This window comes from Erinaceus europaeus, chromosome 8, assembly GCF_950295315.1.
Source record: "Erinaceus europaeus chromosome 8, mEriEur2.1, whole genome shotgun sequence".
NCBI lineage: Eukaryota > Metazoa > Chordata > Mammalia > Eulipotyphla > Erinaceidae > Erinaceus > Erinaceus europaeus.
The window spans coordinates 67,620,366-67,764,544 of NC_080169.1; the positions used below are offsets into that span (position 1 = coordinate 67,620,366).

Consider the following 144,179-nt stretch of genomic DNA (forward strand, 5'->3'; position numbering starts at 1 on the left):
TTTGTGTAACCATTATGATATCCCCCTCCCATTACACGTGTTAACTATAAAGGTACTGTAGGATTTTGTGTGTTTGTTTTTAAATCATCTCATTTAAATCTTGCATAAACAACTACTGGTTAAGCATTGATTATGATTCTAAGGCAACATAAAACTGAAAGTTCTGTGTGATTAAGTGATAAAGTTCATACTTTCCATGTCAGGCTTATGTCTGAAGTACTTAATACACTCTATGAACTTGTTAAACACTAACAACTATTAAGATGAATGGTCTTACATTTTATCTCTCTATTTCTTCTGATGATAAAAAGCATAGCAAGGTTGGAGAATTTGACCAAGATTATTTTATTGATAAAAGAATCAGCATTTGAAGTCATACTGGACAAGTAAGTTTAGGCCTTTACCACCATGCTTCATTTAGCTTTGAAATAATTTATTAAGCAGTGGTAACACCGTCAGTTACATTATTAAATTTACTTACCACAAAATACTCTGGGAGGTTATGCACATACTGAAGTAAAATGTCCCTAAATGCTCATCCCTTTCAAAATAAAATGAGTGCTTAGGTAATATAAATAGCTTTGGTACAGACCTAAACGTTATATGTACTTTTATTTGAAGTGGTAAAATTCAAATTAAAATATCTGAATACTTTCAAGGTTGTAAACTGATGGTAATTATAATACAGAAATGCTTTATAAATAAAAGCTATAAAGTGAAAAAAAAAAAGAAATCTTACTTTGAATTTTCAGCTCCAGTGCTATGGTGCATGGCTTATGACAAAAAGAGTGGCCTTGAATTGTGAACTCACACAGGAGTGAGGCTGTTAAACAAACACACACACACACACAGACACACACACACACCTTAAAAAAACAGCCAACACAAAAATTATTGAAGTTTTTCTGAGTTGCCTATAAGTGAAGTTGTTTATTTTTCATTTAAAATTTTGTATAGATTTTGATTAAAATACAGGTATATAATTAAATAATAGTTTCCTTTATTAGTGCTTTAACAGTACTTTACAAAATTTTAAGATTTCAGGGGGCTTAATTTCACACCCATACATGGTGTGAATAAGTCACCATTCCCACCTGATAACTAGCACATTTCTTACAAAATCTGACTTTGTTTCCCCTTCAACCCACCCATTTTTTACAAGGTGGCTAGAATAGTTTATTTTTAACAAGATTCATAAACACAGAAGAAACAAAAATGTGTGGAACTGAATAGCTGCCTTCCATCTTCCTCACAATGCTGTCAGTGGATATTTCTTTAGTAAAAGGAAGTTTTATCATTTAGAGTCAGGTTAGAGTAGATAGGTGAGTACTTGTATGTTTTCTGGAAATAAGGTTGTGCTCTTTGTTATTATTTGATAGACAAGAAGTCAGAAGGCATCAAAAACCTTGATCTAATACGTCTTAATTAATCTGTCTTTTTGATCTATCTCAGTTACTGTTATTGGCATTCAGTAAGAAAGTTAAGTATTTCATTAGAAGTTTTTCAGTAGGAGAATGAACCTAAATGAACAATATGAAACATAAAAGGAAACTTGCTGCCTGGGACAAAGCATTGAATTCTCACTTCTAATATTGTGAGTTCAATCCCTGGCATCACATGAGCCAGAGAAATGCTCCAGTTTTCTTTGTCATTAATCATACATAAATAAAAGAGGAAAGCGGCTTTGATTGATATCATATATATATATATTATTATATAATAATTATATATATATATATATTATTCAACACTATTGTTTCATTTTTCCAGATCAGAGGAGGTTGAACACACTCCAGAAGTATAGCTATAGATTATAATGTCTCATTAAAAATATTTACATAAACTTCTAAAAATTTTATTTATTTATTATTAGAGACAGAAATTGAGAGAAGGGGAGATAGAGACATAGAGACACAAGCAGCTCTACTTCATCACATGTGCTTTCTCCCTGCAAGTGGAGACCAGGGGCTTGAACCAGGGTCCATGAACACTGTAGTGTGTGCACTTAACTAGGTGTGCCACCACCTGGCCCCTTTTATTTAAACTTTTTTCTTTCAAATATTTATTTATTGGGGGTTGAGTGATAGCACAGCAGGTTAAGCGCACACACGAAGTGCAAGAACCGGCCTAAGGATCCCGATTCGAGCCCCCGGCTCCCCACCTGCAGGGATGGGGGGTCGCTTTACAAGTGGTGAAGCAGGCCTGCAGGTGTCAATCTCTCCTCCCTTTGTCTTACCGTCCTCTATTTCTCTCTGTCCTATACAACAACAACGACAGCAATAACAACAGTAATAACCACAACAAAAATTTAAAAAACAAGGGCAACAAAAAAATTAAAAAATTAAATTGGGGGGGGGGGTTAACCACACATGGCGCAAAGCCCAAGGACTAGCGAAAGAATCCGATTTGAATGGATTAAAGAGAGAAATGAGGGGTTAACAAGTACTTTTTTTACTGTACATTAAGCAAACCCTGGAATTCAGCAGGAAACACTGAGAATGAAGATAAAAAATAAAAAGCAAAACACATGTGAGGAATTGTGAGAAACTGGTGAAGATAAATAGTACTCATTTTAAATGACTAAAATGTTTTCCACTAAAGGATTGAATGAGAATACTTATTAGTCATAATGACAAAGTCTGAGGGCTAGAAGTATCAAGTATAAATATCAAGTATAATATAAAGATGAGTTTAGTTTGGGGCATGCTGAATTGAATAAGAAAATCAGATTTTATAAGGGGATATCAGCCAGCTATTCCCAATGTTATAACTTTTCACGAGAAGAATAAGGCAGGGAAAACTCAAATTTCTGGAGTAATAAATTTTCAAAAAGGCAGTATAAATGAAGAAGAAATGACGACACTAAAGACTGGCACTTAGGCTCCAGGATGAAATGTGTTTAGCCAAGATGTATATAAAATTTAAAAATTAAAATTTATTAGGACTTATTAGCAACACAAGTACACAGGATAAAATTCAGGAATTCATCAATCATGGTCATCAACGTGTTTCTTTTGTGTCTTTTTAAACTGTATTTCTCATGACTTAAATCTATTCATAGTATAGTAGAATTTCATACATAACTTCACAATATGGACATAGGTCTTCCATCAGCAGTATTAATGAAATCTTAACTCCCATGAAAGGCACAAAAAGAAACTAAATTAACACATATAGGATTTTTTTTCATAACTTTGAATTTCTTTACATTACAAAGAAGAAGAAAATCACAAATGAAACAAAGATAAATGCAGTTCGTGGTTACTTACACACATATACATACTTCAACAAAATGACAGCATCACATGTAACTAAAGAAACTATTACTACTTAACAGCAAAGTTTACTGAAGGACTTTTTCAGTATGAGTTTTTTTTTCTTTTAAAGGAAGAGTGGGGAATGTGTTTAATTTGTTGAAACAAGGTCACAGAGACACTGTGAATAAAAGAATAAATCTTGGATAAGTTTGATGGTAGCTAATATGCACACTTATCTGAATGATCACTGACTTTACTAATACTATTACTGATTTTCTAAATATAATTGCCCATTACATTCTCAGAAATAATAGCATAATCTTAAAAGAAATAATAAAAACCTAAGTGAAGGAAATCTGAATATTTCTGGGAAAATTAATTTTGTGAAAACTTTGAAACTAAAAATAGATACATATGTAAATTTAAAGCTTTAATTTTTACCAGTAGCAGAGTACTCAAAGACTTTTCTTTCTACCATCTTAACAAGGAATTATTATGTATGCTAGGTACTGAGATTTCCCAAAGGAAATACACAAATGAATATCTCAAAATTCATTATGCTGACAAATTTTTATCCAGAAAAATGCTCTCAACATCCACCTAAAATTATACAAATAAAATGTAGCTATTAAAAGTGTATAAAATTAATACAGCACTGCCTTTAAGGCAATGCATGAATACCATCCAAATGTTAAAATTTCAAATGAGAACAAAGCAACTGAATAAAAATTGTTTATAAGTCTAAGATAGTATATCTTCAAAAATTTGTGATTTCAGTTTTCTAATCAAATCTAATGTGGAATAAGATCAACATGCACTCTGAAAGAAAAGTTTAAATGCATATAGTGTTGATCCAAAGGTAGGTATGCTCATCTTCTTTAAGAACATTTCCATAAAACAGATTAAATTTAAAGAAGAAACCATGTTATTAAAATAGTCTGTGCAATGTTTGTACAAATAACATTTTTATGACTACAAGTATACATATAACAAGGTAAGGGCTGCAATATTTCCTAATATCAATTACTGTACTTAAAACTTTACAAGACACACACATAAATAAAGCTGTTTAAATTGGCAAACATGGCAATAGTCTTGTCTTTCCGGACAAAGTACCTAATATTTCTGTTATTTCCATAGCCAAAAGGCTCAAATTGTAACTTATCATTCCTCAAACCTTAAAGGAATATGGAAACTAAAGTTATAAATACAAGTATACATACATTTGCATATTTACACTTACACGGAAATCATCTATACACTAGAGCCCAGCTTTAACACTGTCCTTACTTTCACACTGCAGGACCACTTTTCTATTCCTTTTAGTTCAAAACAAAACAAAACAAAAAAAATCATAATACTTTGGTAAGGTCCCAGATACATTTGCCATGTACTACATTCTGTGTTGTTGCAAGACTCTAGCCTAGAGTGATTCACATAGACGTACTCATTTGGTTTGAAAATGCATTTTACCATGAATTGTAAAACTCAGAAGAGGCCACAATCTTTTAGATTATTTTTTATGATGACATCTGTTACAGCATCAAAAACAAACTGCACATTCTTAGTATCCGTGGCACATGTGAAGTGGGTGTATATTTCCTTTGTGTCCTTTCTTTTATTGAGGTCTTCAAACTGACATTGAATATATGCAGCTGCTTCTTCATATGTGTTTGATCCTGAGATAGTGAAAATTGAAAGAAGCACAAAGTGGAAAGTTAAAATGACTATATGCCAATCAAAATGGACCTAAAAATACTGGAATCACTTTCAAACACAAAATACATGAACTTGTATCTCCTCCTATAAAGTAGAGAAATCTACTTCTTCCAAATAAAAATACCTACTTATTATTTTATTTTTTAAAATATTTTTAAATGAATATATGTTATGTGTTACTTGAACATTACCACCTTATAAAATTTGATTTATAAATATTTTCTCCCACTTGGCAGTCTTTTCATTCTTGAAGACTGCTGTATTTTGGTGAAAATTTTCATAGTATTTTGATAGGAATCACACTGAATATGAAGATAACTCTAGGTATTATAAACATGTTATATATATATATATATATTCCAACTCGTGAGCATTGGATATTTTCCATTTACTGTCTTCTGTAGTTTTTCCTCAGTGTCTTATAGTTTATATTTTACAGGTTCTTTACCTTGTTCATTATTATTACTTGCTAGTTTAAATGCAATTTTAAATGGATTTTACATATTAATTTTGTATCTTGCAACATTAACAAATGAGTTAACAAGTGGGATGAGGACATGGACAGACCATCAAGGAAGAGACCCAAAGGGCTAACAGGCATATGACAAAGTGCTACAAGTCACTGATTATCAGAGCAATACAAAGACAGCAGTGAACTCCTGATAACATCATAAAAAGGACAATGACAAATACTGGAGAGGATTCAGGAAAAACAGACACTTCTGCACTACTAGCAGGAATGTACATTGGTCCAATTGTGGGAAAGAGTCTGGAGATTAGAGATTTCTCAGAATACTAGAAAAGTACCTACCCTATGACCCAACAATTGTTCTCTTGGGATTTACCCAAAGGAAACAAAAAATATGTATCATATATGTATATTTGTATATATATATATGCGATTTATTTATTTATTTTGATGGAAGGACTATTTGTACTAGTCAAAACTTGGAAGCAACCCAAGTATCCAATGACAGATGAATGGCTAAGAAAATTGTGGTATACATACACAATGGAATACTATTCAGTTGTTCAGTATGACAAAGTTATTTCCTTTGTCTCATCTTGAATGGAACTAGAAGGTATCATGTTAAGTGAGATAAGCCAAAACGAGGAAAAGTACTTAATGATACTACTTATAGGTGGAACTTAAGAAGTAAGGATAGAGGGGGGCATACTTGGTTAAGAGTACATAGTACTAAGAGCAAGGACCTGTACAAGGATCAGAGTTTGAGCTCCCAGATCCTCATATGAAGGAAGAAATTTCACAAGTGGCAAGTCGGCAGGTGTCTTATCTTTCTCCCTGTCTCCCCATCCTCTCTCAATTCCTCTCCATCCTATCCAGAAAGAGAAAGACAGGAAGAAAGAAAGAAGGGAAGAGAAAAGAAATAAAGATAGAGAGGGAAAGCAAGATAAACTTGGACTGGGTGTGGTGTACAACAACAAAGCGAAAGACTCTGGGTGTAGTGGTATAGGGTGGGGCTAAAGAGAATCTTGGGGTCATGTCACATGATGATGTAAAAGGTCCTAAGTTGTGGGTGAGAATGTTCTGCAAAGAACTTTCACAGGGAAATGAGAAATAGTACCCCTGTGTTGTACTGTAAACTATTAACATCGTAATAAAAATGATAAAAGAAATTCACATTTCTTGGTGTCTTTGGAGTTTCCTTAATATAGTGTAATCTGTAATATTTCAGTTTTATTTCTTTCCTTCTCATGTAGAAGATTTTTCCTTGTCTCATTTATATAACTGATATGGTTAGGGATTAACAATACTATGTTTAATTAAAGACAAGAGGAATTCTAGTCTTGTTCTTAGTCTTAGACGAATAATTTTTCTTTTCTTGTCATAATTGTTTTTTTTTTTTTTAAACCAGTGGATGTTAGATTTAGTCAAATATTTTCTCTCCATCTACTGGAATTGCTATGGCTATGACTTTATCCTTTCATTTTGGCAATGTAGTGTATCACAGAAATTAAAAACATCTTTGCATTTCTAAAATAAATCTCAATCAAAGTGTATGATACTTTTAATGTACTCTTCAGTTCTAATATGTTGTTGGAGATTTTTGCATCTATATTCATGAGGTGTACTGACTTCTAACTCTTCATTCTTGTGTTATCCTTATCTAATTTTGTCAGGAGAATGACACTAGCCTTTTCAAATTATTTTGGCAGTATCTAATTTTTTTAAAAGAGAATGAAAGGATTGATATTCTTTAAATATTTAGGAGAATCATAGATTAAACTTTCTAGTTCTGGACTCATATTTATTGGATGGTTTTTATTCACTGATCCAGTCTCTTTAGCAGTAATAAATATGTTCAGACTTTTCTATTTCTTCAGTTTTGTATTTTGGTAAGATGTATATTTCCAGGAATTTACCCCCCCCCCCCCCGTTTTTCAAAGTTACTTTACACTTTAAAGACTAGAAAGTAAACATATATATATATATATTTATATTTAAAATATTTTATTTAGAAAAATATAAGGAGGTAGACAGCATAATGGTTATGCAAAGAGACTGTCATGTCTGAGGCTCCAAAGTTCCAGGTTCAATCCCTTGTACTACCGTATGCCAGAGCTAATTAGTAGCCTGGTAAACAAACAAACCCTAAAATTATAGCAATGCTAGTGCACCACCATATTATAAAAAATGTTATATAGCCTCACAGTTGCTCATATGACCTTATAAAAATATTTTTAGGGGGCATATATTTTGTATAATGTACAACACAATTTGCTAAATATATTATGGGTATCTAGTTATTGAACACAGAGCTATGAGATAAATTAATGAATTTATGCATATATTCCTCAACCTGTATATGTGAATAAAAGAACTTCAATGAGTGGTAATGTGTGCAGTAGGAGGTTTATAATATGTGACATATCTGTATGAAATTAAGAAAAATATTGATGAAAAGCTAGTTTAAGAAAGAAAGCTGGGGATGAGGAGATAGATCACCTAGTATAACACACATATAGCCATTTGTGAGGATTGGGATTGAGCCCTTGACACCATGGAATGTGTTGTAGCCCCATTTGTGTCCCCATGTGTCTTTATGTTAAATTAAAAAAGAAAGCGGGGGGTGGTGGTGGGGGGGCTGGGTGCTAAGCACCTAGTTGAACACACACATTACCATGTGCTAAGAACCCAGGTTTGAGGGCCCACTCCTTACCTGCAGGGGGGATGCTTCATGAGCTGTGAAACAGGCCTTTAGATGATTATCTTTCTCTCCATCTCTACCTCACCCTCCCCTCTCAATTTCTCTCTGTCATATTCAATAAGATAGAAATAAAGCAAATTTAAAAAAATGGCTTATAGGAGCAGTGGATTTGGTATGCAGATACCTTGATTCTGAATAATTTCAAACAGAATTAGGAACAAAATCATCTATCCTAGTAAGTTCCATAAAGTTTCTGTTCTATTCAAATAAGTGTCATAAAAAGTTTCATAAAAGTGCACAAGATGACTAAAGATACTCTGATATTCACAAAGAAAAGTTTCGAAATAAGTAATTTTAAATTGAAATATAGCTGAGGCTTAAGCAGCAGACTGCTGGTGCTGACCCCTGGTCAGAGGACAACGCTTGCTTAACTTTTGACTCCTCTGAACTCAAGGACTAATAATAGCCTGCTATCCAGAGGCTAAGCTTTTGTTTTAATTTCTTTTGACTATGAATGGTGCTATGAACCTTCTGCTTGTGTGCATAAGTTTTGGTAGCGTTAAGTTTTTTATACATTTTGAATATTTATGATATACCTAATTTTTCTATTTTTGACACTTATAGGGGATGCAATTTATTAGGTCTTCCAAATATCCAAATAGTTTCCAGCTTATTAACTGAATAAGAGTTCTCAACATGTGGGTCCAGGCTGCTCAAACCCAGGCTTTTCAAAGATCCACTATAACTCTGCATTTCACTCAATAGGATTTAATAATAAGTAGTCTGATATTTACTGAAGACACCTGCTCTTTTGGTTTCTATGAGAATTTTATTAAATGTCATTTGATTGTTAATGGTCTGGGTTCAAGAGTATTTTAGACTTAGCGTAAGAAATGGATTCTAGCCTCAGTGTTCCCACTTGCATGAGTGGGATACAGGAGTACTGATATCACAGACTTGGACATTGCCTTTGAAAGGCTGTGAAGACTTACTATATGATTTATTCAATATAAGACTGACCAAAATCTCATCCAGAAAATAGATCCTTTTTTTTTTTCTAACAGAAAGAAAGGTAAATAATATGTATCCATTGACTACATTGGCCAGATTCCAGAATATTTAGATATAGAGGACACATATATCTGTGGAAGCAAACTCTAAAATTACTTATTTTTGGTGGAACGTGATTGTACTGCTCTCAGGCTGCTTTTTGATTCAGAGAGAGATTAGAAAGTATCTACTAGTGCAATGACATCTTCACATTTGGTTCTGGGGCTGCATGGCAAGGCCTATGCCCTATATGGTGAATTATCTACTTTTCTTTGAGGGAAAAAGGAAGGTGGGGAGGAGGAAGGAGAGGTAGGTAGGTAGGTATATAGGAAGGGGAGGGGAGGTGAGGGGAGGGGAGAGAGAGAGAGAGACAGAGACAGAGAGACTTTTCAAATTATCTACCAAAAGTGAAAGTAAAATACCTGCATATTCCGGGTAGCATATAGTGAGGGGGCTCTTTTTGATTTTTTCTTCAAACAGATCCTTCTTGTTCAGAAAAAGTATAATCGAAGTATCTGTAAACCATTTGTTGTTGCATATACTGTCGAACAACTTCATACTTTCATGCATTCGATTCTATAATAGAAAAGAACATAGTCTACCACTGATATCAAGGATCTGGGGAAGCATTACATCTTAATAATAATAATATCTAGTCAGCTGAAATACTGTACCACAAAAATACATTTATATCATTCAAGCACTCTGATATTAGTTGAGATGAATATCTAATCATCACTTAATCAATCTCATGTTTTGTATTCACCCAGTACTACCTGAGTGTCCAGTACATGTCAGTGTGTCTGGTCAGATCCTGTTTTAAGATTTTGTAATCTTAGCATACCAAGTGGAAAAATTTGACCAGAGACCTCACTGTTGAAATGCCAATCATATTTCTATTATGCTAGAAGAATTTTAAAGATTAATAAGTTAAACTAAACAAGCTAAACCATAATTAATATAGCACTTCTAAATATAATGTCACATTAGCAGAAAACAGAAACCAAAAAATAAAAAACCTCACCAATTCCTTCTCCCTGCCCTTTTAGTGTGCTTTCAAAACAGGCACTGCTAGTGTATACTGCTAAAATCATTGTTTGATGGTGCAATGCATATACTTAATTTCAAAGATAAAGATGAATATTTCCATATCTTTATCCCCAAAGTTTATAACAGAGGTAATTAAAAATAAATTTTAAATTTTCTCCAAATTAAAGGTACACTGAAATACATCTGAAAATTATAGCATACTAACAAAGTAGAACATGGGTCAATGGTTACTGACTAGAAGATGCAAAAAGAAAAATGAGTCTTTGAATATAACATAATTAACATATTGATTGTGTATCTAAGAAATGTACAACTAAGCATACGAGCTTCAGGTAAAATTAATTATCAGTCTTTACCTCAGCTATTTTTCCAAGATCCATTATGCTTCTTTAACATACTTGCTTTTAGTAAGCAAACAGAAAAGTCAGGGAAAAGAGCCTGAACTTTCAAATAATTCAAGCATCAATAAGAATTTCTCAAGATTTTTTTTTCTCAGAAATTTTCACAAGAATTTTCTCAGAAAAATTCTTGGCAACATTTCTAGTTCAATCTTTTAAAAAGTGGTCCAACTTACCATTTCTTCATCTTCAGCTAGAACCAGGTCATAGTCACTCAGTGCCACACAGAAGATGATGGCAGTTACTCCTTCAAAGCAATGAATCCATTTCTTCCTCTCAGACCTCTGTCCTCCCACATCAAACATTCTGGGAGAGGAAAAATAATGGGATTGAAATCACACAAAGTATTCCAAAGCTAAAACTTTTACGTATCAACAACAATAAAATTCCAAATAGCAAGGAGACTATGAGATGAGAAGAGAGTAGAAAAGGGTTTTATAGGAGAAAAATAATGTCATAATTGGTTTCATAAAAGGAAAATTTCTAGTGGTGGTACAGAGAAGGATCCAGTAGAGGTTTAGGGCCATCATAATTCAAAAATAAATACATAAACAAATAAATAATAAAAGGAAAACTTCTGGCTTTTATTTTTTTAATTCAAGGTAGTGTGTCTCAAAATGGAAAAAAAGCTCTTCACAAACAAAATATTCATTAACTTATAAATGAACTTAGAGAAGAACATTTAGCAAATACAATGAATGAAATGCATTATGTAAACACTGAGAAGTCACATGAAGCAACTAGGAAAGACACATAAGAGTATATTCAGTTTGTTAAAGTTGCAACTGTGACTTGTGATCTCTTATCTCCAATACAAAACAATCCATCTTAGAGGTAAACAGCTGGACTCTGACAGAACAGAGAAAGTATTTCAGGTGTGAAAAAGCTGCTTAGTAAGTCAAATTCTGATGGGGCAAGCATGTTATTTAAATTAAATACATGAAATTAAAAAATAAAAGATTAAAAATATATTATTGAATAGTCATAAGATTTAGAGTGAAAAATACCTAAATTTTTACTAAGTATACAGTAGTGGGCCAATGCAAGTCAGTATACAGGGCAACAACAACAAAAAAATTCCCTCTTTTCCTTAAGAGAACTAATTAAGTAAAGAAAAAGTTGAAATTCACATAGCTTAAGTTATGCAACCTAGAAATAACCACTTATATAATGGAAACACTGGGAAAGTGTGTACATTTCTTAAAGGTCCATTTATCTAGATGGTGTGCTAATTAAAACAGTTCCTATTTAATTCTCAGGCAAAAATAGTTTTCCCTGTAGAGTAGTATTGGCCTATAAACCAAATCTGAATACATCAAATAGCATTGTTAAGCTTATATTTAAATAGATTTCATCCTATTGGTTTTAGTCAGTAAATCATTTGTGAAGATTAAGTATACTATATAACAAAATGAGCCTATCACATAATAAAATCAAAATGGAACACACACACACACACAAACACACGTTGGTGATAAAGACCAAACAAGAATAAAATATAAAATGAGGGGAGTCGGGCTGTAGCGCAGCGGGTTAAGCGCAGGTGGCGCAAAGCACAAGGAACGGCATAAGGATCCCAGTTCGAACCCCGGCTCCCCACCTGCAGGGGAGTCACTTCACAGGCGGTGAAGCAGGTCTGCAGGTGTCTATCTTTCTCTCCTTTCTCTTTCTCTCCCCCTCTCTGTCTTCCCCTCCTCTCTCCATTTCTCTCTGTCCTATCCAACAATGACGACAACAACAATAATAACTACAACAATAAAACAACAAGGGCAACAAAAGGGAATAAATAAAAAAAATAAAATAAAATGAAATGATTACTTATCTATTAAAATGCCAAGGAACGCAATGTGAAAATAGCTTTACCATAAAAGATTATACATTTGGGATAACATTTCTGATCAAATGCTACATATTCCCTGACTCATCAATCTAGTAATAAAACCCACACCACTTCATAGCCATAGTTTTCCTCTGCTGCGGTTAGTTTCCTGTGTTAATTTTTTTAGTTTATCATGTTATTTTATTAAATCCTAATCTACATATTGTTCCAAGGTGTTTTATAGCTGTGGTTAAACATCTGGGATCAGCTGAATGTCTCAGAAATGAGATTATCTTTGATAATGTAGGAAGACTTCATCCAACCAGATGAAAATCTATAGGAGCAAAATTAGGTTTCTCAGAGGAAAAAAAATTTTCTCAAGATAACAACTTCCAGCTTCTGTCTGAGTCTGCAAATTATGGCTTTTCTATCCATTTCAATCTCTTGAAATAAACAGATTCTATTAGTGATTTTTCTGGGGGGAATCCTGGTAGCAAAGTTTAATATTCAGAGTAGGGTACTACTGTGAAAAGTACCTACAACAGTATAAATACACTGAAATTTGATGACAGAGACTGGAAGAATCTTCAGTGACTTAATGGAAAAACAAACCAAATAGGTCACATTAAAAACACTGAATAGAATAGAAATATGGATATTAAGGATAAACTATTTAGATAGAAGTAAATAATATGACAGAAAAGATTCTAACAGGCTGGGAGCATGGACTGAACTTCCAGTGCCCATGTCCAGCAGAGAAGCAATTACAGAAGCCAGACCTTCCACCTTCTGTACCCCATAATGATACTGTGTCCAAACTCCCAGAGGGATAAAGAACAGAAAAGCTTCCATTGGAGGGAGTGGGATATGGAAACCTGGTGGTGGGAATTGTGTGGAATTGTATCCCTCTTATCTTATGGCTTTGTTGATCATTATTAAATCAATAAAAAAAAAAGAAAGAAAAGTATCTTAGTGAATATATCATCATGAACCCAGTGCTGAGAGATTTTTGTTGAGATTTGTTGACAACCTCTCAGAAGGAGATGAGGAATATGTTATGGAACATTGGAGGAAATATAGCCCCTGCACTAAAGGTACAAAAACTTGGCTAAACTGAGTTCTGTGGAGGCTAAAACGCAAAAGTCGTTAGTGATAAACTTGAATGCTCAGTCAGCTGAAGAAATTTATAAGCTAGGTGTGTCAGATACAGTAATGTTTCTCTTTCTTCCTAAGTAAAATGACAGAGATTAAACTGAGGAACAAACAACTAAACTTCTACACACAGAGGAAACAGACATGTGACTAAAGCTAGAGAGGAGAGGGATACAGCTTTATGTCAAAGAATAGCACAGATTGCTAGCACACTACCAGATTCATTAGAATTCTTGTTTTAGACCTAATATTGCCTTTTTTCCTCCCCAGTCATCTACTGACAAATACTTTGTCAACAATAATAAGCCTTGGCCACTTCATAGTCCCCCAAGAGGACACATACAAGTACTTAAAAATACATTTGTTGAATGAATGAAGTCTATAATTTTAACACTTTCAAGCAAAAATGGACTAGGTTTTCTGTGTTAAGATACATCTAATATTGTGGGAATTTAATATATTTAATTTGATCAGTGATTTGACTACAGTTGACATTTCTTCAACTTATTTAAATAAGTGAGGCTCACTCATATGCTGGTCAAAAATTAAGATCACTTTATCTACGTTTGTGCTTTTCCATATTTAGTGCATATTAGAATCACAGGCAAATGCTGCTGATCTAGAGACCACACTTTGAGAATCACTGGTTTATGAGTCAAAGAGAAAACTGACTAAGAACCAAAATTATAAAGGATCATTCTCATTACCTAGAGCTAGCTGAAGATAATGATCAGAAGAATTTTTTTTTTCTTTTGGTGGAATTTAAGTCTTCTTTTTACACATGCAATTTCACTGCCCTGGTATACCTCCATCCACCCCCATTCCATTCCTATAGAGAAGTGAGAAAGAGTGGCACAACATCACAGAAGCTTGCTCCAGAGCCATACCACCTCCCATGTTGTGCATGGGCTTCAACCTGGGTTGCAAGTATGGCAAAGCAAACACTGTGATCAGGGAGTAGTCCCAAAATAACCACCAATGTGATAACTGCTTTCAACTTCCCTGAAAAGCCAAATACAAATAATGATTATTCATTATTTCACATATACATTGGAATTATATCCAAGTTCTGAACTTCTAATAATAAAAGTAATTTTTTTCATATAAAAAGATGAGATTTTTTTTACTACTATTATATAGAGAATAAATTTAAGTTTTCTCAGGTTTCATTATTTAGGGAAGATGAAAGGTTAAAAGGGGCTCTTGGAGACTTTGAGATGTGCTAACTTATACTAAGAATCATCTAATTCCACTCTAAGACTCACTGGTATGAAATCAGTTGAACAGTTGTTTCTTTGTATTGGGTGGGGCTCTGGTAAATACATAAATCTGTTAATGATCAAATCTCTTCTACCTAATGAAATACTTGCTATACACACACACCCACTTGTATATTTAAGGCATCTTCAGACTTCTTACAATATTGAATACAGTGTTAATATTATGGGGATAGTAGTTATCCTTTATTGACAAGAAAAACAGTTAGTGCATATTCAGTATGGGTGCAACCAATCATAGGCCTAATCAAAATAGAATGAATTTCACATCTGTTGACTTAATAGTGCACAGGCCAAGGATTCTAACGACCAAAAGTAAATCATAACAAACTCATAACACTGATAATTGTATTCCAAATAGTATAACAAACTTATTACAGAAAAAAAGCTGTCTTACGATGATAACTATAAGAGCAGAAATTTTTTGATTTTATATTTGGCAAAACAGAATTAAATAAAACTTTATTTTTTAACTGGGGGATAAATGGTTTATTGTAAATACAATGTTGACATATATGTAAAATTTCTCAATTTTCTGCAATACACTTTCACACACACACACACACACACACACACACACACACACACACACACACACACTCTCCTCCCCAGCCTAGATCCTCTTGCGTCATCATGTACCCGCCCCAGCTCCACCCCCAAATTCTTTACTTTGGTGCAATACACCAAACCCAATCCAAGCTCTACTTTGTGTTCCTCCTTTCCGTTCTTAATTTTTCAGTTTTTATGAGTGAGATTATTCCATATTCATCCTTCTCTTTCTGGTTTATCCCACTTAAAATGATTACTTCAAGTGCCTTCCAAGATGAAGTGAAGGTGAAATTATCATTCTTAATAGCCTAGTAGTAGTCTATTGCGTAAATATACCACAACTTTCCTAGCCACTTATCTGTTGTTGGACACTTAGGGTGCTTCCAGGTTTTGGCTATTACAAATTGTAATGCAATAGCTGGATGAGTGTGTTTGATTGCTTAGGCTATGTCCCCAGGAGAGGAATTGCCAGGTCATATAGTAGGTCCATTTCTGACCTTCTGAGAGTTCTCCAGACTACTCTCTATGGGGCTTAGACCAATGTACATCCCACCAGCAGTGCAGAAGGATTCTTTAGTCCTTACAATCTCACCAGCACTTGTTGATGTTATTATCCTTTCTGACATATGACATTCTCATAGAAGTGAAGTGGTATCTCACTGTTGTGTTAATTTGCATTTCTCTGACAATCAAAGACTTGGAGCATTTTTTTCATATGGCCCTTTGGATCTCTTCTTTGGTGAATATTCTATTTATATATTCTCCCCACTTTTGGGTGTGGTCATTTGTTTTTCTGTTGTTGCTGAGTTTTGTAAGCTCCTAATATATTTTGGTTATCTGCCTTTTGTCTGATGCATGGTATGCAAAGATCTTCTCCCATTCTGTTAGGATTCTCATTGTTTGGGTGGTGGTTTCTTTTTTCTGTGTAGAAGCTTTTCAATTTGATGTAATTTTGGTTTATTTTTGTTTTCACAACTTGGCTTGTGTCACTGAAGATTCTTATAAAACTTAGATGAAAAAAGACTTCCACTAGTATTTTCTTCTAAGTGTTTGTTAGTTTCCAGTCTATGGATCTTCACTGGTGTTGTCCCAGACTAATTCCATGTGGTGTCAGGACTAGAATGCAAGGAAGGTCTCATATGTATTAAGCTAAACAGTTTACTAAGTGAGCTCTATTCGGGCACTGGATACAATGTTTGATTATAGTTGGGCAGACTGAACTGAGATAACTCCTTTTTTTTTTTTCTTAAGTCACCAAGGTTCTCTCTAGGTGATCGATCAGTTCCTGCATGACTGCATAACATCCTTTTTTTTTTTTTTTTCTTTTGATGGAGAAATAGAGAAAGAAAAGGGGGTGGGGAGAGAAAGAGAGGAGAGATAGCTGCAGTACTGCTTCATTACTCATGAAGTTTCCCCCTACAGGTAGGGTCTGGAGGCTTGAACTTTGGCCCTTATGTATGGCAATTTCTGTGCTCTCTACCAGGTGAGCTAGCACCCAGACTGAATCTCTCCAGTTCTGAATGGTTAAATTCAGTGGTTCTCTACTAAGACATAGCCTAATATTCACTACACTATAAATTAAATGAACATTTCTCATCATGAAATAGAGCAGTCAAGGGCTGGGAGGTGGTGCACCTGGTTGAGTGCACATGTTACAATGCCTAATGACCTGGGTTTAAGTCCCCCCCCCCACCCCGTCTTCACTTGCAGAGGGAAAGCTTTGTAAGAAGTGAAGCATTGCTGCAGGTGTCTATCTCAGCATTTCCTTTCTCGATTTCTGTCTCTATCTTATAAATAAATAAAATGAAAAGTTAGGGAAAACAGTGCAAGTTCACTATGAACAAAATTTTTTCATGAAAAACAATTGAAAATGTTAGTATTCTCCACCAATATTTTCATTAATAAACATTATGCTGGTAAAGCTTTTTCAAACCTGAAGATAGACGGTAACAGTTTCTAAAACTGCATATTTTTCTGATTAGAAATAAAAATTGAATCACTGAAAAAATATAGGCCAAAGAAAGTTACTTGAATACAATTTGCTTAAAAAAAGTTTTTTCATAGTTATTAGGGCTGGAGCACAAGACTTTCATTGTGGCTGTGATGAATTTTATATATCATGTATGGGTATGAAATTATAACCATGGGACCTTCTAATTTTGTAAAAAACTGTTAAATTACTAATAAAATAATGAAAAATATTTCTAAGAATGTTTTTTGTCCTTGTCTTACCACAGAGTCTGCTATCCAACATCTCAGAAAAATTTTTTGTGATTTTTCCATTGTAATTAAATTTTTTTTTCACTATTACTATTTCCAACAATGCGCTTATAGGCAGATTTATAAGACATGTTCTTAAGGTACTCACTTAAAATGAAGGTCTTTGAAAGTAAAATGGGTTTCAACAATTCCTGTAGTTTTCACTCTAGTTCTGAGAACATCTTGTTGAGTTGGAATATAATTTGGTTGTGCTATTCTGTCCAAATCATTCAAATAGCTGAAAAAATAAACAGCAAAGCAATATGCTAATATTTCATATAGTCAATAAAGATCATCTAAAACAAACAGTAAAACATTTAAATACATACACTATTCCAAATTACTGAAACTTGAAAAAAAAACTTAGATCTTAAATTTTTATCAAGCCACAAAGTTTGTAAAGATGCTGTGCATTTTACTTCTTTGTAGAAAATATTTTATTTTAATGTGTGTGTGTATGTGAGAGAGAGAGAGAGAGAGAGAGAGAGAGAGAGCAGCTGACTGACCAGCGCGTTATTCAGCTCTGCTTAAGGTGGTGCTAGGGACTGAACCTGAGACCCTGACACCTCAGGCATTAATGACTTTTGCATAGCCACTATGCTATCTAGTGGGTCCCAGTGTAATTTATTTATTAAGAACAGTAATTAGTAATTACTCCTGTTGAAAAATAAAACATAACAATAATACCTTCATACTAAATGCACACTAGAAGTGTTTCTTAAAATTCTTTATTATGCTTTTCTTTCATGTGCCATTGTGTTTATACTTCAGATACATTTTTTTTTAGTTTATAATTTTATTATTTTAGTGGGGGGAACCTCTGGAAAAATCAATAACAATCTGATGCTCGTAGTTTGGAGTCAGCCTTACATGCACCTTCACTCTGCATTTTACTGGTTCTCTAAATTCATACTCATAATTTACATCTCACTGATTTTAGTTACCTCCTCAGCATTCTACCCATAACGATAAATACATACTCATATAAAGAACAAGCAGTTTTGTAGAAATTATTTTGCAACAAATTATATGGCAGAGTTAATATTATAGATAGTCTACCCATGGAGGGTGATTAAAAAAGGATTCATGGATATAAATTGAAATCTGAATGATAGGATGGAAGAAAGGGCATGTCAATGTCATCAGAAGAATAAGCACAGGAATATGGAGGTGGGATAGCGGCATATTTTCTCAGAAAATAGGATTACTATTAGCAGACCAAGTATAACTGAAATGAAAATCCTAGAATTAATCATAAAGTCAGCTGAATGTGTTAATCATTATTTCAGAGTTTTGTAATAGAATGAAACAGTTAAGAGATAATCTGTAAAATAAATCTAGATAAGAGATGTTCTAATTACTGCAGTTTTGACTGGTGCTATCTTATAAAATAATCGACGAGTCATTGAGAACAGGGTCTTGGAAACAAAAGGAACTCAATAAATACTTTATTTGCTGGGGTTAGATTCATAAAGGTACCCAAATGTTGAATTAGCAAATATATATATGAGAGTTATGCATGTGCACAGTGGTGTTCATACTACGATAGACAAAGAGATAGTAGCCTAAGTTATCAACATCATATTTATTGAGTTTAAATGAATCTATGGTGTCACCATATTTTAAAATACTTATCTATTCATTATTTATTGTGTAGAGACAGAGAAAAATCAAGCAGCACGGGGAGATACACAGAGAGAGAGAGAGCCACTTCACCACTCTTAAAGCTTCCCCCCTTCAGGTGGGGACCGTAGGCTTTTTTAAAATTTATTTTATTTATTATTATTTATTTTCCCTTTTGTTGCCCTTGTTGTTTTGTTGTAGTTATTGTTGTTATTGACATCATCGTTGTTGGATAGGACAGAGAGAAATGGAGAGAGGAGGGGAAATCAGAGAGGGGGAAAGAAAGACCTGCAGACCGGCTTCACCGCCTGTGAAGCGATTTCCCCTACAGGTGGGGAGCTAGGGGCTCGAACTGGCGTCCTTACGCTGGTCTCTGTGCTTTACGCCATGTGCGCTTAACCCGCTGCACTACCGCCCGACTCCCGTGACTAGAGGCTTGAACACAGGCAACATGTGCAATCAATCAGGTGTGCCACAACCTGGGCCTTATTATCTTATTTTTTAATGCAGCACTTTCTGTGACATTACTGAGCAAGGAAATCTCATCCTCTGTATTATGAAATCAACCCAATCCTATCCTTCCCTCTCAGCTAGCCCCCTTTAGTTAGTCCTAGACAAACTAGAGATAAACCCAAAGTCAGAGTGAGCTCCGGGAAGATCCAGTTACATTCTTGGAAATTTACTGGAAACACTCCCATTCTGCATGTTTCAATTAAAGTTACATAAGTATGGCTCTCTTGAGACTATTGTGAACACAGGAAATAACAGCATTGCTGTCTCTAAACACCAGAAAAAAAGATAGACAGTTTTCAAATATTAGCATCTTGAATATTCTAAGTTGTATAAGAATGTGTCAGCTAAATCTGCAATAAAATTTTATTGGAGGTACATCTGACTTGCAAGTAATTATTCATGATAGTTTAGTTCTGAAGTTATGATTACTTACTATGCTGCAGAATCATTAAGCTGGTACTCTCGGGATCTGTTGAAACAGGCTTGTACACCACTATCTTTCCACAATCTCTTTATAACGCCAGCAAGTTCTGCAGTCATAAAACCTTCCTCAGCAGCTCCAGCTAGCACAAAGAGTTGGCGGGCATCATCCTGAACATTCAAAGACCAATTAAAAAATAAACAAAAGGGAGATACTATAGATTTTAAAAAAGTACAAAGGAAGACATTACAAATTACAAAAAAAAATGCAAGTGAATTTCCTTACTTATAGGTATGTAATTTCTACTTTTCTATAAAGTATCACTTAAAAAACAGACTTACGCAAAAGAAAATCTTAAATCATTAGTCATATTTTGTGGTATTAGTAATATCTATCAAGGCACCAGGAAACATGACTGCAATTACAACTCAGGAAGATGATATATGAACCAAATATTAACTGATGGTATGGTGTGCACTGAAGATGATTTACTTTAAAAGTAATGCATGTCTTAGTCCTCTCTTTCCAAAATGGTTCTCATCTAACTGACCTATCTTTACAATGTTGACTTACATTAAATTTTAGATTTATAATACTATTTAAAGAAGCAAAAGCAGTTTAGAGAAAAAAGACTAATGTGAAATAGGCAAGAATTATTAAGTATCAAGCAGAAGGACCCTGGAAATTATTGACTGTATAGTAAGGTGGCAGCTTACAAAATTAATATATTAAAATATAACATACAAAATATTAAATGGAGAAACAAGAGGCTGTTCAACAAATGGTATCTGGAAAATTAGGTTTAAGCACGCAGAAAAATAAACTGAATCCGCATCTCATTGAGAACAATGTAAACTCAAAATAGACCAAAGATTTGTTCATTAAACCAGAAACCACCAAATGTTTAGAGGACGTTTGACATTCTCACAGGAATGAAGTGATATCTCATTGTCTTAATTTGCATTTTCTGACAATCAATGACTTGGAACATTTTTTCACATGTCTATTTACTTTGAGATCTCTTCTTTGGTGAATATTCTGTGCATATCCTGTTCTCAGTTTTGGATGGGGCCTTTTTTATTTAAGTTGTTGATTTTGTTTTATTGGATAGAGACAGATAAATCAAGAGAGAAAGGGGAGATAGAGATGATAGATGAAGATGATAGAGAAGAGACCCTCCTTTCTCTATTTAATACTCTGTCATATATCAGAAGGGATAGTAACAACAAATGCTAAAGAGGTTGAAGGGTAAGAGAATATTCCTGCACTGCTAGTGAGGATGTAAATTAGTCCAGCCCCTGTGGATAGCAGTCTGGAGAACTCTCAGAAGGCTAGAAATGGACCTACCCTATGATCTATAATATACCCTATGACGCTGTAATATATAATTAAATAGCTAAATAATTATTAATAAATATGATTATAATAACATATTATATGTTAGTATAATAGTATTCAGCTATCAGGAATGACTAATTCACCTTTACTTCATCTTGGATGGAGCTTGAAAGAATCATATTAAGTGAGCTAAGACAGAAATAGAAGGATGAATATGGGATGCTCTCACTCATGGACAAAAGTTGAAAAACAAGAACAGAACAGGGAAACCCAAACTATTAAGGTAGAGGACTCTGAAAGGTAGAGGGATACTTTCAGGTCCTTGTGCATGATGGTGGTGGAAGACCTAGGTTGGGGTGGTGGTAAGAGTGTTTTGTAGAAAACTGAGAAATTTTATACATGTAGCAACAACTGTATTTAATGTTAAGCATTAACCCTAATAAAATATTTTATTTATATTTATTTATTTATTCCCTTTTGTTGCCCTTGGGTTTTTTATTGTTATAGTTACTATTATTGTTGTTATTGATGTCGTCATTGTTGGATAGGACAGAGAGAAATGGAGAGAGGAGGGGAAGACAGAAGGGGAAATAAAGATAGACACCTGCAGACATGCTTCACTGCTTGTGAAGAGACTCCCCTGAGGGTGGGAAGCCAGGGGCTTGAACCGGATCCTTACTCCAGTCCTTGCTCTTTGCGCCACCTACGCTTAACCCACTGTGCTACCTCCCGACTCCCCCCAATAAAATATTTTAAGAAAAACATTTTGAGGAACACACTGGCAAAATTCTTTTTAATTTAAGTTTTACATGTATACAAGGAAAACAAAACCAAAGATAAACCAACAGAGTTACATCAATATGGAAAGCTTATGAATAGCAAAGGAAGCCACTAACCAAAGAGACTCCTAACAGAATTGGAGATTTCTTTATAGCATACATCAGACAAAAAGCTAATAACCAAAATATATAAAGAGCTCACCAAACTCATCAACAAAAATAAACAAAAACAAATGACCCCTTCTGAAAATCCTCTCCCTTCTGAAAGTGGGGAGAGGATATAAACAGAACATTCACCAAAGAAGAGATCCAAAAGGTCAGCAGACATCGGAAAAATAATACTCTAAGTAACTGACTGTGACAGAAATGCAAATAAAGACAAAAATGAGATACTACTTCATTCCTGTGAGAAATTTATGCATCAGAAAGGAAAGGAACAACTAATATTGGAGAGGATATAGGGGTAAAATGACCCTCCTGATCTGCTGGTGGAAATGTAAACTGCCCCAAACCCTGTGGAGAGCAGTTTGGAGAACTTTCAGAAGGCTAGAAATGAACCTACACTCTGACCCAGCATTTCTCCTGGGGATATATTCTAAGGGAGCAAACACACCTATCCAAAGAGATCTGTGTAGACCTATGCTCATACACAATTTGTAATAGCCCAAACTTGGAAATACCCTAGGTGTTCAACCACAAACAAGCTGCTAGGAAAGTTCTGGTATATTTGTATAATGGGATACAGAGTTATTATACATTCTTCATCTCACCTTGCATAGAGCCTAAAGGAATTGTGCTGAGATAAGATGGAAAGAGAAGAATGAATATGGGATGACGTCACTCATGAGCAGAACTTAAGAAACAAGAACAAAAGAAGAATACACAAAGTAAAACTTGGACTGGTTGTGTACTGCATCAAAACAAAGAACTCTGGAGAAGGGGCTTTCAGGTCCTGGTACAGGATGATGAATCTAATTTGGGGTCCAGAGCATTTTACAGACACCTATATTCATGAGATGAGAAATTTTATCTATGCACCAACAACTGTACTGTAAACCATAACCTTCCAAACAAAAAATAAGCTATTTTATACACTATGTATAATATAAACATCATATTAAATAACCATATCACAAAATGACCAAAGATTTTTAAGTAACTGTAAAGTACGCACATATTAAAATCAAAAGACCAATTGTCAGGAGTAGGTGTTGGCTAATTTAGGCACAGGCAACAAAATATTACAACTTTGGAGTAGAAATTGTCACACTGCATAGAGAAGACAGCATGTAAGAGTTTTTAAGGGGGGGGGGGCAGAGTGTAGAGAGCATAATGGTTAAGCAAAGATACTCTCATGCCTGAGGCTCCAAAGTTCCAGGTTCAATTCCCTGTACCACCATGAGCCAGAGCTGAGCAGTGCTCTGGTAAAAAAAAAAAAATAAATAAATAAATAAAAAATAAGTAAGGGGAGGAATAAGATATTTAAGTTTAATTTTTTAAAAAAATTCTTTACTGTGGGATTAATGTTTTATATTCAACAGTAAATATAATAGTCTGTACATAACATTTCTCAGTTTTCCACATAACAATACAACCCCCACTAGGTCCTCTGTCATCCTTTTTGGACGTGTACTCTCCCCCCCACCCACCCAGAGTCTTTTACTTCAGTGCAATACAACAACTTCAGTTCAGGTTCTACTTGTGTTTTCTCTTCTGATCTTGTTTTTCAATTAAAGTTTAATTTTGAAACTGTTTTATTTCTATTTACTTATTTTTGTTGTTGCTGGGTTTTCACTGTTCTAGGCTGACTTTTTCAGAAAGGAAGGGATAGAAAGAAGAGATATGGAAAGATACCACAACACTGAAGTTTCCTCCAATACACTGCAGGTTGGGCTTGAACCTGGGTCATATGAATGACAAAGCAGGCACAGTGCAGGTGAACTATTTTGATGTCCAAGTTTTGAGGCATTTATGTTTATTCTAATCTATTCAATCACATTGGATCAGGTCTGTGCCAAAGAAGTAGTAAGTGAGGGAACAAATCAGTTCTAACCTTTAATTTTACAATACATTTTAGGCTAGATATAAAATATTATAAACATATAATTAATAAAAAATTTAGATATTTCATATTTGAATGTTTAATTTTCAAAAATTTGTGTTTTATACATACTGCATATTATTGCAATTAAAGTCAACAAATTTTAAATACTCAATGATGCAAATATAACAATTATTCAAGTAATACCACAATCAAAAAGAAAAAAAGGAGAGGGGTTGGGAAGCCTAAGATATGCATCTTTGTGTGAACTAGGTGAAGAACACTTATAGATTTTTAAGGTGATTTCCCCCAAAGTACTGCATAGATGTTCATAAAGTGATGTCATAAACTTATGATAGGTGTACAGAAGAGAAGCATCTGGTGAAAGAGTCTAGCAAAGAGTTCTACCTGACAATATAAATTCATCTGCTGCCAATTGTGAAACATTTTCTTTTCAGATGAAGCTCATAATGAGAAATAATTAAGTCTCTCAGCATGAGAACATATTGTTCTAACATATGCTTCTCTTTCTGGTAAATTACAAGAGAAATGCATGCAATGAAGACATGTACAATATTCTCAATAAACTCAACATAACTTGTTTTCAAGTCAATCTAAGTATCATTTATATTATTCCAGAAAGCAATTATTTGATTTTCCAAATGATTACCTGTATATGATGAAATTTTATACTTGTTAATTTTTTAAATTAAATAGCATGGAACAATATATTTCTCTGTTTTTAGGAGTATTTTTCATTTCAGTGGGCTTTTAAATAAGCTTTATTTATGATATTTTTATTTGGTCTCAATAAATTTTTTTCACAGAAAAGATTAAGTGCCACCTCATGCCACCTCCAATGAGCCATAATGCTGTATTTTTTTCTAACTTTCCAAAATGTCTGGAAAAAATAAACATGGAAAACTTTGCAAACTGTGTAAACTCTACTTTTTCTGTGGCTTAAGTAAAAAACACAAACTGTTAAATAGTCTCTTATTTTTGAAAAAACAAATAGAATACAAGAAATTAGCAGGACATTGACAAATACCTTTAAATTTGAGAAAGTACTTCTAATTATTTTGAGTTATCTTTATTTATTTGTTGGATAGAGACAGAAAGAAACTGAAAGGGGAGAGAGATAGAGACACCTGTAGCACTGCTTCACCACTTGCAAAGCTTTCCTCATACAGGTGGGGACTGGGGGCTCTAGCCTAGGCCCTTGTGCACAGTAACATGTGCACTCAACCATGTGAATTATCACCTGGCCCCCTAGAAAGTACTTTAGAGATGATTCTATCTAGCTGTTCTGCATGTGTTAAAAGAAAATATTAGATAATTTTTTCTATAATATTGGCTAAATAATATGACAAAGTGCAATATAAGTCACCTTCTGAATTTGTGCAATATTGGTGTTATGACTGATATGTTGGTAATTCATTGTTTCAATGTCAAGCTCAACTATTATTAATATTAGTTGTCAAAACTCAAAACCACACAAAAACTACATGTTTAATCTAAAATAATTTAATATAGTATGCGTAATAAACAACACAGTTATATAACATCTACCAAAATTAATGTGCCCTTATAGAAATCCTACGAACTCTAGTGAAGTAATCATCCTATAGTTCATGGTACCAATCCAGACAATAAATAGTTACTTTAAGAGAAAACATAAATGAGCCCCCAAAATAGCTCACTTGGTTCGTGTGCTGAGATCCAGGTCTGAGCCTGGCCCCTACCACACTGAAGAATGTTTCAGTACCATGGTCTCTTGTTTCAGTACCATGGTGTGTATATGTGTGTGTGTCTCTCTCCCCCTCTCTCCCTCTCCCTCACTCTCTCTCTCTCTCTCTCTTACACACACACACACACATACACACACACACACTCTATTGTTTTATTTTTTCACTATCCCCCTACCACTAAAATAAATATAAAATTTTAAAAAAATGTCTGGAAGTCAGCTCATTGGTATGATGCAGATAGGAGGTTCTGGGTCCATTAGCAGTCCCCATTGTTGTCACCACCACCACCATCATCATCATATGATGACTATAACTAACAAGAGCATAACAAGTATTTATTTATTGAGCATATATCATGAAAAAAATACGCATAATATATTTGGTTTTTATTATGTTATCGCCCAACTTTATAAGGCAGATATTATTATAACCATCAAACTACAATAAGACACTTGTAGAGACATTAGATGATTTAAGAAAGTGACTAATATGAGGAAAGAAATAAATAAAAAAAATAAAGCAGAGTTCAGAAAATGCAGGCAGATTAATGCTAATGCAGTATTTTCCAGTCACTGAGGAATGGAGTATTTAGTAAACAATCATAATACAAGATATGATTGGGTTAAAAATATTCTTTGGTCCAGTCTATCAAAGGAAACAAAAATAAAGACTCAGGTAGATGACATTTTAGAAAAACAAGAACAGTTCTAGTAAGATACAAAATGTAATACTGGTTCTGAGAGGGTCAATAAGTCTATGTTACATACTACGGTATTACTATGTAAGTTATTCTCTTTACTCATCAGGCCTCCTCCCACCAATTTAATAACTTACCGCCCGAGCTGAGTCACCAAAGTCTATCTTCAACCTTCCCATAGCCCTAATGATAGCAATAATTGACTGGATAGTGTTGCTGTAGACCACTGCTTTGTATTGTTTGCATTCCTCTTCTGAATAACCTGCTTCGTGGATAATTCTAATGAGACAAAAGGGGAATAAAGCAAACTTACTTCCTTTGATGGAATGGTATACTTAAGCACTTAAAGGATTTAGTATCTTAAATTTACTTACTTCATTTGCTTCACAATTGTACTTTTCCCAGACTCACCAGCACCTAAAACATAAAATAAGTTATATTTAACAATAATTTATGTTATGCATATCCATCTTCCAACACACACATTTTTCCCACTAAGTCAAAGTTTGAGGGCAGAGTAGGTAGGCCCTTCATCTGAGAACCATGTTCAGGGTTCTTCACTCTGTGCTTTTTCATCATTCCTACCCACCTATATCAGAAGCCCATCCCCAAAAGTTATCATCATCTCCATATGTAGGGTCTCCAAACAATTTGAAGCCTAACAAAAAGATTACTAGTGAGACAGTCTTTTAGAATATTAGAGTCTGTTACCCTCCACATTTAATAGTAGCTTCTACCTTTACATAAAATTTGACCAAATACTTGCCATGCCCTTTCTGATTGTTAAACATTGAGAACATGAGAACATATGACACAAGACAAGGAAAATATTTGAAGCTATCCAATTGATTATATATTGCCTTTGGTCAAGACTACAAATCAGGTTGCTATTTATTTCCATTTAAGATAAAGGGTTTACCTGTGGAGAGCAATCTAGAGAACTCTCAGAAGGCTAGAAGTAGACCTATCCTATGATCCTGTAATTCCTCTCCTGGGGATATATCCTAAGGAACCAAACATACCTATCCCAAAAGATCTGTGTATATCTATGTTCATAGTAGCACAATTCGTAATAGCCAAAACCTGGAAGCAACCCAGGGGTCCAAAAACAGATGAGTGGTTGAGTAAGCTGTGGTATATTATATAGACAATAGAATCCTAATAGCTATTAGGAATGGTGAGTTCACCTTTTTTTACCCCATCTTGGATGGAGCTTGAAGGAATCATGCTAAGTGAGATAAATCGAAAGAGAATGAATATAGGATGATTCTACTCATAGACAGAACTTGAAAAATAATAACAGAAGGGAAAACACAGTTTGGGCAGAGTTTGGTGTATCACACCAAAGTAAAGGGTGGGGGGTGGTGTTCAGGTCCTGGCACATGATGGTAGAGGAGGATCTAGGTGGGGTTTAGAGTGTTATGTGAAAAACTAAGACACATGTACCAACTACTATATTTTACTATAGACTGTAAATCATTAATCTACCAATAAAGGGAAAAAAGACAAAAGGGTTTTATTTTCATTATTTGGCTCTATACCCCCATTTTCCTAGAGTTATTCCTCTACTGCTTTTTGCTCTGACATTACCAAACAACTGTGAGTTCCAAGAACCTATTGCTGATAACATCACAAACCTTCATTTGCTGTTTCCCTTACTGGTATCTATTTTGCCACCATGGTTAGTGATCCTCTTTAAAATATCAAACTTAAGTTTCTTCATCAACCCTCCCTGTGATCACTTCTACTTCTCAGTTTGTACATGTTTCTATTTCATTTCTCAGCATCTAGCTTGTACTATAGAAAGTCAGTCACAACCAAAAATATACTTGAATTTATTTAAACTCTGTGACTAATACAACAAGACAGTAGACTTCAGGACTCGACCCCCTTCAGCCATTTCCCCATTAGCTATACACATACACAGTACATATTAAAATTATTGAAGCTTCTGAAAACAGGTCATAGTTAAATGGCTTATCTGGAAATCAAGAGGGTGGAAAAAAAGCACATATTTTACTAATGATTTGATATTCAAGAAAATTTCACGATTTAAGTTAAAAAGTAGGCACTGAATAAACAATGAGGACTTTGTTCATTTACAGACAGACTTTTAGTCTTTCAGAGCATCTACTAATGTAAATAATTCCAAGATAAATAAAATAACCCCTTGTTTATTAATCAACAATAGTGTACATGGCCCTGTAAGAAATACAATTGCAAGCATTATGACTCACACACTTCTTTATTCAGGAGGATTAATTCTGGTGGATACACCAGAATAACAAACTTTAGACAGCTTCCAGCAGGGTTCTCTTGAAGAGGGTCTCTGGATTTCCAGAATCTTAGAAGTTAGTAGGCAGCTGCCATGCATGGTAATGGCATGGTCTGATTTCTAATTTCCATACACAGAGGTGGTGTTTCAATATTGACAGGGAGCTTCCACGAACTGCCAAACCATGGTCTATTTTATTAGTGAAATAATCTGATAGACTGGCAAAATAACTCACCTGAATAGTGTGCCCACTTTGTGCATGACTCAGATTTGAGCCCAGCCACAACCCTACCAAGGGAAGCTTCTATGCTGTGAGCCGGAATATGTCTCTGTTTCTCTGTGCCTCTCTATTTCTGTCTGAAAAAGGCAGCTTGGAGCAGAAGTACCTTGGTCATAACAACAAAAGAAACAACCTGACAATTCAAAAGGTCCAGAGAAAGGTAGACATGATAAAAGCAAGTGCGATTCAGAGCCATAAAAGGGTAAATGTCAGAATAAAATTGTTACCGGTTGAACTATGTGTTTAGGTGAGAATTTAAATTATTATTATTTAATTTAAATATTAATACGAAGAAATTTTTTCTTAGGTTAGACACTATCTTTAAATTCTAATTTACTTCCTAGCTCGTCTTAAAACTATCTGGGTCATAGGCCACTTATTTTACACTGTATATCTAGGCAATGACTTGCAGTTAAACAAATTAAAACAAATCTGAAACCTGTTTAACATCAGAGTGACTCAGAGAATGGTAGTTATTTAATTTCCAGCTAACATTTTCATACTAGTCTGTTGTTAAAGTTCAGGGGCTCCAGTAGGCCGGGCTAGCTTTGCGGTGGTGAACAGAGACAGAGACTCGAGGACACACGGCTGGGCTGAGAAGCTGCAGTTTAATCTTTATTCATGAATGGGCAAATGACCACACCATGTGCTTCTCCATCATTCTCTCTCCCAGGCTGCTGCTGGGACTCTACTGTGGTCATTTAATTAAAAACAGAAGGGGGAATTGTTGGTATGTTTCACATAGGTTTGTCCCCCTTCCCCCCAACTCTGAGATAATTGGTTTGGCCCTTGCTAGTTTCACGCCCCTCTTTCTCCCCGCCCCCTATGCTAAGGAAGTGCAGAGTCCCAGCAGCAGCCTGGGAGAGAGAATGATGGAGAAGCACATTGTGTGCTTCAGACTTTAAATGTAAGTTAATTTTATCTTTATGAGAATTACGTTGAAAATCTTTTTTCATTTAACTCTGTCTGGTAAGAATATAGCCTTAAAGTTATATTTTTAACCTTAAAGTTAATGTTACCAAACTTTAAACACACACATACACATGGTCTTCAATACACAAGGAGAGAAACTTTTGTTACAAAGACATGTCATTTCAAACACGAATTCAGATCTGTGCTGTCTTAGCTGTTCGGGGAGTGTGTTGTCCAGCGGTAGCCTCTTGGGCAGCTTCACTTCTAGGAATTGTAGGTTGCAATCTCTGCACAAATCTCTGCGTATTCTAGCTCGTCTGCCTTCAGACCCGAGCTGGAGATCTTGGCCAGGGGGCCCAGTTTCAGCAGGGAGCCCACGGTCTCCAGGTGGTCCAGGATCCATCCAGACTTCATAGCACGAGGGTGGGCGGGCCAGCCATGCAGAAGGCATGGGCCGAGGTGCCCCGGGGTGGCGGCCATGATAGGCCGCCGCGGCCCTGCCCCATTGCCCTGCCATGTCTGCTACCCTGCTCCCAGAGTCTAAGCAGCGTGGAGGGAGCCCACACCCAATGCCCCGTGCCACACAGCGGAAAGTCGGCTCATGCGGGCTGGCGTTGGGCGGAAACCACAGAGTGGTCCAGAGATAAATGTTCCAGAAACAGCGAAACAGTCTCGTGAAGAAAGGGCAGAGGCCTTTGGAGATCTCTTCACAAGCAGAAGAGAAGGCCATAGTACATAGGTAGCCAAATTGTCTTCACTTATCTGAGAGATGCGCAGGTCAGGTCCACGTGGGCGCCATTTGTTGTTAAAGTTCAATATCAATATATTTTAACTAAGTTGGTAAAAAAAAAAAAAAACCTGCGCACACCTAGGGTGTGTCTCCATCTTAAATGGGTGTAACAAAAGGTTAAAAAGACTTTGTTGATATGTAAAAGTCTCAAATTCCTTCTCAATTAAAAATGTTAGGCTGCTATGGTTATGCTAATAATTCTCATGCCTGAGGCTTTTTTCTTTCTATGGTTCATGTTTGCCTTTCCACATTCTATTGTTTGAACTTTAAATAGCCTTGGAATCGTGCTGGAAGGGACTTCCAATTGTAATAGAGTTATCAATTGTGATAAACTTCTAACCTGCTACAAGTTTTGTTTCATAGTAAGTAAATTGCAGCTGTCAAGCTCTCTACAGAAAAGCGGAAATCCGATGGCTGACATTCCCCATCGAGACAGACGTACAACTATTCACCCCCTGGCAATTCTTCGGTGGACATCTGCTTTGGACTTCTATCGGACTCACTGGTACACCTCGGACACTTTGCATAAAACTAGTGGCTTCCCTTTATGCTGCTGGGTTTCTCAAAGATTGACTGCAGCCATGCCTTGGGACTCTAGACCTCACCCTTCACCCATGCTAGAAAATGCCCATCCACACAAGTACGCCCCCCCCCAGAGGCAGGAAATGTTTTTTTTTTAAGCTGATAAAGTTTTGCCCACAGAGGCAAAAAATGGCCCCCGCAGGCCTTCCCTTGGCAGCACACTGGCTCTTGTTACTCGCTTACATGTTTCTCCATGTTTGTGCCAGTTTCTTTTTTGAAAATGCCTGTACGATATAGGTTTTTGTTCACCCCACACCCCGATACTGTGGTCATTTAGTTAAAAACAGAAGGGGGAATTGTTGGTATGTTTCATATTGGTTTGTCCCCCTTCCCCCAACTCTGAGAGAATTGGTTTGGCCCTTGCTAATTTCGTGCTCCTCTTTCTCCCTGCCCCGTATGCTAAGGACGTTCAGAGTCCCAGCAGCAGCTGCGGAGGAAGAATGATAGGGAAGCACATGGTGTGGTGATTTGCCCGTTCGTGAATAAAGATTAAACTGCTGCTTCTCAGCCCAGCCGTGTGTCCTTGAGTCTCTGTTTCTGTCTACCGCCGCGAAGCTACCCTGGCCTGCTGGAGTCTCCGAACCTTAACAACACTAGTCACAAAGTTACTCAGTGTCTAACAAACATTTTAAGGGCAGATACACTGAAAGAAAAAAAAAAAGTCTTTCAAAGTTAGCGATTTACATAGTTAAGTTTTCAATTCTCACTTTCCTGCAGATACTCCTACAAAGAACATTGCAAATGGCTCATGATGAGCAGGAAAGAATCACTGTTTCCCAATAAAAATGATTAGGAAAAAATCATTCTTTATAATCTCATTCAGTATAGTCATACTTGAAAAAGAAAGGGATTTGAGGAAGAGGTAATATTGCTAAAAATAAAAAATAAAAGTCAGGTACTGTAAATCAGGGAAAAGGATAAAATAAATTTCCCTAGTGACTCTCAGCTGGACAGGTTATTGCATTAAACCTAAATCTATGCTTAAAAGAGATAGAGCACTCTCAGGAGGAAAGAGGTCTGTGAGTATATGAGTATGTGTATGTGTATGTGTGTGTGGGCACGCATGCACCCTCTGTATTTCAGGGAAAGTCAAATCAAAAGACTCTGGGGAAGGAAGACAGGAAGAGGGGTTGAGAGAAGGGAGATCTTTCAGGCCCTTGTACAGAATGATGAACCTAATTTGGTGTATTACCCTGAAAGAGGGGAGGGAAAAGACCGGGGGATCGGAATCAGATGGGGGGCAAGGCTCTTGGTGCATGATGATGGAAAAGGACCTAGTTGGGGGAGAGAGTATTTTGTGGATTGTACCCATGTATGAACAAGTTCATTATAAACCATTAACCCCCCAAACAAAATGATAAAAAAGAAGTATGTAATATAGTCACGAAAGGGTAGTAGGTCCTGGTTAAAAAGTTATTGAAGGGGAATCCCCCTAAGGTCTGTCTTTAAGAAGGAAGTGGTTGATGTAGGGGGTGTGGGGGGGGAGCCTGTCAGAGAGCAAATGTTAACCACAGCAAGTATACAAAGTGGAGCTCTAAATGTGATGATAACCAGCAACATACATGGTGGGGTGGCAAAGGAGCATGGGTCGGGAAAAGGATCAAATTAGGATAAGGAAAGGGGAGGAGGAAAGAGAAATGGAAACAACAAATCAAGATTGAATCAAACTAACCCTTAGCTAGACTATAGTTTTTTTAAAACCATTATGTAACTCACCCTCAAAAGATAACAATAAAGCAATGTTAGTCCCTGATTTTGTTAATGATCACAATGAGATATTTTGTTATGATTGTTGAAATTATTTAAAAGATTAAAAAAAGTGAATTTCAGGAAACAAATTCTTGAGATTTTCTTCCAAGAAAATTATTTGTCCAGCTCTCTCTTTCTCTAAGGTCATGTTTTTATAATTTAATTCTTGATTTTAGAATTCTAAGCAGTGTCTAACATCAGACTGTACTATATCAACAGTACACTATAAAACAGTGACCTATTCAAGTTATCTGATGTGAATGCCCTGACATAAAACTCTACTTTCATAAAGTTTAAATTTTATGTAGAATTTAATTATTTTAATTTATTAAATTGAACTAAATTCTAAATTATAATTCAGTTAAAATCAGAACAAAGCCAAATAACAAGTATAGTATAAGGATTTTAAGTCGCTTCTGTTACAGTGTTTCTAAGAGATCAGCAAAATCAAAGTCCTTATTGAGATGAAAGCCAACACATAAGAAATTAAGAGTAAATATAAATTAAAACTAAGAAGGTTAAAGAATTCAGTTGAAAATAAGAGAAAATATCTTGCCCCTATCTTAGAGTAATTACTTTAGAAAAAAAAAAGTAAGTGCAGTGTGACCTTTGAACAAAATGATTTTGACCTGTTAGGTCATTTTATATCTGGACACAATACTTAACCACAGGAATTAATAGAATAAGACTTAATGGAAAAGAGTGCTTCTAAACTAGTTCCTGATGATGAAGACCTAGAAGAATGTTAGAAAATGGCATTACACAATCTGACAGAAGGTTTCTAATCAGTCAAGACTGCTGTTATACTTGTTTTAAAGCTTCTATGATACTAATGCTGAGATTAAAGCAAGAAATGGAAGAAGAGTTGGTCCTGTTTTTAGAAGAATGCAAAATAAACAAAAAGCATTCAGACAGAAATTACTGTATCTTTCTGTAAATTTACACTATATATGCCTATACACTTTCCCTTTCTACTTCTTTAATCTTGAGACCAGTCCTCTTAATGCTTCACAGCCTTATCAACATAAAGTCCTTTGAGATTAACTTCCACTTAATGAACAGTGGATACAAAATGTGCTAACTATGTTATCAGTAAGACTTTCAATTAACAGTAGATTATCAGTAGTTAAGTTTTGAGGAGTCAAAGTTACACAGGTTTCACACAAGTGTAAAAATCCAAGTTTGAACCTAGATACTTCATATGCCACAGTGATGCTCTGGCTTTATTTTATCTTGTGAGATAAATAAAAAAAAAAGAAGAAATTATACACAGACTTTTCTTTGGACTTCACAGAGAGTGATACCTCACAGATGCCTATGGGTCATCTGTACTTTGTTCTCTATGAAATGTGTGTAAATATACAATTACATATTTACATATTTGTATGTATAATTTACTGAAAATATAATGGTTTTGGGGGGTTTAGTTTTATGACCAGAATGTCTTTCTCAATGGTCTAAAAGTTATCTCTTTCAAAAATAAACATAAAAACAAACAGCATTTCATGTCTTGGCTTCTTTTCCTTTTTGTTGTTACTATAATTTTTTTATTACCACTAGGTTTATTGCTGGGCATCAGTGCCTGCAAGGTAAATCCATTGCTTCCAGCGGCCATTTTTCCCTTTCCGTGTGTGTGTGTGTGTGTGTGTGTGTGTGTGTGTGTACACTGTGTACACATTAGGGCAACAGAGAGGAAGAGAAAGAGAGGCAGGTATCTATCTGCAGACTCAACCAAGTGCCTGTCCCTCTCTCAGTTTCTGTGTGGTTGCCTATTTCTACTCTGGATAAAATGAATTAGCTAACCCTCAACTAATAAGTAAAATTAGGATTATCTATGTGTGATAGGCATTTTATTGAAAGACCAATGTTTCTCTTAATATACATATGGGATAAGTCCTATCAGCCTGTCTATAAAAGGGAGTGGAACTCCTTCCAGTCTTCATAACCTCTTAGTGGATTGCCTATGGTGCATACCACATTCTGGTTCAATATTCATTCAATGTTTTTCCCTCTATTAATTTAAGAAAATCAGAGAAAACTGGGAAATATTATGCATGTACAAATTATTGTATTTACTGTTGAATGTAAGACATTAATTCCCCAAAAAAGAAATTAAAAAAAAAAAAGAAAATCAGAGGTATTTCAATGACATAGTATGACTCAGCAGACTCAGAAAGTATCAGTATCTATATATAGAGAAAAGGATGATAGTACTGCTCAGCTCCAGCTTGTAGCAGTGGTGGGGACTGAACCTGGGACCTCAGAGCCTCAGACATGAAAGTCTTTTCATAACCATTATGTGATCCCTCCAGCCAAACAGGAGATTTTCACTGCAAACATAATTGAGGACAATTTCACCTTGACTTCCAAGTATAAGGGACAGTTATGTGGCTGCTTCTTGTCACATGGTCCACTAAAGGGTTTGATCTCCCCTGTGCCAAGTAGTGTTACTTTAATTATCCTAAGCTAATGAAGGAAAAACAAAGGAGGTTAATGATGGATGAATTTGCCCCTACTGAAGGTCAAATGCTAATTATTTCATACTTTATAAAAGCTAAAAAAGCTTAGACAGAGAAGGCAAAATTAGTCACGTAGGAATGCTAAATCCAAAAGAACTATAAATAAATATTTTGTGTCTAGCAGATCATTACTTACATCAAATTTTATGATTTCTTTTATTAGTTTAAATAATATCTATAAACATTAGATATTTTACTCCCAGTGAGTTATACACATTTATGAAAATAATTTAGAACCACAACAGGGAAGTTTTTTGTTTATCAGGGGATCATATACTATTTTTCTACACTGAAGTCTAATTTTTTGTTTGTTTTCTGCTCAGCAGTTTACTACTAGAGACCACTAAATCTCTAGCATACAGAAGTATTCTCAGACTTTCCTATGTCAATCTATAATTCTCCATACCCTTTTCACACTTCTGCAAGTTTGAACAAAAGGCTCCAAATGACATTGTTCTCATTCATTTATTTATTTATTTTTGTTTTTTTCTCTCTCTTGCTTTATTTTGAAGGAGTCTGAGTTTTACTATGCGTTTTCCCATTTTCTCCTCGTTTTCTTAAACTCCGCCTATGAGTGAGATTGTCTCAGCTACTTCTTATTTAATAATTTATCTGAGACAGAAATGGAGAGGGAATGGAGAGAGGGAGTGGAGAGAGAGAGAGAGAGAGAGAGAGAGGTGCAACACTACTTTATCTCTTGTGAAGTATTCCCTCTGCAGGTGGAGATCATGGGCTTGAAACTGGATCCTTGAGCACTGTAACATGTACCTTCAATCAGGCCCCTCTCAGCTATATCTTTAAGTTAGGTTCATACACAGAGATTAATATTTCTATCGGGAGATAGAAGTAACGTCTCATTTTGGACAAAAGAAATAACAATTTACTGTCTAAAATAATAAATAAAATAAATCCTCTAACACAAAGGTTGCCTTTTTACACTTCCACAAATAGTTTACTAAAAGATAGATTAGCACATCAAATTATGCATTTCCTATGGTAATATAACTTTGAAGCATATGAAAAATCCATTTTCATGTAATTACATGAGAAATGGAGAAACACTTTAATAGCACTTACTGTTTATTGTAGATAGTCTTCCTTGATTAGGTACTAAAATATAAAAAGAATACCTTAAAATTTGGTTATACTGAATTTCTATGAACTTCTCAGACATGGGTATTTTAAAATCCATTTATCTAGAGGTCTAATCTGTCCATCTCTTCATTCTTGTACTTGAAATGAATCTTTTACCCAAGTCTGACTTAATGATCAGAGTAGACTTTGGCTTACAATTTTTTTTTTGTTTTGTTTTGCCTCCAGGGTTATTGCTGGGGCTTGGTGACAGCACTATGAATCCACTGCTTCTGGTGGCTATTTATTCCATTGTATTAGATAGAACAGAGAAAAAATGAGAGAGGAGGGTGAGATAAAGAGAAAAAAAGGATAGACATCTGCAGCCCTGCTTCAGCACTCATGAAGCATCACCCCTGCAAGTGGGGAGCTGGGGACTCAAACTCGGACCTTTGTGTGGCTCCTTGCACATAGCACTTCTGACTTATGCATTTTCATTCTCTTCCCAGAATTACTTTTGCAAACTGTTTATAGTTATATCAATTCTTTCAATTAACCTTTTTAGCTTGATAGTCCAAAGATTCTAGGATTCCTACCCAATTATCTTTTACTCCCACCTCTCTCATATACCTGTAACTATTCTCTAACCTCTAGTTCAGGTGTGTGGCACTTTTTTTCTGTCAAGAGTTATTTGAATACATATGGCATAGTTCATGAGCCATACAAATCTGTTAATTTAAAACTCAGCACTTAATGTTGCTATGAAAAATGCTCTAAAATATAATGAATGTCAAGCTGCCTTGGCAATACCAAACCAAATGATTTTGTAGACCAGACATGGCTCATGGGCTGGATTTTTCCATCACTGGTATTATGTCTATAAGATCACTTTTCTATGATTGGCAAGGTATTTCACCTGGAAAGTGCCTGCTGTATTATGTGTTTGATCCAGGTTTGAGTACAGCCTTCTGGACACTGAGGGAAACAAAGTGCTAAGTTTTGTTGATTTCTCTTTTCTCTCTGTCTTTCTCTTTCCAAAAATAATGGTTGAGGGGCGAGGCGTTGGCTCACTAGTCAGAATGCACACATTACTATGCATAAAGGCTTGTGTTTAAGTCCCTGATGTGTAACTGTAGGAGGAAAACTTCACGATTGGTAGAGCAGTGCTGTATGTATCTCTCCTTTCTGTTTCTCCCTCTCTAATCCTCTATTGAAAAAAAAAAAGGAGGAATAAAAATGACTGACAGGAACTGTATAGTAATGCTGAGGACAGAGTGAATGATAACAAGTGTTGTTATCTCAGTTTTTATGAGGGGGAAGAACAAGTGGCAGGAAATGCTTTAGATAGTAGAGAAAGGAAAGAAGCCTTAGTGATTAAAACAGGCAGTCTGTGTACTGAAAATATCAACACCTGCTGACATATTTTAATAAGTCAAAGCATTCAGTAGCTCACTGAAGCACTAAATTAGTAAAAAATGAATAAATTAATGTAAATGGGGAAAAAGTAGAAAATAATAAAAGCGAACAGAAAAGTTAGCTGAACATTTTTTTTCAAGTATGTTTATCATTGGTCTGTTGATGTCTGAAGTAAACTCGTTAAAAGACTCTCCCAGGAAGGACAATTATTTTTTAAATTATATTTATTAATTTATTGGATAGAGACAGCCAGAAATTAAGAGGGGAGGAGGTGACAGGGAGGGAGCGAGACAGAGAGACACCTGCTTCACCACTTGTAAAGCTTTCCCCCTGCAGTGGCAGGCTGGGGCCTGGAACCTGGGTCCTTGTGCACTGTAATATGTGCACTCAGCAAGGTGCGCCACCACCCAGCCCTAAGACAATGATTCATTTTAACATTATAACAATGATTCAATTATAACATTATGTCCAGTGAGGTGTTGTAAAGAACTATAAACTACTTTGAGGGCTGAGGGAAGGAGGAATCATTAAAGAAGTAAAAGACTGGTGAAATAAATAGCTGATAAATAGTTGAGAGTCCTTTACAAGAAAGTGTACTAAGTGAAACAAATGCTGAATTAATGTAAGTAATAGAAATTACACAGATGTATATTTTTTTCAAAAATAATCTATTAATAATCTGTTCCTAGATTCTTTAACACCTGTCTCTATTACTACAATCCTTCCAGTCTGTTCTCTACTGTAGAAGGTATGTATAGTTTCATAAGACATTATATTTACATCATACAAATATAAGTTAAAAAGAAGGAAACTGCCTATTTACCATACATAATACTATATTGTACACTTAACATTTTGTTAATATGACAGTACTCCTGGTAGATGGTCTTACTGCAATGAGAGACTACAAGAGGGAGGGAAAGAAGAAAGCTAGGAAGAAAATGGGAACAGAATAGAATCTTGGATTGTATTACTCTAAATTATTAAAAATTATTTGCAGGGAATTGGCTCACTGGATAATCTTCTACTTTGCCACGTGGTAATGGCTGCAGTACATATGCTTCCTTTTACATATGAGCTAATTCAGAATAAGAACTAAATATTTACATTCTTATATACTCAGTACCTAGCACATTGCTTAGTGAAAAGTAATAAGTAAAGTCTATTTTTGTTAATGCACAAAACTACTATCTTTTATGACTTGACAAACATTATGCTAAACATTTTACAATTTTTTTCATCAGTGTTACTAAGCACTGTTTCACTGTCATGTTTTAGTACAGGTAGAAAAACTTAGGCTTAACAAAAATCATACAGATTTACTAGGAGATAATGGTTTTATATTTATTTATATTCTCTATCTTTAATTTTCAATAGAGTACAATGTAATGGAGGTCAAATGATATGATGCTGTCCACATAGTACAGCAAATATTACAGAAATACTTCATATATTTTCCTGAATATTTGTATTATACTATGATTTATTTCCAAAAAACTTTTGAAATATATGTCTTCTTAAGTATTATTTAGTGTTTCATATATATATATATATACATATATATATATATATATTTTAAAGCCTATGTTTCAGGATAATATAGTTAGGAGCACTAACTAGTATTGGAGTATCTGAAGGAGAAAATGATAGTAAAGGTATGGCCTATTTAGTTTCACAATAAACAGAAAAAAATGTTCTGCCAAACTCTAAAGATAAGCTGAAAAATAGACTAATTGGAAATAATTTAGCAAGCATCTTGTATCATTTAAATAACTGAAACAGTATATCAAGAATTATAGTTTATAAAAACCACTGAAATAGTCTTATTTCTACTGAGAATATCGTGCTAAACTGCATAGTCACTTTTCCATTAGCAGATTCAAAATGGAAATGTTAATAGTACTTAAATGACAGAAGAAAGACACAATAAGAATGACTCTAACACAAGGTGAGACTCTAGATATGAGGTGAGATTTGTGAAAAGACAAAATCACATAGCAAGAAAGGACTTGTAAAGGTCATGAAGCATCTTTGCTACCTTTTGGAAGCATATAAGATTACACCATGAGACATGAAAATCTGTTATTTTTAGTGACTTTAGAGGGGGAAAAAAATCCAACTTCCTACAAAATGTCACTCCAGAGATGAACAATATTTAGAATCATAAAATTCCTATTTATATTCAATATAAATCCTTCAGTAGTCAGCTTAAATCCATTTCCTTTTGTCTGGCCTTTGTGGAATATAAAAAACAGTTCCATTACCACACAACTACACATGTAAAGTCTTCAGCTTTCTTCTTTTGAGGGACAAATACACCTAGTTAGCTTCTTCTTGTGGGCTTAATTTTCTAACATTATAAATACTTTTCCCTCATGTCATGTCATTCCTATTAAAAGGCCAAATAAAGAAATAGGTACTAGTTTGGTGTTCCGACACCCCCCCCCCCCACTTCCTGGCTGGAAACAGGTATTAGTTTAATGCTAAGAAATATCAACCAATGATTGTTAAGTAATCATTCTTATTTTGTCTGGCCTTTGTGGAATATAAAAAACAGTTCCATTACCACACAACTACACCTGTAAAGTCTTCAGCTTTCTTCTTTTGAGGGACAAATACACCTAGTTAGCTTCTTCTTGTGGGCTTAATTTTCTAACATTATAAATACTTTTCCCTCATGTCATGTCATTCCTATTAAAAGGCCAAATAAAGAAATAGGTACTAGTTTGGTGTTCCGACACCCCCCCCCCCACTTCCTGGCTGGAAACAGGTATTAGTTTAATGCTAAGAAATATCAACCAATAATTGTTAAGTAATCATTCTTATTTCTTCAATTGTGTGCTTATTTTTAAAGGCAAGTAAAAAGAAAAAAAAAACTGAGACACTGTAGAAAAATGTCAAAGTATAGAAACAGTCTAGTGCACTGTACTAAAAAGGAGGAGGAAATTATGTAGGCTGGTAATCAATTTCTGAAGAACTTAAAGATCACTCATTAAAAAGTACATTGTGAGCACTCAGAAAAAAAAAAAGAAGAAAACACATGAGGAAGTGTAACCAACCTACCTGCAGTACAGTAAATGTGAATGCACAAAACCAACCTCTACACTTCAATAGCACACAGCGAGACTGTAAATTGTGGATGAACAATAAAGGGACATCTGGCTTCCCACCGTATTTCTTGGCTGACCAGTGTGATGTAGTTGCTGGAGCCAGGGTTCTATATGATAGGAGTCAAAAAAAGAGAAGTAGGAGAACAGATATGGGGAGTACCCAAGTCCATATGGCTTCACGGTCTGTCTTGATTTTATAAAGGGATTTGATTATATTTTTTCCCTAGCACCAATGGTGTGGTCCATAACCAATGGTAGACAGCCAGACTAAGATACTTGTAAAGGGTTATGTATTTTTATAGATTACTTCAAAAGTATAGTCACTAAAAAAAGCTCAGTTTTTTTTTTTTATGAAATGACTAGAGAAAAGGGGGGGGGCATTTAGAATATGTCCCAGGATGTTTATTCACTCAATATAACACATCACGATAAATTCACAATGACTTAACACTTTAGACCAAAGATAATAGTATATTAAAAAATCAGAAAGTGGGGGCCGGGCAGTGGTTAAGTGCACATAGAGCCAAGCACAGGGACCAGCTCAAGGACCCAGTTTGAGACCCCCCGGCTCCCCACCTATAGGGGATTTCTTCACAAGTGGTAAATTAGGTCTGCAGGTGTCTTTCTCTCACGCTCTTTGTCTTCCCCTCCTCTCTCAATTTCTCTCTGACCTATCCAACAATAACAATTTTTCAATTTCTCTCTGACCTATCCAACAATAACAAATGCAACAATGAAAAAAAGATGGCCACCAGTGTAGGCACCAAGCTCCAGCAATAAACCTGGAGGCAAAATTTAAAAAAAAAAGAGAAAATAAAGTGTTGATGAGGATGTAGAGAAAATGAACATCTGATACACTTTGGTAGAACTGTAAATTATTGCATCCTCTATAGGAAATGTTATGCCAGTATCTTTTTAAAAAGCAACTTCATATCCTAATGAATAAAACACACCCATCCAAAAAGATGTGTGCATACCTATGTTCATACTAGCACAATTTGTAGTAGCCAAAACCTGAAAGCAACCTAGGGTTCCAACAACAGAGGAGTGGCTAGGAAAGTTGTGGTATATATATAGAATGGAATACTACTCAGCCATTAAGAATGATGAATTCACCTTCTTCACCTCAACTTGGATGGAGCTTGAAGGAATAGTGTTAAGTGAGATATGCCTGAAAGAAAAAGAATGAATATGAGCTGATCTCACTCATGGACAGAAGTTAAGAAATAAGAATAGGAATAGGAAACACAAAGTAAAATTAGACCGAGTTTGGCATATTGCACCAAAGTAAAGGACTCTGGAGCACGGGGCTTTCAGGTGCATGATAGTGGAGAAGGACCTAGGCTAGTTTGGCATAAGTGAAAAATTTTATGCATGTACTAACAACTTTAATTACTGTATAACATTCATCCCCAATAAGAAATAAAAACTAAAATATATAATCCTGAAATACTAGTAACACACCCAAGCATTAATCTTAAAGTTATGAAATCGCTGTTTCAAAAGAATAGATGCATTCCTATGTTCAGAGCAGCAAAATTTGCAATATGTAAAACATGGAATCAATCTAAATGATCAATGACAGAAGACTAGACAATAAAAGAATTAGATATATAATTAATGAAATGCTACTCTAAAAATATGAAGCCATGCCTTCTGGGATAAAATGTATGAAGCCTCTTATCATTCTCCTGAAATTCTGTATTACTGTAAACCAGTGAATGAAATTACATTAAATTTATAATAAAATTACAAATAATATCATAATGGACTCTAGTTTATTTAAGTAGGTATCAAGCCTATTTAAACAATACTAACAATTTAAATAATATGAATCACTGTCAGTGTACAAATAATGTCCTATAAGACTTATATTTTGTCCATGGGGTGGACAAAAATACAGAAGAAAAAAATTAGAGTTAAATATTTCAAAATATAGTAATATGAGCTAGAACAAATTTTCTTCATAGGGCCACAGGGGCCAGGTGGTGGTGCCACTGCTTAGCTGAACATGTTGCAAGGTGAAAAGACCTAGGTTCAAGCCCCAAAACCCTACTTGTAAGGGAGAAAGTTTCATAAGTGGTGAAGCAGTGATGTAGGTGTCTTTCTATCTCCACCTGCCCTCTCAACTTCTCTGTCTCTATCCTAAATAAATAACAAAATTAAAAAGTTAAAAATTATCTTCATATATGCTGAAATCAATATAAAATATAGAACTCACACTAAAAATTTTCAAATATGTATTACTGGTTTGAAACTTGTGGTTATATATAAATTTTAATTGAATTATCAGAACAACAATGAAGACTCTGCTAAATGCAAAACAAAGTGATAGAGAACTTTCTCAAATAGACAATACTGTTAGAAAACATGTAGAAACCATGGAAGGTGTATGTTGTTCAAATGCCTATGAGTTTTGGAAATAAGTTTTGAGTTTACCCAAAGGAGGTCTACTAGAATGCTGAGATAAGTAAGAGTAATGTGTGAAAGAAATAACTTACAGAGTTTCAATAAAAGATTTAAGGATTCTGGGGAAGAAATAATTTTTTACCTAAACATATTTCAGATATTATACAAGAGAACTGACACATGTATTATGTCATAGAGACAAATGCGACCTAGATGTGCCAGCCTCCCTTAGGTGTCTCAGTCAGTAAACTCTATGTCTCCCTTGAGGCTGTATTTGGGAACACACCCTAAAACAAACCCAGTTTCACAAGTTATTTTAAAAAAAAACTTTGATAAAGTTATTGTTACTCAGGGGCTGGGTGGTGGTGCATCTGGTTGAGCACATGTTACAATGTGCAAGGACACAGGTTTGAGCCCCTGGTCCCCACCTGCAAGGGGAAAACTTCACTAGTGGTGAAGCAGTGTTGCAGGTGTCTCTGACTCTCCCTCTCTACCACCCCCTTCCCTCTCGATTTCTGGGCTGTCTCTATCCAATAAATAAAGATAATAAAAAAATTAAAGATATTGTTACTCACACATGTAACCAACTCTTCCTCCCGCTGTTTCTCTTCATCAAAAAAAAATCACACCAACTCTCCAAAATCATTTCTGTTTCAAAATCCATACACCATCACATCAAACCCTACTGTGTGTCTCCACAAGGATCATTTATATTTTTTTCCAGGTAAATTTCTTAGCTATCTCTCTCCCAACCTCAAGGAACTATTTAAAGAATCCACTTAACCCCTCCCCAACCATATCCCAACCCCCCAAAAAACTTGACATATAAGTGTATATATATATGTTTGAGAAGCATGAGAATAGTAGTTTATCTCATCAACAAAATGAATTTAGTAATACAAACTTCTTTAGCACTCTATTGTAGGGTTGAATAAAATACCTTGAAATATTGAGTGAACTACTTGATACAAGAGCACTCAATAATTAATAATTAATATAATTAATTATAATATAATTAATGAAATAAGTCAATATTTATAGCTCCCTTAGGACACTGTCAAGCAAACCATAAGTACATTATATGTTACCAAATAAGGTAACTGAGTACCTTTTTGGTGACTTTCAACTGTGAATTCCACTGTTCAACAGGAATGGTGCAGATTTCAAATACTTGAGTACAATGAGAGACTAAAAGATGACAAATTCTCTTTGTACTAAACTTTCTATTGTTCTGTGATTCAGAGTATTTTACATCATGGAGTTTTCACTTTAGAGTCAAACACAGCTATAACAAATAATGCCACAAATTAAATATTTTTTAAATTTAACTAAATAAGAACTCAGGTTTGTATTACAGAACCACAAAGCACTACTGAAAGCACAATGTTTAAATATAATTTTGTTCATATTAACATAAGCCAAAATTTTCACTGGAAGACCAACAGTAAATAGTTGATGCTCTTAAAGTCTTATCTTCTAAATCAATTTCATACAAGATTTCTCTTTATTCATGAAAGCTCTACTCAATTAACTTCTCAATTATACCTTAAAATAGCATGTTCTTGCACACCTAAGATCCAATGTCTTCAACATTAAACTTATCTTCAACTAAGTACCTTCATATAGTCACATTTTCTCCCATGATCTAGAACTGACCAGTAAAAAGTACTTAACAAACATGTCACAATCAAATGAAGAAATATTGCAGCCAAACTTTATAAATGGTAAAGTACTACATTAGTGATGCCAAAATCTGTAACCCTCAAACATTTTTATGAAGATATCAGTAAGCATTTTTCTGACTACAAGGATACATGACACAGTAAATATGAATTATATTCTCATGTTAAGGACTCATAATGTGCATTCTTATTAGAGATTCAAAAGTATGCTACATCAAGTCTGTTAATTTTAACTAAGCAATCCTGAGATATAATTAACTGGGGAGCCATTTTATTTGACATGGAAATTCAGTGTTTGGAATAAAAACTGAAGATACCATATTAAGCAATGCCAGCTATGTTTATTATTAATTTTTTTCCTAAAGAAAAAAGGCAGTACTATTAAAGGAAATGGATATAAAACTGCACTTTCTTCTTTCCTCAGGCAATACTGAATTATTTTTATCAAAATACCCTACTTAACAGATTTTCATACTGTTCTCAAGAACACGCTTTAACAATGTTCTATTCTACTTATAAAAAGTATTAACTGGCAAAATCACTAAAGGTAGTACATTGGGGAGTAAACTGAAATGAAACCTTTGACTTGCAAATGACTGCCACAATCTTTCTTTTTCCTTTCTGAGCCTGGGTCTCAGGTAAGCATGATTAATACTTTTTTAATCTGACAGATAGTGAAAGGTAAAGTATAGCAAAGAGCTTTCCCCAAGTCTATGCTGTTACAATCTGGGTCACACACATTAAAGGAATGCATCCTACACAGTGAGTTATCTCTGGACTTTATTTATTTATTTTGTAATATAATAAAATGTTTTAAAAGCTAAAAGGGACTAAAAACTGATCAGTTTTCAAATTCTAACATGAACTGAGTTTCTCCTAGACACTTATAATATCATGGGGACACCAGAATACATTCTATTTATATAGAAGCCACTTGTCTAAAATATAAAATTCAGCATAGTAAACTACCTAGCCAAACATGTTTTCAAACATGCCAAAATCCTTAAAAGATCACCTGCTTCAAGATTGGAGTCACTCTCTGACTTAATCCAACTATTCGAGATCTACTCTCAACTCTGACACCATCTTCTCAGACATTAATTTTGTCCAATCCCATATTAGCTAGCAAATTCAAGAAAACACAACAGGAATTATAGGGTCCTAGAAACATGTCTAAAATAACTTGCTCACTTCTTTCCACCCATCCTGCTGTAGTCCTACTTCATGGTTCCTATTAATTAATCATTTTGTCCTGCTTTATGTATTACTGCCTTTCAGCCACCAAGGTGCAGATGTTATCATGATTCCATCCTTACTTCCCTGGGCAGACAACTTCACCATTGTGTCCTGGAACCACACCTCTCCAGAGTCCTACCACACTCTAGAGAAACAGAAATAGGCTGCGAATATGGATCAACCTGCCAACATTCATGTCCAGTGGAGAAGTAATTACAGAAGCCAGAACTCCCACCTTCTGTACCCCCCAAAAGAATTTTGGTCTATACTCCCAGTGGGAAGAAGTGACAGGGGTAGATGATCAAAGGGCTCTGAATTCCAACTCCATCAGGACCTGGAGAGAGACAAGGAATCGGATAGTAATAGATGTAGGTGTGGCTTGGAATGGAAGAGAAGATGGGACCATGGGGGGAAAAATAGGCACATATTTACAAATATAGACTGATAAATGTAGAAATAATAGTTAAGCCATACTGCAACCTTAGGAGAACCACTGTAGATTCCAATGGAGGAAATGGAGATACAGAGCTCTGTTGGTGGGAATGGTTAGGAGTTGTACCCCTGTTATTTTGTAATTTTGTAAATCAATATTAAATCACTAATACAATTAAAAATATATATCACCTGGCTTCTTCCTCCCACTTCCCTTACTAACCAAAATGAAATCCTAAGAATTATAGAGAATCTGACTAAGAGCTATTTATATTTTAACTATGCATATGCTGACCTATATCAACCTATAGCTGAAGGGAAAACTGCAGTAAGTGGCCAACTATAATTATACAATCAAAGTGGTCAACTGGTGGCAACATTAAAAAGAGAATCACGGGGAGTCGGGCGGTAGCGCAGTGGGTTAAGCGCACGTGGCGCAAACGTAAGGACCGGCGTAAGGATCCTGGTTCGAGCCCCCGGCTCCCCACCTGCAGGGGCGTCTCTTCACAGGCGGTGAAGCAGGTCTGCGGGTGTCTATCTTTCTCTCCCTTTCTCTGTCTTCCCCTCCTCTCTCCATTTCTTTCTGTCCTATCTAACAACGAATTGCGTCAACAAGGGCAATAATAATAACCACAACGAAGCTACAACAAGGGCAACAACAACAAAAAAAAGAGAATCACCCTTTTATTTTTCAGAAAAGTTCAAAAGAACTGATTTAAACATAGCTGTGTCTAAGCGTAGATCTATATTACAAAGTAACAGGAAGGATTCATTGGGATGCATTGGATCGACCTTCTCGTGGTGCATCCCGTGAGTACCCATTCATTGGGGAAACTGACGATCCTTCCTAGCCGACTGAATCCACATGGATCCCAGTCACTTTCAAAGCCAGCAACAAGCAGCTCCTGACAGCTTTCAACCTGACCTGTTGACTGGCTACAGAAGAAGGGCAAAGGCTAGAAGAAGAAGAAGGAAGGATTCATTTATTTACAGATAGCTAATCAGTGACCCAACCAATAAGAGAGGTCAACATTAGCTGCCACATAATGAACATCTAGCGTGTATCCAGCACTTGACACATTTCTAATCTTCATAACAATCCTGATGGGGCATATATTTTTCTTTTGATTTCACAGATGAAGAGATAGGAGTGCCCAGAAATTGAGAAATGTGTCATATTTACACCACTTGTTAGTGTTTAACTTGAGATTCAAATATAATTCTGCCTGCTTGGAGACTATAATCCATCTAACAAAGAAAAGTGAAAGGGATACAATCTACCTAGAAATAACAACCAATAAAGAATCTCTAGGGGTGGGGAAGATTGCATAATGGTTATGCAAAGAGACCTTCAAGCCTGAACCTTTCAACTCCAAAGTTCAGTCCCCCACACAACCACCACAAGCACCAGCACCAGCACCAGCACAAGTAAAGGCTGGGCACTGCTCTGGTAAAAAACAAAACATTATTTCAAAATGTTAATTTTTTGTTGAAACAGAAGAAACTTAACAGAAATATGTAAGTGGATACCACAGCCAGCTACAGTTTATGATTTGAACTTGTACTATGGTTATCTAGGATTTGGATTTTTCTCGACACCTCCCAAGAGAAAAGGAGGGCAGAGATAGGAAAGTCAATCTGCTTGGTTCAGGTTCAAAAACAAAGGACTAAACGTCAGAGCTGTAGCTCCGAAAATAATGTCGCACACCCAAGTCCACCTGGACTTGAGCACAACAAACAAGAACTAGGAGGGCACATTGCATCAGAACTTGTGCTGGCAACTATGGCCAAAGACAGTACTTTGAGCTTGATATGGAGGTATCAAAAGACAAGTCACCAAACTGAGAAAGCAAACTCAAATGCAGCCAGCCACAATCCCAGAATGCCTGTAGTGGACAGTGGGCAGTAAGGAAGGTCATCTATGTAGCATAAACAGTTTTAGACACTGCCACTATAACCTGCAAAAGAGCAAAGGAAAACTGATGGAGTCCACCTGGAATCTAAGTACAGTCACAATAAGAGAGATTTCTTAACAAATCTAAAATGAACTGAGAGGAAGTTAAAAGGAATGGATTTCCTGAAGCTGGCAAGAGTAGCTTAATGATTATTTAAATGATAGCTTTCACCAACTGCAATGCGGCTTCTTAATTTAAAAGTCAGTCTGGAAAATAAAATTTTAGTGATTTTAGTGAATATGTAGAGACAATGTTAGTATACTGATTAAAATGCAAATGTCTCAGAACTTCCAGAGGTATGGCTATAGAGTAGAAACCCTTGCAGATTGCTTCTCTTGATAAAATAGGGGGAAAAATTACCTGAAAATTCAACAACATACAACCAGGATTTTTCCAGAAACTCACTAAGTCACAACCATCATGTTGTGATGCTACTATGATTTCATCCTGAACTCCCTGGCCAGAATGACCTCAGCAATGTGTCCTGGAACCACACCATTCCAGAGCCCTACCCGACTAGGGAAAGATAGAAAGAGGCTGGGGTTGTGGATCAACCTGATATTGTCCATGTCCAGCAGAGAAGCAACTACAAAAGCCAGACCTTCCACCTCTGTACCCCATAAAAATTTTCGGTCCATACTCCCAGAAAAAAGAAATATTAGTAACATTAGGGAAAGATGACCTGAGGGCTTTGAACGCCAACTCCATGAGGACATGGAGAGAGAAGAGGAAAAAAAAAAGGGGGGGGGGGATTCAGAAGTAGTAGGTATGACTTTGAAAGGAAGAGAAGGCAGAACCATAGAAGAAGTGATCAAATATAAATAAATGCTGATATTTATAGAAATAATAGTCAACCTATATCTGTGATCTTGGGAGAACTAATACCATTTACAATGGAGGGAATGGACACAGAACTCTGGTGGTGGGAATGGTGTGGAATTATACCCATTATCTTATAATTTTGTAGATTAATATTAAGGTTCCAATAAAGTTTTTAAAAACAATGCAAATGTCTCATTGTAGATCTGGAATTAGAAATGATTTGATTTAAGTGTATAAAAGCCTTTCCTTTAAGTATAGTTGCCATGTATACTTGGACGTTCTTTTTACCTTACAATATAACTTGAATCTCTCACCCACCACTAGATCTGGTTAAACAAGTACCTTCTCTTTCCTTATATTCTTTCATTTACAAATTTCTAAAGTATTATACATGAGAAGAATACATTAAAAGTTGCTGAATATAACATATGTAAGATAGGAGAAAATTATTTGAGAGGATTATGCAAATCAATATGACATCTGAGAAAACTAGTCCTCCAAAAGTTCAGTTTTTAATATCATTTGAAAGAAAAGCAGACTTGACTGCTTATATGCATATTAGCTGCTTTTTTTTTTCCTTGTGCATTAGCTTTCTAATAGTCTGTTCAGTGACACACTGAATCTTTTTTTTTTTTTCTCTTAAACATCTAACTGCGTAACTGTTATCATTCCTTCTGGAATGCCATTGCTACTTAAGATTTCAAAACCTCAATTATAATAACTGATCTTTAATAATAAAGACACCAGCCTACTCACTGACTTTGACACCTTAACAACTGAGAGCAAAGTCTTGAAAACTAGACTACATAAAATATATTTAAAGAAAGTAATTACATAGAAGATTTTGTTTAACCAGAATAAAATCATTTCATTTCAGAATAAAAGCAACACCTATAATGTCCAAATTCTAAAATTACTGAAATCTTTAATGATTACAGACCTGGTACACATCCAAAAATAATAATTTTATATTTTATACAGATATCATCTGATAAAATGTAGAGTTAAAAGTATCTAACATAGATAATATTATCAAATAATAAACTTACTTTTTAAGAAAAAAACAATTCAGAATTTGTCATGCATACAATCCATTTTCCAGCCCAGCCCAGCCCCCACCACAATGAAGGAAGCTTCCATGATGTGGTATCTTTCCTGCTCTTCCTCTGTCTCTATCTATTGAAGTCTGCCTGTAGCAGTGAAGCCCCTGCAACAACATATTCAAAATAAATAATTAAAACACCAAAATGAAACAAAAGACTATTGCAATTAAAAATGCAAAGTGAAAATAATTTATGTGTTTGATACCAACTCAGAATATTTTGCCTTCATTCATGTAAGAAGGCTCTATTAAAAGCACTGAATTATCTTTTTACCAAGAAAAGCTCATTAATTCAAAAGCTGCAGAATCCCACTGAGTCAATGACTTTGGAAATCTCTGTAGTTCATAAATATAACATTTGGGGGCTAGGTAGTGGAACACCTGGTTGAATGCACACCTTTCTATGTGCATGGACCCTGGTTCAAGCCCCTGCAAAGTGGGAGCTTCATAAGCAATGAAGAAAACCTGCAGTTATCTCTAAATAAATGGGGGGATGGTGGCCACTGGAAGTAGCAGATTCATCATACAGTCACTACCATGTGCCAGCATTAATAACCCTGGTAGGAAAGAAGAAAGGCAGCATTTATAAAATAAAGAATAACCAACATATTATTTAATTTTTTATAATAAAGTATTCTTGCTACAGTAATATTTATCATTAAAGATGTAACTATATTTTATAGAAAGACAATGTTTGAGTTGGGCAGTAGCGCAGCGGGTTAAGCACATGTGGCGCGAAGCATAAGGACCAATGTAAGGATCCTGGTTCGAGTCCCCAGCTCCCCACCTGCAGGGGTGTCGCTTCACAAGCGGTGAAGCAGGTCTGCAGGCATCTATCTTTCTCTCCCCCCTCTGTCTTCCCTTCCTCTCTCTATATCTCTTTGTCCTATACAACAATGACAACATTAATAACTACAACAATAAAAAACAACAAGGGCAACAAAAGGGAAAAATAAATATAAATTTAAAAAACTGCTAAAAAAAAAAAAAGACAATGTAAAGACATATTGTAGCCTAATCAGTGGTAATTCAATTCTTTCAAAATTAGACCCTGCATATAATTCTGGAGTACAGGCCAGCAAGTTATTGCTGAGTCCAAAGTTCTAGTTACAAAAAATGAAGTCTTTCTAAGTTCATCTAAATAGGAGAAAATACCATATTTAAAACTAATTTATACTTCTCATGTAAGTGTAAAATGTACTCATCATGTGCTTTAATATAAAAAAGCCTACGCTAAATTCATGCAATAATTGAATTGTGTGGCCGACTCTAGTAAAGAATATAAATTATGACTGAAATTGATCTATTTAAAAAGTACCTAAAGTATACTAAATATTTTTGTATACATATTTATACTAAAGTTTACAAAATATTCCAAGAGATATAACTTTTTTTTCTGGTATTTAAAGATCTTTTCTGGTATTTAAAGATCTTAATTTTATTCTTATAATTTGTTCCTTTTTATTATGTAATAAATAATGACTTTTAGAGAAAATAACCCAGGGTTATGTTTTAGTATCTTAATGCCATTAACTGAAATTACCCATCGAAAATAGCTGATTAAATATTCCTTTGTATAGTTACAACATTTCAGCATTATGGTTGAAGCATCTTCATATCCAAGGTTCCTCTGACTAATTAATTAGCCATGTCATTGTTTAACTCCTACATCATCCTAGGTAATCATCTGTAAAACTGGAAATGGCTTTAATTCTAACCTCAGTATTGAAATACACTTACAAAATTAGTAGAAAACTATAAACACTGACTGAAGCTTATTTTTTCTACTTTCGTTTTATCAGGGTGTTAATGGTTTTCAGTATAGTTGTTGATACAGAGGTACAGTTTCTAACCTCCTCATGGTAGATGTCTGTAAAAACTCTAATTCCCAAATTAAGACCTTATCCACCATCATGTACTAGGAAACCATGCCCCAGGACTCCAGCTCTCTCCCTGCTCTTCTTGCCCAATGTCTTTTGCTAATTGCAACTTTCTAAGACAAGACAGACATTTTATAACAAAAATTTAAGCCAAGATTAAAAATTTTTATTATGCCTATATCACAAAAAATATAAAAAGTAAAATGAGAACAATGAATCTTCTTGAAGAAAACATATTTATTTTATATCAGTGGAATTTTCTCTAATCATAGTTAATTTCTTTTGAAATCTATCAGCCTTAGATATAGAAGTTGTAAGAGAAGAGTTAATGTACTAACTTCATTTTATGTCTTAAAGCTGACTTCTACTCATTAAACAGAAAATACAAGCATTATTATCTATATTAATATCTATATGACAGAATCTCCCATTTAAAAATCAAATTAAAGTACCTGGTGATGTATATCAGTTAATATTGATTCTAAGTATGTATTATTTCAATATAAGATGTAATTCTTCATTTACTTAATATTTACTGGCTGTCTACTTTTTACCAGACTTCATCCCCTTAGTGAGGAAAATACCTTTGAATGTCAGAAGTGCAAAAACCCACATTAAATAAGATACCAGAAACTTACTATAGATAGAAGTGTGGGTAGTGGAAGGCTATATACAAAGATAAATAAGAACCCTAATTTGGTAAAGAGATATGATTCTTGTAGATACTTTACTAGTTGTATGTCTTATATCTAGCTAAGCTTTACAACATAAAATTCATAAGACCTACCACCTAGCTCTATAAAACTAAAGGAAATAGCATCCATGAAAAAGAAAGGAGGCAAGGCAATGAAAGGAGATGGAGAACAGAAATATGAAAGTGCAGAAATCAACTCAAAATGACTAAATTAACCTCATATTCTTGTATCCTTAATCATATATATATAGTCATAAGAGAAGGGAAAAAAAAAGACAAGAGGCCAGAGCACTGTTTAGAACTAGCATATAGCTACAGTCAGAAATTGAACTTGAGGGGGCTGGGCAGTGGCACTGGAACAAATCACAAGGACCAGCACAAGGGCCCTAGTTCAAGACCCTGGCTCCCCACCTGCAGGGGATCACTTCACAAGAGGTGAAGCAGGTCTGCAGGTGTCTATCTTTCTCTTCCCCTCTCTATCTTCTGTTGTATGCTTCACATTAGTTTGGTCTTGCTCCCCCCACCCCCCAGTAGAATTGGTTTGGCCCTTGCTAGTTTGGCGCCTCTCTTTCTCCCCGCCCCCTATGCTAAGTAGTTGGAGAGTTCTTGGCCAGGCAGCCAGAGGAGAAAGATGCAGGACAGATCTGTGTGGTGATTAGTTTGGGTTAGTTTATAAATCGTGGTTTGTGAATAAAGAAATACAGCTTCCCGGCCCAGCCGTGTGTCCTAGAGTCAGCTAGCCTGGCCTGCTGGAGCCCCGAACATTAACGACAATCTAAGTTCCCCACCCAAGTTCTTTCTGTCTTATACAATAAAAATGGGGGGGGGGTGGTTGCTAAGAGTAGTGGATTCATATGTTGTAGTGCTGGCAACAAGTTCCAGCAATAACCTTGAAGGCTAAAAAAAAAAAAGAAAAAAGAAAGAAGAAAAAGAAGAAAAGAAATTGAACTTGAAATGTGTAGGGCCTCAGGCATGATAGCCTGGTGCACTGCATCTGTTCGATCTCCTGGCACTATTTTCGCATCCTTTAATAGTGAAAGAGCTAAATAATTTAACAAGTATGAACTTGAAATTCTGGGTCTTTCTTGTATAAGAAACTTTTTATCTCTTCCCTCAGAGAAATAATTTTTTTACTTTCTTTTGCCACTATTTCTCCTTGAGGAGACTATTTTTACTGCATATTTGGATCCCCACACTTGAAGTAGTCTACACCATCAGCTAGTTTAATTCTTATTAAACACTATCCACATTTAGACTATTATAAGTTAGGAACAGATGTATTTTTTTTTCATTTATACAATGAGATGGTGAGAACACTGCTACACTTTATGAGTCATGGTATCAGAGATAATGCCTCCATGCAGTATTTATTCCAGTGAAGTGAAAGCACCAAAGGAATAAAGGTTTTGCAATAACTCAGTTGGAAAGAGAGTGGGAGAGAACTGACACATCTTCTGGTATTTGGTAGTACAGGCATGCCAAATGCAGAATGAGTCTATACTTGATTCATATCACCACTAGCACAGAACAAGCAATGTTAATGAAAACAATATTCATCTGTAGCTCTGTATATAATTTCACTTGACTTCTGCTAGTTTAAAAATTATGTTTGTTTAAATATTATTATACTATATTATATTCAAATATTAATTCAATATGTTGAAATAAATATTTAGAATGCAAAGAAATTACATTATTTTCACTGTATTAAGGATCTGAATATTAAGTTTTGACCTATATAAAAGGGGCACATACACTGATCATGAACATAGCTGGATAAGACAGGTAATAACAAGTATGAAAGGGTATCCCTAGAATAAGGAACAGCATGAGTAAGGGTATTGAAATTGAAAGCATAGTCAAAGTGTGTGATGGGACAGTCATGGGAAACACAGAAAGGTGAAAATCAAATCACAAAGACAACTGAAATTCATTCCAGTAAACAAGAAGAATCTGAATATACCCTAAATAATTACAACTTCTGAAAATGACTTGTAAGTAGTTACTGAGAAGGACTAATGCAGAAGGAAGGGCAGAATGTGCTTAGGAAGGACAACCAGGTAGGAGAGAACTACAACAAATTAATTATAGAAAATGAATAATGAGCCAACTAATGAAAATAAGAACACACAAGCTTTGGAAGTAACAGAACATACACTTCCATCAGGAACTTCAATAAGCTCTCTTGTGGGTCACTACAGGAACTTGTACTCCCTGTAAAGTAGCAATGGTAGGGGTTGCCCATTCTCCAAAGGGAGGCTGAGTCATCTTACATCCTACCCTGTCACTCAAGAAAGACTGGACCTGAAATGAGTGCAGCCTACAATGTTCCTAGCTGTGACCATGAGCTGAGAGCTCATACTGACAGGGGCTCAGAGGTTACATGCTAAATATAAATATATATGGGCCCTAGGTCAGGTTGATGGGGTAAACATAATTTTATTCATAGATTTGCTTTAAGTTGGGTCCTAATCCAACTTCCTAGATCTACTCTCAACTCTGACACCATCTTCTCAGACATTATTTTTGTCCAACTCCATATCAGTTAGCAAAATTAAGAAAACACCACAAAAGTCATAGGCCCCTAGGACCGTATCTAAAATAGACTTGCTCACTTCTTTCCACCTTAAGATCCCTATGCTCATCTGCTCTATTCCTACTTCACGGTTCCTATTCATTAATCATTTTTGTCCTGTTTTATATATTACCACTTTTCAGCCACCAAATTGCAGACGCTATCATGATTTCATCCTGACTTCCCTGGAGAGATGACTTCACCATGTGTCCTAGAACCTCACTTCTCAAGAGCCCTACCTCACTCTAGGGAAAGATAGAAACAGGTTGGGAATATGGATCAACCTGCCAACACCCATGTCCAGTGCAGAAGCAATTACAGAAGTGAGAACTCCCACCTACTGTACCCCCAAAAGAATTTTGGTCCATACACTCAGTGGGGAGAAATGATACTGGGACGATGAACAGAAGGCTCTGAATTCCAACTCCATCAGTAGCTGCAGGGAGAAGAGGAAAAATGGAAGGACATTCAGAAGTAGTAATGGCTATAAGTATGACTTGGAAAGGAAGAGAAGATGGGACTATGGGGAAAAATGGGCAAATATATACAAATATAGAAGATAGTTATATAAATAATAGTCACCCCACATCTATCACCTTGGAAGAACTACTGCTATTTCCAATGGTGGGAATGGACACACAGAACTCTGGTGGTGGGAATGGTGTGGAATTATACTCCTGTTAGCTTAATTTTGTAAATCAATAAAGTCACTAATAAAATTAAAATAAAAAGATGGACAAAATATATGAAAATTGACACAACTAAGCCTACAATAACAAATTCTGTTTACTTAATAGAAAGTTATGAGAAAAAAAAATCTAGAAACTAAGATAATAAACACCTTATGGCCAACACTCTACTTAGAATGAAAACACTACAGCAATACTTCCCTCCTCTATTTCTGTTTCCCTTTTTAGAAATAATAAGCACTCTGAATTTATGCTTATTCTCTGCAAGCATTTTTTCTAACTTTATCATATACATATGATAAAGTTTAGAACATTTTTACCTTCATATGAATATGTAATAGAGCATACCAGTTTATAAAATGCACACTTAACATTGCTACTGATACTGTTTTCAGTATCTATTGAGTTATAAAAAAAAGCTATAATGCATTTTTACATAGAAAAATCCATCATGACCTTTCCAACAACCCAATATTTCATTCTCATTGTTATATATAGTATTTCACTTTTAATATATACTCTCACTCATTTATTCATTCCTGCTCATTTACTTATTCATTCCTGGTGAATAATTTAGATATCTTCAAATTTTCCTATCACAAGGAATGCCACAGGAAATATTCTTCTTGTCACAAGAAAGTCTATGCCTGGAATTCATATCTGTAAGTGTAATTACTGAATCTACTGGATATGTAATTTTATTAGACATGGCCAAAATATTTTCTGATCCTATCAAGGGTGTATTCAATCTGTGCAAGGCTATATTTGATATTATCTGATTCTGATAGGTAAAGAATGGCATTTCAGTTTAATCATCATAAAAATGATGATAAAACTGTATATATGGTAAACATATATGATATCCCTTTTACTCCACTTTGTTAATAGTGGTCATATCATCAATTATAACATGCATGAAAGGAATCAATCTTGTCTATTACAGTTTGTTTTGCTGTTGTTCTTTAAGGAAGTCATTTGATAAAAATATTTCTTAGGCTGTAAATCCTAAAGGCAAATACAATTAAGCAAATATAAAATATCACTTGTTAAAATCACTCAATAAATAAAAAATTAAAAAAGAAATAAATCACTCAAGACACAATACTATGAACCAATAATTTAAACAGTCTGAATATTTCAGATAACGATAACCTAAACTAGAACAATTATTGTATGTCAAAAAGTAAAACAAGTATGTTATGTATTATAAATAAGATCTAATGAATATAATAGATCAAACTAACTTCTTTCAAGTAAAATTTAAATTCTACTGCCCCTTACCAAATAAAAGATACCAGATTAAAGTAACAGTGTTATAGATATTTTACCTTCAATTTAGTACATATAGATATAACAGCACTCAGTGCTTGTGAGATGAGATGGAACAGCTGGATAGATAAGAAACTACAGCACCCTAACTTTCCACTTCACAGTTTAATTGCCTTTCCCCTTGAATACAATTCAAAATCAAACAAGCCAGTGAGTCTTGGGACTGATCCTACTAATAAGAAGTAATCACTATTAAGAGTTTAAATTTTTTTTGCATTTATGGGAAACACTATTGTTATAGGAGTCATTTTGTGAATGCAGTTTAGTATTTGGTTGTAATTATCTATATCTCATGTATAGACAGAACATAAACATGGACAGAGGGAAAACACAAGTTACTTTTTAATTCACTACTCTGTTTCTCCTTCAGAACAGGCCTAAGGCCTATTCTCCTTAGGCACAGGCCTGAGGTGGTAACAGAAAGGTAACCCATCCTCATCTGGCAAAGCTCTTGAAAGTCTTAAGTTTAAGGGAAAAGCTCAAATATAGGATAAATAAGACATGGATGATGTTGGGAAACTAACCACTTGAACTGAGATTGGTCTGAAATGAGTTTAAAGCTTGTGAAGATGAGTAGCAATTAGCAGAGCAATGACATACAGCTCTAGAATCAAGGCACTGCCAACCACTGGACTTGATGACTGACCCACCAGAATTAGACCTTTCACCCTTTTGTTTCTAAAGTCTCTCTTTCTATATACTAAAAGCCAGTGTTCTCCACAGACAGTTCATGTCAAATATGTATGTTCCCACAAGCACAGATGCCAATCTATGTTTATAAGAATACTATTTGAACAGTAAATGTAAACTAGGAAAACACAGCTAAAAAGGAAGAAAATCTGAGTATTTTATTCATTTTTAGATGAAGAATGAGTCTTATTTATATTTTATTTATTTATTTCACTTCTATTTTAAAATATTTGTTCATTAAGAGACATGATTAAAAAGTATAGTAAAAAATTTTTAAAAAGAAGTACAGTAATGCAAAGAGACCAGGAGGTGGTGCACCTGGTTAAGTGCACACATTACAGTGCTCAAGGACCAGGTTCAAGCCCCTGGTCCCCACCTGCAGGGTGAAAGCCTCATGAGCAGTGAAACAGGGCTGTAGGTGTCTCCCTGTTTCTCTATTTCCTGTCACCTCTCAATATCTCTGTCTCTATCCAATAATAAAGAAAGAAAATATTTAAAGAGAGACAGAATCTCCTGTCTGAGGCTCCAAAGTTCCAGGTTCAGTTCCCTATACCACCATCAGCCACAGCTGAGTAGTGCTCTGGTTAATAAAATGTGTGTGTGTGTGTGTGTGTGTGTGTGTGTGTGTGTGTGTGTGTGTGTGTGTGATTAAAATTAAAAAATAAGAAAAAAATTAAAATAAAATTTCAAAAAAATACTTTCTTTTTTATTTTTTTTAATATTTATTCATTTATTTTCTAATGATTATATTACAAATTGTGCTGCTATGAACATAGGCATACACAGATCTCTTTGGATGAGTTGTATTTGAATACTTTATTCTTAACATCACAGGATAGGTTTAATGTTTTTAATGTGTGAGTGATGAAAATAGCCACATTAAAATAATCATAAAACAATATTAAAACTACACTATACAATCTGCTATTTACAGAAGGAAATTATTCAGGTCTGGGTGGTGGCACATCTGGTTAAGCATACATGTTACCACACACAAGGACCCTGATTCGAGCCCCCACTCCCCACATGCAGGGGCATAGCTTCACAAGGAGACAAGTCTGTAGATGTCACTTCCTTATCTTTCTGTGTCTATTCCTCTTCCTCTCTCAATTTCTATATGTCCTATCAAGTTAAAAAGAAGGGCAAGGGAGGGGGAAAAATGGCCACCAGGAGCAGTGGGTCCATAGTGCTGGCACCAAGCCCTAGCAATAAGCCTGCTGGCAATAAGAAGAGGAAAAAAAAAAAGGGAGGCGGAGGAGAAGATAGAAGATAGAGAAGATATTTATCCAGGAGGTCAATACAACAGAAATGTTCTGGTGAAGTTTTATAATTTAAAACAAATGTTTAAAATATTAGAAATTTAATTATAGTAAACTAGATCTTGAAAAGCAGCAAAATATATAATTATATTATTTTTAAAAATTAACCTTCATATATAAGACTACATATATTACATATCACTGTATCTTTACTCAAAATGTTCTAGCAAATAAGCTGTTCTTCTTGGTTGTAAATACATCTACAGAATGCTTAAAGATTAAAACTACCAAATAACTAACATTAACTTTCAGGAAATCTAGTAAGATATTACACTAAATGATTAAAAAATATTAAAATTCAGATCTCAGCTTACTACCCCATTACATAGTACTTAAATCTGCTCTAGAAATTCCTCAGGACATTTAAATTCTACTCAGGAGAAAATTATTCATCTTACTCTGATGCTTGAATTTTCTACTATTTTTGGTCTTTAAAATTACATTTCTTCACTAGTGAACGAAAACATACTCACATACAATCACAATTTAAACCTTAACAAGTCTGAACTACAATGCAGATACATGTCTTACTGACTTGATTCTACTGAAAAGGTAGTCACATTTTAGGAGTCGGGAGGTAGCGCAGCAGGTTAAGCACGTGGCGCAAAGTGCTAGGACCAGTGTAAGGATCCGGGTTCGAGCCCAGGCCCTGCTCCCCACCTGCAAGTGAGTCGCTTCACAGGCCAGGCGGTGAAGCAGGTCTACGTGTGTCTATCTTTCTCTCCCCCTCTGTCTTCCCCTCCTGTCTCCATTTCTCTCTGTCCTATCCAACAACAACAACAACAACAACAACAACAATAAAACAACAAGGGCAACAAAAGGGAATAAGTACATTAAAAAAAATTATTAAAAAAAGGTAGTCACATTTAAGAGTTTTCTTTTTTTTCCAGAATCACTCATTTTATACTGTTTTCCTCCCTTACATTCAAGTTTAAGTTATTTCAGATGTGACTGTAAAATCTAAAATAGTTGGATGATAACTTTTCAGGAAATTAGTTCTGAAATTCTAACCACTACCATATGTACAACAAAACTTAATAAAGAACTTTCATTATGTATTCTTTTTTCTAAAAATATCTGAAAAGCTTCATCAAAATAAGTAAGTATCCACCAGGGCTGGTGAAATAGCTCACTTGGATAGTGTGCCACTTTGACAGGTATACAACTCAGGTTTGAGCCCAGCCCCCTCCTCAATGAAGAAAGCTTCAGAGGTATGTTCTCTTTTATTCTACCTCTCTGTCTCCATATTTTTTTTCACCAGCACTCATGTGTTATTATTTTCTTCTAATCATTTTTTAAATTTCTTTATTGGGGGATTAATGTTTTTTTTATTTCTTTATTAGGGGATTAATGTTTTACAGTTGACAGTAAATACAATACTTTATACATGCATAACATTTCTCAGTTTTCCACATAACAAAACAACCCCCACTAGGTCCTCTGTCATCCTTTTTGGACCTGTACTCTCCCCCCACCCATCCCAGAGTCTTTTACTTTGGTGCAATACACCAACTCCATATTAAAACCAAATAAAAACATAAAAATTCAACCTGATGCAAAAAATGCAAAATCAAAATAATTTACTACTAAATGTCTCAGAAAAATGGAATAGATCTTAAATGTGTTACTTATTTCTCTGTCTCACTTTTTTCATCCAGAAAAACTAAATGGCTTCCCTTTATGTATGTGCAAATTTTGCCACCTTCTATTCTTTGCTCATGTGATCTCTACTCAGAATGAAAGATATATGAGTGTGTGTGGTGGAGAGCGATCTGGAACACCCCTTCTTTTACTTAAACATATAACTAAGCAAGTGAAAATAACCATATTAATTTTTATTGACTGGCAAAATGTATAATGTTTTCTCTATCAGTTTGCCAAAGGTTGTTTCCTTTCCAATTTTCTAAATAATGCAGACCACAGAGTTGGTATTCCATGAATATTTCTTGAATCACACACTTCAAAAGCACCAGATGTCATAACTAACTTAAAATAAGTCCAATCAACAAATTATAAGAGAAAAGAACAAATCATAGGATATTTGTATTATATTTAATCAGAATAATTTGTGGGAACCTATTACTAGGTATTTGTGTGACAGAAAGATTTCTATGAATAGAATTCTCCTTTATGGGAGTCAGGCTGTCGCGCAGCGGGTTAAGCGCAGGTGGCGCAAAGCGCAAGGACCGGCGTAAGGTTCCCGGTTCGAGCCCCCAACTCCCCATCTGCAAGGGAGTCGCTTCACAGGTGGTGAAGCAGATCTGCAGGTGTCTGTCTTTCTCTCCCCCTCTTTGTCTTCCCCTCCTCTCTCCATTTTTCTCTGTCCTATCCAACAATGATAACATCAATAACTACAACAATGAAACAAGAAGGGCATCAAAAGGGAATCAATAAAATAAAAAAAAAAAGAATTCTCCTTTATTTATTTTATTTTTAAAGACTTACATTTATGTTTGATACACCAGAGCAACACTCAGCCCTGACATATATGGTGCTAGACATAATCAAACTGAGGCCCACTTCCACCCTACAAATTCTGTACTTTATCTGGTTAGGCACCTCTGTGGCAGCCAAAATTCTTTTAAAAAGATAATGGAAATAGATTGTGCATACATAGATATTAGAAGAGTTGAGGGTATATAAAAGTTACATGCACATGTATATAAAATATGCAGTGGCCTGGTAGTAATTGCAGAAGCAGATGGGATCTTAGTAGGATAAGAGTAGCCTGAATCTTTATCACCTGTCTGGGTCAAAGTTTGAGAAGTGAACATAAGTCAGAAAAGATAAAGGGAATGGTAATGGTTAAGACAGACTAATTTTGGATCCTGGGAAAAAGTGCACAGACAGCAACAAACCCAAGCAACCTGGTGAAAAGGGTAGTTAAACAGAGTGGGAACACCTGAGCTCATTTGTCCCCAGCACTTTGGCACAAATCCACAATCTGTGCAACACAGCATTTTGCACATGCTTGAGAAGACCACAGAAGGCAGAACACTCAAGATAGCTGAAACTAATTACCACATGCTGGCTCTGTGGCAAAGGAGTGCCCAGGGAAAAGTGAGATGGAGAGTTCAAAGCATTCACAGGAGATAAAAGGAAGGCCATGAGACAGTCAAAGAGATGGCACAGCCTGTGGCCTAAAGGAGACATCACAGACCAACAAGAATATTCACACTTTAGCAGTAGATGTCAGTGGACAAGAAACAAGTTGATTGCAGGGATAAAGGCACAATTAAAGTCAAAGAGGCTACTCAGAACAATACTAACAGATTGCTCTCCACCACACATACTCAAATATATTTCATTCTAAGTAGAGATCACATAACCAAAGAACTGAAGGTGGTAAAATTTGTACAGAAATAAAGGGAAGCCATATAGTTTTTCTGGATGATAAGTGAGACAGAGAAGTAACATATCTAAGAAATGAACCTAGTGGAGCTTTGACTAAATGTAAAGGCAAATGAGACTTCAAGAAATGGTGGAAACATCAATAAAGAAAGAAAACCAGAAGAAACAGAAAGTGGTCAAATAAGAAGAAAATAAGAGACAATGCCTAAAATTTTAGAATACTGAGGTAAGATGACTGGAAATAGACTTGTTTCCACCCTCAGCCCATGATACTGAAAACACACACACACACACACACACAACAATGGGCAAAACACTCACACTGATAATTTACTACATAGTAGATGTTCATAATAAAAAAGAAAATTACAAAAGGACACACTGTACCACAAACATACAGTCAGGACACCACAAACAGCTGAATTCCTAGAAATTTAAATAATAACTTATTCACTGTAAATATATGGGATAGGGTCATGAAAGTAATTTTCTGAAAGCCAGAAAATGTAGTATAAATATAAAAGATTCAATAAAAAAGATTAAAGAATATCTTAGAAGAGTAAACACGTTACCACTAGGGGCCCAAGGGCATGGACCTGGGTTCTTATGTATGGTAATGAAGGGTTTTAGAGGTAGGGTTCTCTCCTGGGGATCTCTGCAGTTTTTGCTCAAAAAGAATTTCAAGATAACATGTGTGACAGGGCTGGGTGATGGTGCAACGAATTGAGCACATGTGTTACAATGCACAAGGATGTGGGTTTGAGCTCCCAGCCCCCACTTGCAGGTGGAAAGCTTTGCAATTGGTGAAACAGTGCTGCAAGTGTCTCTGTATATCTCCCTATCATTCCCTTCCCCCTTGATTTCTGGCTGTCTCTATCAAGTAAATAAAGATAATACAAAAATTTTAAAAAGAGAGAGAACAGGCATGACAGATGTGTAGTTTCTAAATGTGTCCTTTATTAGAGTCCAAAAGAAGTTACGTGCAAAAGTGAAGCCAGAGGTAAAGCTGACAGACAGGTTCCTGATGGTCACTGGAGCTAGTCCAAAAAGACCCTTCTCCATACAAGCCCCCTCTTACCTCATACCGGGCTTACTTTACACTGGCCCGATGAAACAAATTCCTCCCACTTCATATAGTACAGTGTAAAGACCCTTCACTAGTGTGCCTCTCAGTTTCACATGTGCAAGCCCTGTGAGAACAAAGTGTCCATGCTCCCCAGGACCCCGTGGTGTTCCACAACAGTTAACCTGTGCACAGATTAGATCCATCACTGCCTAGACCCATTTTTTAATTTCTTTAATTGAAGTAACATTGGTTTATGATGTTATATAGGTTTTAAGTGTATATACCATCATAAATCAACAACATCTATATATACTACTTTTAAGGTCACCACCAAAACTGTTAGACTCAAGCAAAAATTAGTAAAGTCATGGGCTCTTTGGAATATACCTAAAATAGACTCCCTAGCTTCTTCCAACATGAAGGCCCCAAATTTCATCTGATATATTCTGACTTTTAGGTTCCTGGTTGTTAAGCTATTTGTTCTGCTTTATAACGTAATGCTTTCCAGCCACCAAATTGCAAATGCTACCATGATGCCAACCTGACTTCCCTGGACAACTTCACCAATGAGTCCTAGAAATCTACCTCCCAAAAACCCTACCCCACTAGAAAAAGGTAGAAAGAGGCTAGGGGTATGGATTGACCTGTAAACATCCATGTCAAACAAAGAAGCAATTACAGAAGCCAAACCTTCCACCTTCTGCACCCCATAAAAAATTTTAGTACATACTCCCAGAGGGATAAAGAATAAGAAAGCTTCCAAGGTGGGGGGGGGTGAGACATGGAATTCTGGTGGTGGAAACTGTGTGGAACTGTACCCCTCTTATCCCATAATCTTGTCAACTATTATTATTAAATCACTAATTACAAAAAATCTAAAAAATTAATATATGAAAAGGCAAATTATGTTATTACTAAACTGAAAAAGTAAACTAGAAGGTATATAAACAACATTAAAAAACAGAGGATTGGGGGTCGGGCGGTGGCACAGTGGGTTAAGTGCATGTGGTGCAAAGCACAAGAACCAGCTCAAGGACCCCAGTTCCAGTCCCCGGCTCCCCACCTGCAGGGGAGTCCCTTCAAAGGTGGTGAAGCAGGTCTGCAAGTGTCTGTCTTTCTCTCCCCCTCTCTGTCTTCCCCTCCTCTCACCATTTCTCTCTGTCCTATTCAACAACGAACAACATCAACAATGGTAATAATAATGACCACAAGGAGGCTACAACAACAAGGGCAACACAAGGGGGAAAGAATGGCCTCCAGGAGTGGTGGATTCATGGTGCAGGCACTGAGCCCAGCAATAACCCTGGAGGGGAAAAAAAAACAGAGGATTGAAATCTGAATAGAAGTTAAGAGACATATAGAAGTCAGAATGAGGTGCCCAACGTATCGAATAATTACAGAAGGATCTCAGATACAAAACAGCCACAAGATATCACTTTATAAAATGTGTATATGTTACCCATTTTTGTTATTTTTCTCAACATTTCCATACCACTGAGAAAACTCCTTTAAAATAAAAACTAGTGAGGGCCAGACAACATGTTGATCCCCAACAAGCTTCATTCTGAGGGTCTTATACAGTCCTCCACATGGAAGAATAATGAGAGAAGCATTAATGTTTAAAAGAAATTAGCATTTGTTGGGCAGGGGCAGATAGCATAATGGTTACGCAAAGAGACTTTCCTGCCTGAGGCTCTAAAGTCCTAGGTTCAGTCCTACAAGCCATGATAAACCAGAGCTGAGCAGTGGTAAAAAAAAATAATAATAATAATAATTAATAATAATAATAATAAGCCTTTATTCATGGGAAAGTAAGGTGAGTTATGGAGTGGAAAGTACGTGCAATCCCAAGGAGGGGTGGGGTGAGAAAGAGAGAAAGGTAAAGTCCCCCACCCCACCCCCAGCTTCTTGGTCTCCCAGGTTCTGGGGATGCATTGCCAGACTGGCTTTGTCATTGCAATTAGGGAGGGAGTGCTGTTGTAGGAGGAGCATCTGGCTGCTTTAGACTATTCCTTCCAGGGCTATCAGCAGGGTACAGAGGGAGGGGTCCCCTTCCCTAGCATACTCCTGACACTGCCAGGTGCAGGAAACTGCATTCAACTCCCACTCCCCACCTGCTAGGCTGAAGCTTCAGGTCTGAGGGGTCTCTCCCTCTCTCTCCAATATCTCCACCTCCCCTTCCAATTTCTCTCTTTCTTATCAAATAAAAGAAGAAGAAGAAAGAAAAAAAAAAAAAGGAAAATGACTACCAGGAGCAGTAGATTTGTTGTGCAGGCAGTGAGTCCAAGAAATAACCCTGCTGGCAATAAATAAATAAATAAATAAATTTTAGAACAGAAAAATGAGAAACAAGTATATTTTAAATTTTTAGATGAAAAAAATAAGAGATTAAAAATGGTTTGAGTGAGGGGGGAGTAGCACACCTAGCTGAGTGCATGTTACCATACTCTTCTGGAATAGGACCTGAAAGCTCTTTTTCTCCCCACCCCTTCTCCCTTTCCTCCTTCCCAGAATACTTTGCTTTGGTATAATACATCAAACCAGTCCAACTTTTACTTTATGTTTCTCTTTTACTGTTCTTATTTCTTAATTTCTGCCTTATGACCCAGCAATTACTCTCCTGGGGATATATCCTAAGGAAACAAACATACCTGTTCAAAGAGATGAATGTATACCTATGTTTATATCAGCACAATTTGTAATGGCCCAAATTTGGAAGCAGCTTAAGTGTCCAACAACAGATGAGTGGTTAAGAAATGTGATACAGCAGGAGGGATGGGTCACAGTCCTTTGGTGGTGGGAACGGTGTTTATGTACACTCCTAGCAAAATGTAGACATATAAATCAGTAGTTAATTAATATGAGAGGGGGAAAATCAATTGTATGTCTCAAAGTTTCTCAAAACACAAACTGAATCCTTTTAATATATAGGCTGTGTATTTGATATGCGGACTCTCTCAAAACCCTAGACCAAGTAGATTAGAAGCATCCAATAGCACAGCTATATACAAGATACTGGATACTGTACAACAAACCATAACAAAAGGACTTTTCAAAGTTAACCCAATTACCAAATAATGTGATGATAACATTAACTATCGATTGTCTTTTTGAACCCTAAGACACCAGGAACCTCACATCTCCACTATAGAGCCCCTATTTCCCCCAGTCCTGGAACCATTGGATAGGGCCCACTTTCCCGTATGCATCTCCCAATCCAAACCAAATAATATTGCATCCGCCATCACAACCTAACCAAAGCAACGACTGCCACCTCAACATGCTTCACCTCAGACTGTGTCCAGAGACTTCACGTGTGGAATGACAACCCTTCAGCTTCATTACTCGGGTGAGACCTTTCCTTTTATAGTACACTCTAATTTCATCTCAGGTAGTTCACTTTCAACAAAGTCCCATAACCTAGATATACACCAGGTTCTGTGAGAGAGAGCTTATGTGCACACGTATCCATAAACTACTGCAAAATATATACCTGAAAGCAGAAGAAAACACTAGAGTTTGCAGTGAGTACCTCCCTAACACTTCCTCTCCACTATTCCAAGCTTGGGATCCATGATTGCTCAACAAATTGTTTGGCTTCGTATGTTAACTCTCTTTTCAATCACCAGGTTCCAGATGCCACCAGGATGCTGGCCAGGCTTCCCTGGATTGAAGACCCCACCAATGTGTCCTGGAGCTCAGCTTCCCCAGAGACACACCTTACTAGGGAAAGAGAGAGGCAGACTGGGAGTATGGACCAACCAGTCAAAGCCCATGTTCAGCGGGGAAGCAATTACAGAAGCCAGACCTTCTACCTTCTGCAACCCTCAAGGACCCTGGGTCCATGCTCCCAGAGGGCTAGAGAATGGGAAAGCTATCATGGGATGGGGTGGGTTATGGAGATTGGGTGGTGGGAATTGTGTGGAGTTGTACCCCTCCTACCTTATGTTTTTGTTCATTAATCCTTTCTTAAATAAAAAATTTTAAAAAAGAAATGTGATACATACATATATATATATATATATATATATTACTCAGCTATTATGAATTATGAATGATGAATTCAAATTCACCTTCTTCACCTAACCTTGGGTGCAAATTTCTGATTCTTTACAGTCAGACACCTTGCTTAATCAGGCTGCTGTTTACACTGATTCCTCAGCTTATGAGTTAATTTTAAACTGTAAAACATAAACAAAATTCTTAAAATAAGGCTATTTCAGTACTAAGAGTAGATAGATTTTTTAAAGGCAGTTTTCTTCTAAACTCTTATTATATTACCTTGATCTTAGGTACAATATACTTACAAGTTGCATGACTTTCAAAAACCATGAAAAAGTAGTAAATAATAGGCATGTGCCTGAATAACAAAGAAATATAGTAGATATTAGATATGTAAATTATCAGGGGAAAAAAAAACTCTGGATTGTAACCTACAAAAACATATATTATCGCAGATTTTAAACAGTTATAAAAGTTGATCTTTAGGGAATCTAAAGATATAAATAAATATTGGAGAAGTAAGACTCCCTATATATGGAGAATTTAAGAATAAACTAAAGACAGGAGTCGGGCGGTAGCTCAAAGGGTTAAGTGCACATGGTGCAAAACACAAGGACCTGCCTAAGGATCCTGGTTTGAACTCCCAGCGCCCCACCTGCTGGGGAAGTCCCTTCACAGGGAGTGAAGTAAAGGTGTCTATCTTTCTCTCCTGCTTCTGTCTCCCCTCCTCTCTCCATTTCTCTCTGTTCTATCCAACAACAACAATAATAACTACAACAATTAAACAAGGTCAACAAAAGGAAATAAATAAAAAATTAAAAAAAAAGAATAAACTAAAGATAGCAAAGTCTCTTCTACATTATAGACTTCAATACAATACAGAGTTTATAATCAGTGAGTATGGCAAAGTATTTCAAAAGTATATGAAAGAAACAAATTTACTTAGATGGAGCTTAAAAGAATCATGTTAAGTGAGATAAGTCAGACAGAGAAAGATGAATATGGGATGACCCCACTCATAGACAGAAGTTAAAAAATAAGAACAAAAGAAAAAGCACAAAGCAGAACTTGGACTGGGTTTGGTGTATTACACCAACCTAAAAGACTCTGGGGGTGAGGGTTTAGGTCTTGAAATGTGTTGGCAGAGGAGGACCTAAAGGGGACTGAATTGTTATGTGGGAAAATGAGAAACATTACATATGTAGAAACTACTGTATTTTACTATCGACTGTAAACCATTAATCCCCCAATACAGAAAAGAAAGGAAGGAAGGAAGGAAGGAAGGAAGGAAGGAAGGAAGGAAGGAAGGAAGGAAGGAAGGAAGGAAGGAAGATTTAAACCAGAATAATTCCAAAAGGTATGTTACCTCCACCTTCAACCCAAGAGCAAGAAAGTAGCAGCAAATGAACCGCTTTTATCTAGTATTAAACTATTTCTCCCCTCATTTTCCATTATGAATATATTTTTCTTCCCTAAGTACACTAGAATATATATATTTTAATTTTATTATCTTTATTTATATATTGGCCAGAGACAGCCAGAAATTGAGAGGGAAGGGTTGATAGGGAGAGAGACAGAGAGATACCTGCAGCCCTGCTTCATCATTCATGAAGCTTTCTCCTTGCAGGTGGGGGCCAGGGGCTCAAACCCAGGTCCTTGTGTGCTGCAGTATAACATGTGCGCTCAACGAGGTATATCACCACCTAGCCCCACTAGAAATTTTCTTAAGGATCTGGGAGACCTAAAGCATAGCTTGACACTAAAAACATAGAACACACTTTTAAATGTCACCAATGATAATTCTCACCACATACAGACCAGTAGCACATAAAGAATACATGCGGTGAGTTTCCAAAGACTCTGTCGGGTCTACAAAGCTAAAGTTACTCACAATAAAATCATCATGAATAGCACAGATGGTTGTGAGATTACATTTAATGCCTCATTGTATTACTGTAAGCATTTTCAGAAAGCATTCAAATGAGACATAGCAATCCACCAATCCTATTGAAATCTATGTGTTCAGAACATAGCAAAAAATCATATTTTATTCTACCACATAATTTATCAAGAGTCACACTATTTTTCTGATCATGCAGTTGCCCTCCTTCATTAATTTATTTTTTTTTAGAACTGTGTTTAAGAATAATACAGTGGGAGTTGGGTGGTAGTGCAGCAGGTTAAGCACAGGTGGCGCAAAGCGCAAGGACCAGTGTAAGGATCTTGATTAGAGCCCCTGGCTCCCTACCTGCAGGGGAAGCAGGTCTGCAGGTGTCTATGGTCTCTCTTTGTCTCTCCCTCTCTGTCTTCCCCTCCACTCTCCATTTCTCTCTGTCCTACCCAACAACGACAACAAAAATAATAGCTACAACAATAAAACAACAAGGGCAGCATAAGGGAATAAATTAATTAAATATTTTTTTAAAAAGAATAATACAGTAGTTTTAGTTGACTCTACCCAGCAATATACACAGATAATAGGTGATACCTAGACCAAAATTCACTACAATTGTCCAAGGTACAAGGGATATGTATCCATTTTTCCCACTAAAGGACAATTAGTCAAAACTAGTATTGAGTGATTTAATTATCATTCATTTAATCAACACTTTTGAAAGTGCTACTGTGTGCCCCATCATTAGGTGATAAACAAGTCTGACTGGATTCATGCTCTAATGAGGTCACACCACAAAGAGATAGATAAGAGACAATTAAAAAAGTAAATGACACAAATTATTGCAAAACATTATAATTAGGAAAGGATAAGAAGGAAAACAAATTCAGCCTATATGGTGAGGAAAAACTTCACTGTGGAGGAGACAAGGAAAGTCTTATTTTTCTCCTGTTATCTCCAGTGAAATACCACGGGTTCAATATGAAATACCAGAAATTGATAACACATTATCATTACCAAGCTAGTTACATAAATTACAGAGGATTTATAAGTTTATAAGTTGATGGTTTACAGTCGATAGTAAAGTTATAAATTACTTATCCCTAATGTTATACATGTATAGCATCCATGTGATATCAATGAAGATATATGGAACTGAACTATACTGCCACTTTAACAAATAATTTTTTAAAAAATCAAAATTCTTCTAGAATCAGGAAATAGGCAATCAAGACCTGAAAGAATTTCGAGATAGTAAGAGAAAACAAAGATGACCTAGATAAACTATGAGAAATGCAGAGGTTGGTTGACGTCTCTCCTACTGAAGGCTCAGAAAGCAGTGAGGAACATATAGAGAAAACACATATGACCTTACAAAAGAGCTAGATTGCTCTGAACCGACTGTTGGTATTTGATGCTGGTAAGGACTTAAATGAAAAGAAGGAGCATGTTTAAGACAGTAGAGGAAAGGAGATACTTGTCCTTTAGTGGCCAAAGTTTAGTGAATCATGTCCTGCAGTTATGTGGAAAGTCGAACATGTAAACTATGAAGCTGAACATTTAGAAAAGGTAGGTGTTCAAGAAAATTGCTTATGATGAAGACCTAGTGTTTCCTTGGCAGTTAAAGTGGGGTAGGAAAAGATAAATTATGAGAGAACCACTTTAAAGAATGTTGTCAGAATACTAAGACTCTACAGGCAGGAAAGACACTGATACAGAATTATTAAACTACAAGTATAAGATAGCTTTTATTAAAAAGAAAGAACAATTGATACATGAGGTCTAGAGCCTAGGAGGTACGACAGAGGATGATTTTCAGACCTTGGTATTTAATATAGCTTATGGAGTACATAATAATAAAATAATATAGATTATCCATTGTATTTTCTTCAATTTCTCAAAAAATATGATTATAGAAAGCTCTTTTAAATGTATAGAGAATAAAATGTACGCCAAACAATTTAATTTCAGACAGCACTGTTCATTTTGGTCATCAGTATAATTTCACTATTCTTTTGTACTTGTCTTTCTGATTACATGAGACAGTTATGTTTTCCTATCAACATAAAAAATGCCCAGTCATAAGATTTATGTTCTAAGTCAGCTCTAGTTCTACACAACACATTAATGTAATCAAAACTAATTAAATGCACAACAAAGCAAAAGGATTATTAGTGATACAAAGATAATACCAAGATTCTCTCCTAAAGTATTCATATAAACAGCAGGGGAAACAGGCAGAGCCTACAGATAAACACTAGAAATCAGAGAGCAAATATGCTTTGCCATATGCCAACTGTTCCTGTTTGGGGAAGGAAGGTACTCCAAGGAAAAGAATATGATAAAAGAAAAGTGGTTCTAGAAAATAACTGTTTCATTCTTCAGACAATGGAGACACCAACAGTGGTTCATGAAGAAGGAATTAAACAATTCTGAGGTAAAGAACAGAAGAGCAGAAAAGCTTACTGTAACTCTACTGTCAAGAATACAGGAGTCTGAACCCTCACATCATATGGGAGTAGTAAGGTGCTCAGGAAGCTCTAGTGCTTTGGTGTCTCTCTCTGTCTCTCTCTCCCTCTAAATGATCGTAAGTAAGCCTGGGAACAGTGAAACCACACATGTCTGAGGCCTCAGCCATAGGGAAAAGAACAAAGAAAAATTTCAAAACATAAAATGCCACCTGTAACTTCTGTCAAAATAACTTTTAATTCAGGGCAGATGAGTAATGGGGAAAGTGCAACACGCTGAAATATCAGGTCCATTTACTTTCAAGGAAGTGAATTTTGTCTTTTCTTTGATGCTGAGTCAGTTCTGTGAAAGCTGATAAAGGAAAATCAAAAGGTCTGCAATGCCATAATTTCTCATTTACAGAAGTCACGGGACTATTTTAAAGGGAGCAAAGAGTATTAATGATGCAGGTTCTCAAATGTTGATGATAGAAATAGAAACATACAAAGCAGAAGAGACCATACTTTACTTTATATCCAGTCATAGTATTTAAACCAACTTAAGGAAGGAGATTTTTGTTTGTTGAGACAAGTGGAATGAAGGAGAATAAAAAGCCAAAGATGGGGACTGGGCAGTATTGCAGTGGGTTAAGTGCACGTGGTGCAAAGCACAAGGACCAGCATAAGGATCACAGTTCCAGTCCCCAGCTCCCCACCTGCAGGGGAGTCACTTCACAAGTGGTGAAGCAGGTCTGCAGGTGTCTGTTTTTCTCTGCCCCTCTCTGCCTTCCCCTCCTCTCTCGATTTCTCTGTGTCCTATCTAACAACAATGACAGCAATAACAACAGCAATAATGGCAACAACAATGGCAACAAAAGGAAAAAAATAGCCTCTAGGAGCAGTGGATTTGGAGCCCCAGCAATAACCCTAGAGGTTAAAAAACAAAAAGTTTAGAGCCAGGTGGTGGCACACCCAGTTAAGTGCACAAATTACAGTGTGCACCGTACTGGATTCAAGCCATCGGTCCTCACTTGTAAGGAGAAAGCTTCATAAGCAGTGAAGCAGGTCTACAAATGTCTTCTCTGTCTCTCTCCCTCCCTATCTTTCTCTTCCCTCTAAATCTCTCTCTGTTCTATTAAATAAAAAAGGCAAAAAATAAACTATTAAAATCAGTCTCGGCATTAATGATATATGAATAATTACCAAAATCTGAAATTATTAAAATCAGTCTTAGCATTGAGATATGAATAATTACCAAAAGCTGACTCTGACAATAGCTAATCCTTTATAACTTTAAAAATATAAAAAATAATATTTACAAACATCCACAAGTAAAAATATAGTCTTATTGAAAAAAAAAAGCTTAGACCTCAGGAAACTTCTTTTAAGAAGATAGCATACTGTAATATATTCAAAGATACAATAATAAAAGGCAATTTCACTAAAGATAATTAACCATATATAGTAGAAAGTAAACATTCAGTATCAAAATAAGCTTCTCCATTTAGAATTATTACCGACACTAACACCTGAAAATCAAACCTAAATGACTTGAAGCACTCTCAGCACTGGCCTAATGTCTTTAAGTAAAAGAAAACACTATAACCTATATTTTTAAAAACTCTTAATTCATTGTTCCAAATATGGTTAGTAAAGTGTCTTTAATGAAAAATAAGATTCTTGTAACTAAAATCTTTTATTCAAAATTTGTGTCTTATACTTGAATCTTTTAAAATTATTTAATTATTCATTTGTTATTGGGAACAGACAGGAATTGAGATGGGGAGGGGAAATAGAGAGGGAGAGAGACAGAGAGATGCCACAGCCCTGCTTCACTACTCATGAAGCTTTCCCCCTGCTGGGACTTGAACCCAGGCCCTTGTGAACTGTGATGTGTACACTGTACCAGGTGTTCCACCACCCGGCCCTTTATTCCTGAACCTTTTTTTTTATTTGTTTATTATTGGATAGAGACAGAGAGAAATTGAGAGGGGAGAGGGAGATAGAGAGGTGGAGAGACACCTGCAGCTCTGCTTCACCACTCATGAAGCTTTCCCCCTGCAGTTGGGGACCAGGGGCTTGAACCTGAGACCTTGTGTGCTGTAATGTGAGCACTTAACCAGGTGTGCCACTGCCTAACCCCCTATTCCTGAATCTTTAAACCTAAATATCTAACAAAACAATACACACCTTAACATTTTCAATATGTTGTACTATTATATTCAAGATGTTGCTTTAAATGCCCTTTATAGACTACCTTAAAAGGAAAAATACAGTGAAAGAAATAAAAGTAAATGTAAAGGGAGGCTGGGCATTGGCACACATAGTACAATGAGTAATGACCCAGGTTCAAGTCCCGGGTCCCCACCTGCAGCAGGGAAACAAGTGGTGAAGCAGGGCTGCAGATGTCTCTCTGTCTCTCTCCCTATCTTCCTCTTCCTTTCAATTTCTTGCTATCTCTACCCAATAACTAAAAAAAAGATAATTAACAAAAAGAAAATTATTAAAATAATAAAGTAAATGAAGAGGAAGAGAGTCTAATGTAAAAAGAAGTGACAATGGGTTATAGGTCACCTAGAAACCATTTTACATTTCTGCCCCTTTCAGTTGCTTTGCTTTACGAGAGATGATTTCATTGAATTGCTTACATATTTGAGTTTAAACATCTGGAAAAAATCAAAACTCAACACCTTCCTACTTAAGTCAAATTTGGGAGTTATCAAATATACCAAGAATTAAGACTTATTAAATAAGTAAGCAAATATTATCTTTACAGTAACTACTTGGGGGTAGACTGGAACGCCTGGGGGTATAAAAGACAAGAAGAATGAGAAAACAGGACCAACAAGACAGATGTGACAGTATCTCTACAAAGACACATCTTGGAAGGACTTATTATTATTATTATTATTCAAAAAGAAAGCAATACCAGAAAAGAAAACTGAAAAAATCCATTACCTAGAGAGTTCAAAAAAAAATTTTTTTTTGAAATTGCTCTAATGTGGTATGGAGACATATTCCATTATTTCTAAAAATCATAACTGCTTCACTTTTCTCAAAGCTCTCACCATAGTTGATTATAGAAATGCAGCTTGTGCTTATAAGATGCAACTGTATGTCATTGTTACTTGTAAGAATGGTTCTTAGGCAAGGTTTATTTTTGCCCCCACAGGGGGCAGATGCAGAGACATATTCAAGGGTCACAGTTTTGGAAGGAGATGTGGTGCTACTAGTCCCTAACAAGCAGAGGACAAAAAATATTGATAAGGGTTCTGCAACACAAAAGACATTCTATACAAGGAAGTATTTGACCCCTTCTGATCAAAAGCTCCTTGGTGTTCTCTCTTTCTCTACTCTTAGGATCTTTATTCTAGTCCATCTCTTTCTGCAATAAAGACACCTATATGACAACCAGTGAAAGCACAAACTACCACCACAAGACTCACTTTTCAATTGCTTTAAATATGGTAAGAATCTCACTGAATTAATGTGTCAGAGTTAAGAAACCGAAGCAAAAGCAGCTTTTAATCCTTGTTTTTGTTTCATTTTTTACTCTAGCACTTTAAGATAATAAGAGAAGCATCCACATATATCTCCATTAAGATGTGCATTGCATATATTAAAACACTAGCCTGGCTGAATAGAATATGTCTCATTAATATGAAAACTTAGTTTTAACAGGGAAAAAAGTTTTATGGGGGGAGGGGTGAAGAAAGCCACCCAAGTCTTTAAAATGCAAAGTTATTTCACGGTTTGCTTGCAAAATGACTCAGATCATTATTACTTTTAGTCATGCCAAGTTTGCTGCTTCTATGCCTACTAGAAATGGAGAGAAAAGGAAAAACACCATATTTCCTGCAGTCATTAAACCAATGAAATAGACGCTTACTGAAAACAGGTTTGTCCAGTATTTCTTTTACTTTTTATTAAAAAAAAAGGCAATCGCGGGGAGTGTAAATGAAGATTCTGAAAGATCTATCATCTACCTAAAAGCTTTATCCTGTGTATGTGTGAAGGTGGCTGCGTGTGTAAGGCTGCTGCTGCGGGGGGTGGGGGGAGGCATTGGAGGAAACAAGCAAACAAAAGAAAACCCTAACTACTAGATCTACAAACCCTAAGCAGTGAATAATTTCCTTGCCTACTGATCAGTCAGATCCATAGCTCACTCTTTTTTTATATACTCCCCCAGCCCCCGTTTGAAGACTAGAAAAGCCTTGCGCATAGCCTTTCGCCAAAGAGAACAATACTAAGAACAAGTGAAAGCCTGGCTTGTACCTGCCAGATCTCATTCATCAGAAACCATGACAGGAGGAGAAAGAATCCTAAACCCTCTTGCACCTTTCACACCGCCTTTCACCGCTGGAGGAAGCTGCCTTATCTACTACTGGAGCAAATGTTACCCAACTTTGGTGATTTCCCTGTCCTCACAGTAATAAAAACCAAGCTTCCAACGAAGCCTGCTTCCTAACACAAGGTAAATAGAATCGGTTCTCCTTACACACTGAGTATCCCTGTGAAGTTAACAGGAAAGACACATCGCCTGATTTCATAAAACCTGGCACTCCAGACATGGGAAAAATCCCAGCCGCGATACAAGCATCAAACACTTTATAACAACAGAAAGGGGGGGGGGGGGGGAGGCGGAGGAAGAAAGGAAAGAAAAGAAAAAAAGGATTATTGAGGGGGGGGTTCGGTAGTGACCCCTTCATCTAGATAATGCTTCCCAGCTAACTTCAAGGAAACAAGGGGGGGTGACTCTCTCCATCAGTCCTTGTCTCATTGCGGGGTCCACACCGAGGCAAAGTGAGTCAAGTCACAACTCCTGCCCCACCCGCAAGTCAAGTCACAACTCCTGCCCCTTGTCACCCGCCAGGAAGGAAGGAAGGAAAGGAGGGAGGGAGGAAGGGAGGGAAAAGGAAGGGACAGAGGGAAGGAAAGAGAGAGAGAGAGGGAAGGGACCTGGGAGCTGAGGACCCGCCTCAGCAGCCACCGCTGTCACACCATCGCAACCCGGGCGCCGCCAGACACGCCTTCAGCCGCTCAGACTCGTCCCCTTCGGGTTTCCAAAAGCCCCCCACCCCGGCGCCGCCGGAGCCCGCAGCGGTCGCCGCACCCAGCACACCCGTGGGGACCCCCCACCCACCGGCAGCCCCTCGGGGGCGCCCCCGCCGGCCCTCACCGAGCAGCAGCAGCTTGACCTCGCGCGCCGCCTTCTCGCCATCCTCGCGGAGGTTCCGGTCGATCATTTTACTCCGCTCCACCGCCGCCTTGTCCTCGGCGCTCAACGTACAGCCCATTGTGCCAGGAGTGAGAGCCCGCCGCCGCCGCCGCTCCCTCCACGTCCGGCGCGCTGTCTCCCGAGGCAGGTGAACGCTCCCCCTCCGACACGGCCTGACCACCCCCAGCCACTACCTACAGCGAGTCGGGCGGGCAAAGCGCCGTCTTCCCGAGGAGCAAAGCTGCACCCACTCCCACGGCTTTTGTTTTTTGTTGTTGTTGTTGTCGTCGTTATTATTATTTCCCTCACGACCAGGCTCAAGCTCCTGGCGCCTGGATTTGCGGGCTCCCAAATCAGCAGCAACCGCCTGCCCGTCAGTGGCCGCGCCGCAGCCTCGCACAGCCCCGCGGAGCTGGGCGTCCGCGCGCCGCCGCGGCCCCGCCCCTGCCCGCCCCGCCCCTCTCGACCACTCCCGGAGCGCGTGCCCGCGCACGTGCCCTCGGACAGCAAGCCCTGGGACAGGCGCGCGCACTGGGCGCGCAGTCCCGGACTGTCAGCCGGCCGGGGCGCGAAACTGCGGCTGGCGCTAATATCCGGCCCCGCTCACTCCTCCAGCAGAGGAGGGGAATTCTTGGCATACACTCACTCCGAAGGATCTGTGCGGACTTGCCTTCTGGGGGGGGGGGGGGGGGGTGTAGGGTGGGAATGCTGCCAAAGTTCGAAACTGAAAAAAGCCAATCCCAGGCATTTGAGCATGCCCAGCTCCAGCAGCCACTCAAGGATTTTAAATGTAAAAACCCTCATCTGCTGGCTTTCAGAGTTGTGGGAAACAGATGGAAATGGAAAGGGAATGGAGTCTTGGTGCAGTCAGAGATGGTCACTGTGAGGAACAGAAGTCTGGGGAAAGAATAGGTGGTCAACTTCCTATCTTACGGTTTCCTTCCTTCTAGCCTTCCATACATTCTTACCTTTCTTTTTACAAACACCATATATATATTTAAATCCTCCTAACCTGAGAAAATATGAGACAAAACAAAGCAATTTATTTTAAGATGTCAAGATCAATAAAACACACCCACACGAATAAATATGCTACATATAGTAACAGACCTACGTTTCATCTTGTAAGCTTCCACACCAAGTTTCAATCCAGTTAATTTATGACCATGTAAATCAATCACAAGCCTCTGAGCAATTCTTTCCTTTTTGCAGGCCTTAGCTTCCTTGCCTATAAAATGAAATGGATTTTGTCTATGCTATAACTCTATCCAGCTGTATGGGGTTATAGGGAGCATTCCACCCATCATTTTAAAGAATGAGTAGTTTTGACATCTGTCCTCTTCTACTTATTTATGTTTTGCTTGTGAATCCATTAAATGTTGATTGAGGGAGTAATATAATGGCTACGTAAAAGACTTTCATAATTGAAGCTCCAAGGTCCTAAGGTTCAATCTCTAGCACTATCATAAGCCAGGGCTAAGCAGTAATCTAGTTAAAACAAAAAGAAGAAGAAGGAGGAGGAGGAGGAGAAAGAGAAAGAAAGAAAGAAAGAAAGAAAGAAAGAAAGAAAGAAAGAAAGAAAGAAAGAAAGAAAGTTGGGGAATGATAACAAAGAAACATGTTCTTTTGGGTACTAAAAAGTCAAGAGTTTTCTCTCGTTTTAATTTGTAAAACTTGAATTTGAGTTTTCCAAGAAGAAAAACTGAGCTGAAACTACAGGCAGAAATCAAGAACACGTAGCCTGGGCTTGTGAGGGCTAGCAGAGATTGTCAGTTTCCTCCTTAGACATGTCCTTTCAAGTTCTAATGCAATAGTCAAACCTGCTAGTCTCAATCAAGAGAAGCAATTTCAAAACTACATCAACTTTCTCTGTGACTTTTTTTCATGTAATAACAAAGGGTTGAGGGGTTGAGCCTTGAATTGTAGTTAAGCACCTTCTACCCTCTATTTCTTGCCAATCTAAATATTAATGTTCTTCAAAAACTCTGAACATAAACAGGACAGTGAACTTTCAACATGGAACTTGCATATAAGCCATTTTGGATTATCTGTCATTGTGATTCATTCCTATAAATGTCAGGCCAGATAGAGGGTGAGACCTGCAATTACAGGAAGAGGAAGTAGTCATGACTGAGTACTGGTGAGAATTACTACAAAACTTATGGTTTGGAGAAAAGAATGTATAACAAAATGATAAAAAAAAAAAAAAAAGACAATTGAGAAGCTGTTAAAGTGGGTGAGAGGTTAAAGTCAACAATACTTATACCCCTTTCCCATATTAGGGAAGCTACTCTCTTCCCTGATCCAGCTTTCTGGTCCTTTTTCCAGCCATGACATCATCTCCTCAGACAATAACTTGGATCCATCTGCATATCAGATTTCAGGCTCAGGGGAAAAAGAAAAAAAAAAACTAATATAGCCACAGGCCCTTTGGAATATAACTAAAATATGCCTACTAGCTATCTACAAAATGGAGGAACCCCAAACTCTTCATCTGCACTATTCCAGCCTTTAGGTCCATGATTGGTCAACAATCTGTTTGGCTTTGTATGTTAACTCTCTTTTCAACCAATTACAAATACAGTAGCCAGGCCTTTCACATTCTGCATCCCACAATGACCTTGGGTCCATATTCCCAGAGGGTTAAATAATAGGAAAGCTATCAGGGAAGGGGATGGGATACAGAGTTCTGGTGTTGGGAATTGTGTGGAATAGTACCTCTCTTATTCTATGGTGTAGTCAGTGTTTCCTTTTTTATAAAAGAAAGAAAGAAAGAAAAGAAAGAAAGAAAGAGAAGGAGAAATACCACACCACTAAAAAAAAAAAAAAGGAAAAGTAGCTTTATATGAAGCTGAACTTCATATAAAGATAAGGGTATGATAAGCATGCACAGAAATTCCAAGAAAAGAAGGTTTCAAAAGGTTTGAAGGAAGCCAGGACTGTGTGTTGCGAAGTTTTATGGATTTTGCATCAAGTAGCTCTCATTGCAAAAACAAAACACTACAGGATGAATGGTTTAAACAACAGACACAACTCTAGATACTAAGAATTTCCAAATAGTACTATAGTACCAGCAGATTCAGTTCCCTGGTGGAGACTTGCTGGATTGCAGATGGTAACCTTCTTGCTGTGCTTTCACAAATAGAGACAGATCTAATCTCTTATAAAGTCACAAATCCCAGCACAGTCTCCCCACCCACATAATCTCATCTTTATCTAATTTGTCTCCTAAAGACTCCACCTCCAAATACTACCAAATGGGGTTTAGGGTTTAAATATATAAATTGAGGAGATTACAAACATTCAATCCAAAGGTGAGTATAATTAGTTTGATACCCAGACACAAGTGTTACCATGCAGCATATACATACTGGAAAAAATAATTGTTTTATTATAATTGAAGTGTAGTTTGGCTGTTGAAGGATAACAAAAAGTATGGGACAAAGTTAGAAGAGAGTTTTTTTAAGTCCCTTACATTCTTCCTTACTTGAGAAATTGGTATTGTGTGTGTGTGTGTGTGTGTGTGTGTGTGTGTGTGTGTGTGTTTTAACTTGTGTCTGACAAAAAAAAAAAAAAGGGCTATCATTAAGTGGACTGTGTTAGTAATCCTGATATGAGGTGATGAGAGTCACTCTAATAATTTACAAAATTATGATGTTGGAAATATGATTCAACAGTCTTGTCAAGGAAGTAAAATAACTATTACTAACTCATCCATGTTATAAAGAGTGAACATGAAATATAAAAATTAAGAAGTCTTCTTTTACCTTTCTGCACATAATTTTTATAATTTATTTACTCATTATTGGATAGGGGTAGTGAGAAATTGAGAAGGGATAGGGATATAGAAAGGGAAAAAGGCAGAGTGACACTTGCAGCCCTACTTCACTACTCATTAAGCTTTCCCCCTGCAGGTGGGGACCAGAAGCTTGAACCTAGGTCCCTGAACACTGTAATGTGTACACTTAAACAGGTGTGCCACCATCTGACCCCTTTGCACATATTTTTAAACAAGTATTATAAGATATAATTCATATGTCATATATTGTTTGCATTTAAATTTCATAATATAGTAACTTTTAGTTTATTTACAGAATAATAAACTATCAAGACCATCAGATCTAGAATTTCCCAAATCCTTCCACTACCACCTACACTTGTTGAAATAGATTTCAACAACTATTGATATAATATATATATATTTATATTTATTGCTAAATATATTGATTGTTGAGGAAATAAGTAAAAAGACAAACTGGTACATTGACTAGAGCATCTAAGTCCTTAAGTAATTGAATAAACTAGTTTTAGTATGAGAACAAGAAAATACACAATGATATGACAGCTATTTCCTAATGACTGAAAAGATACAATTCAGAGGAAATAGACATCTTCCATTTTCAAGGTGATATATATACATACAAATATTAGAAGAAAGCTATAGCAAATTAATTTTACATTTATATGACTAAAGATCATGTTTAATTAACCCTCTCCCAAAGGAAATAACTTCAGAAATTCATCTTGACTGGAATGATCTATAAATATATATAGTTATAACTATATTGTATTATAATATAATATTTATTATAATATGTATTATAATATTAATACATATTATAATATAATATTTGTTGTAATGTAATAAAAATATATAAGTATATAGTTATAAATGAACTATAATTCATTTATCTAGACCAGATAATCAAATACTGATAACAATCTAAAGACATGCGAACTTTCAGGATTCTTTCCAGCCTTAAGATTTTGTATCATTTGTCAAGGAGAAAGAGTGTCAGAAATAAGATTTAATATTCCAAAATTCCTGGGGGCAAAGAACTGGCTCACCAAGTAGGCCATTTGTTTTGCCAGTTTTGAGACCCAAGATTAATCCCCAGCACTAGATGGGGGATACTATGTTACCAGGTGTTATTGTATCTCTCTGTCTCTTTGTCTGTCTGAATGAAGAAGTAGTCTACAGGGCAGAAACCATTCATGTATGAGACTAACATAAAACAAACAGGAAAAATCTGATGGATAAACATCAAGGATAAAGAGGAACTATATAAGCCAGTTAAGATAACATGGGTTTGGGGGCCTGTGTTGGTGGCAAACTTGGTAAAGTGTATATGTCACAAGGATGAGCGTTCAAGGCCCTGGCCCCTGCCTGCAAGGGGAAAGCTTCACAGATGGTGAAACAGTGATGCAGGTGTGTCTTTCTCTCTCCCTCTCTTCCTGTCCTTCCCACTTTCAGTTTTTGTCTCTATACAAAGTAAATAAAATAAAATGAAAAAGATAGCATGATCTTCACACACACACACACACACACACACACACACACACACACACACACACACACACACCAGAATGGTTTTGCAGATCTTTGGCTGGCTAAACTGGAAAAATGATGGCATGTGGAACCTCACCATTGTTCACATTAGAATTTTGCTGTCTAGTAAGGAGTTTAATTTGGTGGAGAAACTAAGAATTTTAGAGAAGTAGTGAAGGTAGTATGACATCTGTATCTTTCTTCGTATAGTTAATTATATAATGTCCCCAAACCAAAACCATTTTTATTAGACATGTTCAAGGAAAATGTTGAAGAAGGAAAGTCCATTGAATTACTACAGAGAGACTTTAAAGGACAGTTTTCTTTGCTTGTGCATGTTACAACATTGCAACAGAGAGATAATGTAGATGTCATAGTTTATGCATAGAATATATCACCACTCAGGTTCCAGAGTATTATTAGTGGAGTAAAAATATTTAGAAATGTTATTTGGGATATACAAAATAGCTCGCCTGGGAGGGTGGTTGTTTGCTTTGCCATGCAAGTGACCCAGTATTGAACCTGGCTCCCTACCACATTGGAGGATATTTTGTAACTGTGGTGCCTTTCCTTCTTTCCCTATACCTGTCCCTGTCTTTCTCTTTCTATCTGATGAAAATTCATCCCAGAGTGGTAAAGTACTGGTGATGAGGACAAATAATAAAGAAAAAAAGAAACAGAAATAATGATTTGAGTCTGAGCATTCATTTTCTCTGAATAGACATTGCTAGAACTATTGACAATACTTACACTTACTCTTCCACAAGTAGCTTTGTAAATAGTAGCCGTGAAAAAGAGGAACTGGAAAAAAAGAAGGAAAAGTATGAAGAGAATTAGAAAATGACCTCATTCAACAAACTGAACTGTGAGCATATATGAATTTGATGCTTGCTACCTTGGTGGCTGCTGAGGAATATTTGTGAGAGTTTGGGCAGACTTCATTTTCTGCTGAAGCAGGGATGTCTTAAAGTCTTTGTTGATGAACCCAGAGGCTGTTGAGGAACTTAAGACCACCTTAGTTAAGGAAGAAAGGTCTAATGACAAATGTGCACTGAGGAAAAGTATAAGCAATAATTTAAAGAAGTTAGCAAATAGTAATTTAAAAAAAGAATTAGTAAATAGTAATTTATTTTTTTAAAAGGTTGCCAATAGTGGTCTAGAAAAAAAAGTTCTAGACAGATAATCTTTGAGGAATTCAAAACTTTTAATCCACCTGTGTGTCTCTGTCTTTTAAAGCTCATTAACCTATATTTTTTGTAGTATCCTGCCTATAAAAACTAGTCAGCCAAATTAAACCTGTGAGAATGAAGTAGTTTTGAATACCTTGGAAGTTATTATTTCAACAATAGATAGTTATAAATGATTAATGTGTTTTGAATAAGTACCTCAGTGGAAGATGCACAGTGACAGAAATTAACACACAAGGTTGTGAATATGAGCCTCATCATGTAAACCCAAAGAATTAGGTAAATGATGAGAATTCCGAGCCTAATGAGCAAACTTTCAAGAGTTTAAGCATAGGGAATGTCAGATAATGTAATATTAGACATTAGATGAAACTTGGGACTTGTTTCATTTTATACTTGACTCCCATTGTTAAGTATTAAACAAAAAAGAGTAGAAAAGGCACAAAAGATAGTACATGGTCATCCCACTTTCCAAATGTTTCTTCTGACCATTCTATCTCAAAACATAGTCCATTATTATCAATTCTTTAATCTCATTTAAATATTTTTTATTTTTAAACTTTATTATAGTGTAGAGACAGAAATTGAGAGGGGAGGGGCAAATAGGGAGAGAGACAGAGAGACACCTACAGCTCTACTTCACAATTTGTAAAGCTTGCCCCCTGCAGGTGGGGACCAGGGACTTGATTCTAGGTCCTTGTTTACTGTAGTGTGTGCACTTAATCAGGTGTGCCACCACCTGGCTCCAATCCCATATAAATTTGCCATTCATTTACCACTTATTTGCTTTTTTTTCTGACCCTATGCCCTGATAAGTGTTAATTTCTGTCACTGTGCATCTTCTACTGAGGTACGTATTCCAAACACCTTCATCATTCTTTTCAAAGGGAGAAATATCAAATTTAGTCAAATCAATTATGTGCCTGTGCCTGGACCTGTACAACTGAACTTGATTAGAGGAAAGCACAGCTGTCAGTGTCTATCCTTACATTTGCTCCAAGAATCTGCAGTCGTTGTAGATTTTTTCCCTTTCCTCAAGTTGTAACCATGCAATCTGTCAGGAAATCCCGTTAACTCTGTCTTTAAATATATACAAGATTTGGCCAAATAATAATAAAATCTGCAAGTCAGTGGCATTCCTCTATGCAAACACTAAGTTAGAAGAAGCTAAAATCCAGAAATCAATTCCTCTTATTATAGCATCAAAACCAATAAAATATCTAGGAATAAACCTAACCAAAGAAGTGAAAGACTTGTATACTGACAATTATGAGTCACTACTCAAGGAAATTGAAAAAGACACAAAGAAGCGGAAAGATATTCCATGTTCATGGGTTGGAGGAATTAACATCATCAAAATTAATATACTATTCAGAGCCATATACAAATTTAATGCTATCCCCATCAAAATCCCAACTACATTTTTTTAGGAGAATAGAACAAATGCTACAAACGTTTATCTGGAACCAGAAAAGACCTAGAATTACCAAAACAATCTTGAGAAGAAAGAACAGAACTGGAGGCAACAAACTTCCAGATCTCAAATTGTATTATAGGACTATTGACATCAAAACTACTTGGTATTGGAATATGAGTAGACACACTGACCAGTGGGATAGAATTGAGAGCCCAGAAGTAAGCCCCCACACCTATGGACATCTAATCTTTGACAAAGGTGCCCAGAATATTAAATGGGGAAAGCAGAGTCTCTTCAACAAATGGTGTTGGAAAAAATAGGTTGAAACATGCAGAAGAATGAAACTGAACCACTATATTTCACCAAATACAAAAGTAAATTCCAAGTGGATCAAGGACTTGGATGTTAGACCACAAACTATCAGATACTTAGAGGAAAATATTGACAGAACTCTTTTCCACATAAATTTTAAAGACATCATCTTCAATGAAACGAATCCAATTGCAAAGAAGACTAAAATAAGCATAAACCTATGGGACTACATCAAATTAAAAAGCTTCTGCACAGCTAAAGAAACCACTATGCAAACTAAGAGACCCCTCACAGAATGGGAGATCTTTACATGCCATACATCAGACAAGAGACTAATAACCAAAATACATAAAGAGCTTGCCAAACTCAACCACAAGAAAACAAATAATCCCATCCAAAAATGGGGGGAGTACATGGACAGAATATTTACCACAGAAGAGATCCAAAAGGCTGAGAAAGACATGAAAAAATTCTCCGGGGAGTCGGGCTGTAGCGCAGCGGGTTAAGCACAGGTGGCGCAAAGCACAAGGACCGGCATGAGGATCCCGGTTCGCACCCCGGCTCCCCACCTGCAGGGGAGTCGCTTCACAGGCGGTGAAGCAGGTCTGCAGGTGTCTATCTTTCTCTCCTCCTCTCTGTCTTCCCCTCCTCTCTCCATTTCTCTCTGTCCTATCCAACAACGACAACAACAATAATAACTACAACAATAAAAAAACAACAAGGGCAACAAAAGGGAATAAATAAATAAAATAAATATTAAAAAAAAGAAAAAATTCTCCAAGTCTTTGATTGTTAGAGAAATGCAAATAAGGACAACAATGAGATACCACTTCACTCCTGTGAGAATGTCATACATCAGAAAAGGTAACAGCAACAAGTGCTGGAGAGGTTGTGGACTCAAAGGAACCCTCCTGCACTGCTGGTGGGAATGGGTCCAACCTCTGTAGAGAACAGTCTGGAGAACTCTTGGAAGGCTAGAAATGGACCTACCCTATGATCCTGCAATTCCTTTCCTGGGGATATATCCTAAGGAACCCAACACACTCATCCAGAAAGATCTGTGTACACATAAGCACAATTTGTAATAGCCAAAACCTGGAATCAACCCAGGTGTCCAATAACAGATGAGTGGCTGAGCAAGTTGTGGTCTATTTACACAATGGAATAATACTCAGCTACAAAAATGGTAACTTCACCTTTTCCTGCTTATCTTAGATGGACCTTGAAAAATTCATGTTAAGTGAAATAAGTCAGAAACAGAAGGATGAATATGGGATGATCTCACTCTCAGGGAGAAGTTGAAAAACAAGATCAGAAGAGTAAACACAAGTAGAACCTGAACTGGAATTGGCATGTTGCACCAAAGTAAAAGACTCTGTCTGGGCTGGGTGGGGCAGAGAATACAGGTCCAAAAATGGTGACAGAAGACCTAGTGGGGGTTGTATTGTTATATGGGGAACTGAGAAATATTATGCATGTACAAATTATTGTATTTACTGTTGAATATAAAACATTAATTCCCCAATAAATAAATTTTAAAACTAATAATAAAATTTGCTTCCTCTGTATACATTATGATACCCTACTATTTTCTACATTGTAATAACATTCATCTTTTTAAAATACCCATGAGCTATCATCACTATTCTATTTAAAAATCTATGCACTGTCCATCTTACTTCGAAAAAAAAATCTCATCTAAAGTTCCTATGATAGTGTACAAGGAATTAAGTGATTTGTCAAGTTTACCTTGGTATTATTACCTACTATTCTGTTTTTTGCTTTCGGTGATTTAGTCTTACTGACCTCCAGGCTATTATTTGAACTGTGTAAATGTTAATCATATACTATCTTTGAGCTTCTGAACTGATATTCTCTTTCCCTAGAACACTCTTCCACTAGGTATCTGCTTGATTCACTCACATTATTCAAGTTCCAGCTTAATTGTTCCCTTTTCAGGAAGTTATATCCCTTGTCCTTTCCACACGTCACTCATCCTTAATTATACACTGCACTTTTCTTTTCCTTTTTTAAAATTATTTTATTGGGGAGTTAGTGGTTTATGGTATAGTTGTTGATGCATGGGTATAATTTCTCATCTCTCTGTGGTGTCTGCAAAACACTCTAACCCCAACTCAAGTCATTTTCCACCATCATGTAGCAGGACCCTCAAACCCCCTCTACCCTTTCTTTTCCTTCCCCAGTGTCCTTTTCTTAGGTGTAATACCAGAAATTGGTCCAAGTTTCACTTTGTTTTTTCCCTTTCTGCCCCCCTTTCTTCCCCAAGCCACCATTTTCTTTGTAATACACATGGAACTGTATTGCTTAGTTCACTCTTCAAGAGAATGTACTTGGCTGACAGCTTCTAACTGTCCCATCTTTGGACCTGTTGCATTATTTGCATAGAAGCCTTAAATTTCTCTTTAAAAGTTGCCAAGAGTTCATTTTTTAGTAAAGTGCAGCTATTAGACCCAGGTCATTTCTTTTTGCTAATGAGAAATATTTATATGGTTTAGAAAAGGGGGCCCTGTTAGCCTAATGAAGATTTAATCAGAGCTGCACCATTATCTAGTGCTCTTCCTACACTTCTTTCCTCTTATAAATGTCTAACAAGTCTAATTGTGTCTTGGACTCTGCCAATCACAAGACCTGAACTAGAGCACATTCTTGCAGTACACTATTTCATTATCTTCCTGTTACTTAAAACTATAATTGTGTGCCACATAATGCAGATAATTGCCATGATGGAAGAATTAGGGTGGAAGTATCTCAGTTAGGCTGAGGCCTAACTGAGTACAAGCTTGCGTATCTATGGTCCCAGAGGCTGAAGATTCAATCTCATGCAATAGCTTATGTTAAAGATAAACTGTGCTCTGGCTCTCTCTCTCTCTCTCATTCTTACTAATATTAAATACATATTTTTAAAAGATACTTTCAGTTGAATGCTCAAAGAAGTTTTCCTAAGAGTTTACACATTTGAGCTAGGAAATAGAAGATTAGTCAAAACAAGATTTAGAGAAAGATTTCTAATGGTTCTCATTGCAAAATACAAATACAAAGTCCCTAGGGTGGAATTGAGGTCGAGTAGGATTGCCTGAATCAATAAATCAAGAAACTCAGAAGTCTTTTGACTGAAATGTGCAAGTGAAAATGAGATAGGCAGAAAATATAAGAGGTGAGGGCTACAGAGTGGGAAAGGATCTGACTCTGTACAACAGTGAATATCGTTTTAATAAGGTGGTCAGACTTATTTTTAACTCTATTCCACTTGAAAACTTATAAACCTCAGTTCATTCTCCATAAGTGGAAATAGCAGCAGAGGTGTTGTCACTATAAAATGATATAATGCCTAACATCTTTGGCATATCATGTGCTGTAATTACAGCACTTTTTTCATTCTGCTTTATCATATTTGAAAGTTTAAACACTTAACTCTTAAAAAAATTTTTTTTTATTATTTATTTTCCCTTTTGTTGTACTTGTTGATGTCGTCATTGTTGACTAGGACAGAGAGAAATAGAGAAGGGAGGTGAAGATAGATAGAAAGTGAGACACCTGCAGATCTGCTTCACAGCCTGTGAAGGGACTCCCCTGTAGGTGGGGAGCCAGGGCTCCATCCCGGATCTTTATGCTGGTCCTTGTGCTTCACGTACTTGCACTTAACCAGCTATGCTACCGCCAGACTCCCCTCCTAACTCTTGAGAATAAGAGAAAAAGGTATGAAGGAGTGAACAATTGACAGTTTTAATGGTCCAGATGACTTGTCTGAAAAGATACGAAGTGAAGAAATTACTTTCTAATCAAATTAATTATATAATATTTAGTCATAGCCTGATGAGTTACCGTTTAGTTTTTTTAAAACCTTTTTTTTTTTGCCTCCAGGGTTATTGCTGGGTCTAGGAGCCACGAATCCACTGCTCCTAGAGGCTATTTCCCTCCCTTTTTGTTGCTCTTGTTGTTTTATCGTTGTTGTGGTTACTATTATTATTGATGTCGTTGTTGTTGAATAGGACAGAGAGAAATGAAGAGAGGAAGGGATAACAGAGAGGGGGAGAGAAAGCTAGACACTTGAAGACCTGCTTTACCGCGGGTGAAGCGACCCCCCTGCAGGTGGGGAGCCAGGGGCTCAAACCGGTCCTTTCGCTTCGCACCATGTGTGTGTAACGAACTGCGCTCCTTTAAATACCTTTTAAATTTATTTATTTATTTATTTATTTATTTATTTATTTATTTATTTATTTATTTATTTTCCATCAGAGATGGAAAGGGAAAGAGACAAAGAGATACCCTCAGTCAGTCCTTCTTCACCACTTAACTTTCCTCCTGCAGGTGCGGACTAGGGGCTTGAACCTGGGTCCTTGAGGACTGTAGTGTGAGTGCTTAACCTGGCCCCTAAGTATAGTTTTTCTTTTTGCTATCTGCTTTGTCTTTTCATGCTTGCCAAACTTCCTACTCTTCTTTTTGGTCCAATAAGAAGAACACATTTACCTCCCATATTTTCTTGTCTTTACTAAAATTATTTTTAAAGTTATTTTTATAAAGAATCAAGCCAAGCCAGCGTCAAGCTGAATGTATAAAAGGGTATTTCAAGAACAGTTTGAGTACCTGAATTTATTAAAGCCTAGGAGTTTATTTACTACACTGGATTTCATACTAACTAGATTGACACCTCCCCCTCAGTTTATGCTTCCTGCTGGCTCAACTGTTTTTCTTTCACAGTAGCTGTCTAAACTGAAATTGACATGTGTGCCTTTTGTTGAGCTCAGCAGGAACTTCACTAGAACAGTTGATTATCAGAGACCAAGACTAGAAGCCAGGCCAAAGGACTCATAAAAGCGCTGAATGTCAACACTTGACTAGGCTACGAATAGGTTCTAAGAGAAAATTTACAAAATATATTTTATGCTAAGTTTTTTAGGAAATAAGCACTTTGTATGAGTCTAGGGCATTTGAATGAGAATAGATGATGGTCTTTGTGATATGAAAGTAAACAGACTTTACAAAATATTGCATAGCAGCATATAGAATGAAGAATTAAACTGTTAAATACTGAAGATTAAATCATGATTGTCCTATGAAAATAACACCTAGATAAAATATATGTGTTGGCATTAAATCTTTGGTTACTCCTCTTTGAGTCTGACTTTTCCCTGTTCCCATTATTTTGAGCTCACTGGCAGTGTATCCCTAACATTTAGAAGTATATATATATATATATATATATATATATATATATATATATATATATATAATTTAGAATGATACATTAACTTATTAGACCAGTGACCTATACTTTGTGTTCAATACATTGATTTTCATTGAAAGGCAGGCTTCTGGAATCCATGTGCTCCATGTACATCCTGTTTCTAATTTCCCTGGGGTAGACAGACCCAGCCAGCATCTTTGAAGATTTTCTCTGCTCTATTTTGATCTATGTGGGTGGGTATATGAACTTTAATTTCAGCCTCCAGGATCTGTCTTTCACCAGTAAGCATGAACATATTGGTTCTCTTAAATTACAATATGTATATTAACTTGGGTGCTTTTTATTCTGTTAAAAATGTCCTATAGTTTTTATTGTGAAGGTATTTCACCTCTTTGCTAGATTCATTTCAAGGTGCTTTATCTTTTTGGGTTCATTTGTAAATAGGATTGCTTCCTTCATTTTATTTTCCTCTGTTTCATCATTTTTTAAAATTTTAGAAATGCCACAGATGTATGTATATTGATTTCACATACTGCTACTTTGCTGAATTTATTGACAATTTATAGAAGGTGAGTGAGTGTAGTTTTTAGCATTCTCTATGGATATTATTCATATGTTAAAATTCATCAATTTGAAATGTAAAATGATATGCTTTTTAATATATTCACCACATTGCACATCTAGTTATTCTACAAATACCAGCATTCTAATTACCCCCTTCCAAATGATCTAAGCCCTTCAGCAGAGCCAGTCCTTGAACATTCCAAATTTGCCTATTCTCCTCCTCCTTTTTTTTTTTTTTTTTTTACCAGAGCACTGCTCAGCTCTGGTTTTATGGTGGTTCAGGGGACTGAGCGTGAGACTTTGGAGCCTCAGCCATGAGAGTTTCTTTGTCTAATTATTATACTATGTACTCCTGCTTCTGAATAATTCTTTTTTCTTTATATATTTTATTTTATTTATTTATTCCCTTTTGTTGCCCTTGTTGTTTTATTGTTGTAGTTATTATTGATGTCGTTGTTGTTGGATAGGACAGAGAGAAATGGAGAGGGGAGGGGAAGACAGAGAGGGGGAGAGAAAGACAGACACCTGCAGACCTGCTTCACCGCCTGTGAAGGGACCTGCCTGCAGGTGGGGAGCCGGGGGCTCGAACCGGGATCCTGACGCCCGTCCTTGAGCTTAGCGCCACCTGCGCTTCTGAATAATTCTTATACATGGAATTGTGCTAGTAGTGTTTAGATATTAGGGTTTAGGGAGAAATTAGGGACACTAATCTAAGCTGCAAAGGTGAGAATGAAAGTTATTATCATTATAGATGTAGATGCATGGGAGAAATTCTGAAGTTGTAGAATCTCTGGTACAGTTTTTCCAGGTCTATGGTAACCAGTTCCTTCCATTCACTCTAAAAGCAAAGAATAATAATAGTAGCAAAGAGGACACTCTGACCCAGCAACAGTTGAGTGGTTCTCTACTGTTGACCATGATAACACCATGGGAACCCTCTCTGACCAGAGCTGATCATGCTGAAACCATGACAACATTACCTGGCAGCAGAGTCGACTATGTAGGTCCATGACAACATCTTTGGACTATGGCAACTGTACTTGGCAAGGGACCAAACCAATTCAAAACTGTTGGCTCAGCTATATTATCCAGACTTGGGGGTGGGGGGGGGGCTAGAAGGAGATGCCCATAAAATCCCCAATGTGAAAGAAAATGCTGCAGCTTTTACCCACTTTCCACTCTATAAGTGTAGTTTCACTCTGTCATTCTTTCTTAATAATAATAAAAAAATCTCTTTTTTAATCTTCTACTGGCTGCTTTTCTCTACTTCTTAACTTGTCTTTAATTTCTTCTCAAAAAAACTCTGCTTACTTATCAGCACTGTGTCCCTCTAGAATTCTTTACAGACTAGTGGATACAAAGACTCTCTAGCCACTTGGGATAATCCCAGTGACAATACAACATATGCTCTTTGGTTTCTGGCTCCATCCATGTTGTCGCATTAATGTTATCTTATTTCTTTTTACTAAATAAGAATTTCCATTATATAGATATGCCATATTTTCTTTTTCCTTTCATCAGTTAGTCTAAATTTAAACTGCTTCAATTTGGGAGTTATTGTGAATGGTGCTGGCATGAGCATTCTTATACAAATATTTACTTAAATACTCACTTTAGTTTATCTTGGGGATATGTCTAGAAGTAGAATTGCTGAGCCTTATGGCAATTGTATGCTTAACTTTTTGAGGAACTGTCAACTTTTTTCCAAAGCAGTTGTATTTTACATTCCCAATAGTAGGTTATGAGGGTTAATATGAGGGTTAAGATGATTAGTTTTGAATTCTTAGTTATTCAGTACTACTGAAATCAGATCATAGTGTGTGTGTGTGTGTGTGTGTGTGTGTGTGTGTGTGTGTGTGTGTGTGTGACAATGTAATCTCATAGAGGGCATTAAATATTAAGGAAACTATTACTATTTAGTCTTTTTCTTCTACAATTTTAAGATTCACTTCGGTCAAACTTTTCTCACAAACAAAGCACTGGTCGAATAAATGAATGGAAATTTTAGTGGTTTTATTAGAAGCACCAAAAGCATTTCCTAAAATAAATATCTTGAACTTTGTGAGTAAGGTATACTACCACTACTACTACTGTTCTGTTGCTGTCATAACATTGAAGGAAATGAAGTAAATACAATGCAGTAACATGAACATGGAGTGCGCCGACTTACAGGTTCTGGTTCTATTCTGAGACTAATATGCTGGAAGTCATTGGGAAAATGATTATCTTAAATTTCCTCATCAGTCAAATGCTAACAATATCTGCTTTAATTACTTGATAAGTTGTTGGATTGCTCATAGGAAATAACTGTGAGTAATCTGCTAACTCCCTACCCTACAGGTCCAGGGTCGTGTATTCTAGGCTTCTGCCTTTTACATACAGTTCACATTCTCTTTGTTTTGTACTGATTAAATCCATACATACTTAATTCACATGCACACACTCACCTCTTTTACTGTAATGTTCATAGAGCAAGAATTTCATTTTTCTGTCTCTCCTAGCAATCACACATTTTAAAAAAAAATTATTTTACTAAAGAACCTTTTTTTTTTGGGGGGGGGTGCACGGAAATATCTCACTTAATAGCTTTGTCATGAAATTAAGCCAGATTTGAGTCTCTTCCCTACTACACTGGAAGAAATGCCAGTGTTGTGGTTTATTTCTTTCTCTTTGCTTCCATATCTCTATTTTTCTTTATCTGAAAAAAATGTCAGCCTGGACCAGTTAAACCACAGTGATGGAAAAAAAAATTAAGAATGGGGGGGGATGTAGGTGTTAAAGGATACCACAAACGGAGATATTTACAAGTTTTTCACTCAGTGCAGCTCTGATGTACATAATTTATTGACCTCTTTGTTGTCTAACCTCTTTTATCCTTTTATTTCCCAATTCTCTTCAGAATTAAAGCCAAAGCTTTCCATTTCCTGGAGTAGAGAACCTTAAGTACTCTTGTTGCTGGGGAGAAGGTGACACCCACATCTTCAAGATCTCACTTTGCTTTCAAATAACTTGTTCAGGTACTTTTCTTCTTAACAGGAATACTTAAGAGAAATTCTGTTTCTGTATGTGAAGATAACACATATTCTTGTTTCATTCACACGTAAAAGTGCTCTTAGAAAGTGAGAAAGATTAATGCCTAAGGAATTTTAGGTTCAGCCACCACTTTTCTTGAAATGGAAACTGGAAAGATAAGTCTCTTTCCAATCCATTCAAACATATTGTTATTCACCAAATTGCTATCTTACTTATCTTGTCTTATACTATTCATCACAATATAAGATTCTGGATAGGCACCACAATTTAAGCATAACCAGTGTCCTTCTGGATTTGTAGTTGAAGTGAGAGAGAAATTAATGCCATTAGATGTCTGGGTATATAAACCATACTCTGGATCATTGAGCAACCATATTTTCACTCAAAAACAAAGACAAGTAGATCTTTAAATATATTTTCTTTTCTTACTTAATTAAAATTATTAATTAATTTGCTTATTTATTTATTTTAATGAGTGATATGTACAGAGAAGATGATAGAGAAGAAAGCACTGCTCAAGTCTGGATTACAGTGGTATAGGGGACTAAACTTGGAATCTCTGAACTTCAGACAAATTAAAAAAAAATTTTTTTTCCCAGAATCATTATGCTATCTTTTTTTAAATATATATATCACAATCCATATTAAATGGAATACATGGAGTAGGGCCATCACAATTTTCTAAGAATTTTGATAACTCTCTATGTGCAGTAGGCTCAATTCTGTGAGCTTTATCATCTTTAATGTACCCAGGGAACTGTTATGTTTCTAGATAGTCAACATTTTAAGTTTAATGGAGATAATTACGGATACAAGAAAAGGAATATTTTATATTATATAGAAATATAGAGATGTTTACATAAGATAGAGTGAGAGATAAGCAGAACATTATTGTGCTCCATGACTTGCATGCCTAAGGTTTCAGGTTTGATTCCGGGTGCCACATGACACATGGTGTTCAGGTCTCTCTCTCTCTCTCTCTCTCTCCTTGTAATAAGTCAAATGAATATTTATAAAATCAAAAATAAAAGTTGTCTAGAGACATTTTTTAATTTTTTAAAAAAGTTATTAATGATTTGATATTGATAGAATTATGAGCAAAGAGGGATATAATTTCTCACAGTTTCCTCCACCAAGATCTGCATCTGCATGCTTATTACCTTCACTGGAAATTGCAGTAGTTCTCCCAAGGTCATAAACATGGAATGACTATTATTTCTCTTAATATATATATATCCATTTTTTCTTATGGTCCTGCCTTCTCTTCCTTTCTCAGTCACACTTACACCTGTTGCTACTTCCAAATGTCTTTCCTTTATTACTCTTCTTTCTTCTGATCCTGATAGAGTTGGAATTTAGAGCCCCCTGGTTATCTTCCCCTAATATTTTCTACCCTATGGGAGTTTGGACCAAATTTCTTTATGGGAGTTCTGGGTTCTATAATTGGTTCACCGCTGAACATGGGCATTGGCAGGTCGATCCATACTTTCAGCCTGTTCCTGTCTTTATCTAGTTGGGTGGGCCTCTGGAGAGGTATATTCCCAGGGCATATTGGTGAGGTCTTTTGTCCAGGGAAGTCAGGATGGAATCATAGAGTATCTGAAACTTGGTAGCTGAAAGGTGGTAAGATATAAAGAAGGAGAAAATGTTTAATAAACAGGAACCAAAAGTAGGAATAGTGCAGATGAGAATAGGGCTATTAGGGTAGAGAAAACAGGAAGTCTATTTTAGGTATGTTCCTAGGGTAATTTTTTACTTAAGTCTGATAGCTAACATGCAAGTGAACGAAACATATTGTTGGGAAAGATGATGTCAGAGTTGAAAATAAGGCTAGAAAGCTGGTCTAGAGAAGAGAGTAGCTCCCAAACTTGAAGAAAATATATAAATACAATTAACTGTTTACCCCATCAATCTGACCATGGGCCCATATATATGTATACATATTTAGTACAGGAGCCTGTGTAACCTCCAAGTTTCAGTCAATCTGAGCTCACTGCTCCTGGTCATAGCTGGGAACAGTCTAGTCTGTACTCATTTCAGGACCAGTGTTCCTGGCAGGGTAGGATCACCCAGCCTTCCTTCTGAGACTGGGGAAGTCCCTACCGTTGCTACTTAATAGTGAGGGTGATAACATTTCTGATGAAAATGACCAGTGATGAGAGAGAGAGAGAGAGAGAGAGAGAGAGAATGAGAATGAGAGATATTAGACTTCTAGGCCCATACTATCTATGTGGGAATTCATGGATTCCCTAATCAGGGCCCCAGATGATGAGGTGGCCTGGTATTGACCGAAAAGACCATCAGTGAGTAAGCCAGTTTCTTGTCCTTATATGGTTTTTATAGTTCTTTATGTGATGAGTTTAGACTTTCTCCCAGTTATTAAAGCATTGAGTGTCATTTATTGTATGCAAACTGGTATTAGGTTTATGGGGTCTGGCCTCAAGTTAGGGATGAAATGCCCCTCGGGTCTTAGTGGGATCTTAATTAACCTTAAGTTTTACTGCATTTACTTGTTTGATCAATCTATTAAAGGTTGTCATAGGGACAATAAATATCCCTTAGTTAATTTTTTGTCACCAGTATATCTTTTGGCCAATTTTATACACTGTTTCTTCTAAAGTTTATCAGGTGGTAACAATAATGCTGATGATGTCAAAGGAGATTAGGAGATATATCTTATTTACTTTCTTTTGTGTAGTTAGTTGAGTAGATACAGTGATTGAAGAAAGTGAAGTAGGGTGCATCAAAGGAAGTTGTCTATACCTAAGCAGCAAATATTTGATTAGATAACTTATGGTGCCTTCTTTAGGCTTTTCTACTTTCCTGTAGAATTTATTAGGTCTAAGTCTAATCACAGAGGACTGTTAACCACTTTTAAAGTGTATAGTTGTTCCTAACTTATGGATATATGTATACACATACCCAGTTCCCTAGACTCTAACCTATATCTACAGTCTGTAATTTTCTTGTAGAGTGAACCATTTGAAATTGAACTAGGTAGTCCCATGTGTTAGGAAAAAATCTCACCAGATTATTGGATTTGGAAGGTTGACATCGCAGGTTTGGTGTCTCTGTATACACTCTGAAGTGAAGAGGCAGTTGCAGCATAATGTGGCATGGTGGTACTTGTTGCATTAATTTAGTTGAGGTCAGCAGAGGCAGAATAATAGGGTAATGGATCAAGAGTAGAGGCAATAAGAAATACAAGCAAAGTACCAGAAGTTCCAGGACTGGGAAAAATGTGGATTTTTAAAGAGAATGGGGAAGATTCTTTGCATTCTTAGAGTTTCAGAAGATAATGGTAATTATTATTATAACCAAGTTACTTGGGAGCTTAGTTTTTTTTTGAAAAATCTCCTAGTTAGGCTTTACAATACTATACTTGATTGACCTCACCTTGAATTCTGTCATTTCATGCTATCTACTAATAACTATATCTTAGATTCTGACAGGAACAGATAAGGTTGTAGGTATCTTAGTATTTGAATTTTTTAAAATTTTTTTTAAGAAATGCTTTAACAACTTTAGGCCAGTGTCAGAATTCTATCAGTTTACAAGTTTTGAACATTAAATGCTTAGACTGGAATATATACTCAGAAATGAAATATAGACAGTTAATAGAGTTGAGACAGTCAGTCTATTTTTCTTCTGACATGGACTAAATGGCCATTTATACAATTACAGAAGTATATTTAACACCATTTCTACCACCAAAGGCCTCTATCCTCATCGCTGTACCCTTATGATGGACCTGAAATCCACTGCCTCCCACTCCGAGTCATTTACTTTGGTGCAGTATTCCAAATCCAGTCTAACTTCCATTTTGTGTTTCCCTTTCTGTTCTTATTTCTCAACTTCTGTCTCTGAGTGTTACCATCCCATACTTATCCTTCTCTTTCTGGCTTATCTCACTTAACATGATTCTTTCAAGCTCCATATATATTGAGGTGAAAAAGGCAAAATCATCATTTTTAACAGTTGAGTAGTATTCTATTGTGTGTATATACCACAATTTTCTCAACAACATTGTTGAACACCTGGGTTGCTTCCAAGTTTTGGCTATTACAAGATGTGCTGTTATGAACATAGGTATAAACCGATCTTTTTGGATGGGTATATTTGGTTTCTTAGTATATATGTCCAGGAGGGGAATTGTTGGGTCCTAAGGTATGTCCATTTCTAGCCTTATGAGAATTCTCCAGACTGCTCTCCACAAGGGTTGCACCAATTTACATTCCCACCAGCAGTGCAAGAGGGTTCTTTTGTTCCTATAACCTCCAGTGTTTGTTGCTGCTACCTTTTCTGATGAATGGCATTCTGCCACCGTGCCACATTATACTGCCACTGCCTTTTTGCTTCAGATTGTATCCAGAGACACCAAACTTGAAAGGTCAATCTTCCAACTCTAATAGTCTGGTGACACCTTTCTTAACACATGGGACTGCCTATTTCAATTTCAAATGCACAGTCTCTAACAAAATGACAAACATTTTGTAGATTCTGTTCACAATGAACAGATCTAACATTTTGGAGCTCAGAAAATACAGGCCTCCCTTGGATCATTGGAAAAATTCCATCCTATATCCTTTTACTAATCCCCAAGGATGATCTAGAGGATAGACATTAGAATAGTGAAGACATACACTTTCTCCTGAGATCTGGTTCCCAAGATCTGTCCAAATTACCTCAGTTTCCTGAGCTTTCCTTGAAGGCATCTTCTCAGGGAAGCAAGGACAACAGATGTAAGTTAGGCCTTCCAGCCATATCTAAACACAATCTTGTATTCTGTTATTTTAAAAGAGCATTATTCCATTTATTTAAAATTATGAAAATGTTCTCAAATAAGTGAAAGCATAAAAGGGGTTTTTCAGGGGGGTTGGGCAGTGGCGCAGTGGGTTAAGTGCATATGGCGCAAAGTGCAGGGACCGGCTTAAGGATCCCGGTTCAAGCCCCCGGCTCCCCACCTGCAGGGGAGTCACTTCACAGGCAGTGAAGCAGGTCTGCAGGTGTCTATCTTTCTTTCTCTCCCCCCTCTGTCTTCCCCTCCTCTCTCCACTTCTCTCTGTCCTATCCAACAATGAACAACATCAACAATGGCAATAATGATGGCCACAACGAGACTATGACAACAAGGGCAACAAAAAGGGGGAAAAATGGCCTCTAGGAGCAGTGGATTCATGGTGCAGGCACCGAGCCCAGCAATAACCCTGGAGGGAAAAAAAAGGGAGGGGGATTTCAGGTAATTAAAACTGTCTTAAATAGAATTATAAAATCATTGATAACAAAAATCTCCATGTTATCTGTAATTTCATTCTTTTCTTAAAATTTTGTATAAACACAGGTGGCTCAAAATACAAGGACTGGCTTAAAGATCCTGGTTCGAGCCCCCAGCTCCCCACCTGCAGGGGAGTTGCTTCACAGGCAGCGGTAAAGCAGGTCTGCAGGTGTCTATCTTTCTCTTCACCTCTGTTTTCCCCTCCTCTCTCCATTTCTCTCTGTCCTATCCAACAATGATGACATCAATAACAACAACAATAATAACTACAACAATAAAATAACAAGGGCAGCAAAAGGGAATAAATAAATAAATAAATAAATATTTTAAAAAATTGTTCTTGGCTTGCTTTTTGTTCTTAGAAATGTCCCCATATTTTACCAATATGTGTGGGAATGGAGAAAGGTCAATTGAATCAAATGTCTTTAGACTACACTGATGCCTCTGATTTGGGCTACTTTTGTCTTTATTTGTGCTGGTTCTATTGTCATTGAAAATTCTCTTGTCACTACTTGTGCTCCTTCTCGGACCTATTGTGGTTGATTCTACATTTTTTTTTTTACCTGAACATACAGTAATCCGTCTTTTTCCTCTCTTTCTTCCTTCCTTTCCTTTCTTTTCTTTTCTTTCCTTTAATTTCTTTTCTTTTTCTTTTTTTTTTGCCTCCAGGGTTATTGCTGGTGCTCTGTGCCTGCACTATGAATCCACTGCTCCTGGAGGCAATTTTTCCCATTTTTGTTGTTCTTGTTATTATTGCTGTTGTTGTTGGATAGGATAGAGAGAGAAATCGAGAGAGGAGGGGAAGAAAGAGAGGGGGAGAGAAAGATAGATACCTGCAGACCTGCTTCATCACCTGTGAAGCAACCCCCACCTGCAGGTGGAGAGCCAGGGCTCAACAGGGATACTTCTGCCAGTCCTTGCACTTCACACCATGTGTGTTTAACCTCTTGCGCTACCACTTGGCCCCAGTAATCCAATTTTTAGATTTCATTGCTTTCTATTGTTCTCATTACTTTAATGAATTTCTAAAAATTTCCTTTCACCTTCATTTCTTTTAAAATTTAATATGAAATGTACTTGGTTATTATAGCCATTCCTCATGAATAATAACAGCCCTTAATATATTTCTCCTGGCATTATATTTAAGAAAGAAAATCTAAAATCCACACAAATTAATAATAAAAATATATCTAATATTCCATGTATCACAATAATAAGCTAAAATTCCAAAATCCAAATATAGACCTGTATTTACTGACATCAGAGGGTGTTTCTACAGATTTAAGTAATTAATAAAACTTTTTGACATACAAATGTATATGTACTCACACTAACACAGACTATATATGTATATATATATATGATATTCAGTGGATATATGCCAAATATGTACTTAATTTTTTTTGTCATGCACAAGACCTACATATGCCAGAGGGTCCAGGTTCCATCCCTGACATTCCTATATGCCAAAGATGGGTGATATTCTGGAAAATAATCTCCCATAAACAACCTTGATTCATGCTTCCCAGCGGGGGGGAAAGCTATAGGATAAAGATAAGAGGGCTGGGGTGGAGAGTCCTCTTACCTTAATCCTGTCATTTCTCTCCCTATCCTTAATCTCCCCCTACCCCCTTAATCCTATCATTTATCTAGGAGTATGGATCAAGGTTTTTATGGGGGATTATTTTACTTTTATATTTTTTCTATTTATTTATTTATGATTGAATGGAGACAGAGAGAAATTGAGAAGAGAAGAGGAGATAGAAAGAGAGACAGATAGACACCTGTAGCCCTGCTTTACCACTTGTGAAGCTTTTCCCTTGTAGGTGGGGACCAGGGGCTTGAACTTGAATCCTTGTGCACTGTAATGTGAGCACTTAACTAGGTGCGCCACCACATGGCCCCCTTTTATATATTTTCTAAGAGTCCTGCAATTATATATACATTTCTTCAAAATTAAATATATATATATATATATATATATATATCCTCTCCAACTTGTTTTATTTATTTGTTTATTATTATTACAAGGACTTCACAGCTTGAGTTAACTTTTTAAATAGAGAGGTGCAGAGACAGACAGATTGAAGAAGACAGATACTACAGCAGCAAAACTTTCCCTACTTCCATGGAAGCTGGGTTCCAATGTGGGCTGTGCAAATGAGAAAGTAGACTCATATATCTTGGTGTGATATTTGGTTAGGCCTATTTGTTTTGTTTTTACTCTGTTCAGTTGATCTACTACTTCATGTCTTCTTGAATTGCTCACAGTTTTCTAATCTACACAGTTGAGTGTACTGGAGGCTTAGTTTGAGTTAGATTATGCTATACAACTTTTATAGTTTTTGAGTTTTACATATAAAATGTGATTGTAGAAATAATTTATTCATTTAGTGATATATTTATTTAACAGCGACATAATAAGTAAATTGCAGGGCAGACATAGGCCTAAGTTTAAGAAAATATAACCTGATCCAGAGAGGTGATATCCATCTCCTCTCTAAGTTTCCTTCTAATGGACTTTGAAATGTATACATAATGGACAAGAAAACAAATATGAGGTTTTCAAGTACATGTGAAATAAACAGGTAAGAAGATATATTATACAAAGGTCACTTCAGATTGTATGGATAAGGAGAGTACACTGTAAAAAAGTGATATTAGATCAGAGATGTGAAGGGTGAAAAATGTGCCAGGTGAAGAATAGAGGAGGATGTTCATTTTAAACAGAGAAAGGTAACACAGATAATGGAATAACGAAATGATGATTAACTCAAGGAAGAAGAAGTATAAGGAAACAGAGACATAGAGAGCCTGTATGAAAAGGCAAATAGAAATTGGTCATGGAAGGCAGCAATCGGGAGCAATTATAGAGGATAACAAATAGAAAATGATGCCATTTTAGTTATGAAGTTTTTATTTTTATAATTAATTAATTAATTAATTGCCTTCAGGGTTATCACTGGGGCTTCATGTCTGTACTAGTAATCCACTTTTATTATTTTTAATTTTTCTGTTTGACAGGATAGAGAGAATTTACCACACATGAAATGTCCCCCCATGCAGTTGGAGAGCCAGAGGCTGGAACCTGGATCCTTGCTCCTGGTTCTCTGTGCACTAAACTATGTCGTCATCGTGGGGCTGGCTTCACGGGTGGGTAACAGAGACGACCAGAGACACACGGCTGATCTGAGAACGCAGCTTAATCTTTATTCACGAGAGGGAAAACATATGTTCTTCTGTCTTTCTCCTCCGGCAGCAGAGAGGGACTCCTAAACTAATCACCACACAGATCTGTCCTGCATCTTTCTCCTCCGGCGGCAGTGACAGGAACTCAGCAAGTACATAGGGTTGGGGGCGGGGAGAAGGGAGTAGCACGAAAATTAGCAAGGGCCAAACCAAATCTCCCGGCAGGGGAGAGCGAGACCAAACCAATGTGAAGCATAGCAACAATTCCCCCTTTTCTTTTTAACTAAATGACCATAGTATCAGGAGTGTGGGGTGAACAGAAACCTATATCGTACAGGCATTTTCAAAAAAGAAACTGGCACAAACATGGAGGAACATGTAAGTGAGCAACAAGAACCAGTGTGCTGCCAAAGGAAGGCCTGAGGGGGGCGTTTTTGCCTCTATGGGCAAGACTTTATCAGCTAAAAAAACATTTCCTGCCTCTGAGGGCTTCTTTTGCCTCTGGGGGGCGTTACTTGCCTCGATGGGCATTATTTGGCATGGGGGCGGGGGTATGGCCTAGAGTCCCAAGGCATCTGGCTGCAGTCAGCCTTTGAGAAACCCAGCAGCATAAAGGGAAGCTGCTAGTTTTGTGCAAAGTGTCCAAGAGGTGTACCAGTGAGTCTGATAGAAGTGCCAGTCCAAACCAAATCTCCTGGTGGGGGAGAGCAAGACCAAACCAATTTGAAGCATAGCAACAAAACTAGGTGCAACACTGCCTGTCCCCATGCCCCTGAAGGTCATTCTTATGATAACTTGAGGACTAGAAGTGTTAATATGAATAGGAATTCTGAGTTTTAGTAATATATTGGAAACATAGAAGATAATTTAGAACAGGGCAGATGTAATGCAGAGTTAGAATGGACATCTTTCATCTATTTATTGTTTAATTTAATGTTTTAATATATCCATATATTTGTATTTTTGTAAGTAAGATATGCCAGAGCCACTCCACTATAAACAGAACATGAAATGAAACCTGGGACCTCACACATACAATGTATCCTATATCCTTCCTGATTTTAAGAAGTGGCATGTCTTTTTTTTTTTTTTTTTTATAAATTTTTTTTGTATTTATTTATTCCCTTTTGTTGCCCTTGTTGTTTTATTGTAGTTATTATTGTTGTTGTTACTGATGTCGTCGTTGTTGGATAGGACAGAGAGAAATGGAGGAGGGGAAGACAGAGAGGGGGAGAGAAAGACAGACACCTGCAGACCTGCTTCACCGCCTGTGAAGCCACTCCCCTGCAGGTGGGGAGCCAGGGGCTCGATCCGGGATCCTTACACCGGTCCTTGTGCTTTGCGCCACGTGCGCTTAACCCGCTGCGCTACCGCCCGGCTCCCAGAAGTGGCATGTCTTAGAGGAAAAGTGGATGAAGTCTTGGTGGTGGTTATGGTGTGAAACTATATACAGTGTAATCTTATAATCTTGTAACATACTATTAATACTAAATACAAAGTTTTAAAAAGAGTAGATAAAGTCAAGGAGATAAAGCCAAGATACATTTGAGGGGCCAGGAAGTGGCCTATGCAGTAGAGCGCACATGTTACTATGTGCAATGACCTAGGTTCAAACCCCTGGGCCCCACTTGCTGGTGGGGGGGGCAGGAGCTGTATGAGTGGTGAAGCAATGCTACAGATCTCTCTTTCCCTCTTTTTCTCTATTTCTTCTTTCTCAATTTCTCTGTCCTATCAAATAAATTGGGGTGGGGGGCGAAATGGCAGCAAGGAGTGGTGGAATCTTCGTACAAGAAATGAGCCCACAGTGTAATCTTTATGGCAATAAAAAACATACATTAAAGTCAATGACATTATAAATTAAAAATAATTGGCAAATAATGTAATTAACAAATAATAAAGTCAAGACATTATAAGTAAATTAGTGGGGCTTGATGACCAGGTGAATAACAAGAATAATGAACTTGAGCAAAGAGGAACAATATGTGATTTTCAGATCATTTCTTTTTATGGGTAACTTCAGAGTCATTTCATAAGACAAGAAAACTGCTGAGAGAATCATCAGATACCTTAGATATTTGAGCACAATTCTGTATCTAATGTGTCAGATGAACAGTTGAATATATGAATCTAGATAGAATTCATGACCTTTGAATTAGGTCTGACTTGGAGTAATAACTTTTGTATATGGCTTCACAGGAATGATATCTAAACATATGAGATAGACAAATAATCTAAGAAGAAGATATGATTAATAAAAAGAAGGAAGCAAATGAAATCCTGGAGTGGATGTAGCAGGAGAATGTAAACAGAGACTAGGTTTAAGAAGAAAGTGAGACAGGAGGAAAAACCCAAAACAGGTCAGGAAATGCAGGATGCTTTCCTGAAGAACACTGCTTATATTGTTACTGTATAGAAAATTGTCAACAGGCTAAATAGGGTAAACATAGATAAATTACTATTGGAATTAGCAACTATGATATAGTTGGGGACTTTGAAAAGAACTGAGTAGATTAGAAACAAAATTAAATATGTGTAGCTTAATGGATAAATTGGAGAAACAGAATTGAAGAACAGAATAAGACAACCAAATCAAGCTTTTTGCTATGACAAAGAGCAGGAAAATGCTACAGTGGCTGGGAGATAGCTAATCCAGTACAGAGCATCCAGTAATATGTATGAGTTGCTGAGATCCTGAGTTAAGTTCTAGCATCACATGGAACACCACAGACAGAACCAGGAAAAACTTCTTGAATGCCTTTTTCTGCCCTCTCTATATGTCTGCCTATCTCTCTTCTCTCTTCTCTCTTTCTTTCTTCTCTCTACTCTTTTTCTCTCTCTTTCTAATAAAGAAAGTAAGCTTTGACTAGGAGAGGCTTCTTAGTGGTATCACACCTGAACAAGGTCTTGGGCTCAATACTTGGACTGTATTAAGGAAACAGTAGGAAAGGTTTGAAAAAACCGAAATAGGAGAGGTGACCTACATGCTGATGAAATTATTGCAGTAGAAAGGAGGAGACTGAAAATGCAAAGTTGAAGAGACTTAAAAGGTCGGAGAGGCATGACTGAGGAAGCAAAGTTCTTGAAAAGGCAAAAATGTATGGAACCCAGTGCTTGTTAGAATAATCTTAATAGAAAAGAGCATTGATAATAGCAGGAACAGAAACAATATATCCATTCCTAGAAAAGTGAAGGCATTTCCTGTAACTTCTCTTAGTGAAAGATATGACGGAATTTACCTCATATCAAAAGGAAGTTTTGATGATTTGGGGCCTTTTTCTCAGTAAAATTCATGACGTTTTTATATTACTACCTTCCATATTTTCATTACCACATTTGCAGCTATCAATCCAGAAACTTTAGCATACAAGTCTTTCACTTCTTTGTCAACTTCATTCCTAGGTACTTGATTGATTTTGCTGAAACAGTAAATGGGAGTGATTTCTGGATGTCTTCTTCTTCAGATTTAGTGTTTGCATAAAGAAATGCCACTGATTTTTGTACATTGATTTTGTAGCCTGATACCTTGCTATATTGCCTAATAACGTCCAGTAATTTTCTGCTGGATTCTTTAGGTCTTTCTATGTATACTATCATATCATCTGCAAATAGTGAGAGCTTGACTTCTTCCCTTCCAATCTGTATTCCTTTGATTTCTTTCTATTGCCTGATTGCTATGGCAAGAACTTCCAATACTATGTTGAAGAGTAACAGTGACAGTGGACAGCCCTGTCTAGTCCCTGATCTGAGGGGGAATGCTTTCAGCTTCTGTCCATTGAGTATGATGTTGGCTGTAGGTTTGCTATATAAAGACTCCTCTATCTTAAGGAATTTCCCATCTATTCCCATTTTTGGTAGAGTTTTGAGCATGAATGGGTGTTGGATTTTGTCAAAGGCCTTCTCTGCATCTATTGAAAAAATCATGTGGTTTTTGGCTTTGCTTTTATTGATGTGGTGAATGACATTGATTGACTTATGGATGTTGAACCAGCCTTGCATTCCTGGGATGAATCCCATGTGGTCATGATGAACAATCTTTTTGATATGTTGCTGTATCCGGCTGGCCAAATCTTGTGTAATATTTTGGCATCTATGTTCATAAGAGATATTGGTCTATAGTTTTCCTTTTTTGTTCTGTCCCTATCAGCTTTTGGTATCAGGGTGATGTTGGCTTCATAGAAGGTGGAAGGGAGTATTCCTGTTTCTTTTGTCTTATGGAAAATCTTAAGAAGTATGTGTACTAACTGTTTCCTGAAAGTTTTGTAGAATTCATTTGTGAAGCATTCTGGCCCAGGACTTTTGTTGTTGGTGATATTCTTAATAACGGTTTCAATTACTTTGTCTGTGATTGGTGCATTTAGGTTTTGTAGTTCTTCTTGGTTCAGTTTTGGAAGGGCATATGCTTCTAGGAATTGTTCCATTTCTTCCAGATTCTCTAGCTTGGTGGTGTATAGTTCTTCATAGAAGTTTCGCAGGATTCTCTGGTATTCTGTGGTGTCAGTTGTGATATCTCCTCCATCGTTTACAATTCTATTAATTGCGTCTTCTCTCTTTTTTGTTTGGGGAGTCTGGCTAGGGGTTTGTCAATTTTGTTTAATCTTTCAAAGAACCAACATATGGCTTCACTGATTTTTTGTATAGTTCTTTTATTTTCGATGTTGTTTATTTCTGCTTTAACGTTAGTGATTTCTGTCCTTCTGGATGCTTTAGGGTTCCTTTGTTCCTCTTCCTCTAAGTCCTTGAGGTGTGCAGTAAGGTCATTCATTTGAGCTTTTTCTTGTTGTTTAATATGTGATTGTATGGCTATAAGTTTCCCTCTCAGTACTGCTTTAGCTGTGTCCCAAACATTTTGATAGGTTGTGTTTTCATTTTCATTTGTTTCCAGGAACATTTGAATTTCCTGCTTGAGTGAATCTCTGACCCAGTGGTTCTTAAGGAGTATGTTGTTTAGTTTCCAAATTCTGTGACTTTTAATAATTTTCTGTTTGTTGTTAAATGTTAGTTTTACTCCACTGTGGTCTGAGAAGATACGTGGGATGATTTAGATGCTCTTGAATTTATTGATGCTGTCTTTGCGACCTAACATGTGGTCTATCCTTGAGTATGTGTTATGTGGATTTGAAAAGAAGGTGTATTCCAGTTTTTTGGGGTGAAGGACTCTGAAGATGTCCAAGAGGTCTAGTCTGTCAATCTCTTCATTCAATTCTCTTGTATATTTGTTGGTTCTCTGCTTTGTTGATCTGTCTAAGTGTGAGAGTGGGGTATTGAAGTCTCCCACTATTATTGTTTTACTATTGATGTATTTTTGAAATTCTTTCAGTATGTGCTTGACGTATTTAGATGGTCCCTTATTAGGTGCATAGATGTTAATAATTGTTAAGTCTTCTTGGCTGATTGATCCTCTAATCATTATGTAATGTCCTTGCCTATCTTTTATTACTTTATTTAATTTAAAATCTATCGTGTCTGAGATGAGAATGGCTGTTCCTGCCCTTTTTTGTGGTCCGTTAGCCTGTATGACAGTTTTCCATCCTTTCACTCTAAATATGTGTTTATCTTGTTGTGACAGATGAGATTCTTGCAAGCAGCATATGGTTGGGTTATGTTTTCTGATCCATCCCCCCACTCTGTGCCTTTTGATGGGTGAGTTTAAGCCATTGACATTTATTGATATTATGGATTTAATGTATTGTAGTGCCATTGTTCAAAAAAATTTTGTTTTCTCTGATATATTGCCAGTATTATAGTGATGTTCTTATTTATAAGAGGTCTTTTAGAACCTCTTTTAGGGCCAGTTTGGTGATGGTTGCCTCCTTTCACTGTTGTTTGTCTAAGAAGGTTTTGATCCCTCCGCCTAGTTTGAATGATAGTCTAGCAGGATATATTATCCTTGGTTGAAACCCTTTTCATTCAGGGCTCGATAGATATCATGCCATTCTCTTCTGGCTTTTAGAGTTTTGAGTGGAGAAGTCTGCAGATAATCTTATGGGTTTTCCCTTGTATGTGACTTTTTGTTTCTCTCTTGCAGCCTTTAGGGTCCTTTCTTTATCCTTACTCCTTCTCATTGTGACTATGATGTGTCTTCAGGTCTGGGTTGATTTTGTTTGGAAGTCTCTGGGCCTCTTGAATCTTGATGTCCCTTCTGTTATTCAGGTCTGGGAAGTTTTCTTCTATTATTTCCTCTAGAATGTTTGCTTCCCCTTCCTCTCTTTCTTCCTCTGGCAGGCCAATTATGCAAATGTTACTTCTTTTGAGATCATCCCATATGTCTCTGTTGTTGTTTTCAGTGTCTCTCAATCTCTTTTTGAGCTCTTTCACCTCTTTCTTCATTTTTCTCTAACTCATTCTCTGTGTGACTAATTCTGTTTTCTGCTTCTGTTAGTCTGCTTTCCCTTGCCTCAGCTTCTTTCTTCATTACAGCTATTTCAGCTTTCAGTTCTCTAATTGCCTCAAGATAATCAGTATTTTCCTTGGGGGGGTCTCAACTGTTGTTTCCCTAATACTGCCATTCCTTTCCTCCAATGTTGTTTTCATTCCTGTGATTAATAAGTTTATTATTGCTTGCATACTTTTCTTATCTATGGTTACTTCTGGCTGATTTGTAGTTTCTTCTGGGCTTTTGTCTTCATTCATTGGAGTAGCAGTTTTATTTGTTTTTGATCTACCCTTTTTTGATTTATGTGTTTCTTTTTTATGCTCTGTTTTTCCTCAGTTGTTGTGTCTTGTGTACAAGCAACACTGTACTAAATATCTTTATGACAATTGCAGTCACCAACCTCAGGAATTACAATAGCAACTGAAGCAAGTATTGAAGCAGTTTAATCACTACCAGTTAGCCAAACAATGTCTCCAGTCCGTGAAAAAATAGTAACCAAATCCCAGTAAAGAAGAAAGAGAAAAGGAAGAAGGGATAGCAAGAATAGACAGTTATGCAAATCTAGTATCCACTGTATATTTTAGAGGTAACAAGAGGGAAAAGGGAAGTAGAGCAGAGATACACACATAGAGAGTCCACTCTGAGTCATATTTCTTCCCCAAAATAATTCCTAAATTCAGAAAGACAAAGAAGAAGGAAAGAAGAAGTTTATGACAACATAAAAAAATAAGCAAGATAGAGAAAAGAGAAAAGATTAAGAACAAGAGCTGTAATTAAAGAGCAGTGAAAGTAAAGTTTTTTCTTTGATTACTTTATTTTAAATTTAATTTAGTTTATTTGTATTTTATTTTTTTAAAATAGCTAATTGAAGGAGGAATGGGAGAGTCTGTAGAGGAGATAGGAGTAACGAGACAAGTTACTCCCACAATAGATAAGATGCCCACTACCTTAGCAATGAAAGATACCCTAAGAGTTAATTCTGATCAACCTAAAGGGGGGTGGGAAGGTATATGCCTTTATATAATATTAATAATAAAATAGAGCAGGGTACAAAAAAACTCTGTCCCAGATAACCTCAAACCTCGTGAGCAGTGGCAGCTGATTATTAAGAAAGAAAAACAAACAAACAAACAAACAAAAAGCCCCTTAGGACTAGACAAGGATAGCTGAAATAGACAGTTATGCAAGTCTACTATCCACTGTATATTCTAGGGGTAGCTAAAGGAGGAAGGGAAGTTGAGCAGAGATACTAGCAGTGAGAGTCAACTCTGAGTCAGAACTCTTCCCCAAAATAATTCCCAAACGTGTGTCAGTGAAAGCACACTGTTTGGTGGTGTGGGGAATGGGGCCTGTGGCTTTGGAAGCTGTAAGATTAAGGAAGAAAGGCTAACAAGAATGAGAAAAAGGAAAAAAAAGAGAGAAAAAAGAAAAAGATAAGAAAAAGAACAGTAATAAAAGAGCGGTGGAAGTAAAGAGTTTTTTATTTAAAAAATTATTTAATTAGCTATGTGGGGGGGGGGGGTTGGCTACTTAGAAAGAAAAAAGGGCCAGAGGTTTCAGAAGGGACTAGACTTAGAATGACTGATACTCCCTGGTGGGACAGGAATCCTGGTAAAGAAAAAAGCTCAGCAGGGGAGCCTGCTAGGAGCTGGTCCCCAGGGATTGGTTATAGGGGTGGAAGGGGGAGGAGGTACGCTTTGGAGATTATAATTTAAAAGAAAAAATTTTTTCTACTCTATTTTTTAACCCAAATTAAGTTATACTCACCTCCTTGGTGTTCCCGCTAGGACCCCTTATTGACTGGCCTACTAAAGGCAGAAAATCCTACCATTTCCAGAGGATGTGGTCAGAGCTCAAGCCACTAGCAGCTTCTCAGTCCACCATCTTCTGGGAACCCATCGAGCATATACATATTCTTCAGAATAAGCAATACACTGTTTAAATTTCATCTAGGATTTTTTTATGCAAGTACAAAAGTCAATGTGAATGCCACGTTTATCATTTTCAAAATAAAGTGCCAGGGGATGAACTCAGGGTCTCACATATAAGCAATACAGCTGAATTGCCTCCCTGTCCCAATTTTCTTTCCATTTATTTTTAGATGCAGAGAGAATGAGAATGAAAAGAGAAAGCTCATAGGTCTCCTCAGTTTTGTCATATATGATTTCTGAATATCTAACTCTGGTGCTCTGTGGGGCAAGCTCTGGAAGGCTTGCCTTGATCACCCCATGCCCACCACTCTGTTGGCCACCAGAGAGGTGTCGTAGAGGAAGAGAAGAACTGGCCGCCATGGGAGTGAGCATGCAGAGTGATGACTCTGGACACTATGGCACTATGGCAGGGGATAGTTCATTTAATGAAGAAAAAAGCAGGGTTTATATGGAGTAAAGAGAAGTCAGGTGCTGGGGCAGGGTGCCAGGGCAACAAGCCAAATAGGGGCAAACGTTTGACAGGCAAGAACCAATAAGATATTTTTAGACTGTAGCTTCCTTCTAAGGACTCCAGCTCTTGAATTCCACTTACCTGGGGCATAGGACTTAAGAATGAGGAAGGGGCTCTCAGGTTTATCCATATTCTATTGAGCAAATCGGGTTTATCTGAGCAGATGGAAGGGGAATGGTTACAGCCTCTGGGTCTAACAAGATGGAAGTCAGGGAGGTGTGGGAAGGCTTATAGGTGAACACCTTTTGTGTCCCTACAGAGAAGTATCCAGGGTTCCAACCAGGCTCAACCCACCATGTCCCCACAGTGCCGTATCAGTAAGCAATATTCCTGGCTCTTCTTTACTTGAAAGAAAAAATTTATTTTGCAGCATACATTTTTTAAAAATCAACTGTTACATTTCCTCTGTTTAAATCAGAAAAGTCTAGCCCTTAAACATAGGATATAAAAACCATATATATAATTTTTATTATCGATTAATTATATGATAAAGTTGATGAGCTTGTTCAAATAGGTACTGCTTCTACCTTTTAATAAAACTTGAAATGCCCTCTCTTTTCCCATGCAATATCTATAGCTATAAGAATCCTCTTCTGATTTTTGAGTTAAGATCAACTCATATGCATGAATGAAATTTTTTTTGAAATAGAATCATTTCCATAATTCTATTTTTTAACATAGTATCCTTGAAACTGACAATGTGTTATAATTTGAAAAACAAAATTCCACACAGAAACAAAAAAAAGTGGTATGAAAAAGTACAAAGCAAGAAAGCAGTATCACATATAACGTAACTGTACTCTCTCACAATTACCCCGTTGGGAAGGAAGACAATCATAATAAAATAGTTCACCGTAAGACCAGGATTGATTATTTTACTAGAAATAGACATGGTCTCCATTAAAATTTAGACTGGGTCATAGAAAATACTGTGTAGTTTCACTTGCAATGGAACCAATGATAAGCAGCTAAATGCATGAGCTGAATGCTGAGATAATACCTGTACTTAGCCCTTTTGGACCAGAATATTCTTATGAGCATAAAAATAAAATCAAGAGAAAAGTTAGAATATTGACAACAATGTTAAAATAGTTAAAACTCGTTCTTTGAATTTTTGTTATTCCCTACTATCTCTAAACATTTTTTTCCCTACAAGAATCTTGTTTTCTGTGTTTCTTGGCATTCTAAAACCAGTTTCTGTCATTTTCAGTTAAGAATATGTTCATCTAATTGAGGATATTATATATTTTTTGCTTAGCAAATGAGAGAATTTTCTTTTCTCAAAAGCAGATAAAAGTATAATGTCTCTGTAATTTTCTTGATTAGATATAAATTTTCTTGATCAGATATTAAACTATATCTATAATATGTAAAGACATAAAAATATAAAGCTATATAATACCCAGCATCTTGTATATAGCTTTGCCACCAGTTGCTTCTGTACTACCTTGTCTAGACATTTGAGAGAGTCAGCATATCAAAGACTCAGCCTATGTATTAAAAAGACTCAGTCTATGTTTTAAAAAGTTCGAGACATATGATCAATTTTTCCCCTCTCATATTAATTAAATAGTGGTTTATATGACTACACTTTAATAGGAATGTACATAAACACCATTCCCACCACCAAAAGACTGTCCCATCCCACCGACCCCTGCCACCCCAGGAAGCCGAATGTCCACCCTCCCCCTCACCACAGGGTTTTACTTTGGTGCCCTACGCTCAATTTAATCAGATTCTGCTTTTAGTTTCCCTTTCTGTTCTTCTTTCTCAACTTCTGTGGATGAGTGGGATCATCCCATACTCATCTTTATCTTTCTGAATTAGCTCACTTAACATGATTCCTTCTAGCTCCATCAAAGATGGGTCAGATAAGGTGGATTCATTGTTCTTGATAGCTGCATAGTATTCCATTGTGTATATGTACCACAGCTTTCTCAGTCACTCATCTGTTGTTGGGCACCTGGGTTGCTTCCAGGTTTTAGCTATTATGAATTGCGCTGCTATGAACATAGGTGTACATATATCTTTTTGATTGGGCATTATGGAATCCTTGGGGTATATCCAAATTACCAAATAATGTGATGATAACAATAACTATCCATAGTCTTCTTGAACCCTAAGACAGCAGGAAACTCACATTTCCACTATAGAACCTATATTTCCCCCAGTCCTGGAACCTTAGGGTGGGACACACTTTCCAGCATGCTTCTCTCAATTCATATCAAATAATTAATATTGCATCCGCCAATCACAACCTAATTAACACAACGAGTGCTACCCCAGCATGCTTCACTTCAGACTGTTTCCAGAGACTTCAGGTGTGGAATGACAACCCTTCAGCTTCATCACTCGGGTGAGACCTTTTCTTTCATAGTATTCTCTAATTCAATTCCAGGTGGTCCACTCCCCCAATAAAGTCTCCAAACCTAGATATAGACCAGGTCCCCTTCTTCTTCTAGTGTTTGCCCTTCTTCCGCAGCCAGTCAACAGCGTCAGGTTGAGTCTAATGCAAAGTTTCGAGACCTCCCCTGAATCTGGAGAGGTGGCAGTCGTTGACTATGTGGGTCATAGTCTGTCTGCAGCCGCAGGGGCAGTCCAGGTCGTCTCCGGCTCCCCAGTGATGGGACACAGCAGTGCACCAGCCATGGCCCACTCGACAGCGACAGAGGAGGGCCCAATCATAACGTGCTAGGTCAAAGCCGGGCTGACGCCTGCAGGGGTCCGCGATGAGGTGACCGTTCCCCATCTCAGCTGACTGCCAACTCTGCCTCCAAGAGTCTGGAACAGAGAAGCTCAGTGCAGGCGCAGGAGACCAGATTGGATGACCACATGTCAAGCGCTGAACAGGGTGGGCGAAGATAACGCGTTTGGCGAAGGACAGCCCCTCAACATTAAGTTGGAGGACTCAAAGTGCAGGACCAACAGCTTGAAAGCTGTCAGGAGCTGCTTGTTGCTGGCTTTGAAAGTGACTGGTATCCATGTGGATTCAGTCGGCTAGGAAGGATCGTCAGTTTCCCCAATGAATGGGTACTCACAGGATGCACCACGGGAAGGTCGATCCAATGCATCCCAGCAGGTCCCCTGAGATAGAACATATGTTCATACGTGTCCATAAATCGGGGCATAATATATACCTGAAAGCAGAAGTACACAAGAGTCTGCAGTGAGTAACCCCCAACACTTCATCTGCACTATTCCAGCCTTTAGGTCCATGATTGTTTAACAATGGTCTGGCTCTGTATGTTAACTTTCTTTTCAGCCACCAGGTTCCGGATGCCAGAATGATGCTGACCAGACTTCCCTGGACTGAGGACCCCACCTGTGTCCTGGAGCTCCGCTTCCCCAGAATCCCACCCTACTAGAGAAAGAGAGAGGCAGACTGGGAGTATGGATCAACCAGTCAATGTCCATGTTCAGCGGGGAAGCAATTACAGAAGCCAGACCTTCCACCTTCTACAACCCACAAGGACCCTTGATCCATACTCCCAGAGGGACAGAGAATGGGAAAGTTATCAGGGGAGTGGAGGGGATATGGAGATCAGGTGGTGGGAATTGTGTGGAGTTGTACCCCTTCTATCCTATGGTTTTGTTAATGTCTCCTTTCTTAAATAAAAAAAAAAGAAGTTATAAAGCTGTATCTTTATAATTTTATGTAAAAACTACTTTATGAAAAGTATAGAACTAAATATATTTTTCCTGAAGTTCAATAGTCTTACCACGTGGAACCAAATCAAATTTCCATGCAGTTCTATCTTACACCTTAAAAAGCAGGCACTTAAGTGCATAAAGTAAAAGTGTGCACCATAAAGCCACATCCTCAATGCATATCTTTCAGAGGAAGCACTGTTTTTAAAATCGAAACAGGATACTTAGAATCTTCAGAGATAAAACAGCAGAATCCACCAATCTCTTTAGCATCTGAAACCACAGACTGTACCTGTTACTTACTGTTTTATAAATGAAGCAAAAATAAAAGATTGATGGACTGTGTGAAATCCATAATTTCTGTTAATGTCCAACTTAAAACAAAAGCCATATGTTTAGGACATTTGGTGTTCAATGATTCTCTTTGTGTCATTTTAAAGAGCACTCTCACAGCACTTTTCCACCTAATCTTATTTTACTTTAAGGTAAAAAGATACCAGTCAAAAAGTTTGTTACATTTAGTTTCCTTCTTTAAAGTCATCTACTAAGAGATACTTTTCCATACTCTAACCACCATATCTACCCATCTATCATCATCATCTGCTTCCATTATTTCTGTTGTTTCCTTTAAAGGCAAAGATGCAAGGCTAGGTTTTTTTTTTTTTTTCTCTAGCCATCAAAGGTCATTACTTTTCATCTCTCTATCTTCATTAGTTTTTCTTTTTCTTAGGAAACTATTATCAACATGCTATTGTACCAGACACTTTAAGAACAATTAAATATATGCTATTATATTAAATATTTTTTAAATGAAGACAGATGAATTCTTTCTAGTGACCCTGCCACACTTACCAATTACCATCCCATTTTTTGTCTTTTCTATGCAGCAAAACTCTGAAACAGTTGTATCTATTCACTCTACCTGAAATTTCCTCTGTGTTATATATCCAATGTGGAATTAGTGTGCTGCACAAATATTTCTATAGATTTTTTTGCAAATAAGGTTTTAACTCCTATAGTTTTTAAAAAATACTTATTCTCTTTTGATGCCCTTGTTGTTTTATTGTTGTAGTTATTATTGTTGTTGTTATTGATGTCATTGTTGTTGGATAGGACAGAGAGAAATGGAGAGAGGAGGGGAAGACAGAGAGGGGGAGAGAAAGATAGACACTTGCAGACCTGCTTCACGTGTGCACTTAACTCGCTGCACTACAGCCAGACTCCCTAACTCCTACAGTTTTTTATCTCAGTTCCTTTCAGTTGTTCAGAATCAAATTCTCAGTTAACCCAGATCTCTTACACTCATACCCCAAATTTAGTCTATCAGAAAAACAAATCATTTTTTCTATATTTGTTAATATATATATTTAGTACTACTTTACTCACTTTGCTACTAAAACTGTCCTATAATTAATTGTTTGGGTTCCTTTGTCTGCTGTCTGTATGCCATACTCATATCCCTAACCTTCTCTCCCTGCCACCGAATCTTTCCTTCCAACTAATATTTCCTCATTTTCTTGCATTATAGTATGCTCTTAACTAATTGTATGTTTCTGGTTCCAGTTCTAGAATCAGTCATTTCTCCAGAGTCTCGGCTCCTTCTATTAAAGAATGACATTAGAAACTAAGACCTGGGTGCCATGAATACTTATTGATACTTGTGCATCATTGCTTTCAGGATTTCACACCAGTTTACAATCAATATATCTATGTATATTAACCTGTTTGGATGGGCAGTATTTATTTGTATTATAGAATAATCAACTGTGTAGACATAACATACTTTATTTATTAGTTAATTGATAACTGGATTTTGCCCATTATAAATATTTATCTGTGTATATTAGTCTGTTAAACCTTTTTCAATTTTATCTTTTGAACCTGTTCACCTCTCTATCTCATTTCCCCATCTCTGCAGTTGTCATTTTTTTTCTAGTTTTTTTCTATTGTTATTGTTGTTGTTGCCGGATAGGACAGAGAGAGATAGAGAGAGGAGGGGATGATAGAGAGGGGGAGAGAAAGACACCTGCAGACCTGCTTCACCACTTGTGAAGTGACCCCTCCTGCATTTGGGGAGCCAGCGGATCAAACTATGATCCTTACACCAGTCCTTGCACTTCTCGCCACATGTACTTAACCCATTGCACTACCACCTGGCACCTCTACAGTCTTTTCTTTATCCATGAATTTATTTTAATTTTTATTTCACATAAAGGAGAAATCATGACATTTTTTTGTCTTAGAAAATTTTACTTCATGTAAGGTTACTTAATGCAATACACTTAAGTTCTATCAATGTATTGTTTCAGCTTTCTTTATAGTTGAATAGTATTACATTGTCTATAAGTATTTGTCACATATTATTTACCCAGTTTACCTGTATAACTATTTTAGTGATATCAGCTCTTTTGCTCTGTAAGCATGGTGCATAATTCCCTTTGTGTCGTCAACTGTTTTTCACAATGTACAAGTCTTTTTTGTGTGTCTCATGTAAAATTCTTTCATATGTGATAAATGAAATCAATCTTAATTTTTAATAAATGATGATAGTGACATAAACATTCATACATATATATATTTGAAAATTGACCTCAATGTGTGAGGATTAATTTCTAATAGATACATTGTTTCTGATTTTCTCCTTTTGGAAAGCTTATCTTAAGGGATATAGAGATTAACTGATCATCTCTATACATTTATACATATATCATATAGAGTAATAAATACATTTAATTTAAATAAAATTTATGAGAAATTTATGTTATTGATATGAATTGGGAAAATTGAGTTCATGGTATGAAAGAGTTAAATTCTAATTTTTTTTTTTTGGTCTTTTAATTTTTTTTTAATTTAAGAAAGTATTAATTTACAAAACCATAGGGTAGGAGGGGTACAACTCCACACAATTCCCACCACCCAATCTCCATATCCCACCCCCTCCCCTGATAGCTTTCCCATTCTCCATCCCTCTGGGAGCATAACCCAGGGTCATTGTGGGTTGCAGAAGGTAGAAGGTCTGGCTTCTGTAATTGCTTCCCCACTGAAAAAGGGCGTTGACTGGTCGGTCCACACTAACAGTCTGCCTCTCTCTTTCCCTAGTAGGGTGGGTCTCTGGGGAAGCAGAGCTCCAGGACACATTGGTGGGGTCTTCAATCCAGGGAAGACTGGCCATCATCCTTCTTCTTCTTCTAGCGTTTGCAGGCCATCATCTTGATGGCATCTGGAACCTGGTGACTGAAAAGAGAGTTAACATACGAAGCCAAACAAATTGTTGAGCAATCATGGACCCAAAGCTTGGAATAGTGGAGAGGAAGTGTTAGGGAGGTACTCACTGCAAACTCTACGGTACTTCTGTTTTCAGGTATATATTTTGCAGTAGTTTATAGATACATGTGAACATATGCTCTCTCTCACAGAAACTGGTGTATATCTAGGTTTTGGGACTTTGTTAGAAAGTGAACCACCTGAGATGGAACTAGAGTATACTATAAAAGCAAAGGTCTCACCCGAGTAATGAAGCTGAAGGGTTGTCATTGCAGACGTGAAGTCTCTGGACACAGTCTGAAGTGAAGCATGTTGAGGTGGCAATCATTGTGTTGGTTAGGTTGTGATTGGCAGATGCAATATTATTTGATATGGATTGGGAGAGGCATACGGGAAAGTGAGCCCTATCCAAGGGTTCCAGGACTGGGGGAAGTAGGGGCTCTATAGTGGAGATGTGAGGTTCCTGCTGTCTTAGGGTTCAAAAAGACAATCGATAGTTAATGTTATCATCACATTATTTGGTAATTGGGTTAACTTTGAAAAGTCCTTTTGTTATGGTTTGCTGTACAGTATCCAGTATCTTGTATATAGCTGTGCTTTTGGATGCTTCTGATCTACTTGGTCTAGGCTTTTGAGAGAGTCCACCTATCAAATACACAGCCTATATATTAAAAAGATTAAGTTTGTGTTTTGAAAAATTTCGAGACATACAATTGATTTTCTCCCTCTCATATTAATTAACTAGTGATTTATATGTCTACATTTTGCTAGGAGTGTACAAAAACACCATTCCCACCACCAAAAGACTGTGATCCATCCCTCCCACCCACTCCCACCCCCACTGGCCCAGGAAGTTGCATGTCTACCCCTCACCACAGGGCTTTTACTTTGGTGCCCTACTTAAAATTTGGTCATGTCCTGCTTTTAGTTTCCATTTCAGACCTTCTTAGTCAACTTCTGTTGATGAGTGGGATCATCCCATACTCATCTTTATCTTCAGACTTAGCTCACTTTACATAATTGCTTCTAGCTCTGTCAAAGATGGGTCAGAGAAGGTGGGTTCATTGTTCTTGATAGCTGCATAGTATTCCACTGTGTATATATACCACAGCTTTCTCAGCCACTCATCTGGTGTTGGGCACCTGTGTTGCTTCCAGGTTTTAGCTATTATGAATTGTGCTGCTATGAACATAGGAGTACACACCTCTTTTTGGTTGGGTGTTTTGGAGTCCTTGGGGTATAACCCCAGGAGAGAAATTACTGGATCATATGGAAGGTCTATGTCTAGCCTTCTGAGAGTTTTCCAGACTGCTCTCCACAGAGGCTATTCCAATTTACATTCCCACCAGCAATGTAAAAGGGTTCCTCTGTCCTCACAACCTCTCCAGCATTTATTGCTGCTGTCCTTTTTGATATATGCCATTCTTACAGGAGTGAGGTGGTATCTTAGTGTTGTCTTAATTTGCATTTCTCTGACAATCAGTGACCTAGAGCAGTTTTTCATATGTTTGTTAGCCTTTTGGATCTCCTCTGAGGTGAATGTTTTGTTCATATCCTCTGCCCATTTTTGGATGGGGTCATTTGCTTTTTTGGTGCTAAGTTTGCTGAGCTCTTTATATATTTTGGTGATTAGTCTTTTTGTTGCCGTGTGGCATGTGAAGATCTTCTCCCATTCTGTGAGGGGTCTCTCTGTTTGTTTAATAGTTTCTTTGGATGTGCAGAAGCTTTTCAATTTTATATAGTCCCATTGGTTTGTTTCTGCTTTAGTCTTCCTTGCAACTGGGTTTGATTCATCAAAGATGTCCTTGAGGTGTAGGTGGGAAACTGTTTTACCAATCTTTTCCTCTAAGTATTTGATTGTTTCTGGTCTGACATCTAGGTCTTTGATCTATTTGGAGTTGATTTTTGTTTCTGGTGAGATAAAGTGGTTCAATTTCATTCTTCTGCATGTTACAACCCAGTTTTCCAGCACCATTTATTGAAGAGAGCCTCCTTTTTCCATTTAATCCTTTGGGCCCCCTTATTAAAGATTAGATGTCCATAGGTGTGGGGATTTATTTCTGGGATTTCAATTCAGTTCCACTGGTCTGTGTGCCTATTTTTGTTCCAGTACCATGCTGTTTTGATGATGATGGTTTTATAATATAATTTAAGGTCTGGTAGTATGATGCCTCCATTTCTGTTTCTTTTCCTCAACATGGTTTTGGCAATTTCAGGTTCCAGATAAATGACTGTAGTGTTTTTTCTATTCTCTTAAAGAAGTTTGGTGGAACTTTGATGGGTATTGCATTAAATTTGTATATGGCTCTGGGGAGAATATTCATTTTGATGATATTTATTCTTCCAATCCATGAGCATGGGATATCTTTCCATTTCTTGGTATCAGTTTCTATTTCCTTGAGTAGCGACTCATAGTTTTCAGCATACAAGTCTTTCACTTCTTTGGTCAACTTTAAACCTAGGTATTTGATTGATTTTGCTGAAACAGTAAACTGGAGTGATTTCTGGATGTCTTCTTCTTCAGATTTAGTGTTTGCATAAAGAAATGCCACTGATTTTTGTACATTGATTTTGTAGCCTGATACCTTGCTATATTGCCTAATAACTTCCAGTAGTTTTCTGCTGGATTCTTTAGGTTTTTCTATGTATACTATCATATCATCTGCAAATAGTGAGAGCTTGACTTCTTCCCTTCCAATCTGTATTCCTTTGATTTCTTTCTCTTGCCTGATTGCTATGGCAAGAACTTCCAAATACTATGTTGAAGAGTAACCCTGACAATGGGCATCCCTGTCTAGTCCCTGATCTGAGGGGGAATGCTTTCAGCTTCTGTCCATTGAGTATGATGTTGGCTGTAGGTCTGCTATATATAGACTCCTCTCTCTTGAGGAATTTCCCATCTATTCCCATTTTTGGTAGAGTTTTGAGCATGAATGGGTGTTGGATTTTGTCAAAGGCTTTCTCTGCATCTATTGAGATAATAATGTGGTTTTTGGCTTTGCTTTTATTGATGTGGTGAATGACATTGATTGACTTACGATGTTGAACCAGTCTTGCATTCCTGGGATGAATCCCATGTGGTCGTGATGAACAATCTTTTTGATATGTTGCTGTATCCGGTTGGCCAAGATCTTGTGTAATATTTTGGCATCTATGTTCATAAGAGATATTGGTCTATAGTTTTCCTTTTTTGTTCTGTCCCTATCAGCTTTTGGTATCAGGGTGATGTTGGCTTCATAGAAGGTGGAAGGTAATATTCGTGTTTCTTCAGTCTTATGGAAAAGCTTAAGAAGTATGTGTACTAACTGTTTCCTGAAAGTTTTGTAGAATTCGTTTGTGAAGTCATCTGGTTCAGGATTTTTGTTGTTGGGGAGATTTTTAATAACTGTTTCAATTAATTTAAATAAAATTTATGAGAAGTTTATGTTAGTGATATGAATTGGGAAAATTGAGTTTATGGTATGGGAGAGTTAAATTCTAATTTTCTTGGTGTAGTACCAAATTCATAAGCTCTGAAATATATATATGTAAGTATATGATTTATGATTAGGGAAGTGAAAGGTTTTTGATCTGCACATGGTATGAAGGACTAAGAAGTGGCAATAAGGAATGGAGTGCAGCTTAGAGTTCCTGTTATGTATTACATACTGTGCTCAGCATTATTATACATTTGTCAAATAATTCTCAGGGAAAAATGTGTAATGATATCTACAATATAAAATGAACATATATTAAAAATTTATTTTGCTCATATGATTTGGAGAGATAAGATAGATAATATAAATAGTTCACAGAAAAAACTAAAACACCAATAGTTGTTATGGAATAAAAGAATGTCAAGTTAAATAAAAATGGAGATATACATAGTAATTTACTACATTGGAAAGGAAATCAATTAAGTTACCATTATACAAGCTGATATCCTTAATTATTTAGAACTTTCAGAGTTGAAAACATCTCAAGAAATAGCATAACAAGAATATGACAACTTGGTTATATTATAGAAGATACATAGTTTTACATCAAAATAAACATGATTTTCTACACAAGCAGCTGTATATTTGCTAGCTTTATGAAATATCTTTTACTTTCCTTGTGCAAGAATAAACTAAAGCTTGAAAACCAATTATACTTTTTATATTCTCATAGTCAGTAAAGATATGCAGTTGTGTATGGTCTCATGGATTATCTGGTTCTTCATATAGGTAATGGTGCTATCTTTGTGTTTTCTAAAACTCACTTTATTTAGTCACATGAAAGAGATGGGTGACTCATATAAGAGAAAGAGAGAAGCCAGAACACCATTCAGACATATGTCTTGCTGTGAATCAACCAAGAGTCTCAGTCATGGATGGCCTGTATTCTGCCAACTATTTTTCTGATCACTGATTTTTTTTTAATTTCAAAATACAGAGTTATAGGCTCATTTGTGCCTTCTTATGTTCTTTCAATGTTGATTTTGTGGGTTTATCAGTTAAAATAAGACAATTATACTTTCTAAATATTTAACATACAAGGACTACTACCATAACTTTCTTTTATTTGTTCTTAAGTTGTGGAAGCAGTTTCATAATAGGCAAGGAAAAGACATGGGCAACTGTCAGACCCTTACTTGGTTGTGAAAAGGCACAGAAATTCTGCGTTCACAAAAACAAATAAACAAACAAAACAAAACAACAGTGCTCTTTAGTTGTGTGAACATCTGTATTGTGTTTTTTTTTTTTTTTCCTATATACATGCTCTCCACTTTTTTCCTTGCCTATTCCCATCCCCTTTCTCTTTGTCCTCATCCTCTTCCATCTCCTGTCTTTGTAAATCCTGTGTCTTCACTCCTTCTATTTTGTCATCCCAAATGTGGTCCTAACCTCACTGGGATTTTTTTCACTGTGGATACAAACTTTCCATAAGTAATTTAGACAAGGTAGGTAATGACCAGAGAGGTATGCTGATCTCTTTTTACCTTTGTGCAGTTTAGTTCCTGTGATCTTTATAACTACCTAACCTAGGTCATCTAGTAGGGTCAAACTGCCTTATAACTCCCCACATCTGTCCCTAGCTTTCAGCCTATAGTCTTTTTTAGAGAAGTTAGAGAAGCTTCTCTATATTCATACTATGTGCTGGTGGAAGGGCTGTTTGTATAACCACATGTATATAGTAAGGTTTACTCCAAAAAGCAACTATCAAACAAACAAAACACATAGAAAAAGGTTTTGCCCCAATCCATATCAAATAATATCGCATCAGCCGATTGCAACCTAATCAACGCAACAATTGCTACCTCAACATGCTTCAGCTCAGACTGTGTCCAGAGACTTCAGGTGTGGAATGACAACCCGTTTACTCCAAAAAGCAACTATCAAACAAACAAAACACATAGAAAAAGGTTTTGCCCCAATCCATATCAAATAATATCGCATCTGCCGATTGCAACCTAATCAACGCAACAATTGCCATCTCAACATGCTTCAGCTCAGACTGTGTCCAGAGACTTCAGGTGTGGAATGACAACCCTTCAGCTTCATTACTCGGGTGAGACCTTTCCTTTCATAGTTTTCTCTAATTCCACCCCCGGTGGTTCACTTTCTAACAAAGTCCCAAAACCTAGATATAGACCAGGTTCTGTGTGAGAGAGCATATGTTCACACGTATCCATAAACTAGTGCAAAATATATACCTGAAAGCAGAAGGACACTGGAGTTTGCAGTGAGTACCCCCCAACACTTCCTCTCCACTATTCCAAGCTTTGGGTCCATGATTGCTCAACAATTTGTTTGGCTTTGTATGTTAACTCTCTTTTCAGCCACAAGGTTCCAGATGCCATCAGGATGCCGGCCAGGCTTCCCTGGACTGAAGACCCCACCAATGTGTCCTGGAGCTCTGCTTCCCCAGAGACCCACCCTACTAGGGAAAGAGAGAGACAGACTGGGAGTATGGACCGACCAGTCAACGCCCATGTTCAGCGGGGAAGCAATTACAGAAGCCAGACCTTCTACCTTCTGCAACCCTCAACGACCCTGGGTCCATGCTCCCAGAGGGATAGAGAATGGGAAAGCTATCATGGGAGGGGGTGGGATATGGAGATTGGGTGGTGGGAATTGTGTGGAGTTGTACTCCTCCTACCCTATGGTTTTGTTGATTTATCCTTTCTTAAATACAAAATAAATTTAAAAAAAAAGAAAAAGGTTTTGCAAGCATGTTTGAATTTCTTTAAATTGTGTCTTCTTTCTTGGGTGCCTCAACTCTTTTCATATTGCACTTTTTGGGGAATCAGCTACCATATCGTGTGAATTTGTCCTACAACCAGAAAAAAAACTCAAAATTTCCAAACAATCTATAAATTAAAATGAGCATGAAGTCTTCAATCTCACTTGAGTCTCAAGATGATTGTAACAGCTTAACTACAACTGCCATGAGAGAAAGAGCCCAAGCTATCAATGAAGTCATTCTTAAATTTCAGCTAATCAGAGAGAAAGATATATATTTTTTTAATTGGGAAGTTAATAGTTCACAGTAAAGTTGTTGACACATGGGTACAGTGTCTCATCTCAGCATGATATGTATCTGCAAAACATTCTTACCTTCAAATTAGGTCCTTTCCTATCACCATGTACCAGGATCTGAAATCCCTCTCTCATCCCACGATTCTCCCTCTCCTCCTTCCCCAGAGTCCTTCACTTCAGTGCAATGCACCAAATCAGTCCAAGTTTTACTTTCTGTTTACTTTCTTTCTTTTTTTCTCACCATGAATGAACTCATCTCATATTTATCATCTTTCTGTATTATCTCACTTAACATGTTTCCTTCAACTACTCTTCAAGATGAGGTGAAGAAAGTGACTTTTTCATTTGTAATAGTGGCTATATAGACAGTGTTTGCTATTTTTAGGCTTTTGACTTTGAGGTGATATTTTTGTAGAAGCAGATAGTCAATAGAGTCTCTTGTGTAATGATAACACTATATTCAATGTGTAAAACTTCAGTGTTGTGGTCTTTTTCACTTTCACTGATTCTTTATCTCCATGTAGAAAAGTCATTCTGGTAAAGTCTTAGTGATGACCCCCCCAAAAAATCTACAAAAATTTATTCTTTTTCTTTCTCTTTTTTCTTTGACTTCTTTCTTTTTTTTTTCTTTCTTCCTTGGTAGGACAGAGGAAATTGAGAGAGGAGTGGAAGATAGAGAGGGAGAAAGAAAGAGGCATTTGCAGCACAATTTTGCTGCTTGTGAAGTGTCTTCCCTACAAGTGGGGATTGGGGGTTTGATCTTGTGTGCCACTACCCAGCACTTCTAAGGAACTTTCATAAGGTACTAAGGTACTGAAATATGTTACATGCTACATCAAAAGGTCATCAGCTCTGTTAGACACTAAGGGACTTCAATAATTATTTTGATTAGGTTTTTTCAGGGAATGAAGTAGAGTTGATCTTATAAATAGTATATTTATGTGAAAATGGATTCTGTGTTTAGATATCAATGTGTTAGTTTCTCCTGAAAATGATTTCATCCTCTTGTTTTCAAGCCACTCATTTATATTGAACATTGGGCCAATGTTAATTCATAGGTTGAAGAGATTTGCTTTAAAGACATATGTTAATGTAATTATAAATTCATTCCTGATTTTTGGAAAAAATAATATATCATGTAAAAAAGGTAAAATATTTTGGGATGAAACAATATACCACAGTTAAACTTGAATAGTTGAGCATCTGTTATATATGTTCAAATAACAAGTTTCAGAACAAATAATGCATTAATTATTGATTAATAATGACTCAACTAATGGTAGTGTTTTGTTTTATCATTCATTTTAAATACAGAATTACTTGTATTTTGGTTTAGGTGTGAATAATCTCAGAAACGGTAAATAAGGTTGACTATGAACTCTTGCTTAGGAATACCAACTTTTCCAATTCTATAGGTCTGTTGGTTGATCCTTTATTTAGCAGTATGTATTTAGGCTAATGTCTATAGAACTTTCCTTCTATTTAAATAAGTTATTCTAATGTAAATATTTATATGTAAATGATACTAATGAGGTACTGTTACAAAAATAGAAGAACTCTTTGTGAAAGATCAATCAAAAGACTATCTAGAACAAAGAGCTACCTTTAGAAGTAATAAAATTTGCATTTCTTATTTCTATAGTAGAACAGAGTACATCTAAGCTATTTTATCTTTATTGTATATTAATAGTATATATTTACTCACCAGAAGTATTGCCTAGATTTGTAAACCTAACTAACATGTATTTATGATTTGAATTTTCTTCATCACTCTTTAGAAAAAAGATGCAGGGCATGCACAAAATTGGACTAGAAAAAGAGTGTAAAATACCCTCTTACATATGAACAAAAATTAAATTAGTATAACATTTTTCTATCAAAATACTTTTTTATAGGTTTATTTGCGTGATCTATTCAGTAAAAGTCCTTCTCTACCTCCTCCTTCCCCTTCTTGCAACTGGACTTTTGCTGGCTTTCCACATTTATGTGATTATTCACTCCTGCAGATTCTTTTTCCCCCAGACAGAGAGTGAGGTACACAGAAGGAGAGAGAAGGAAAGAAAGAAAGAGAAAAGGAAAAGTAGGAGAAGGAGAAGGAGGAGAAGGAGAAGGAGAAGGAGAAGGAGAAGGAGAAGGAGACGGAGACGGAGACGGAGACGGAGACGGAGACGGAGACGGAGACGGAGACGGAGACGGAGACGGAGACCGAGACCGAGACCGAGACCGAGACCGAGACGGAGACCGAGACCGAGACCGAGACCGAGACCGAGACCGAGACCGAGACCGAGACCGAGACCGAGACCGAGACCGAGACCGAGACCGAGACCGAGACCGAGACCGAGACCGAGACCGAGACCGAGACCGAGACCGAGACGAGAGAAAGACACCATAGCATTGCTCCATCACCCTGCTGAGTGTTCTCATGCAGTGGCTGGTGCTCCAACCTGGGTCCTCACACATAAACACCCTGCCTGAATTATGAGTTCATTTTGTTTGAAAAAGTCCTGTTAATTCACATGGACTATGTGAAATTTAGACCTCACTATCGCTGTGCTTTGATTTAAAAAAATCTATTCAAAGTAATATTACCTTAACATGAGCTCAGGATTGTGATTGATAGCAACTATCAATTTAAATACATTTGTACTTGTCCAACTCCATATTTTCAGATGCACTGACTGATAGAGTACTGATCTTGACAGACTGAAATATGCACACAGACATGAAATGACCCCAGTTGAGGACAATGTAGGTTAGCTGAGATGTAGCAGCACCACTGATGGAAAGGTGGATTCATGTTATCAATCTAAGCAGACACATGAAAATCCAGAATACATAAAAATTCCAGTTGCTGTGTGTGAGATTCCACCAAAAATAAAATTTTCAGGTGGTCCTGGTACCACACATATTAAACATGGTATAAATTTTAGTTAGTTGGGATGTATTTGAGATGATTTTGGGATTCCACACCCTTGATCCTGAAGTATTTTCTGGAGAGGACTTATGAGCATTGTTATCTGAAAGAAGAGTTTCTTTCTTTAGTACCAGTGAGCTAACAGATTTGAAGGAACTTGCAGGCTTCTCCTATTCTTAGTCAAGTAGGCCCAGCTTCCAAACTCCATCTCAGTGGTTTTTTCCCCCTCCATTTACCCTGTATTGATGATTGAATTGTATATTGGCATTACTGTAATGTGAGCACCTCCCGAACCATAAGATCATATTGTAATTATGTGCAGCCAGTTTGAGTTTTTTTTTTTTTTTTTTAAAACCTTCCACTTAACTATGGCTGTCAGCCATCTTTGTATCCAAACTTCACGTTACATACACTGACTGTACAGAAAATTATAGACTTGTAATATTGACTCAACCTGGAGGATGGAAATTCTTTGTGAAAATTTATATTTGTTTGTTTGTTATTTCTTTACGTATTTATTGTGGTCCAGACACCCTTTGCATGTATGATTTCATTGCTCCAGGGCCAATTTTTTCATTTTTCAAAATACTTTATCTATTTGTTGGATATAGACAGAGAGAAATTAGGAGTAAGGGGGAGATAGAGAAGGGGAGAGAAAAAGAAACACCTGGAGAATTGCTTTATGATTTAGAATCTTACCCCTCTGCAGGTGGGGACTGAGGGCTTGAACTGGGTCCTTGAACATTGTAACATGTGGGTTTAAGCAGGTGAGTCATTGCCAGGCTCCCAACTTTTACATTATCTTTTATTTTTTAGTAATCACTTTTATTTATTTATTTTTGCCTCATATACAGATATGTATCTGAAAGCATGAGAAGTTCTTCTTATGGTACTCACATAGGGACCTAAGTTTTGAATCTGGATGATGGAACCTGAAGTTTGAATCTGGATGATATTCATTTAGGCCCCGTTGTAGCATAAAATAAGATGTAATGCCAAGATAATTATTCTGACAGTAATATTTTGTTTGTAAATCTGTGTGCATACCACACTTAATTCACACAAAGTATTCTTCTGCTCAGTTGATTCTTCAATTATAAAAACAAAAATTATCATTCTTGCTAGAGTTCAGATCCAAAACTTCATGCAGAAAAATATGATTTTATGATTAGGCATTTGAAAAGTCATCTATCTCATTTTAGTCATCAACATTCCAAGCATCAAGCAGACTGAAAGCATAATTAGAAGAAAATATAGTATCAGGTAGTTTCTAATTTGGGAAAATAATTTAGGAAATGATTCAGAAACTTAGAATTGTAAATATTCATAAAATATGAACCAATGGTCTGAAATGCCTGTTTTAAAACCATTACACAATGACAAGTTTCATATTGATTTTGCATTCATTCAAAAATAAACAGCACTGTTATGACATTCTTCTAATTCAAATATTTAATCATACAGAAATTATTGTAGCATAAATCATCTGAGCATTCATAAATTTTATTGGTGTTTAAGAGATATTAGCAATCAAATCTGCTGATGCAACCATCTGGAGATTTAACAAACACTTTTCTTATGATTTCTCAGATTTTGAAAAATTACTTCATTATTTATTTATTTTAGAGGGAGGGAGGAGAGAAGAGATACCAAAGAGAGAGCACTTGCTTATGGTGGTGAAGTAGAGCTGTAGGTGTCTGTCTCTCTCCCTTCTCAATTTCTCTCTGTGTCTATCCAGTAATAAATAAATAAAGTTAAAAAAAAGAAAATTAAAAAAAAATTAACAGTTCACAGGAGGAGATGCAGCAGTATATTTAAGAATGTAAGACCACAGTTCTTTCCTGACAATGGAAATTAGATCACCAGAGATCCTGGTGTGAAATAGTTAATGGAAATGTTGGAGGCAAAAAAACAAAACAAAACTATTGGAATGCATAGGAATTACTTTCCAAAAAGCTCCACTATGAAAGGAATGACATTTGGAAAGAAATATTAGATGATAAATTATTTTATGTGTTTAGATAAAATCATTAAATATTTTATCTAGATAAATTTAAATTTTATTTTATAAATGTATTTTATGGGAGAGAGAAAGAGAGAGAGAGAGAGTCAGAGAGAGAGACAGAGAGAGAGAGGTCTCTGTTCGGTTATACACAGCACTGGGAACAAAAAATGGGGCCTCATTTATGCAAAGCATGCACTCTGTTTCTTGAACTACCTCCTTAGTTACTAATTTGTGTCAAAGACAGCTTGTAAGACATTGTGCAAGATCTTTTTAGATTTATGAAGCGTAAGTCTTTATTAAAGCCAAATAAAGTACAGAACATTTAAGATACTCAATTAACTATCTAGAAAGGATTACAGTCAGGATTCAAATACAAATGGTTTAACCAAAGCTTCATGCTTGCTCACTGCCTCTTGAGGAGTAGTCAGAAGAAGCAGAGATGTAGGAAAGAAGACAAACTAGAATCAGTGGAAGCTTTGAGTGTACAGAGAGGGAGGAACCCCATCCACTGCTAAGAAGAGACACTTTTGCAGATGGAGGAAGAGAATATTGTTGGATATATAGCAGATGTTTGTCAAATAGGGGTTTCAGTGTAGTAAAAAAAAAAACTCTCTCTTTCCCTCATTCCCCCCTTACACAGAAGGTTTAGTGTAAGTTTATCATTTCAGAGTATATTTTCCAGTGTTACTTAGTTTGTAAGTCATCATTCCTTTCTGTGTATAGGAAGTATTGTTTACATTAAAATTACAAATTGATAAACATGGGAAACTTACTGTATTTTCTAGTCTCTTTAGTTGCTCTATCTGCTCAAATAATAACACATTATGCTAGTTACCATGGATTTATTTTGCATTTTAATATTTGTCCATATTAATCTATTGTCTTATTTATTTTTAAGGCAAATATTTTGCCTCTATCAGCTTCATCTTCCACATTTGAAAGACGAGCTATCTCCCTGGTTAAGTTTTTTTCTTCTTCTTCTTCCCTCAGGCAGGACAGGCTATTCTATTTTCTGTGTGACCTTCTGACTCCACATTTGGAAGTAGACTGGCTGAAAAGAAAATGATAATTAAGTTTCAAGATGAGCCCCTATTAAACCATAGGGACAACTCTACCATGTGTTCACATGATTATAGTATTATGTGAAAATTTAACAAAATATTTTAAAACTTTAATTGTATAAATCACACTTCTTTTCAATCTACCTCCTTCTGTTTTGTATTTCTCTAGTGCCTGTAATTTGCAAGAAACTTCAGGAAATTTTAGGATCTAGCTAAGGGATACAATGTGTATGAGATTAATAAGCTATGTTTATGTGCTTCATAGTTACTTCCAACTGCAGTTGGCTAGCTTTGAGGGATTGCTGGCAGTTACCTCCTACAATGCCTCACCCAACTTGTGGAACATCCCAGAAAGGCAGATGAAATATACTTGTTTAAAAAATATGTATTTTTAATGATTTATTCTATAGATACAGAGAGAAGTGAAGAAGACAGAGAAACATAGGGAGAGAGACATAGAGACACCTACAACCCTGCTTCACCGCTTGCAAAGGTTCTCCCCTGTAAGTGGGGAGCAGGGGCTTGAAACCAGGTCCTTGTGCACAGTAAAGTATGCAGTTAGCCAGGTGTGCCACCACCTAGCCCCTTCAAGTATATTTCTGTTGGTCAAATATATACATATGTGAAACAGGAATGATTAAATTTAAAATCTTTAGAGGTGAAAGGATATCTTTGGTTAACATTCTTCCTGAGGCAGCCTGCACCTAATGATACAGACAAGAAGAGCTCAGTGGGTTATGTAAGGCTCATTAGTGATTAAGTCACTCATTGGTGGGTTGGTCAGGTATCTATGAACCTGCCTTGCAATTCTCCTTGTTTAAAGCCCCAGTGCATATTTTCTTTCTTTCCATTTTAGTTCTTAATTTCTAATAAGCAACACCTATCCCAATCTTTGCCTCAACATATCCTTCTGTCTTTTCTAGTTTGTACCAGTAATCATGATTTGTAATAGTCTGTTAAAGAATAGTTCCAGAAAATGGTAAAATTGTGACTGTGATACAGGTAGAAAAGTGAACATATGTTAAAGACCTTGCCTCTTCCCGAAGCTATAACTGATTGAAATTAAGTAAGAAGAGAACAAATAAATGTGGAATACAGATATGTGAAGATAAACTCCAAATGAAGGAAAAAGATAGTTTTTCCACTCTGGAAAAACTCAAATTGCTTTTGGAAGGAGATGGAATATACAATTATTACTAACCTACAATTTATTATTTTTTATTATTTTATTTATAAAAAGGAAACATTGACAAAATCATAGAATAAGAGGGTTACGACTCCATACAATTCCCACCACCAACTCTCTGTATGCCATCCCCTCCCTTGATAACTTTCCTATTCTTTAACCCTCTGGGAGTATGGACCCAAGGTCATTGTGGGATGCAGAAGGTGGAAGGTCTGGTTTCTGTAATTGCTTCCCTCCTGAACATGGGTATTGACAGGTTGATCCATACTCCCAGCCTGCCTCTCTCTTTCCCTAGTGGGGTGGGGGTCTGGGGAATTGGAGCTCCAGGACACATTGGTGGGGCTGTTTGTCCAGGGAAGTCTGGTTGGCATCATGCTAGCATCAGGAACCTGATGGCTGAGAAGAGAGTTAACATATAAAGCCAAACAACTTGTTGATTAATTATGAACCTAAAGGCTGAAGTAGTGAAGAGTTGGGGAGGCGGTGTCTCTGTTCTCTGTTTTGTAGATAGCTAGTGCATATTTTAGTTAAATTTCAAAGGGCCTCTGGATATACTAGTCCTTTTTTTTTTTTATTTCCCTTTCCCTGAGCCTGAAATCTGATATGCAGGTGGATCCAAGTTATTGCCTGGGGGACATGATATCATGGCTGGAAAAAAGACCAGAAAGCTGGATCAGGGAAGAGAGTAGCTCTCAAATATGGGAAAGGTGTATAAATATTGTTGACTGTAAACCCCACTGATTTGATGTGATCTGGGGCCAATATTCAGCTTAGGAGCCTATATGACCTCTGCACCCCTGTAGGTCCTAGTTCACATTCTGTGTTCATGAGTAGGAATGTTCCAAGCTGCCCCAATATCAGGACCCATCTTCCTCAGGTGTAGCATAAAGTATGATGTCCAGCCTCTCTTTGGAGGATGGAACATTCTCTATTGTTGTTGATCCAAGTTAAGGGCAAGTTCCTATGGGGGGCCACAAGGGGGTCTGCTTTGTTGTTCCTGATAGAGATGACCAGATACAATGGAGAGAGGGGGTTATTTGAGGCCTAGGCCCATCATGTCTGTTTGGGAATCTCAGGACTCCCTGAATAGGAACACAGCTGATGGAGTGGCCTGATAGTGACTATAAGAGTCATCATTAAATTATGCCAGTCTCTTGCCCTTATTCAGCTTTTGCAGTCCTTGCTTTGATAAGGATAGCTTGGTAGTGAGTGAGGGAAGTATAATAGGAAATAGGTGAGAAGGCTATGGAAATATAAGTAGACACTATTTTATTAGTATCTTCATACTGACTCACTGCAGACTATTGTATACTTTTGCTTTCAGGAATATATTTTGCCCTAATTTATGGATACATGTGAACATATGCCCTATCTCATGGGACCAGGTCTATATCTAGGTTTTGAGACTTTGTTTGGATGTGAACCACCTGGAATGGAATTAGGGAATCCTATGAAAGTAAAGGTCTCACCTGAGTAATGAGGCTGAAAGGTTGACATTCCATGCCAGATGTCTCTGGACATAGTCTGAAGTGAAGCATACAGCATACCAAGGTGGTATTCGTTGGTACATGGATGGGATCAGCGGATGCAATATCATTTACTGCATTTGAATTGAAAGAAACATGCAGGAAAGTGAGTCCCACCCTAGAGGTTCCAGGACTGGGGGAAATATAGGCTCTATAGAGGAAATGGGAGGTTTGTGCTGTCTCAGGGTTTTGAGAAGGCAATAGTTATTGCTATAATCACATTATTTGACAATTGGCTTAACTTTGAAATATCCCTTTCTTAGGATTTGCTATATCATACACAACATCACCATAATTTATGTCCTTTGACATTATTTGTATATAGCTGTGCCACTGGTTGCTTCTGTTCTCCCTGGTCTAAGCTTTTAAGAGAGTCAGCACACCAAAGACTCAGCCTATGGTCTGTTCATTAAAAAGTTTGAGATATTCAATCAATCTTCCCCTCTCATATTAATTAAATAGTGATTTATATGTCTAGAAATTAATATGAGTGTACATAAACACCATTCCTACCATCAAAAGACTGTGTCCCATCCCATCCTCCCCCTCCCCTCGCCCCATGAAGCTCAACATCCATCCTCACACTCAACCCAGGGTTTTTACTTTGGTGCCCTACTTCAAACTAACCTACAATTTATAAAGGCTTGTGAAACAGCTAGTAAGTAATGACCAGGACAGATTCTAAAACCTAGAAAAAAGAGTATATTATTGAAGATACATAGTTTCTATGAAATATTTTTTGTTTTTTTCTAATGTTAAAAGTACTTTTTAAAATTTTTCATTAGGGGTATAATGGATCACCTTTGTTTATACATGTGTATGGTTTCTCAACTTTGTGTAGTCGGTATTTGCTACAAACTCTCATCTCTCAACCCCCTAGTCCACGTTTTGTCCTGTGTTCTTGCTTTCTAATTTTATGTCCCAAGTTCCACCTACATTTGGAGTTATCCTATAATCATCACTTTCTTCCTGATTCATCTCACCCAGAACTTTTCCTTCTGCTTCTAGCAAAGGTGAGAAAAGGGTTAAGATTTAAGAGTTTCTGTTGTGGTCTCTAGGTCTTTGGTATTTGTCCTTGGTACATCAACAGTGCTCAGCACACTATGTCCTTTCTGCCTTCTCTTTTCTTATGTTTCTTCCTTTTGTTGCTGTTGAGTTTCCATTTATATTTTACCTTGGCTTATGCTTTAGAGTTCCTTTTCTCTCTCTCTCTCTCTCTCTCTCTCTCTCTCTCTCTCTCTCTCTCTCTCTCTCCAGGGCTCCAGGGTTATTGTTGAGGCTCAGTACTGGCCTCTGGTGGCCAATATTTCCCCCCCCCACACACACACCCCATTTTATTGGAGAGGACAGAAAGAAATTCTTGGGGAGGGGAAGATGGATAGGGAGAGAAAGAAAAATAGACATGCTGCTTGTGAAGCAACCCCTTGTAGGTGGGGAGCCAGTGGCGCCAACCTGATCCTTGTGCAGGTCCTTGCACTTAGTCCTATGTGTGCTTAAATGAGCGCACCACCACTGCCCCCCCACCCCACTTTACTTCTTTTCCTTTTAGAAAAATTGAAAGATTTTGAAATTTGTAGACTTAAAAATAAAATTTTAAAATTAAAAACTTCACATTGAATATTTTATTAATGTTTTATTATGTTAATGCATAGATTTTTCCAATTCAAATGTTTGAAGTATGACAATGGATTTGAAATGATTGATGTAAATAGTTTTAAATGAAGTGTTTGATATTTTAAGGGTACTATTTATTTCTCACAATCTAGTGATGTGTATGGGTGGTTATTTGTACAGTTCTTTCACATTGAATAGAGTTCTTTGTATTCAAAAAGATATTTGGAAGTCTGTTCTAAAGATACAAAATTGCTCTTGAGAAAACACTGAGAAAAAACAGGTTGTATTGTTCTTCTGAGACAGCACAAAAAGCAAACAATTCAAGTAGAATATGGTAATTATTGATGTTGATGGTACTCTGAAGAAGATTAAGCCATAGTGGAAAAAAAATTTTCTGGGGATGAAATTTCTGAAAAATCTATTAAGGTGATAGGAAGAGAGTGGCAAATCTCTGTTTCTACTTTGTACAGAGAAATCTATTTTTGTAATATACCAAATCATATTCCTGACTAAACTTAGAAGCCTCAGGGACACAATAGATTAGCAGAGAAATCACGAATAAACATGAGCAAAAGAAAAATGCAAAGAAAGTACACTATGTAAAAAGAAGATAGTAATAAAGTGTCCCTCTATGTCAGGCTCTTGTGTTAGGATATAAAGATGCAGAGGACTTAGTTTTCCATTTGGGTTGTAAGACAACCTCCAACAATGAAGATGAATTAAAGGTTCAGGGAACAAATACCCTTGATCTTAACTCCCTTCAAGTTATCTTTCTCTCTGAAATTCCTTGGAGATCACATAGATACAATCTAATTTTTATATTCATGTAATTTGTATTTCAGGATGAATTTCTGTCTGCTTCCTCTCAGATACTGACAGTGAAATTCTTAATGGACTGAGAATGTTAGGTTTAGGAAAACATTAAAAAATATTATTCTATTTAAGGTATCTTCTAAAGGTCCCATAATCTTACTAGTTTTTGCCTGACCCCACAGATAATAATGCAAGTGGTCTAAAACTATTATCTGGAAAGATAGTGTTAGGGTTAAGAATAGAACTAGAACACTGCATCATGGCAGAGAGTCCCTCCCAAATATGGGAAAATATATAAATGCTGTTAACTGAAAGCCCCATTGATCTGACCTAGGGCCCATGTCTAGTCATATTTAGCACAGGAGCCTGTATTACCTCTGCATCCCTGTGGGTCTGAGGTCACTTTCCATGGCTCGGAACATTTTGGACTGTGAGCATTTCAGGACCAGTTTTCCTCTTGTAGCAGAATGTTGAGCCAGCCTCCCTTTGGAGAGTGGGGCAGTTTCCAACAATATTATTTTACATTGAAGGCAAGGTCCTATAGAGGCCAACAAGAGGGATTATGAAGTTGTTCCTGATGAATATGACCAGTGATGGTAGAGGAGTCTATTAGAGGTCGAGACCCTTCATATTTATGTGAGAATCCCAGGATTCCCTGACTAGATCCTTGGATGATGGGGTGGCCTGGTGGTGACCAAAAGGGCTATCATTAAAGTGTGCTAGTCTCTTGCCCTTATCCAGCTTTTGTATTCCTTACTTTATCTGACAGGGTTAGAGTTTGAGTGATTGAAGGAAGTGAAATAGGAAGCAGGTGAGGAGGATATCTAGGTCTAATTAGAAAATATCTAATTTATGGTGTAGTTGTAGATCTTTCTACTTGATTGCTGCATGTTTTTGAATCACTGTAGACCATTGCACACCTTTACCTTAAGAAATACATGTGCCCTATCTCTTGGGCCTTGGTCTATATCTAGATTCTATAATTTTGTTAGAAAGTGCACTACTTGAAATGGAATTAAGGAGTCCTATGAAGTAGGAAAGTTCTCACCTGAGTATTGGAGCTGGAAGGCTGACATCTCAGGTCTGGCATCTTTGGATTTTGTCCAAAGTGAAACTGATTTCCTTGAGGATCAGTATGTGCAGTATCAAATAGTATAGATCAAGAGAAGCATGAGGAGAAATGAGCAGAGCCCCAGAGATTCCAGGACTGGGAGAAATAAGGGTTTCATAGAAAATGAGGAAGGTTCCTTGCTGTCTTAGAGTTTAAGAAGACAAAAGATAACTATTATTGTAACCAAGTAATCTAAGAACTTAGTTTACTTTGAAAATCTTATGGTTAGGATTTACTGTACCATATAAGACCTTGCCATGATTCATGTCATTTAATATTTAAAAATACTTATATTTTTATATATTAACAAAACCAGTTGATTCTGGTCTCCTTGGTCTAAGACTATAGGTGATTTAATAGTTCAGAAAAAAGTCATTATTAGAAATATATTAACAATTTAAGCTCAATACTAAAATTAAGTAATTTTTCTAATTTGAAACTCTAAGTGCTTAGATTGAAGGAATATATACTCAGAACTGGTCTATGCATTGAAACACTCTAGAATTTGAATCTACTTTTCCCCTCCCATATTAATTAAATGGTGATTTATAAAAATATAATAGGAGTATATATTAACACCATTCCCACCACCAAAGACCTGTATCCCTATCCTCATGTCCTATAGAGGAACTGAAAATCCTCCTCCCACCCCTAGAGTTTTATACTTTGGTGCATTACTCCAAACTCATTCAAATTCTGCTTTGTGTTTCCCTTTCTGTTCTTCTTTCTCAACTTCTGTTAATGACTGGGATCATCCCACACTCATCTTTCTCTTTCTGGCTTATCTCATTCAACATAATTCCTAGCTTCTTCCAACATAAAAACGCCAAATCGCATCTCCTATATTTTTACTTTTAGGTTCCTGATTATTAAATAAGTTGTTCTGCTTTATATATTAATGCTTTTTAGCCAGAAAATTGCAGATGCTACCATGACACCAACCTAACTTCCCTGGACAGACGACTTCACCTCAGTTCGTTCTGGAAGCCCACCTCCTCAGAGCCCTACCCAACTAGGAAAAGGTAGAAAGAGGCTGGGAGTATGGATCGAGCTGTCAACGACCATGTAGAGTGGCTAAACAATTACAGAAGCCAGACCTCCCACCTTCTGTACACCATAAAAATCTTTGGTCCAAGGACCTGGATATTAGAGCAGAAACTATCAAATACTTAGAGGAAAATATTGGTGGAACACTTTCCCACCTAAACCTCAAGGACATTTTTGATGATACAAACCCAATTGCAAGGAAGACTAAAGCAGAAACAAATCAATGGGACTACATTAAATTGAAAGCTTCTACACAGCCAAAGAAACTATCACACAAACAAGGAGACCCCCCACAGAATGGGAGAAGATCTTCACATGCCATACATCAGACAAGAGACTAATAACCAAAATATACAAAGAGCTCAGCAAACTTAGCAACAAAAAAGCATGCAAAAATGGTCAGAGGATATGAACAGAGGATTCACTACAGAAGAAATCTAAAAGACTAACAAACACATGAAAAATTGCTCCAGGTTAATGATTGTCAGAGAAATTCAAATAAATACAACACTGAGATACCATCTCACCCCTGTGAGAATGGCATACATCAAAAAGGACAGCAACAACAAATGCTGGAGAGGCTGTGGGGACAGAGGAACCCTTCTGAACTGCTGGTGGGAATGTAAATTGGTCCAACCTCTCTGCAGAACAGTCTGGAGAACTCTTACAAGGCTAGACATGTACATTCCATATGACCAAGTAATTCCTCTCCTGGGAATATACCCCAACAATTCCATAATGCACAACCAAATAGATGTGTGTACATCTATGTTCATAGCAACACAATTCATAATAGCTAAAACCTGGAAGCAACCCAGGTGCCCAACAACAGATGAGTGGCTGAGAAAGCTGTGTTATATATACACAATGGAATACTATGCAGTTATAATGAACCCACCTTCTCTGACCCATATTGGATGGAGCTAGAAGGAATTATGTTAAGTGAGCTAAGTCAGAAAGATAAAGATGAGTATGGGATGATCTCACTCATAAACAGAAGTTGAGAAAGAAGAGCAGAAAGGAAAAACTAAAAGGAGGATTTGACTGAATTTGGAGTAGGGCACCAAAGTAAAATCCCGGGGGTGAAGGAGAGGGTGGATATTCGGCTTCCCAGAGTGGCAGGGGGGTTGGCTGGATGGGACACAGTCTTGTGGTGGTGGGAATGGTGTTTATGTACACTCCTATTAAATATAAATCACTATTTAATTAATATGAGAGGGGAAAATTGATTGTATGTCTCAAACTTTTTAAAGCACAGACTAAGTCTTTTAAAAATTACTTTATTATTTATTTATTCCCTTTAGTTGCCCTTGTTGTGTTATTGTTGTTAATCATGTTGTTGTTGTTGGATAGGACAGAGAAAAATGGAGAGAGGAGTGGAGACAGAAGCAGGAGAGAAAGATAGACACCTGCAGACCTGCTTCACTGCCTGTGGAGCGACTCCCCTGCAGGTGGGGAGCCGGGGGCTCGAACCAGGGTCCTTAGGCCAGTCCTTGTGCTTTGTGCCACATGTGTTTAACCCGCTGCGCTACCGCCCAACTCCCTAAACTCTTTTTAATACATAGGCTGAATCTTTGATATGCTGACTCTCTCTAAAGACTAGACCAGGGAGAACAGAAGAAACTGGTGGCGCAGCTATATACAAATAATGTCAAAGGACATAAATTATGGTGATGTTGTGTATGATACAGCAAATCCTAACAAAGGGATTTTTCAAAGTTAACCCAATTATCAAATAATGTGATTATAACAGTAACTATCGATTGTCTTCTTAAACCCTAAGACAACAGGAACCTCCCATTTCCTCTATAGAGCCTATATTTCCCCCAGTCCTGGAATTTTAGGGTGGGTCTCACATTCCTGCAAGCTTCTTTCAATTCATACCAAATAATATTGCATCCACTGATCCCAACCTTCAGACTGTGTCCAGAGATGTCAGGCATGGAATGTCAACCCTTCAGCCTCATTACTCAGGTGAGACCATTCCTTTCATAGTATTCTCTGATTCCATTCTAGGCAGTTCACTTCCTAACAAAGTCCCAAAACCTATATAAAGACCAGGTCCCATAAGATAGTGCATATGTTCACATGTATTCATAAACTAGGGCAAATATATATATATATATATATATATATATATATATATATATATATATATATATCTGAAAGCAAAAATACAAAATAGTCTTCAGTGAGTCAGTATAAAGTTACTAATGAAATAGTGTCTAATTAGACTTAGATACCCTCATCACCTACTTCCTATTACAGTTCTCTCAATCACTCCAAAGCTAACTTTAGCAAAAAGCAAGGACTGCAAAAGCTGAATAAGGGCAAGAGACTGGCATACTTTAATGATGACTCTTTAGTCACTATCAGCCCACCTCAAAATCTGGGGCCCTATTCAGGGAGTCCTGAGATTCCCAAACAGACATAATGGGCCTAGACCTCAAAATAAATCCCTCTTTTCATTGTTACTAGTCATCTCTATCAGGAACAACAAAATAGTCCCTTTTGTGGGTCCCCCATAGGACCTTGCCCTCAACTTGAATCAACAGTGGTAGAGAATGTTTCATCCTCTGAAGGGAGGATGGACAACATACTCTATGCTACACCTGAGGAAGATGGGTCGATACTGGGGCAGCTTGGAACGTTCCTACTCATGAACACAAAATGTGAGTTCAGATCTAGAGGGATACAGAGGTCACACAGGCTCCTAAGCTAATTATGGGCCCCAGATCACATCAAATCAATGGTGTTTACAGTCAACAATATTTATCCCCCTTTCCCATATTAGGGAAGCTACTCTCTTCCCTGATCCAGCTTTCTGGTCCTTTCCCAGCCATGACATCATCTCCCCAGACAATAACTTGGATCCAACTGCATATCAGATTTCAGGGTCAGGGAAAAAAAAACCAAAAACCAAAAAACTAGTATAGCCAGAGGCCCTTTGGAATATAACTAAAATATGCCTACTAGCTATCTATAAAATTGAGGACCCCCCCCCCAACTCTTCTTCTGTACTACTCCAGTCTTTAGGTCCATGATTGTTCAACAATTTGTTTGGCTTTATATGTTAACTCTTTTTTCAGCCTCCAGGTTCCAGATGCTAGCATGATGCCAACCAGACTTCCGTGGACAGACAATCCCACCAATGTGTACTGGAGCCCGCTACCCCAGAGCCCCACCCTACTAGGGAAAGAGAAAGGCAGGATGGGAGGGAGTTTGGATCAACCAGTCAGTACCTATGTTCAGCAGGGTAGCAATTACAGAAGCCAGACCTTCCACCATCTTCATCCCACAATGACTTTGGGTCCATACTCCCAGAGGGTTAAAAAATAGGAAAGTTATCAAGGGAGGGGATGGCATACAGAGAGCTGGAGGTGGGAATTGTATGGAGTTGTACCCCTCTTGTCCTATGGTTTTGTCAATGTTTCCTTTTTATAAATAAAAAATAAAATAAAATTGATTTTCCCCCTCTCATATTAATCAACTACTGATTTATATGTCTACATTTTGCTAGGAGTGTACATAAACACCATTCACACCACCAAAAGACTGTGACCCATCCCTCCCACCCACTCCCACCCACCACTGGCCCAGGAAGCTACATGTCTACCCCTCACCACAGGGTTTTTGCTTTGGTGCCCTACTTACAGTTTGATCAGGTCCTGCTTTTAGTTTCCTTTTCAGATCTTCTTACTCAAAGTTTTTCAAAACACAATTGAATCTTTTTAATATATAGGCTGTGTATTTGATATGCAGGCTCTCTCAAAAGCCTAGACCAAGTAGATTAGAAGCATCCAATAGCACAGCTATAAACAAGATACTGGATACTGTACAGGAAACCATAACAAAAGGACTTTTCAAAGTTAACCCAATTACCAAATAATGTGATGATAACATTAACTATCGATTGTCTTTTTGAACCCTAAGACAGCAGGAACCTCACATCTCCACTAGAGAGCCCCTACTTCCCCCCGTCCTGGAACCCTTGGATAGGGCCCACTTTCCCGTATGCGTCTCCCAATCCATACCAAATAATATTGCATCCGCCGATCACAACCTAACCAACGCAACGATTGCCACCTCAACATGCTTCACCTCAGACTGTGTCCAGAGACTTCACGAGTGGAATGACAACCCTTCAGCTTCATTACTCGGGTGAGACCTTTCCTTTCATAGTACACTCTAATTTCATCTCAGGTGGTTCACTTTCTAACAAAGTCCCATAACCTAGATATGCACCAGTTTCTGTGAGAGAGAGCTTATGTGCACACGTATCCATAAACTACTGCAAAATATATACCTGAAAGCAGAAGTACACTAGAGTTTGCAGTGAGTACCTCCCTAACACTTCCTCTCCACTATTCCAAGATTTGGGTCCATGATTGCTCAACAATTTGTTTGGCTTCATATGTTAACTCTCTTTTCAATCACCAGGTTCCAGATGCCACCAGGATGCTGGCCAGGCTTCCCTGGATTGAAGACCCCACCAATGTGTCCTGGAGCTCAGCTTCCCCAGAGACACACCTTACTAGGGAAAGAGAGAGGCAGACTGGGAGTATGGACCGACCAGTCAACGCCCATGTTCAGAGGGAAGCAATTACAGAAGCCAGACCTTCTACCTTCTGCAACCCACAATGACCCTGTGTCCATGCTCCCAGAGGGATAGAGAATGGGAAAGTTATCAGGGGAGGGGGGGGTTTATGGAGATTGGGTGGTGGGAATTGTGTGGAGTTGTACCCCTCCTACCTTATGGTTTTGTTAATTAATCCTTTCTTAAATAAAATAAAATAAAATAAAATAA

The 144,179-nt window shown here is 36.8% G+C and overlaps 1 protein-coding gene across 1 annotated transcript; it reads right to left on the minus strand.

Moving 5' to 3' along the window:
• Positions 1–2,915: 2,915 nt before the first annotated feature.
• Positions 2,916–78,798, minus strand: GNAI1 (G protein subunit alpha i1). Its single transcript, XM_007536323.3, has 8 exons — positions 78,318–78,798; positions 27,235–27,277; positions 26,998–27,139; positions 20,270–20,427; positions 17,810–17,938; positions 10,821–10,950; positions 9,619–9,772; positions 2,916–4,936 (listed from the first exon to the last, which is right to left on the minus strand). The coding sequence occupies exons 1-8, from the start codon at positions 78,433–78,435 to the stop codon at positions 4,746–4,748; spliced, it is 1,065 nt and encodes a 354-aa protein (XP_007536385.1). The 5' UTR covers positions 78,436–78,798; the 3' UTR covers positions 2,916–4,745.
• Positions 78,799–144,179: the final 65,381 nt, after the last annotated feature.

Coding starts and splice junctions, on each gene's coding strand:
- GNAI1 (XM_007536323.3), bottom strand. CDS start 78,435: ATGGGCTGTACGTTGAGCGCCGAGGACAAGGCGGCGGTGGAGCGGAGT. Junction 27,140..27,234: donor ACAATTGTGAAGCAAATGAA/GTAAGTAAATTT, acceptor TTGTCTCATTAG/AATTATCCACGAAGCAGGTT. Junction 9,773..10,820: donor TAGCTGAAGATGAAGAAATG/GTAAGTTGGACC, acceptor TTTCTATTATAG/AATCGAATGCATGAAAGTAT.